General features: G+C 41.7%; 1 protein-coding gene across 3 annotated transcripts; it reads right to left on the bottom strand.

The window, feature by feature from the left end:
- Window positions 1–17525: 17525 nt before the first annotated feature.
- On the bottom strand, window positions 17526–111237 carry KIZ (kizuna centrosomal protein). Of its 3 annotated transcripts, XR_005595751.1 has the most exons (15): window positions 111051–111237; window positions 96358–96420; window positions 93210–93369; window positions 86345–86434; window positions 78188–78815; window positions 72816–73107; window positions 64047–64181; window positions 60230–60394; window positions 54841–54991; window positions 47092–47257; window positions 45952–46017; window positions 31608–31707; window positions 28431–28466; window positions 22306–22346; window positions 17724–17820 (listed from the first exon to the last, which is right to left on the bottom strand). XR_005595751.1 is itself a non-coding variant. In XM_039528777.1 (14 exons), exons 1-14 carry the CDS (start codon window positions 111161–111163, stop codon window positions 17717–17719), a joined length of 2274 nt encoding a protein of 757 aa, XP_039384711.1. In that variant the 5' UTR covers window positions 111164–111237; the 3' UTR covers window positions 17582–17716. The 3 variants fall into 3 exon arrangements, 2 of the variants coding, with proteins under 2 accessions (XP_039384712.1, XP_039384711.1); XM_039528777.1 differs by lacking the exon at window positions 28431–28466 and having other exon boundaries at window positions 17582–17820; XM_039528778.1 differs by lacking the exons at window positions 28431–28466; window positions 86345–86434 and having other exon boundaries at window positions 17526–17820.
- Window positions 111238–124527: the final 13290 nt, after the last annotated feature.

The following is a 124527-nucleotide window of genomic DNA, read 5'->3' on the forward strand; positions in this document are numbered from 1 at the left end:
ATAAAAGTTACCCCTGAGGGCAGCAAAAAAGAAGCCCCCCCCCTCCAGTGACCCCTTGTGGCTGTTGCAGTTTGTGACATTACACCTTTGCGGTGGCAGAAGGATTTCCTCCACCCACTGACCCCAGCCACCCACCCACTCACCTGGGCTCTTTGCTTTTAGCTCCTGCCTTGAAGCCTGACACCTGCTCCTGGGTGTCATGGGGCTGGGCTGATTGGGCCCCCAGCAGCCCATTAAGTCCTTTCTGACTCACGTGGGGTTTTGTACATCTCATCGCAGCCCCCATGTGGAATAGATTGTTTAGCAGAAGTAGTCAGCACATATTCTAAGGCTGTGTCTACACTACGCAGCTTTTAGGGACACAACTGTGTCGCTACAGCCAGGGCCAGCTCCAGACCCCAGCGCGCCAAGCGCGGGCTTGGGGCGGCATTTTGCCGGGAGGGCGGCAGGCGGCTCTGGCGGACCTTCCGCAGTCATGCCTGCGGATGCTCCACTGGAGCCGCGGGACCAGCGGACCCTCCGCAGGCACGTCTGCAAGAGGTCCCCCGGAGCCGCGGGACCGGCGACCGCCAGTGCGCCCCCCGCGGCATGCTGCCGTGCTTGAGGCGGCCAAATTCCTAGAGCCGCCCCTGGTTACAGTCAGGCCACTAAAAGGTGTGCAGGGTAGCCGCTGTTTGTCAGCTCTCCTGCGGACAAAAAACTTCCACCTCCAACGAGTGGTGGTGTTAGTTTTGTCGGGAGGAGAGCACTCCTGCCAACAAAGCACTGATCACGCCAGTGCTTGTTGTTGGCAAAACTTTTGTCTTCTGGGGGTGTTTTTTTTAAACACCTCTGAAAGACAAAAGTTTTGTCCTTCACCTGTCAGTGTAGACATAGTCTAAGGTACCATTCAAGGTAGAGTGGCCCATTAGCACCCCTGCAGTGATAGGACAAAATGGGGGGTTGGTGAGTCACTGTTCCATCTTGCTTTTGATGCTCAGAATACCTTTCCCAGACATGAGTAAGAGCTCTGTGTGGCTCAAAAGCTTGTCTCTCTGAACAACAGAAGTTGGTCTGATAAAAGATACTGCCACACCCAACTTGTCTGTCTTACAATCTATCCATAACCAATTGACCAACTTTTGGGAGGAATTGCTTTATTGGTTATGGTGAATTTTAATTTTTGTATAATTTCCCAGAACCTGGGATCTCTGATTGGGATTATGATTTCTTATTAGTAATAATTATAAGTATTGGCATCATTTTATATATTTAACTACAGAAAGAAATTGTATAAAATCAGTCAGAAGGATTTTTAGAACAAGCTTGTTTAGAGGATGTGAGTTTATAAAGAAGAAAGAAGACTTCTTGAATACTGAAAAGAACATTATTTTTTAAGGTCAGGATTGTTGCTCACTCTGCATACTGGTGCAGGGGAGTACGGGAGCATAAGGTACTGCTTTTTTCCCCCATGCAGAACACCTTCATTGCAGGTAGCAGCACGTGAAGGCGAAAAAATCCCCAAAGTCACTGCCAAGCTGACTTAGAGGGAAATTCCTTCCTGGAACCCAACACGAACCACAGGTATTACTTACCCTCTGAGGCACCCACAATACTTTCACCCTCTTCTACTCCTAAACCCCTACACCACCACCCGAAGCAAACACAAAACAAAAAACCTTACCCCAAGCAGAACTTTTACCCTGAAAAAGGAGTTCCAGAGACTCCATGAAGTCCATTAGGACTCCATTGCTATTGATTTATGTGGAAGACGATCAGACACTGTGCTGAATGGCAGAAGTATAAAACCAATAGACAGCAAAGGGGGAGCCAGGAACCCAATTTTGACTTCTGTGCATCTATGCACTGCCCCTTCCTCAGTGCACGCTGGGTAATTGGCAATCTTGCCTTAAGTATCATTTCCAACTAACTACAAACTATGTAAAAAAATGTCTCCGCTGGCTCTGGCTATATGACACCTTTCATCCAGAAAACAGTTGAATAAAGAAAATTAAGCAAGGTGTTGTTACCAAGACTTATTACGATTTTTCCCCCTGTTCCACAGAAAGGATATAGCTGCACAGTAATGAAACAGGTTTGAAACATAAGAGGGGAGGGTTTTTTTTTCCCCTTCAGAAGGGATTTACGGAAATGTTGCCTCTTGTGGTGATTCACAAAGCGAGCAGCAGCAGCAGTCTTTAAGAAAAGTCATAATGATTATAGAGCATTGAAAGAACATAACTGAGCTGATGCAATTTCAACAGAAGCACAAACTGGAAAATTGGAAGGCACGATTTGTGACAAATACAAAGAGCAGCAATAAAAAAAAACCCTTGTCACATCATTTGTACATTGCATAAGCAAAAAAAAATAAATTAGCCATTTGTGGATGTTGAAACTGAATTAAATCTTCAGATATTAAATGGGATTAACGTGATCAAGATTCTGTACTCTGCCATGTCTTGGTGACAATATGCCGACTTCATTAGGGCAATGACATTGGTGAGGATGTAAGAAAGAGGTTTGGGGAAACATTAATAAAAATAATTTCAGTACTGGGTATTGAGTCATCTACACTGATTGGAGGGAGAGGGGGAAGGAAAGAACCGCAGATATTTACAGTAAAACAAATTAACCCAATATTGTACTTCTCATTATTCATAGCTTCATTTACTTATGATATTAAACCATGTATGATCATATCTCCGTTTTAAAATCTGTGACTTGAATAGGTTACTCAGTAACCTCAGATTGGTACTACATCTTTTCTTTGAGGTAAAGATAGGCCTTTATCTGTTCCTTCAAAAATGTCCCCTGACTGAAGCATGTTATTGTAGCAGTACTACTCCTAGAAATTAGTATACTTATCACATAGAGAGGTGACTTAATACGAACAGTTTCTGAGCATCGATAGTTTTTCTGATAATAAAAATGACAAATGGACTAGTAAACAAAACTAATCATCTCCTTTCCTTATACTTACTGGCTTAAATTATGGTTGAAATTCTTGTTCTTCAATGGGGTTAAAGTTCCCTTCTGGATGACAGACTGTATATAGGCAACTCTTTCTTAAATGGATAAAAGTAACCTTTTGACCCAATTTTCAAAACACAGGTAGGGACTCGCCTACAAAAATGTTCATGGGCTAATTTTACCCATGCAAACCAGCACAAAAATCCAGTAATTGCACTGAAAGTCTGATGCTGTAATGCAGGTTTTTGTCAGCATGCATCCTCTTTTGCACACTCGATTATTGTGGATGCCTTTCAAATTTGGTCTTAAACCATTAAAACCTAGGCAGCGATTAAATGTCTGGACGAGATGTTTCTGTAGTGGCACAGTAGTTTCTCCAAAAATAATTTAGCAATGTGTCATTGTGTATAAACTGCAGCAATCTATTATACTTTGGTGGATAGTACTTTCCCTTAGATGAGTGGCATGCAGCTTTAAATCTGTTACAGCTGTAAAGATTGCAATCCTACTGTCCATCAGCATCATCTGTCATAATCTTTGGGCTGCCAGTATGACAGCTGTGGAAGTGCAGAATAAAGTTGACTGGCAGAATGTTTTACATCTAATGAGTTTGGGCACAATAATAGTATCATAAATAATGCTCTAGAGGAACTCGGCTCTCACTTGAATTCCAAAAGTGAGATATTGCCTTACCAGGATCTCACGGAGCCATCTGTCATCAAATATTAGTCTTTTTGTCAATGACTGGCCTGGACTGAGGGACTGGAAAACATCTAAGTGTGGTGGTGAATGCACTGCCTCATTCAGAGAGATTTAAAATGGAGTTACATCCCGGAATCAGCGATTTCAAGATGATTCTGAAAGTGCTAAAAACGACAAAACCCCGCCAAACCATATTGTGTCAGAGCTCCACTGCAGAATGCTAATGAGACTGTAGCCAGATGAGTTCCCTGGAAATTATTTAGCAGCAAAATCTTTGGGTTGCATGATTTGCTGGCACCTTTTTGATAGGTTTGCTATGGTGCATAAAAATTAATAACTATGGCTTAAGGACAGTGTAAAAACAATGTAGCGAGGAAGTATGAGCCAGTAGTTAGGGCTCTAAAGTCTTGGGTTCAAATGTCTGCTCTGCTACAGACTTCCAACGGGACCTGGGGCAAGGCACTCAAGCCCAGATCCTCAACGGTCTTTCAATGGGAATTAGTCTCCTAAAGATCTCTAAGGATCTTAGCCTTAGCCACATTGTGTATCGGGGGAGGTCTACACTTAAAAAGCTGCTGCGATGCAGCTATTACTGCCCTCCGGTCGCTGTAGTTAATCCACCTCAGTGAGAGGAGGTAGCTATGGCAACGGGAGAAACCCTCTCATCAACATAGCGCTATCTACACCGGGGGGTTAGGTCAGTATAACTCTGTTGTTCAGGCAGGGGTGTGGATGTTTCATGGCTCTCCCCCCCCCCCCAGTGACATAGTTATACCAATGTAAGTTTGTAATGTAGGCTTGGCCTCAGTTCCCATCTGTAAAATGGGATAATATTGCTTCCCTATTCACAGGGGGGTCGTGAGAAAAAAATACATTAAAGATGAAGATGTACTCAGATATTAGGGTAATGGCAACCATATAAATACCTTAGCTAGATAAATACGTTCGTCTCCTTGGTTTTGTTCAAAGAGTATCCTTCTATATTTTATTGAGGGGGAAATTTGTCATTCTAAAGGCCTGTTAGTAGCAGCATACGTTTCATTTTGTTCCTCAGCTGGTCTAATTCAATATGGCTCTACTGAAGTCAATAGCGCTACACCAATTTACACCAGCTAAGGGATCTGGCCCGGGTGGAAACCAATTAGACCACATAGGGAGGAAAAAGGAAGGGGGAGAGAGAGAGGATAGGATTAAGTTAATTTGTTCTTTTAAAAAGCAGAGGAATAAATTCAGATAGGGCTCATCAGCAAGGGAATAGATAAGAAGCCAGGGTGGCAAAGAAATATAATAGACTGTCTCTGCACTGGGCCAAATTTGGAGGCAAATTCCCAGATAATTTCTAGGGAATATTAGAGCTAAATTCATCTGGCTGAAATCTCATTAGCATTCTGCACAGAAGAATTTATACAATGTTGCTTAGCAATGTTTGGGGATTTTAGTACTAGCAATGCTGGTTACTCCTTGGAAAAGGAGCCAGGCTTACTGAATGAACATTTGCCTGAGCATGGGAATGAGCAAAATCTGGGGACCAGATCATCCTTGAATAGAACCTGTCCTGAAGTAAAATCTGCAGGAAGGGCTTTGGAGAAAGATGTGTATCCCTCTCGGCTGGCCGTGTCTCCCTCCCCACCCACTTCCCCGCTGGCAGAATCCTGCATGTATTGAACAAAGGGCAAGTGTCAATTCTGCTCTTTTAAATCTCCTTGCATTTCTTCTCTCTCATCTCATTACGTTTAGAGACAGGGGCTGACCTGAATCCTGATCCTGCCCCCTCATATGTCTATCACAGAGGAAAGCATTTTGCTGAGGATCATGGGTGGGAAGTCTGGAGATTTGCATTTGAGTGGGATGTGGTGACCCTCGTCTCTGTGAGACACACAGTAGATTTGAAGCAGACTCTGTGCTTGTGGATTGCACCTTGGAGGGCATCACCTGGTCCTATGTCCACCAGTGAGTGTCTCTACTAGGTTTTTTTTCCTTAATCCCATCTATTGCGTTCTGTAAAAGTTAAGGTCAGACTGAGTGAATGGCCCATCGTCGTCTCAGTCTTGAAAACTCATATTCACATGCTCATGAGTAATCTCACTGACATTTAAAATTACACTCATGCCTAAGTGCAGGATCAAAGCCTTCAGTAATATCTCCAAAAGCGCCTGAGGTTCCTAAGTCCCATTTTCAAAAGTGACTTAGGCAGTTAGGAGCCTAAGTCTATTGACTGTCCATGAGATTTAGACTCCTAAGTGCCTACATTACTTTTGAAAATGAGACTTAAGGCCAGATTTTCAAAGGTATTTAGATACCTAAAGATGCAAATATATTGCATATATTTTATGTATTGTATATTACATACAAATATATTGTATGTGTATATATATATAGAATATATACTACATATATAACAATACATACAATATATTTATGTATATTACATACAAATATATTGCATGTATTTTATGTATTGTATATTATATGTATTTAAGTACCTAAAGATGTAAATATCTCTATCTATCTATCTTAGGTGGGGGGAAAAACCTGGGAAATTCAAACCCTTTGTCAGAGGAATATTAATGCTTCCAAGTGAAGCACTCAAAAGTGAAGAAATGCCAAAGTAATGGGATGCCCATCAACCTTAAAATCATAGAATATCAGGGTTAGAAGGGACCTCAGGAGGTCATCTAGTCCAACCCCCTGCTCAAAGCAGGACCAATCCCTGAACAGATCTTTACCCCAGTTCCCTAAATGCCCCCCTCAAGGATTGAACTCATAGCCCTGGGTTAAGCAGGCCAATGCTTAAACCACTGAGCTATTCCCCCCTCCTGCCCTTTTTGTGTTCACTGACTCTATTCTGTTTTCTCAGCAGGACTCATTCCAGGTCATCTTGTGATACCCTCACTCACCTCCAGTACCACTTGACTCCTTGAATTGTCTCTGTTGGGACTGTTTAAGTCAGATACTATTCAACATGAGAATGAGTAACAGTCTGTGGCAACCCTCTGACAATGCGCAAGTTTGAAGGTGTGCTGTGAATGAGACAGAAGTCTTGCAAATCTGCGCTTATTCTTGGGTCAAATTCTCTTTGCAGTTAGCACAGTGTAAATATAGAACAGTTCTGCTGAAATCAGTGGAGCTGTTTTAAATTTACACCTGTGTAACCAAGAGCACAATATATTCTGTTACTCTGAATTTACACCAGTGTAAGTCCATTGACTTCAATGGAACTATTCCAGCATGCAAGTTGGATGGGGTGCAGCGAATAGTATGCAAATAGGAAGCGAACAGCTCTCACATTCACTGCGCCCACCCAGCATGGCTACTGAATGAAGCAGGGGTCTTGAAAAAATTACATTAAAGACTTTGGACCAGATTTTCAGCTCGTGGAAATCAGAATAGCACCATTGACTTTAGTGAGCTCTGATGCTTTATGCCAACTGAGAACAAGGGGACAGAGTTAAGTTGCACAGGAAACCTTATCGTTGGCATTTCCTGGCGTTCGAGTGCTGGACCTTGCACTGTTCATGTTCTTTTACCATCAATTTTTGGGACTGTGTCTATATATTGGTTAAACACTGGCCTTTTGCTGGCGTATCCGAAGTGCAGATCTGCAAACCTAGCCCATAGCCAGAGCTATATGGTAAGCTCCACGTTTGTGAACAAGCCTAAACCATTATTAATTTCTGCTGCACTAAGAGTGCTCAGAATGATGCTGAAATTTCCAGCTGAGGCACTTTTGTGTCTGCCCAAAGGCAGCAGCTAGCCCTTCAAATTGGGTTTATTCTTTTGCAGGCATGTGTTTAGCAGCTTTGGAAGAGGTTTCTGTCAAAACGGGGCTCTGCAATTACAGCCACATTATCCACAGAACAGGCAGAGCCATGACCACAGTATTGTGCACTGGTTTCTATCCGGAATAAGCAAACCAGATTGAACAAACTCAGAACGGACTCAAATCTGGGTCAAAACTCAACACAGAACCTAAACCTTGTGGGGACTGATCTCTTGTATTTGCTCTCCATACCTCTGCCCTTGTCTGAGACCGAGGGCAGAAAGACTGAAATACCATCAGCTGTTCTTATTCTTTTACCCAATTGAACCCACATTCTGCAAACCCTTCATGATTAAAAAGAAGAAGCTATAAACAGGATAGACTTTTTAAACGTAGTTATTAGATTAGCATGTTCTTGGGTGGTTCTCAGGGCCTGAATTGACCCAGGATAACTCAGAGGAAGAGGCAGCCATGGGGAGAACGGTTGGTTGAATGCTAGCCAGGCCGCTGTAGTGTGTGTGAGTGTGAGTGTGTTTCTTCCCCTAGGATGTAACCCAGGGGAAAACAAGGGTGTTGCTTTTACTGGTAATACGATAATAGCTGGGTGACGTGCTATGGAGATTCAGGGCATGAGGGCAGGTCTACACTTCGGTGCAGCTGCTCTGATGCAGCTGTGCCGCTGTAGCACTGAAGTGAAGATGCTCCTCAGCTGAGATGTGCCGCCGTGAGAGACGGGCAGGTCAGTATAACTGCTCAGCGGCCCACAGTGTAATTGAGACAGCTCTGTCCCTAGTACAAAGCACTGCCTGCGTTCTCTGCAGTGCAAGACGCTCTGGCCCCAGCATGCATGCCCCCTACACCAGGGCTTGTGAGCAGAGATGACCCACACCTGCTGATGGGGGGCGGGGGGCAGAGTGAAAGCAGTGGCTTCAGTAGGATGACCGTAAACGGGACACTGCCTGGCGCTTGCCCAAGGATCATCAGTTCGCAAGAGCAAACGGGACAAACACCCCGTTTTGCCAAAAAAGCCAGGACAGGGATACGGCCCAAACGGGACATATGGTCACCCTAGGCTTCAGCAGATGGTACTGAGCATGCTCAGTACAAGCCAAGCAGCAAATCTGGGCAGGCATGTGACCCTGCGTCCCCTCCGCCATGCGTCCATGGAAGGCTGTCTTCCCCAGTGCCCACCCTGGAGAAATTCTGCCCTCACTGGATTTAGAGTCCTTTTCTGTTCCTCGGGGCCTTCTGCTCAGGGTAAAGCGGTAAGAGCCGCGGTGAGGATCTCGGCATTCACCCCGCCACCTCCACTCTGCCTCATCTGCAATTAGCATAAACCTCTTTGCATCTTCTTCCCCACACTGCCCCCTCCTCTTGCCCGCCATTTCAATGGCTACTAGTCCGGGAGCATAATGTAATACAATTGCATTCCGTGGGCAAGGCAGTGCTAGAAAGGTGAGGAAGGTATCATCTGATCCATAAAAATCGGCACACTCAGCATTTCAATGGTGTCACCCTCTGCTGTGTGGCAGGGGGGACTCGCTCCCCTCTCCCTCTCCCGGCTCCCTCCTCCAGGACCTCCAGTTGGTAGAAATTTTGATCACACAGAAATGGGTCGAGTTGGGTTTCATTCAAATAGCCCTTTTCCCATGGACACTATGGCACCAAGCATGACAAACCCAGAATAATGATGTAGATCTATATATTCAAGAAAAGGTTTAAAAATCAACAATTTTTTAAATTTTACTTTAGCACAGCGATGTATTGCTTACCTCAAAGAGACGTTAATCTTGGCTAATCCTAGGGAAGTTGTCCTTGATGTGTAGGACTGATACATTTATTCATCAAATTCATCATCAGTGTTTTCTCTGTCCTGGGTCACTGTTAGATGTGTTGTCACATTGATCCTCATCAACGCTGCACCTGCACATCTCCATACCCGGCAGGCTGCTGGCCAAACATCTGTGGGCTGGTGAACATCTGGTCTTTGTACACAACCACTTGATTAGCTGGAGGATTGATTTGGAAGTGCATGGTATTTCACACATAACTGGTGTGATCAGTCCATCCTCCAAGACCCACCCGTGCCTGATAGGATAGAATGTACTCCATCATCCCAAAGCCATTTCACTGTTTGACAATTTGCCCCCTTGATAGCAGGTATAAATGCACCCCTTGACAGTGGCTGTTTTTCTCCATTCGTCTGCTTCTTGGAAAACATCCACTGACGTAGCTCTGCAAGCATCATAATGTTGGTCTTCAAATGGTAAACTCGGCATATAAACACCTCCAGTGCATTTATTACCTCATCAGTGATGGTCTCAGCCATTCCAAGTGCCTTCAGAGTGAGGAGAGTGTCTTCAGAGACTGCATCAAGTGCCTTCCAGTAGCGTCACATCCTTGAAAAGGCATGGAACCCTGGCAGTGTGGTGGCTTTTAATGGCCTGTGTGATAGGAACACATCTTGGAGGAATAGACAGTGATTCTCTTCCCCAGCAGCAGGAACAAAAACAATCTGGTGGAAGTCTTGGGTAGCGTCTCACAGCAAGCACTAGAACGCCTGTGTCTTGTGCCAAATCCAGAACTTAGTAGTACCTCTCCCTGTGACACTGATGGCATGCAAGATAATTTTAGTGTCAGCCTCCTCATGGGAATGATGAAGAAACTCCACTGAACAGTGTAAGGCAGCAGCTTCGTTGGGCCATGCAATTCTTGGAACAATTCTTTACACGCTGGAGTGTTTTTCCTGTAAGATGTGCAGTGAAGTCATTCTGTGTGCAAGTATGAGACAGCATCTTCTTCACTGTGGCACTGGAGATGTTCATGAAGTCAACTCTTTTGTATTGGACAGGTGCAATACCATGGAGTTTCTTCTTTCTAGTAATATATTTTAATTGATTCCACTGCATAGGTGTGAAACATGAGGTAGACTTCGTCATAGGTCCATTATTTTTTCAGTAGCGTCATAATGAAGTGTTCAACCAAATCTCGGCAGGTGTTAACTGTTCCTGGTTTGCCAAGAGCATGTACTTTGGCCATTTCCCCACTCACTTCATATACCTTCTTGTCTTCTTAGACAAGCTCTTCAGCTGGTGGGGAAAGGAGCAGGATTGCCAAGCAGGAGACTGCTGGAGTAACTCCTGGAGCCACAGGAGAAACTCCCATCCAGGAGGTCTTCACCCTGACCCTACGGGGAGTGCAGTGAACTCCCAAGGACAGACTTACGAAGGCCCCCAAGTAAGGAACTAGGGCCTGTGCAGAAGCCTCCCAGAGCAAGTGACTGGGCATGGTCTTTACATTACTACAGTCAGCATTTTTCTCATCTGGGTCCTTAGCCAAAGCTCACTGCAGCCAATGGGCTGATATGTAGCACTCAGCTCAGAAACTATTAATAAAGTGTTGTCCGTTCCTTGCCCTGAGAAGCAGCGAGAGTGAGAATTACAGGACCTCTGGCAGTAGACTTCTTGCTGGTGGAAGATGGTAGCAAGTTTTGATACAAACAGGATCATCCTTAATATCCAGATGGGACAGAGCAGGGGTTTCCGTTTGTATAATGGCCACTCGCTGCGTTAGGATCTTTCATCCCCGAAACTTCCGATCAGAGACTTTTGCATAGTTCTCAAGCTGTTTGATCCACTCATCGTCCCACGGTCCATGGGCTGTTTTTAAAATAATTCTCTGGGTCGCCGTCACCACCCTTTTCCTTGTTTTTCCCCTACATGTTGCAGACAAGCTCACAGACTTTCCAGTCTTATGTCCACGATAGATAGTTTAAGAGGCAGAGCTTTGAATCTGCTTTCCAGCCTGGCAATTTAGGGTTGCTGGTTTAAAGCCTCCAGCAGTTCTTTAACGAGAGCTCTCCAGCTGCTGGAAAATAGAGGCAACTTCTTCAGGGACTGGGCCAGACTCAACCAATCTGGTGCCAGGAGGTGGAAACTACATCTCCTTGTCCTTATTGATCCCCAGCCTAAGCTGCGGTGCGATGCAGGGAATTCATCAGGGAAGGCAACTTTAAGTGTTGGAGATTCCAAAGAACCACCAGTTGTAGAGGCCGGTGAGAGGATTGAGTCCTGAATACACCTCCTCCTCAACTAGCACTGCTCACTGCCTTGCTGGTTCACGCTTGGTTTTTTAGCACGTTCTTTATTTGTCTCCTTTCTCAGACAGCTCAGAACACTGTTATCAGTGGCCTGGTATAAAGAGGGTTCAAATAAGAACATAAGAATGTCCCTACTGGGTCAGAGCAAAGGTCCATCCAGCCCAGTATCCTGTCTTCTGACAGTGGCCAATGCCAGGTGCCCCAATGGGAATGAACAGAACAGGGAATCATCATGTGATCCATCCCCTGTTTATAAACTAGGGAAGAATTTGTAATGAAACATTGCACCCTTGCCAGCTGTAGGCCTTCACAAATCATGCATCAGGCCCTAAAAACATCATGAGATTAAAAAAAAAAGTCATGATTTGTAAGCCAAATAATAAATGTCGGGTTCTTTCTTGCCTTCTAGTTTCTGAGCCTTTCGGCCGCACCCTGGGGACTAGAAACTTTTTGTTTTTTTTAAATGGAGGCGGAGACTCTTCTGATTTTATTATTGTTTGTATTACCATGATCACGGACAAAGACCCCGTTCCGCTAGGTGCTGTGCAAACCGAGAAGACACAAGGACAGTCCCTGCCCCAAAGAGATGAAAAGCCAAGTCGCTGTGAATCTTGATTCCAGGAGCTGGGGCTTTAACAAAAACCCACCAGATATTGCAAGACTTGTGCTAAAATGCCAAGAGCTGGCAAATGGGCATTGAGCCGCTGCCGGTTCAGACTCACAGCCTAAGGATTTGGCTGGAGTAGGATTTAAAGATGTGATGTTAGCTCATGTTAGCACATTGTAAGACTCTTTAAAAGCCTAGTGTAGCTGAGGTACCCTGGCGCAGATCCTAAACCGGTGTAAACCAACCTAGCTCCAGCAATGGAGCTATGATTATTTACACCCGTTGAAGATTGGCCCCAAGGCTATTAATACATGCTAAACTGGTCAAATTAAACTCAAACCCTGGGTGTGGGAGGGGGTGACTCAACCTCTTTAGTGCATTTTAAAGGCAGTGTCCTTCGTCTACATTACACTTTTCAAACGTTAGTTAGCACCTGTTAGCCAACATGTGCTAACATCACACTTTCAGTTGTACTCTATATAGGTCTGAGTTTCTTTTGAAAAGTCAACCTGCTTTTTTAATAAGAATATGATCACGGACAAAGACCCCGTTCCGCTAGGTGCTGTGCAAACCGAGAAGACACAAGGACAGTCCCTGCCCCAAAGAGATGAAAAGCCAAGTCGCTGTGAAATGTACATATGCATTTCTTCTTCTTGATTCCAGGAGCTGGGGCTTTAACAAAAACAGACAGGCTGTCCTGCAAAGTGTATGCATGCACTTGAGAATGCTTTTAAACCACGTTTTGCTCTTTACTCTTTTAATGATAAAATATGTAAAATCATCAGAAAAAAATGTTCTTTTTGCATTCAGGACTGCCACAAGAATTTGCAAAAGCAAGTTCTAGGTAATATAGTCCCAGAAATGTGCTGTATGGATTGTAACTTTCCAGAATAAGAGAAGTTTCATTCAGTCACTAAACACTATTTCTAGGATACTGGGTTTTTTTGGCAAATACAGAACAAAAAATCAAGAAAGAAAACCAGACTGTTTGTCCAAAGGAAGGAGAAACGGTGATTGTATTTGTAACCGCAAGGAACAGAAATTGTCTGGTTTGAAATTGGCTTTTAATCACACCCTGCCTGTCCTCTCTGGTGATGAAAGGGCTTTGCTTAAGGTACAATCTCTGAGAGTCAGGATGTCTGGGGGGGTTGGACCAGATCTAGAAAAGTGATGAGCACCTGCAGTTCCCACAGACGTAAAGGGGGCTTGCAGGTGCTCAACACATCGCATGTCCACATGTCAAAAAGGATGTTGACAAATTAGAAAGAGCTCAGAAAAGAGCTCCAAGAATGATTCGAGGTCTGGAAAAACCTGCCTCACAGTGAGCCACTAAAGCAGCATGATCTATTTAGAACAGGGGTGGGCAAACTTTTTGGTCTGAGGGCCACATTGGGGAATAGAAATTGTATGGTGGGCCGGGTATGCTCACAACATTGGGGTTGGGCTACCAGAGGGGGTGCAGGCTCTGGGGTGGGGTTAAGGATGAGGAGTTTGGGGTGAAGGAGGGTGCCATGTGCTGGGATCGAGGGGTTTGGAGGGAAGGAGGGGGATCAGGGCTGGGGCAGGGGTGCAGGAGGGTGCTGTGTGCTGGGATCGAGGGGTTTGGAGGGCAGGAGGGGGATCAAGGCTTGGGCAGGGGGCTGGGGGTGGGGAGAGGTTCAGGGGTGCAGGCTCCGAGTGGCACTTACCTTAAGCAGTTCCTGGAAGCAGTGGCATGTCCCTTCTCCGGTTCCTACGCGTGGAGCAGCCCCCGACCCTGCTAGCGCCAGAGCAGGGCCATGCGGCTGCTTCTGGGAGCCACATGGTGCAGTCCCCGACCCGGCACCCCGGCTGGAGCGGGGCTGAGCTGAGCTGCGCGGTGCGGTCCCTGACCCGGCACCCCGGCTGCAGAGGGGCAAGCCCCAGACCCTGCTCCCCAGCGGGAGTTTGCCCACCCCGATTTAGAGTATCAAAGAGAAGGATAAGAGATGACTTGATCAGAGGTCTACAAGTACCTACCTGGCTAAGAGAGATCTGATAGGAGATGACTCTTTCACAGACAAAGGGATAATGAGATCTCTTGGTTGAAAGCTGAAGCTAGACAAATTCAGACTAAAAATATGTGAATATTTAACAGCGAGGGTAATTAACCATTGGACCAACCTATCTAGGGATGGGTGGATTCGCAATTGAAGTTTTTAAACCAAGACTGAATATCTTTCTAAAAGCTACGCTATTGCTCAAACAGAAGTTATGTCTTGATGAAGAGTTTAGTGGGGGAGGTTTTTTGGTTGTTATGCAGGAGATCAGACTAGTTCAGGGGTAGGCAACCTCTAGCACATGTGCTGAAGGCAACACATGAGCTGATTTTCAGTGGCACTCACACTGCCCGGGTCCTGGCCACTGGTCCGGGGGACTCTGCATTTTAATTTAATTTTAAATGAAGCATCTTAAACATTTTAAAAACCTTATTTACTTTACATACAACAATAGTTTAGTTATATATTATAGACTTATAGAAAAAGACCTTCTAAAAATGTTAAAATCATAGAATAATAGAAGATCAGGGTTGGAAGGGACCTCAGGAGGTCATCTAGTCCAACCCCCTGCTCAGAGCAGGAGCAATCCCGATTCCCCAACTAAATCATCCCAGCCAGGGCTTTGTCAAGCCTGATCTTAAAAACCTCTAAGGAAGGAGATTCCACCACCTCCCTAGGTAACCCATTCCAGTGCTTCACCACCCTCCTAGTGAAAAAGTTTTTCCTAATATCCAACCTAAATCTCCCCCACTGAAACTTGAAACCATTACTCCTTGTTCTGTCATCTTCTACCACTGAGAACAGTCTAGAGCCATCCTCTTTGGAACCCCCTTTCAGGTAGCTGAAAGCAGCTATCAAATCCCCCCTCATTCTTCTCTTCTGCAGACTAAACAATCCCTATTTCCTCAGGCTCTCCTCGTAAGTCATGTGTTCCAGCCCCTAATCATTTTTGTTGCCCTCCGCTGGACTCTTTCCAATTTATCCACATCCTTCTTGTAGTGTGGGGCCCAAAACTGGACACAGTACTCCAGATGAGGCCTCACCAATGTTGAATACAAAATGTATTACTGGCCTGCGAAACCTTAAATTAAAGTGAATAAATGAAGACTCGGCACACCACTTCTGAAAGGTTGCCGACTCCTGGACTAGTTGATTAGAATGATCCCTTCTGGCCTTAAAATGAATGAATCTATGAAAATTAAGGTGTCTATTCCTACTGGAGGTGAATTTAAGTGTCATAACCTCTTGGAATCTCAATTTTCTCATCTGTAAAACTAAGCTAATAGTTCTTTGTGTGGGGCTTGTTTGTAAAGGGCTTTGAGATCCTGGGTCAAAACCTACTAAGTAAAAGCCAAGTATTATTAATTCTTTTTAAATAAAGAATTATATTGCCACCAATCTTGCATTAAGCTGTATTAAGGTGTTATAGCCTTTAAATTTGGAGCTCTGTCCAAGGGTCCCGAGGGAGGAGCTTATGAATGGCCTGTAGTAATTCCTCCCAGGGGGCCTTGCAAACCACTGCCAAGATTTCCATTTTTGCACCTGATTGAAACTAGCAAAGTAGTATCCACTCCGAACACAGCTCTCCAGCCCTGGTATCCTAGTCAGGGTTCAGGCCTGGGCAGGGAAGGATAGCGTTGATAGTCTAGTGGTCAACCCATTAGGCTGGGACTTGGGACATCCACATTCAATTCCCTGCTCTCCACCACAAACTACCTGTGTGGGGAAGACGTTCAGGGCTTGTCTACATGGCACAGTCGTGTAGAGTAGTGCCGTGTGACATGGGACTACTTTAACACGCACCAGGAAACTGAGTGGGCACCAACAGCGTCCACACTGGCCAGTTGGTGCACAAGTTGGTCCGTCTCTGTGTGCTTCAGTAGTACCCATCCGGAAAATGGGATAATGGCACTGCCGCACCTCACAGCAGCGTTGTAAGGATAAATAGAGAGTAAGAGGGACTCGGATTGTGTGGGAATAGGGGCCACGGAGGTACCTGAAATGGGTGATCTCTCTCTGTTCGTAGCCAAGGGGAGAACACCCATACTGATCCTCCTGGATCTGTCTGTGGCATACAATACCACTGACTATGGCACGGTATTGTCTCACCTCAGGGACACAGCAGAGGTTGAAAGGAAAGCTCTGAAACGGCTCCAAGTTCTTCAGCTCCAGAGCACTCACGTGTGGAATCTCACAAGGATCAAATCCTCCCCCTGCATCCTTTTTTAACATATACACAAAGCAACTGGGGAAATGATGAGAGGCCAATGTCTGAGACCGCAGTGATGGGCAGACCACACCCAGCTCTCCATCTTTGATGGAAATCGCACCATCTTCCAACTCTCTCTCAGGCAGAGATCAGCTTTTGGAAGAAAGGCAGCTGCTGCAGCTGAACCTGGGCAGGCGCAGGATATCAGCTCCAAGGGCTACTTAGCCTTTCCACTCAGCACACTGCCTCACGTCTCCAGGACACGTGGGGTTTCAGGGAGCTCTGCCGCCAGCCTCCTCACTACAGACTCTTTTCACACCAGGAGAGGTAGACGACGACAGCCCCCATCCACCGGCTCCGTCCCAGTCCCCCTCCACTAACCACAGGGTCCCATTCTCCACCATTGGGTGATTTTACTGCTGTATTGAACATGTTTCTTACTGAGATCATATGTTCCCTCTTACCTCACTATGCTGCCCCCTCTTCAAACCAAACTTTATCTCCTCCCTCCCCCCACCCCTTTCCTGTACCTGTCTCAGCCCATCAATCTACCCTTCCGCTCCTCCCTCTCTCTTTCCAACCTATTTATTCTCTGCCACCTCCTTTCCGCTCCCCTCCAGCTAACCTTTCCAGCTATCTCGACTTGCCTTTTAAAAAAAGTAGCTTATAAACAGGTTTTAAAAATCCACGGCCAGTACAGAATCCACTCCAGTTTGTAATTAGTGTGAGTAACCTCACGTTCATTTTTATTTTACTGGGCCCACTGCCCTCCCACCCGCCTAGTGTGTGTCAAACTCTCGTGAATATCGGGGCTCATCTCTTACTATATGTCTTTGCACAGTGCCGAGCACCGAGGGCCCGCAGGGGGGTCATGGATGTGGGCTGGGAGAGGCGCTGGCAGTGAACTGGCTCTGAGACATAATATGGACTGATCGAACTCCCAACCCCCACAAAAAATGTTACCTCAAAAAAGGTCCAAAACATCTGGAATAAACACCACCAACAGGGACTAGAACTGAGTCTGACGCTAATAGCACATGGACAGTTAAGGAGATACCATCACTTTCCTTCTATCCGTGGGGAATAGCCAACCACCAACACACACATTCTCATCAGCTGATTTTTGTTTAAAAAGTATGGACAACTTTAAAGAAATCTGTCTGAATTCAAAATATTTCTTAAAATATATGTTTAATAAAAACACATGTATGCAAGCAAAGAGAGACACTGAACATTATTTGTTCAACATTTATATGGCCAAACAAGATATTAGATACATTGCAGAAATATGGACCCAAACACAGAATAAAACTGCAGTTTCTGCAAGAGAATACAGCTTACATTTTCCTGCCTAAGCACGTTAAATATGTTAGTCATAGAAGTCATCAAATTCATCTGCATGTGTATCATGGGTTTGTGGACGCAAAGCAGCTTCAATTTCTGAGTTGCTGTCATCAGACTCACCCCAGAAAGCTAGGAGAAAAAAAATCAAAGCAATTATATAGATTGGGATATACACACACACACACACATACACACACACACACACACTGTAGAGAGCTTTCATGCATCAGATTAGGACAGACAACAGCTTTTCAGAAACACTGTGTAACTCATAAGAACGTAGAGCTTTCATATTGGATCAGACTATAGTCCATCTTGCCCAGTATCCGGTCTGTGACATTAGCCTGTACCAGTGCATGAGGGAGAGTGCACAGAACAGGGCAATTTTGGAGTGATCCACTCCCAAATTCTAGTAGTCTGATGTCTAGGTCACCCCGAGCAGGGGATTATCCCTGGCCATCTTGGCTAATGGCCATTGATGGACCTATCCATGAACTTATCTAATTCTTGTTTGAACTCAGTTACACTTTTGGCATCACAGCATCCAATGGCAATAAGTTCCACAGTCAGTTGCGTGTTGTGTGACCAAGTCCTTCCTCTTGTTTGTATTAAACCTGCTGCCTATTAACTTCATTGGCTGACCCCTGGTTTTTGTATTGTGTGAAAGGATAAATAACACTTGCCTATTCACTTTCTCCACAGCATTCATGATTTTATCTTGACCTCTAGTGTATCCCTCCTTTAGCTGTCTCTTTTCTAAGTCAACCAGCCTTAATCATTTTAGTCTCTCCTCGTATGGAAGCCGTTTCAGACTCTTGATCATCTTTGTTATCCTTCTCAGAATCTTTTCCAGGTCCACTGTATCCTTTTTGAGATGGGGCAATGAGAACTGCAGGCAGTGTACAAGATGCGGAGAGCACCATGGATTTATATAGTGTCATGATGATATTTTCTGTTGTATTTTCTATCCCTTTCCTAACATACCATTAGACTTTTTCACCACTGCTGGGTATTGAGCGGAAGTTTTCAGAGAACTATCCACGGTGACTCCAAGATCTCCTTCTTGGGTGGTAACAGCTAATTTAGACCCCATCACTGTATTAGGCTCATTATATAGGTATAGTTGGTATTATTATACTCTTAGATATGAATTTCCAACACACTGTGTAGCTTACAAGGCTTGTTATTTGTTAATTGGATTGTTGTGCACAAATACTGCACGCTGATTTAGAAAGTCCCACTTCATTGTTTCTCAAGGTAGTTTAATAAAACATTTCCACTCAAAGCAATTTACTTGACATCTGTTGTCTGACTGAATAGGAGCTTTGTCTGTTATACTCCACTTTTCTGTATCTACTCGACCCTGAAGTGAAGTCACAATCACAATGACATCACAGCGCTGGCATGGAAACGGCAGTGATGTCACAAATAAAGTATCACAACTTTCCCGCAGGATCAAATAGGAATGTACTGGAGAAACAATTTAAACACAGATGATTTTGGGAATTAGCAAGTGTAGTGAGAAATTTACGTAAAATAATAGCGAGAGGAGCATTTTAATTCTGAAGTGGTCAAAAGCATCCCCTGGCATGGAATTCACTCATTTCCGAGCTAAGTAGAAAAGCAGGAGCATTACTGGAAGTTTAAAAATGTGTGTTTGGGGGGAAATACAGTGCACTTGAAGGAGAAACGCTGACAAAGATTCGGTTCAAGCTGGTGAATTGTCAACTCTTTGTTTAATAATTTTAACTCATTATCTTTCACAATAACGAATGCCATGTAATAACCTTTTCCCCCTAACAACTGCATGGTATAGGAGGGTTGCTCATGAATGCAGGGCTGGCTGCTGCTGTGAATATTTTTAATAGGAAAAGAATATTGAAGCATTTGGTTTTTAAAATGATACACAGGAAAGTGACATGGACTTTACAAAAAGCCAGAAGGAGACAACGGGGCAAATTCTGACCCGACCGACTTTGGCAATGTCTTAATATAGGGTTAAAAGCTCCTCTCTGCTGCTGCAAGCATAGGGGACGGCCTACAGCAGCAGAACCCAGCATAGAAATGAGTATGCTACCTCCAAGGCACATTGCTCCTCCCCTTCCCAGTTGCATGGAAGCCCCATGGAGGTTCAGCCAGGCTCCACCAGGTTCTTCCCCCTCCAAACTTGGGGGGGAAAGTGGCAGGAGCTAGCACAGCCCAAGTGGGCAGTAACTACTGGAGCTCGACCCTCTGCCTCGTGCCATCCTCCACTCCGGATGGGCTTCTAGTGGCGGCTGCTTGCTCTCAGGAGCCCACACAGCAGCCAAACTAGCCTGCCGCGGCAATGGGAGCAGGGATACGGCAGCAGTGCAAAGGAAAGTGGCCTCCACATACTTTTCTTTTAACTCATTCATTCTACTAAAAAGGCCTCAGAGCTCGTAGTGCTTTGGGCAATAACTAAAAATACAAACCATCTGCTGCCCACAATTCCTGCAGGCTAGTCCCTTCCAGCGAGGGAGGGCTCCGAAGCTTCGCCTCTTCAGCTGGGGATGCTACAAAGGGGGCAAATCATCCAGCTTCCCTCGCCTAAACTCCACAATCTGGCACTCGCGGCCTTTCCGCCCCACTGCAGGGGAGTCACCAGCCTAGCCCGCTGATGGGAGCCTTCGGCGCACTTCAGAACAAGATTCGTCAACAGCATCCCCCGTTACAGCACAGATTGCTCACTCCAGAATACAGCCTCTGTGGTTAGGGACTAGAGGGCCAGTAAAGGTGGACTCCAGACACAAAACACTCAGGTCCCGAAACTCCTTTCATTTGCAGCAGGTCAAATGTGGGTAACTCAACCAAAGGCAACGGCATTATGTTGGTGTCAAACCGCCGTCAGAGGAGAATAAGACATTCTTTGTGCAATCAGTCTAGAAAAAGGAAGCTCACTTGCACATGCAAAAATGCACCATTGCGCACATACATTTGTGCACCCAGCTATGGAAATAGCTAAACACATCGCTGGCAACTCTACATCGGATTTACGTGTTCAGTTGTGAGCCGGCACATGGAAACTGACTGTTTTATTTTGTTGCTGAAGTGTGACCCTCGAGATTGTACTGCTTAGCCTAAGTCTGGGATCTTACCGATCCTGAACCAGGTTCCAGGGCAGGGACTTGGGTATATTCAGCGGAGTCTTAGACTGCATCCAAAACAGCCCTGCTGCCAGAAGCTGGGAGAAGTCCAGGTCTGTTCAGGGTAAAAGACGGCCCAGGATGACTAACGGCGTGTTTCATATCCACAAAACAAGGAACATTCCCCCTAGAACTGCATTTCGTCTCTGAAGCTGCACAGTCCCAGGGTCCTACAAAACTTCTATGGACCAAAGGCCCTAAAAGTCCTTTTTATTTCTATAGTTCCTTAAGAGTTAATGTCTTCAGATCCTTTTTGTCAAGGCCAAGGCTCCGTTTGCAAGAGGCTTATGATATCAATTAGATCAAAAGCACAACAAAAAAAAGACAACAGACGGAGGTAGGTGTATTGGGGAAACATCAGTAGATGCAAGGGAAGGAAGCTAAGTTTGCCTGTAAAGAACAAATCAATTGACTAGATTAATTTGCTGTGTCTCTTGGGAGCTTACATAGAGTTTTTGTTTCATGGGTGATTTTCACTCTTTACACGGCTATGCTTGGCGGATTGTGATTGAAAGGCTCCAGAGAAAACCGGTATTACACAGAGGGCCTGGAAGGAAGAGGGAGGGTGAATGGCACACACGTGGAGGGAAGAAGGCACAACTAGGAGAGTGGGAGAAGACTGTAAGGGGAGCCACAAGGCAAGAGGCTGGAGGGGAGCAAGTGGAATGTCAGCAGAGATGAGAGAAGGGACATTACGCAGGAGCAAGAAGTTGTCCAGCACCCTGAAAGGTAAGAGCCACTCGCTTCAATCTGATGCTCAAGGGGAGTGGAGCACACCGCACAGCTGTACTCTTAGGCTGAATGCGATAGCTCCCTGTTATGCAGCAAGAGTATTGCAACTGATGAGGGACAGAGGAATTGCCATATAGATCAGATCTGTGATCTATCTAGCTCAGTACATTGTGTCTGACAATGACCAGCACTAGATGCTTCATAGAAAGATGCAAGAAGCCTCTCATTAGGCAGATGTGGGGTGATCTGCCCTTTACATTACATCTCCTAATCCCTAATTGTTAGTGATTGACATACACCCTGATGCATGAGGTTTAATACTCCTTTAAAATTTGTTAGCATTAACTTTTATAAGTCAGGACATTCTTGTTATCCATATAAATGTCCAGTCCTTTCTGAATCTTGTCAAGGTTTTGGCCTCAGCCACATCCTGTGGCGGAGAGTTCCACAGCTTAATTATGCATTATGTTTAAAACTATTTCTTTTTACTGGTTTTGAATTTGCCCCTTTCACTTTCATTGAATCTCTTCTGGTTCCTCTGTTATGAGACAGGGTGGACAGAAGCTCCTGATCCACCTTCTCAATATTATTGACCATTTTATGTAGTTTTATCATGTCCCCTCTTATCCATGGTGCTGACTCATTACTTTGGCTTGCATATACAATATAAATTACTTTGAGAAAGACATTTCTAAATAGCATAATATTTGTTTCTCACCTTTGGATTTTATAGTGGTTATTCTCCTTTTGCTTGTGTTCCTGCAAAACAAAGTGGTATTTACATATTCAGAAGATGGTAAAACGGTATTAAAAGTTTAGGAGTCAAGTTAATGCTTCTAACCAAGTTAAGATAGTAAATTTACTAAGTTCTATAACTGCATCTCTATTTTGGATAAAAAACAGAAAGAGGTCAAGGCATTTTAGAACACAGGATGGTAAAGTTTCATGCGCAGCAATGACATTCAGGGCTATATCCTCAACTGGAGTAAAGCAGAATAGCTCCATTGAAATCAATGCTGATTTACCCAGCTGAGATCTGGCCCTGAATGTCCTTGCTGCACTTTACACCTTTTAAAATACAGGACGGGAAAGAAAAAAGACACAATCAAACAAAAACAATCCCCACCAAATTTCCCTATTTCCCTTGTTGCCAAAACTGTTCTCAGAACTTAGCTACTGGGTTCCCATAGCATCACCCATGTCCCTATGTAAATGTGCAGCCTTTCGGCCGCCTTTGATCTACCTTGATGCATATGCAGTTGCAATTCTGTTCTGTTAAATGACTGATCTTGTGTCTAGAGCATCACAAACCCTTTTCAATCTCTCAAACAAGCTGGAATCATTTTGATCTTTTGTGTGCCACATGTGTATTGTGTTGGTACTGTGAAATAATCACATGGGAGCAATGATGTAGGAGAATTAAGTGTTATATTAACAATCCTGTGATAAGCACTAAAAAATAAAGCTTCAGTTGATTTTCCTAAGGAAGACTGAATAGGAGATGTTTGTGATATGGCTGTTGAAATATAAACAAATGTCAATTTGAAACCCTCACAGCAGTTAAAGCAGGATTTATTCTTCAATCAATTATGTTAAGATTTTATACACCTGTAGTATTCCATTAAAGAAAACAGAGAGATCCTGAAGATAATGATTTAAAGCCAAGGGTTTAAAAGAAATATTCTAATAACTATCACAGGAAAGTCAGTGAAAAAATCCTAAATGTCAAAACATTTGTACAAATAATCTCTGAATGCTCCTTTAAAGAAAATTTACTATTTTCCACATTTTGCTGTCTAATTACAGAGGCTGACACTGCAAATTCTCACTCAAGCAAGTAATCCCACTGGTGAGTCAGGGCTACACTTGCTACGATCTACTAATGAACAACTGGAAAGATCAACTTAACTGAAGAGCAAGAGGGTAGTTTCATTACACTACAACTATAACATGTTTTACCCGTTTAAATAAAAGAAACAGGTTGTGTCGTGTAACAGGTTATTTTATATTTCTGTTGAACTTAGGCAAAAATCCTAGAAGGTCTATAATATGGTAGCTGGCCTTACTAAAAATGTCTCAGTTAAACTTCAACCAAAATATTAAACTGAAGAGTTTACCTTCATATATGTTGTATATTACAAATGAAAAAGAACTGTTTAGTTACCAAACAGTCGATACATCTTGTTGAAGCAAATTATTTTAATTTATTAATCTTACAGCATTAATCTTCCATTTTATACCATTCAAACGAAATCCATCTGAGACCCTTAGTCATGAATTTAAAAAACTCTTACACACACAAAGCAACCAATATAACATTTTGCCCTCAAGGCGAGGTTCATTAGACATTCAGCTTTACAACCACAGCGCCAGTTCAGCAAAGCACTTATGCTGATGGCCATCCCTATCCATTTAGCAATGAACTTAAAGGATGTGCCTAACTTTAAGCACATGCTCAAGAAGGGGTCTGCATGCGTTGCTGAAAAGGGGCAGCTTGCTAAATCTGAGGCTAAGGGTCAGTCCTGCAAGGTGCCGAGTACTCTCAACTCCCATTTAGTTTAGAAGTTGACAGTCCTCAGTAGAGCTCAGGAGGCACCCGACACCTTACAGATTCAGGCTACAGAAATGGATTTCAGGAGATGCTGTCCTGGTTGCAGCATTATTTTTTCCTGGGACAGAATCAGTTGCCACCTGTTGCTAAGTGAGGTGACTTCTGTGACGGACTGTGCAAGAACCATTTCATCGTTCATGTATTTCAGCAAAGCAAAATCATCAGTTGATAGCCGCTGTTTATACTCAGTCTGCTTCTTCATCTTCCATTATCAATGAGAGAGGGTTGATTCTTATTACACAAGGGTAGAGAGTTCAAGATGCCTCCCTGTGCCTGGCTTTTTTCTTGCCTGGCCCAGCCCCGAATAAATACAAGACAGAACTGATCATCTGGACCCAGATCCTTGAGTATGCCTGACGGTCACACTGCACAGCTTGGTAGTGTGGATGAAAATTGGCCTTTACTTTTTCCTAATTCTAAGCTAGCTGGGTTTCAGTGGTCCCCTTGCAGAACTTAACGCAGCATGAAGCGAGCACTATGTTATGCTGGCTGTCCACGGCCTCAAGGGGACGATAGGGTCAGCGGCAGCTCCAGGTACCAGCGCTCTAAGCACATGCCTGGGGTGGCAAGCCGCGGGGGGTGCCCTGCCGGTCCCCGCAAGGGCGGCAGTCAGGAAGCCTTTGGCGGCTTGCCTGCGGGAGGTCCGCCAGTCCCGCGGATTCAGCGGCGGGTACGCCAAAGCCCCGGGACCAGCGGACATCCTGCAGGCATGCCGCCAAATCCGTGGGACTGGGGACCTCCCACAGGCATGCCGTCAAATCCGTGGGACCGGGGACCTCCCGCAGGCATGCCGTCAAATCCGTGGGACCGGGGACCTCCCGCAGGCATGCCGTCAAATCCGTGGGACCGGGGACCTCCCACAGGCATGCTGCCAAAGGCAGCCTGCCTGCCATGCTTGGGGTGGCAAAAAAGCTAGAGCCGCCCCTGGATAGGGTAGCCAGGGATGATCAGGGCTATAGGGAAGCCACAATTGCAGGACCTAGGCCCCCTTCTATGGTGGCAGAAGAGAGAGGAGTAGTGTCAGAGCCACCCAAGGATCTCGCCCCACTGGGATGATTCTCTCATGGCTGATTGCACTGACTTTAGGACCAGAATCCACTAGCAATATGGCACAGAGCAGCAGCAGCAAACCAGGATCTTGGCCTTGATGTGGTAGACCAGAGGATGGACAGCAAGGGACACAGCCACATCAGAAGAAGCTTGGCAGAATGCTAGGACAAATTTGGAAAGTCTTTTCTGAAAACACTGGCATGTAAAAAAAGGCTGGGGTATCGTTAGCAAATGGAAATGGGAGACCAGAGGAATGGACAGTGGAAAACTACTGACTGTTCTGAATTCAGAGCTGCAAAAAGAAAACGTGACAAGCCTCATTTCCTAAACAGCGTCCTGAAATTAAAGGTTAGCCAATGCAGATAAAAGATACAAAAGCTCTCTGTAGTCCAGAAGGTTTATATTCTGAATCAGCAAATACAATTATGACAGTCATCATCCACACAGGAAGCATATCATCATCATCCAAAACTGCTAGGGAAGAATTGTAAGAGTCTATATAAAGGAGATATGTTGAGGCAAATTTATAGACTCGCATATCTCTCTCTACATGCTTCAATTTCTCTAAAATGCATCCCGGCATGGAACCAAAGATGTCAAGGTTTCTATCAAAAAGCAGTTTAAGTTCCAAATGCCAATTTCCTCATCTATTTTTCTCTAGACCAAATCTCCTATTTTGATGCCTATTTAATCTGATAAGACAAGGGCCTATATGGAAGTTGCTCTGGAAACAAAAAGGAAATGAAAAGTGTCTAAAGAAGAATATTTGTCCCCATAAAGAAAATTTCGAGAGAGGTGTCTAGATTCCCTTTGGTACATACTAACAGAGTGAATCAAGTCAAAGAAGTTTCAGTGAAAAACAGAAAACTTTCTTTTATTTCTGTGCTGGATACATCTCTGGATACATCTCTGGCAGAGAACAGTTGAACCCTTATACTGGATGTTAAGTGAAAACAAAAAGATCTTCCATCAGAAAAACAAAAAACTGAAAAGAACCTAGTTATAGAAACATTGATATTCCATAAAAATATGCCTGGAAGTAGATTGGTTAATCTTGTAAAAGAGCTTGAAGCCTGTGTGAATCTCTCTCGCAAAAGCATTGTTGAGACACAATACCATGCGGCAGACAAATAGAATTGTTTCTTTTTCACAAGGCAGTTCTTAGTAACCCTCTGAGTGTGAGATAGCAGGTATAGAATTTCTTCCCAACAATGACTTGGGATGAAGTTGTGGTCCTTCTCCAAAATTACCCTTTTTTCAAAAATGTCTAAAAAAGCTTATCACTGATAAAATGCAAGCCTGACTACTTAATTCCAGTCTCCATACTGTGACCAAACATCTCTATTCCTGGGTGGTCATATTTTTTTTTCTGTGAATTAGAATAAAAACTTGGGCTATTATTTCCTCCTGAAAAATAACTCATTTAAGATAGGTGCAGCTGATGAAGATATTTTTCTGTACTTTCAATAAGCATGAAAAAGAACAGTTGGCTAACTTCAAATCAATCATTTTCTGAAGAAAAACCGGACAAATGTACTTCAGGAAGATAAATGGAAACTTAAACAGAGAGAATTATGACATGAATCTCGCTTCAGTAAACTACATCCAATAATAATTTTATTAATAATAAAACTGAGGACTACGTTAAAACTAAGGCTTCCAAGTGCAATCACATTTGAATTATGATATAAAGATCTATGACGAGACAACCTATGTTTAAGACTAGACTCTCTTTCTAGTTATCAAGCTGGCAGAGGATGGCAGAACATTTTACCTTCACACGCTACACCTGTAAGAACTGATGCACAAAGAGTGACATTCACCCAGGGCCCATACAAGGCCTGCTGTACCATTTAAACCCATGGTGGGCCTGTGTAAGGGGAGCATGTGATGTGGGTGCAGAGAAAGCCTCCATTTTCCGTGCATTTTCTCTCTGCCAGTCCTCAATAGGCCTGCATCATAGGAGAAGAGGGGGTGTAGGGACCATGAGCCATCAGATCGGCATTAGGGCATATCTCAAAGCCTCTACACAAAAGACTCAGCAGGGCAGTGGTGGCTATTGCACAGCATAGGCTGGAACAGTGGCGGCTGAAGAGCTGTGAGTTTAGGGTGTGTGGGAATTTCTTCCTTTCTACTACCACTTAGTTCTATGCACAATGCTCATGTAAGTCTAGCTTCGTGCTGAGAGGGATGAATTTTCACCCAGCGCATCCTGTTTCCTTTGCTAACAGCAAAACCACAAAATATAAAATCGAGAAAGAAAGAAGTCTCAGTAACTGTTTAGAACTAGTATCAACTTGCTCTTTTTATAGAAGTGTTATGAAACGTCCTGGCTAGTCGACATAAGATACTAATGATATATAGTGAAGATTTAGAAATCATGCATTACAGTAAGTTTTGCATGTGTCATGCTTACACTACAATGTCAGAAATATAGTCCTGAAATCAGTTATTTATAAAATGTTTACTTCTTTGCAAAGAGCTCAGAAGATTAAAAGCATTATACAATTAAATAAAGTTAATAAGTTAAAATAAAACAGTAATCAAAGATCTTAGTTAGGCATTCATTCTCTTATGTATCTCTGTAGAGAAGTGTAAATATGATAAATGATCTAGACTAAATATACTCAAGTCCTGTTACTTTCAAGGTTCTGGATCATTATTTAAGTCAATGTAAACTTTCTAGAAAATATATACACTTCATAGCCTCATACCTAAATTCTGTAGCATCTCCTTAGAACTTCAGACAAAACAAAGAATTTTCTTACAAATCAATTAAAAAATTGACAAGAACTTAAGAAAACTGAAATTAAGGGCCTCAAAACAGTATAAATTATTAACTTGAAAAAGCAGGATGAAATTTGGAAGCTGTTTTAATTTAGCAAAGTCTGAGTGCCCCCTGATGGTCAAACTGGCTACCTACAATACAGTATGCTGTGGCATTTAAGATTGCAGTAGTTACTCCCTCATTATTAAATACTTCTTTATAAAATAATTAAGAGGATGAATTGCAACTGGCAGATTATTTACTTAGAATAAACACAAAATTAATAAAAATGCAGCTTTTGCTTAAGAAATAGTTTGTACAGAATATAATGGATTACAGAATACAATTTAATCACAATTAAAAATACTTTATAGAGTGTTTATATGTTGACAAATTAAAAATCTTATTTGGTTACCTTAGTCTACAATTTATCTTTAATCTTCAGATCATTCTGAAATGTGACAAAGCAAACAAGCCTAAGAAAAATAAACTGCCCGCATCAAAATTCAGAATTATCCAGAATGCTAGTGACCTCCACTGGCTGATTCTGTTGCTACAGGACTACAAAATGCCACACACATCGTGTTCTGCCCTCTGCTTTAGAGAGATTCAGTCATGACCTTTTCTCCCAAGTAATTATATTACTTAACACATTCTTTTCTTTTGGCAAAATATTATAGTCTTCAAACTAAAGTTACATCTCAGGCAGTTTAAACATTCTTGGTAGAGTAAATGAATCCAGGAAAAATAGTTTTATAGCTAAGGCAAAACAGGACAATATTTGTGGGAGAAGAGGAAGCTATGGCATGCACCTCTGAACAAAAGGGAACAAGTGGTCTTTACTCAGAGAGCAGCTTCCTATTAAGACTCACTCCTTCGTACATTATGCCTTTCATCCCCACTCAACCACAAAATGATTTTGCTGTAGGAAATACAATAGCAGAAAAAGATTTACATTGAAAGAATCTTTAATAATAAACTGTTGCAGATCTGCCTACTTCCCCATGATTTATAATACAATAAATATCGGATTCTATTAAGTCTCATGCACTGAAGACATTGCACTGAAAAACTGAATATGAAAGAACTCAATTCTTCCCATCTCCAGTACCATAATAGTGAAATGAGCATGTATAAATGTGCTAAGAGTATCTCTTTGCATCTTTTATAGCTTGTGTGTATTAATCTGTAAAGCTTATTAAGAAAGTCATTGCTATGCAAAGCAGCACCCAATCTCTTTCTCTTGCTTTTCAACAGAGTGCAGTGTTTAGCCAATAGGACTGGTCCTCTGCCCCTCATTCCGCATTCATAACATGCAACATTTGCACAATGTATCTCTCAAAGGCTGCTGAATAGAAAGCCTTAATACTCATGTAAACAACTGCAAACCAATTACTTAATGAATCAGGCCCACACATAATGAGGTGCCAGACAAAGAGCTATAAATGCATTTTTGCGCCCAAGCCTCTGCTTTAAAGTAAAATCCCTCAGCTGTAGTTTGGGCTTAACTGGCACATCATAATTATTGTCTCTAGGACATCAGAGGAAGCCATTTTTTTTATTTAGGTCCAGCAGGGTCTTTTTCGAGGTCACTCATCAGCTCAGTGACAAGATAGAGCAAAGAAGAATTTTTAAAAAGTACCACAGCAGTACTACACTGTTATGTTTATTCTCAAGTACTGGTTTCGAGACCACTTGTAAAAGCAATAAAGCACAAGAAGTGACTGCAATAAGTGGAATCCTTAAATGTAAGCCTCTAAGAAATTTCACTGCATCCCCACCACAAATAAGCAACCACCTCAGCTCTCTATTTCCCATTCTTTCATACTACTTTGGCTACTTTGCGCTTCCAAATATCTTTGTAAGACAGATGTCAAGTGTCCAGCAGCAAGTGTTACTAATAGACTTTATGTTGAAAAGGCACTATTATTTCTAAGTTATTCGGGAAAATAACTTTATGATACAACTTTAAAAAAAACCCTTTAAAAATATCTCAATCCAGGATTTAGTTCTAAATGTTTACTTCTAAGAGATCAAAGGCACGAAATTATTAGGCAAAGTAAATGGTTTCCAAAATCTGCCTACTGTGCATATGAATTTGAAAAGGTAAAATTAAGACTAAAGAATTGTACATGAATAGCATTTAAATAAATGGTGAAAGTTGCCAACATACATTATAAACCAGCACTGTAACATGTTAAACAAAGTAAAATTAATGCTTGAAAATATTTTTGCATAGTTCATTAAATTGTACATATTTTCTTAAAAGACCTAAGACCTGCTTTTTTATAATCACATTAAGGGCCTGATCCTTCTCTCACTGAAGTCAATGGGAGCAGAGGCTAACTAAAAATGTATAAACATGGGGCTTTAAAAAAATTATATAAACAAACTCATTTGCACTTCATAATATTAGGTTTTATTTGCTTAGAGTTATCAGTCTCCCAAATAGAAATTAGGTTACAATACAGGAAAGTTTAATCATCTTAAAATGGAAAGTTTTATTTTAAACAAAAGCAAAAACTTACTTTGTCAATATTTTACACAAATCTTAATCATTTCACATTAATTAACTTTATTGCATTGGAATAAGAGAAACTCTTGTGATTTTTTTAAATGAAATATAAATCAGCACAAAATAAGAAATTCAGATTTCTTCTAAAATTATCTTGGAACTGTTTCCTATGACAATAAATGTCAATAAAATCATTATGAATATTACGAAGTACAAAAGGACGTAAACATTTAGATAGGATTAAATAATTCATCAAAATGTTTTAAAGTATTTTATCGGCTGTCATAAATGGCAGTTTTCTGACAAGGAACCACATACTAACAGAATCCACTTACTGTGATGTTTTAATAAGCATCCAGATAACAATCTAAAGCCAAGCTAAAATTTCAGGAGATAGTTGTGTTATATTCCATTTTCTATGGTTTCTTGACCACTAATTTGACTGCCACTGTTTGATTAGTATTTCATGCTGATGACAAATTCAAGGAACATCTAACATCACACTGCTCAAAGAATCAAAAGGAACTGCTGCAGTTTTACCAGTCTAAAAAGATAAATTGCACCTTTAAGAAAAAGGCAAGGTCATTAATTAAACATACTCAATTTGAAAGTAAAAGAAAAGAAAGTAGCAAATACTCTAGCATCAAATACTTTTAAAAATATACGGATTGAGCTACAGTTAGTTTACTTCTCAGCTACATCTACAAGAAGAAACACGCCACTTTATTTCTTCGAGACTATGTTTTATGTCTGCCCTTTTCCTGACAACTTCTATTGTCTGGTCTCTAAGTAGCCCTACTGAGAGCAGCTGTACACGCTAATTTGTGGTTCACTGAGATGTCAATTGAGTCTTAAAATGAGAAAACAACAGCTGCAAAACAATACCTGACTTTGGTGCAAATATTTTCTAAGGTGTACTAAAGTTTAGGTTGTTATACTGAATAAACACAAATACGAACCTTAACCCTTGTACAAGTCACAAACAAAATAATATATATTCAGGGTTTTTTTCATTTTCTACTAGCACTTCTTACTCTGCTAAAGCCATTCAGAAATGAAATGCTCTAATGACTTTACCTTGACAAAGGACTTCTTCCTTCACTAGATGAAAAACTAGCTTCAGAACTGATTTGGTTGATTTTCTTGGTCTTGAAACTATTGCTTCCGATATTCAAACCTGTGGTAAGTATAAACACCAAATGTAAACATTTAGCAAACACTTAATTAAAAGGTAGTCCACACAGTAACTTTTGACTTACAGAAATCAATGGAAACATATTATTTAAGCAACAGAGAACAAGCAGGTGTCATGGACTCTGAAATCAATACTACATATTATAAAATAACTGTTCACTATGTGTTTTTCTTGTGATATTTTGGAAGAAAGTACAATTGAAGAGTATCAAAGCGATACTATTTTAAGGGTCTATTTTAAAAATGTACAGTGACAGAGGAACAGAATGCACTAGCAAAATGTGTCCCTGGTATTATTTTTAATAAACTGGTCAATTCAATCTCCATTGCTTGGGACAGGGACACTCCCATGAGGTAAGTTTACTTTATTTGTAAAACAAAATAAAAAAATCCTCATCCCTGACCCACAAAGCTCAGCCCCTTTACCACATGGGACTCTCTTTAAAACCTGCCCATGCCATTCGTTTATCAGTCCCAGCCTCTGTAAATCTGCGAAACAAGGAATTGACTCATACTTTAGTTCTGTTCCATTTGTTTTTACACCTGAGGTTTTATTCTCATGACTTGGCAGAACTGACAACAGTACAACACACAATCTCCTTTGGACAGACAGAAAGTTATCTGTAGAAATAACTGCACACGATTAGTGCATTTTTGCACGTTTTAACTAATTTCAGAGAAACCGCCTTTGGGGTACTGAGATTCTGTTCCAATAGCTGTCATCATGTGTCAACTTAAGCAAAATCTCACTGTTATGTATATTTATATATGTATATTTTCTCTCAATTGTTTTCTTTTCCCTTTTCCTGAAGTCTTGTTTACTCAGGTCACTGGGTAGTGAATACATTTCTATTTGCCTTCCTCTTCCATTCGGATTATTTTCAGAGGGCTACAATTCTCTCTCTGTTGTGCTATGTCATTCCTGCTCCCTCTCAACTTCTAGAAAACACTTAATGTTGTGACTGAAACAGACAATAAACTATGTATTTTAAGGTTCTTTTAACAGGTTGCTTTTTTCTACATGCCTCACTTCCCCTCTGTGCTTCAATGAGTACAAATTGTATACCAATTTAGTTCCAAACTCATGAATCTAATCAGGCCTTTTCTTAAATAGTTCTGAACTACAGGGCTTGATTCTCAAATTACAGTACACTCACTTTAAGGCTTCTTTATACTGTAAAGTGGATTTAGTGTAAATGAGATTTAGGCCCTAAACATTATTTAGGTGAGATACAACTGAAAACCAAAATATGAACAACTGTAACTCTTACCAACTTAATTTTATCCCCGAAAGAATAAAATATAATTTCTAAGGCTCTGACAGTTCCCCCTTACAACTGGATGTGCATTACATAATCAGACACAGTTTCTATAACCTGAATCACGCATACAAGTCTGTTAACAGATTTAAGATACACAAACCCTCCTCACAGTGTGTCACGCACTTCCAACAATGAAGCCAAAAAAAGAAAAAAAATCTTATTCACGGGGGAAGACGAGAGGAGGTAAAGTCTAGGAGTTCTAGTGGCAGCAGTATGCCACTTCACGGGGAGAAGTCTGACCACTTTCAAAAGAGCTGGTGACACGAAAAGAAACTTTGCTGTGAGGGAAACAGTGAGGAACACATGCAGAGAAGCACATGTACCCGTGGGAGATCAAAAGAGGAGCTCCTGGATGAGAGAGTGAAAGCAGCTAGAGCTGCAGGCAGTAGTACTGGTACAGAGACAGGCACACATCAAGAAAAGAGGGGCTTTTATTTTTGAAAGCTTTATAATGCTAAGTTGTTTATTTATATGTTTCTTTGAGCAGTGAAGTATTACAACAATTTTAATCCAATTTGGATGAGTTAGGTCTCAATGGAATCAGTTTATTTCTAAAGAGCAGAGGGGAAAAAACAGATTGAAGATTTTGGCTTTTTTTTTTTAATTAAAAAAAATATGATCTTAAGGACTTTTAGGGTCAGCAAATCTTGCACATGCAGCAAACACTGTAGGCAGGCCTCGTTTATGGGAACAAATGGGGTGTATTTTCAACAGAGAGCCAATAGGGAAATAAAACGTGGTGCTCTGCCCACGAAATAAGCTCCACTCTATCGAATTAAACACCCCTGAGAGTAGGTCATGCAGATGTGAGTGGGCATGTCCTCTGAGCTCCTTGATCTCGGCTCCCAGTCAGTGTGGCATGAATAGGCCCCTGGGCTCTGCTAGCCTCCAGGAGCTGGGGGGAAATATGTGGTAGTCTCTCCCAGATGCTAGCCCAACTGTGGCACCAAAATAAGACCACGCGCAGTAAATAGTGCAGATCTGTGATGCCCTTCTCGCCTTTCTTATGCGAAGACTGAAATCGTTCATGTCACTGGGCATCTGAGCAAACATCTCACTGAGAGGACTGGGGCAGTTCACACCTCCCCGAGCTATGGTTGCATGTTCTCTGCAGACTCCCATAGGGATCTTGGGTGCTGTTACACTATGCTCAGTTTTTTGAAGTTTTCTTTGCAACCATGACAGCTAGAGACTTCCTTTGGTTTTGTTTTATACAAGAAAGCTAAGATTCAGCAGAATAAGGCAGCAGCTTGAGAGAGGTGTCATTATGCCATACCGCTATTCAGCGGCCAAATTGGAGCCCCGATTTTCAGATTTATGTGAGTACAGTAGGCAGGGCTGAAAATTAGAATCATGTGCATCCATGGAACATAGATTTGGGGGGAGGGGAGGGAAGACTTCTGATTGCTCAATTAACTATTCTCACCAGCAAGGCAATTGCAGCTCAGAGTGTCATTTTGCCAGGCCTTTTAACTCCTATTGAAGTTCTAATAAAAAGTAGTCCCGGCAGTTCATCATCTAATAGCAGTAGCCAGGGATATTAATGTCAGCTTTAACCACATACTGAGCAAGCAGGATATAAATAGGTTGGATGGGTTCAAATCTTTACATTTTCCCATGAAGACCTTTACTTCTATATTAGCATCACTGTATCACCATCACAGGTCAGCGAGCGCTACATATTAGGGTAAATATGCTTTTTGGACATTCTTAGAAGATTTGGTATGAGTGCTGGGGAAGGATGGAGTGCTAGACCTAGACTATCCCTCATTTCAGGCTGGAATTCTGCAAAGAAACCCTGACACATATCCAGGTTCAAAGGAACTTTTTAAATGCCAAGGACCAAATGGGGGAGAGGAGCAGGGGACTTTTGTGACTCTACCATCTTCTGGTTCTCCTCCCACCTCTTTCATTGCTCGTTCAATGTCTCATTTGGTGGGTCCTCATCTCTTCCTTCCCTCTTTTAGGGGCAGTCCCATATGGCTCCATCCTAGGCTCCCTCCTTTAAAGCGTTTGCAACCCATCTTTGGAGGATATCGGCAATTATGGCTTCAACCACACTTTGCCCTGATGACTCAAATCTAATTCTCTGCTCCAAACCTCCCTCCATCTGCTCAAACTCTTTTCAACCAGTCTTTAATATCTCATCATAATGTCTAGCCACCAACTGAAATTTTATACAGTCAAAAATGAGCCCTTGTTCTTTTCCCACCCATCTCCTCCCCTCTCTTGTCTCATAAGGGTTGTCAGACGGGCTTCATCTTTGACTTGCATATCTCTTTTTATCCACACATACAAGCCACTTCTAGTTGCTGCTCCCTCTTCCTGTGCAACCTTTCAAAATTCCAGCCTCGTTCTTCTGCCCACACTATTAAAACTCAAGTCCAGACCTTGAACATCTCGCATCTTGAGTACTGCCTTCTGCACTGCTCTAGCATCAACACTTGCAATCCTACCACCCTCACCAGACCCTTCAGCCATTCTTTGCATCGCTTCATTGGCTTCCTCTCCTCCACCACATCAAACACAAACTACTTGTCCTTCACCTTCATAGCTTAGCTCTGCCCTGCTTTTCAATTCTAATACAATATTGTGCCATCAATCCCCACTCTTGCCCTACTGATACCAGCTTTCATTGCCCATGTTTTCCACAAGCACGTGTGTGCTTTCTTGCACCCCACCCGTTATGAATGTGAGAAGTCCCTTTAAAATCTAAATCTTAATCTAAATCCACTACATGATCTTTCTTCTAATCCTTCCTTAAAACTCATCTCTGCTGTGATGCCTACAAAACATTTGATGGGGGGAGGGGAGGCAGGCAGTTGCTGATGCTTATTATATAAACATGATCCCTTTGCTCATACCTCATCTTAACCCCCACTTGGCTTTGGAATTGTCATATGCCAATATTGTAGGCTGTTATGGGAAATGTCTTATTACAAGCGTACAAGGGCCTACTACAATGTGGCCTTGATCCCTAGCCGACAGGGTTTATCGCAGTGCAAGGAAGTAGTAATAATTATATGCATTTGTAGTGTTTCGTCATTGTGACAAAACGTCGGTAATCAATGCATTGTAAAGGCACAAAATCTAACAGCAGCCAGAAAAAGACTTAATTTTTGTGTTCCTTATAGAACCGTGGCTTAGTTCAACATTGTCCCTTGGAAAATAATCCACTGTTGGCAATCACACTTCCCCAGTAAAACCGATCATCATATCTAAGGCTACATGTGAACTACTGCTAAGCATGTAAGGGTTGCTATATTTTCCAGCATAATCATTGTCCTAATAGGTTTCTTATTCACTGTATTGTAAAACAGCTTGTGTACAGTTAAGCAAGCTTTGGGATAGTATGAAACACTATATAAAACCAAATTCTGTGCGGTTCTCTTGGGGTAAAACTCTAATTCTAGCACACTAATGATATCATGCTACAGAAATCCCTCAACTAAATTAAACCTTATTAAATGCAAAAAGCCGTCCTAACATAACACTAGGCTGAACAGCACTCAAAAGTCAACAAAAGCAAAAATTTAAAAAGAGCACTCAACCATCTGCACTACAATGGCGCCTTTAATTATGTAATGGCATGCTTTTTCTTAAACCATTAAATACAATATTTTTTAGAGACTTAAAATATGTGTGCATCTTAGGTAACATGCAACTACCAATTTAAAGAGTATCATTAAGCGCGCGCGCACACACACACACACACACACACACACACACACACACACACACACACACACACACACACAGAGTTAAGGCTGCACATTCACTTTTGCTTCTCCTGCCTTTTCAGTGCTTAATTGTACAACTTTAATACTTAATTACCATAGGGCCAAAAGACAACTTTTCACAAAAGAAAACTCCATGAAAGTGGAAAATGGGGAGGAAAACAGAGCATCTCCACACAGAATTATTTCCAAATTGTTCTGTAAGGTGAGGGAGGTGAAGGAGTGGGATATATGTTCTGTCCCCCAACAGAATTCAAAGACTATTGATGCTTGGGGATTCCATGGAGGCCAGGGATCACCCCTCCATAGGCTCTGTGCTTCAGCCCGGACATGGAATCCCTGGAGCCCCCAGTCTGTCAGTGCCACACCAATGAAGCCACACTACCAGGACCTCCTCAACTGATAGCTTCCCCAAGAGCCCCTTTAAAGTGGGGAGGGCTGTGGAAGGTTAGGGCTATCCTATCCTTTCTGGTGTAACTATGGAGGCCCAGCTGGGGAACAAAGTTCATATCCTCCAGCTGTACCTGTTCATTGCTTGGACTCCCCTTGTGCAGATTCCTGATCCCACACAGAGCAGGGTGGTGGGGGACACTGCTGCAGAAGTGGCTGATACCAATCCCTCCTTTCTTGTACATGGGAAGTGGAGATCCCCCAGGCACACAGGGAAAGAATAAACTGCCATAGCTTTTCAAAACCACCCACATACCACCATCACCACCCACAATAATCCCAAACACATGTAGCCCCTCACCACAGCACCCGCCCCTCATTCACCGCCTGCACAAATCAACACAATCTCTCAGCAAAACACACACACACTCCCCGACCCTCACTCATACTTACCATAAAACTGTAAACTAGATCAGCAAAGCCAGGGTGTGTATGGGGGTCATCACTACTGTGCAATAACATTAACTAAAACTACATACAAACACAGGTAAAATTGGGGGGAGGGGGGAGAGGAAAGAGTGGGGGAAGCAGTGGTTTTTCAGCAAGTGTGTCCACACACCAATCTCCACCCCCTTGGGGTACCCAGAGGAAACGTCACTTACAATAGTTCTTCTTGGTAACCGATTATCTTTCTCCTTTCTTGCATGCTTTGATCAATATCAGTTAGCAATCTTGATATCTAGTCACATTCAAAGTTAATCATCCCTTGAAATGAACACTATCAGAAACCATTGACAAACCTTACAGCTTTAGTTACCTTGTTAATTATTATAGATCATATATTATTATAGATCATATATAATGATCTATAATAATGTATATACTATTATAATTATTATTTATATTACAGTAGCACTTGGGGGCTTGATTGGGCTTCCGCATTGCTAGGTGCTACACAAACGCAATCTAAATAACCTCCACCACCACAACTGATTGTGATTGTTACATTTTTGGTAGTCTCAAAAGTGTAGTCAAGGATTAAATCACCACAGACTATTATCTACCCTAACCCTGGTAGAAGTCCGCTCCCCAATGCGTGCAGCTGCTGTCTGTGCTGTTTTGTGGGGAGCACTTTGAGTGTTGTTAATCCAATACCCTTTTATAAGCACTAAATTCCCTTAATATAAAGGCAGAGAGAGAGGGAGAGAGGCAAACACACAGGGTGAGAATACTTCCAAAACTCTGATGGGAAATGGGTCCACAAATAAGAATCTTATGTGATACCTTCAAAGAAGCAAAGTTAGAGGAAAATAATTTCCCCTTTTAAAAAAAATATCAATCACAGGATTCACTCTCTGGAGAATATAGAGCTGAAGGAAATCTCAGCATTAAAACACTGATAAAACACTTCAACAGTGTCCAAAAGCAGGCCAATACCCAACAAAGAAACATGAAAGTATCTGTTTGGGTTTTTTATTTTAATGAAGAGAGATATAAGATACCTCTAATCATAACAAGAAGCATAAACTGACAAAGCTTAAAGGACATGCTCTCACAAAAGCAAAAACTTTCAAAGATTGGCCAATTCAAAAAAATCCCAAGAGAGAGAGAAAAAAACAAAACACTTGGGAGAAGATTGCAAGATCTAACAGGCATTTCTGCCTAGATGTCAAAACTAAGCTCATACTTTCAGTGTTTCTCAAACATACGTAGGAAGACCCGCATGCCTTGCGCCAAAACAGCCCTGCAGCCAGGAGCCAAAACTTCTCTAGATAGCATGTGTGACTTGACCTTCCCACTGCAGGACTGTCAGAGCACAACAGTAAAAAAATGCAATCCGCAGTCATTTACACATGAACCTTTTCATAACAGTGATTCCTAATGAAATGATACCAAATGAAACAAAAGTTGGGAAGACTTATTAAAGCCTTTATTAGTCCACTCCAACTGGAACCCCCAAGAACCTTTTAACTTCACGTTCAAAGAAGGACCTCACCAAGAAGGATGTGCAGGCATGGGGAAAAAAGTTGGCAGGATGATTGGCTCATTAAAGACAACCTGAAAAGCAAAACAAAATTGGATTTGTGCCCTTTTATCTTCTTTAGGATGTGAGAGGAAGGCCTAAAAAAAATTATTTTTTTAAAAGATTTTTTCCCCCCTGCCTATTCTTACATTAGAAATTCAGGTCTTTTTTACTCTCTCTGGGAAGATTGTGAAGATACCTGGAGAACAGAAGGATTATGACATTCAAGATGCCAACAAGTAAAACCTGATGACTGGAATCAGGAAGTAATTTATATTCAAACTCTTTGAATCTTTGTTAATATCTATTTAACTCAAAGACACAATCAAACATTTGGGAGAGACGCTATCTTTGTTAAAGATTGTTCAATCCTGGCCCTTCAATTAGGTGCAGAGTTGACTCACAAGGCACAAACAAGACCTCCAAGCAGGTCTCCAGCAAAACCAAGCACAACAGATTTAATATTCTCTATATTTCAAGCCTTTTATATGCTTCATAAAGCAGCCACCAAAAAAAAAAAAAAAAAGTACAAAGCCTATATTTGACAGTCTCTCTAAGGTGAAAATCTTTAGGAAAGAAACTAGAATGGAGGATGAATCCATAGCATCCACCAGTTTATCCTTGTACAACCTGATATAATATGCATCAGTCACTATGGGTATGTCCACACTGCAATGAAAAACCTGCCGCGCCGAGTGTCGGAACCTGGCCACCTTGGGCTGCGGGGCTAAAAACTGCAGTGTAGATATTGCTGCTTGGGTTGAAGCCCAGGCTCTGAGACCTGCCCCCATCACAGGGTTTTAGAGCCTGGGCTCCAGCCTGAGCCAGAGCATCTACACTGCAATTTTTAGCCCCATGAGCCTGTCTCATCTGACCTGAGCCAGCTGCGGCCATGCTGCAGGTCTTTTTCTTGCAGTGGAGATAGCCCCTATTAGACCTGAAAGTTTACTCATTTTGGGCCAGGCTGTGATTCGCTTGCTCGTGCTGTATAATACCTTATGCCATAAGTAGTCCCTCTGAAGTCCAAGTGAAGTAAGGAGCTACTTAGTAGAGGGGTATTATAACATGGCCTTCTGTGAGCTTAAGTCAAGGCTCTCAGGAAAATGACTTTCAGTGTAAAAACCTTCAATCTTCTCCTTTCGAGAAGGGTTTAAAAAGCCCACTTCTACTATCATGGAGCGGCAGGTGAATTGCTCACATCTTCTCCACAACGCAGGGTTTGCCACTAAGAGAAGCACTCTCTCTTTGGAGAGATTTGATTTCATGCAGCATCACTTCCTGACAGATGCACAGCAGTTTTTCCAGGAGGAAGAGCAGGGTGAAGTGAGTGTCATCCATCATAACTAGGGCCATTGGAGGCAGACAGCTTGAAGCTTTCTTCTGAAATGAAGGTTCCAGCAGACTACTGAGAATGGCTGACTGGCTAATGCTATGGAACCCTTTGAAAACCATTTAGTTTACTGGTGCCTTGAGAAAGGGGACTTAGTCTGTTTTGGTTTCTGCAACTGCTCTTGAGCCAGAGGACCTGAGAAAAATGTTGGAGGTAATGGGCAGCTCTGAATGCGGACATCTTCTTAGCAGGTGCCTTTTCCTTTCCTCATGGGAGAAGGATGAGGACATTGCGAGCCCAGAGAACACTGAGTGGTTTAGTCTTTATTGCCTTCTGAAAAGCAACCTTGACCTAATCTCTCAAAGTTAAGTCCAAAGCAGACTGCAAACAGTTACAAAGGGATCTCCTAAAACTGGGTGACTAGGCAACAAAATGGCAGATGAAATTCCATGTTGATAAATGCAAAGTAATGCATATTGGAAAACAATCCCAACTATACATACAAAATGATGGGGTCTAAATTAACTGTTACCACTCAAGAAAGAAATCTTGGAGTCCTTGTGGATAGGTCTCTGAAAACATTGGCTCAATGTACAGAAGCAGTAAAAGAAGTTAACAATGCTAGGAACAACTGGGAAAGGAATAGATAATAAGACAGTAAATATCGTAATGCCACTACATAAATCCATGCTAGACCCAAACTTTGAATATTGTGTGAAGTTCTGGTCACCCCATCTCAAAAAAGATATATTAGAATTGGGAAAAGGTACAGAGAAAGGCAACACAAATGATTAAGCATATGGAGATTAAAAAGACTGGGACTTTTCAGCTTGGAAAAGAGATGACTAAGGGGGGAAATGACAGAGGTCTAAAAAAATCATGAATAGCGTGGACAAAATGAATAAGGAAATGTTATTTACCCCTTCCATAACACAATAACCAGGGGACATCAAATGAAATTCTTAGGCAGGAGGTTTAAAACAAACAAAAGGAAGTACTACTTTACACAATGCAGTCAACCTGTGGAACTTGTTGCCAGGGGATTCTATGAAGGCCAATGAGTTCAAAAAAGAATTAGCTAAGTTCCTGGAGAATAGGTCTATCAATGGCTATTAGTCTAGATGGTCAGAGATGGAACCCCATGCTCTGGGTGTCCCTAAGCCTCTGACTGCCAGATGCTGGGACTGGATGATGCAGGATGGATCACTTGATGATTGCCCTGTTCTGTTCATTCCCTCTGAAGCATCTGGCATTGGCCACTGTTGGAAAAGGATACTGGGTTAGCTGAATCATTGGTCTGACCCAATATGGCCATTCTTATGTTCTAAAAGGAACGGAAGGCCCTCAAGGTTTTTCTGAATCTGTTGCAAACATGAATACTTCTGGGCATCTAATCCTGAGGAAGCAGCCAGCTCTGACAAGTAGTGTGGGAAGGGGTGACAATTGAATCAGGGCCCCCAAAACATCTGTTATGTCTGTTATTTAACCCATCAGCCCTAAAGCTCAGTGTATAGTAGGGGTGAAATGGGAGGGGGTGGGGCCTCCGCGAACATGGTGTACCAGGCCCCAAATTTATCTTGATGGGCCTGGAAGCAGCTCTGATAACTATCGTTCACACCAAAGTATGATTTTACCTATTGCCAAGACAGATCATCAACTTCCTTCCTAGCTCGATCTGCCCTTTGATCACACAGGTCTGGTAGTAGCTGCAGAATAGTAAACCTGATTATCAAACAAATCCCATCATCAAGTTCAGGGTTTTGGCACACTGCTGTGAGTTCAACTGTTCTTCCCATTGGCAATAGCTACCTCAATCACGAATGTGTGTGTGGAGTGGAAGATACAGCTGGAAGTGTCCTCAGATAAGGAATATTTTTTCCCCAATCAACCAGGACAAGGGAAGGAGATCCAAGGTGCCTTTCAAAAGTTCTCCAGCAAACTCATGAAGAATAGGATGGGAAGTCACAGCAATCCCATTCAAAGTGGGCTCCTCATCCAGGGACTAGTCAGTCTTGGCACCTGAGGTACCTGGACAGTAACTAAATGAAGTCCATTTGTCTTAGTTAGCATCTTTAAAAGTTGCTAGAAAAACAAACCCATTAGAGCAGAGTCACTTTTTTGCTGATCTTTTGCTGTAGAGGTAAAAACAGCTTCATCCGTGTCCAAAGAGCACTCATTAACTTCAGAAACATACCCCTCATCCCACTCTAAAGCATCAACACCAGCTGCAGAAAGACTTTCAGTCTCATGGTCCAAAGGGTCTTGGCACAAAGAATGACTCTGCCTGAGTTGATGAATCGATTTCTGTGCCCTGGCCAGCAATTTCTGATGGTGCTCTCATGGTATTGAGATGGTACTATTATTTCGGAGATACTAAAACTAGGGAACCTAAAGCACTTAACAGTTCACTCAACAAGGTAACAAGATTCCTTAACTTCGTCTCTAATTGCTACACCTGGAGAGGAGTATCCTGCAGCTCCAGTTTGGAGCTTCTACAGTGATGCATCGGAAGGTGTCTGGCTCTCACATGGTATCTTCTGTATTTGGTACTTTCATGGAAGTGATGCCTCATTAACTGAGTCAGAGCTCAGCACCATCACCCTGGTGTGGCAATGTGCTGATGGTATCAAAGCATTTACACACTTAGGAGATCTTAGATTCAATGTGGATAGTTGAAGTGGATCGGCTGGTCCTATTGGGAAGTTAGGTCCAATTGTTCAGCGGAGCAGAACAACTGAGGCCTCTGTTTAAAAGACGAATCCTATGAAGCACTTTCAGGTTACCACTAGGAGGCTTAAGGTGCTCCTCATGAAAACAGATTATCTCTGGGTAACCCCTAGCACCCATATACATCACGCTTGACTCCAAGCCAGAGTATATAGCAGTCACTCTCATCTTCCTGAAGCCACAGACGCTCCTTCACAGGTGGCAAGGGCGAAGAGAACATTTTGGAACAAAAGCAGAACAAGAGGAATAAAATAGAACTGCCCAGGAGCTTTGTCAGGTAACCATGAAGTTTCAACACAGACTTCATAAAAAACACGCTGAAGCCCCTCCTCTCAATATTGGCAGTAAGGACAAAAAGACCATCAAGAGCTACAATGATTCCCCAAAGCCTCAAGTGCTTCTAAGGTCTCAACACCTTGTTGCAATGAATCCCCATCGGAAAGTGGTGAATTGAGTGTTCAAGACTGAGCTTAGACGCATTAAGCTTAGTATAGGTAGTACAGAAAAACTGTAACAAAGTATCAGAGACATGAACCATTAAAAAAAGGTTAATCTGAGCTCAAAATTTTTTCTCGTAAAACCAGTCTGAAAATTCTAGTCTAGGCATCAAGTGGGCTCAGTGTTCCAGGGCCACAAAGCCCGGAGTGTTGGGGACAAGCAGACAGACAAAACTTACAGGCACTTTATTAGAAAACTAACAGAAGGGTCAGGAAATCAACAAAGGCCAACTGAAACCTGTGGCAGATCATGGGTTGAAGATGTATCACATCTGAAAGAAGTAACCTAGCTTTCAAATGGCATATCTCATGCTCTGAGAAAATGACAGAACACTAGTTGACGAAATCACGCTGGAACTGGCGTGGAAAGCAAGGCATCAATCGGCATGAACTGATTGTAAAGCACAGGGGTCAATTTATTAAAATGATTTTTCCAGTATTTTAGTATTTGAATATTGATTAAAGCTTCTCAGTAGTTTCACAAAGAGAGAAATAGTAATATTTGTTTTTGTTTATATTTGACACGAACATTTAATAAGAAAAACATAAAGGGTGTCTGCTTGCACAAAGAGGTACGTCTGCTTTTGCCTGCACTTGCAGCACAGCAGCCCAGTCTTTGATCTACCCAGTGCCCCCTGGAGTGCTGGATGCTAGCACTTTGACTCCACACTTGGGTCAGTAGTATGCAAGACTGGACCCCAACCAAGAGAGTCTTTTAAATAGGATGGTACTTAGAAGGCACCTTTACCCCAGAGGAATCTATTGTACAAAGCGTTTCAGACCTCACAACGAATGTACCTTAAAATGAAAAGAAACTGAAAAGTAAACTGAAAGGTTCTCGGACTACTAAGATGCAAATTCAGGATTCTGTGTTCTCCTCAAGGAGTTATTAGTGATGTAATTACATAGAGAAAATGACCATTCTTTACACTGGTCTATGTGTTAGTAATATCATCCACTCTTTTCAGGAGAAACAGTGAACTCAGAACGTGGATCTTAGTAGGTTTAACTAACCACCCACCCACGTTTTCAAAGTGCATTTGTCATTTTGAGGCTACACATTAATTCTGTTAAAGTTGAAGGTTCCTAAACTGTGTGTTTTTTCCTCTCTAAAATTCAGTTCAGTTATTCTGTTAAAAAACAAAGCCATGTTTGGATACAGGACAGGAAAAACAGCACACAAAGCCAGTAAGCTTAGGTATTTTCCCCTCTCTCCAAAGTGGAAAAAGGTCAAAGTATGCCTTTAATTTGTTTGTTTAATAAAGGGAAACCACTCTTAGGGTGAAATCCTAGAATACAAGGAGTAAGTCTTTATATTTGAGCTATAAAACAGGGTTCACAAAAGAAATGTAAAAAAAACCCTCCACAGAAGCATGAGTTGTTCTCCTTATGAAAGAACACTGTTTTTATATTTAAAAAACAAGCCAGAAAACCACCAACAAATATTGTATATGCACATGTATGCCTCATCACCTCCATATCATTGTATATACACCTGCATAAACATTGAGCCATACACTTGAATTTATAATGAAGTAGTCCACACTTTACAAAATAAGGTAATACATTTAGACAGATTACAAATACAGAGTTCTGTCCTGAATACTAGTGTATGCTATTGATACCTTCAAACTAAAAAAGTAATGATATTTTTCAAATTCCATCTAAACAAGCATAATACAGCTGCTACAGGGAGATCTTAGCACGTCTTGATAAACCTTATTGATAAAATGTTTAAATTACCAGACAGCCTTTATAACAGAGGCACAAGCAGCGTTTCCTGTCTAGCACAGTTTTTTCTGCTCTTATTCTAATGATACACGTTCAATTACTACAGAAAAGAAAAGAATCAAATCAGAAACATCTGTAGTTTGCCATATAATTACTGGATCTTCCCCATGGAGACTGACCTTTGTAACACCGATACTAAGACCTCAAAGGCTAAATGACAGAGGATATTCACATGGTTTAAATGTATAACATGATTACAAGGAATTAAATAGGCACTGTTATTTTTCCATCTTGGTTTATGTTAACATAAGCGTGTACTTTATGATCTTATGTTTAATCTCTGTGCGCAGTATGTAGTAGCAGAATTTACTCACTATTAGTGGATCCACAAACCACTGAAATGCAATGTTTTGATTATATAATAAAGTTGAATACTGTATTTGAGGCTATTATGCAGCCATTACTTTTACCTGTAATAGGAATCTTTTCTGCCAAGCTTTCTTCCTTGCTCTCATCTTCACACCAGCTTGTGACTTCTGTATGTGAACACACAATAATGAAAACACATTTCAAAGCCACAATGATCAGACTGGTTTGTTTTCTTTTAAGCCCTATTCCCTTTAATTTTTCACTTTTGTTATCTCTTATTTATTGATCTAAACTGTCCATTATGGTTCTTAAAAGAGGAGCCTACTGTGAACTTTAGTCAAATATGATGCTACTGTGTCTCTGTGTAGCTTCCAGAGAAAGCAGTGAGCTAACCAAATATCTTAAATAATGTAAGTCCTGATGAGATTTTTAAAAAACCAACAACAAAACCCCAAACCTATAAACACTACAGTCTTGCCCAATAGTCCAAGAGCAATAGTATACATTATACTGGAAAATTAATTAGTTTAAATCAAAGTATCTCTCTCCTCCCTGGGTCAGGCTAGCAGGAATTTAGGAGATCTAACTCTGTTTGTTTATGTTTGCTGTGTAAAGAGGACGGCATCCTAATTGCCTGTCTCTTTTAGTCTTTCATGTAAGGAATGCTCTGAATGCATACCAAGCAAGTTACCATATTTTAGTCATTGCAAGAGACTATGTTATATGACTTTTCTTTAGCTAAAGATATTAACCAGACTTTTATAAACGTATTCAATTCATAACTTCAAAAATGCAATGCAGCTTTTCTTGTCATGGATTTTTCATTTCCAAAAATGAAAAAAAAAAAAAAAAAGTCTATTCCCCAATCTGGGTTTATAAGTAAACAATATTTACCTAAATTTTGATATGGCAAAATGTGTTTTATAAATGGCAGACAGATTTCAACACAGGGCTTACATTTCTAACTTACTTTAAAAAGGAAAAATAGAAATCTAATCATTATAGAATGCTCATTTAAAATAAGTGAACAGAAATAATAATTACTACTAGTGGACATTTGAGCATGTTATATTACCCCACAGTAAATACAAAAAAGAAATTTGTTAATTCCTCAGAACTGCAGTAACACACACAGTTTTCTACAGACTTTGGTATTACATTTTATACATATATCTTGAGACACCGAGAATGACAATAACTTTGAATGCATTTGTTTCTGTGGCTCTTTTAACACTAGTTACCTTGTTCCCTTGTACCAATGCTGTCAAGCCATTGAGCATGTTTTGTTTGCTTTATTTCCCCATTGTCATTTAGAATTGATGGCAAGCGGTAAGATGATTCATTACTATGAATAGATGACCTATCACCACACTCTTCCGGAAGGACCTCTCTCAATAACAGTGTAACCTACAGCATTTAAAATAAATAAAGTCAATAAATATGTAAAAATAACTACAGCACGCTATTATCCTTAGTCTCAGAACTACATTCTTTTTCAACATAAATGAAGGTTAATCTTTACTTAACAATATAATCTGTTGCCAGGATATTTGTTGTTAGATATTAAATTATCTTGGAGTTAAATTGCTGTTACTTTACTTCATAGTTTAATTTAATTCCTAACACAAACTTACAACACCTTTTTTTTTTTAAGCAATACATTTTCCAGAAATCATCAGTGTTTTGTCATTGATGCGTTACCCATCAAGGAAAGAAAATACAATGTGCCATCACCTATGCTAGGCCAGAAACACCGTTACAATATTTTAAAATTGGTTCAGACTAACTGGATTTTGAAGCATTTTTCCTCATCCACTTTGGCCAGGCGGACCATGCCCAGAGTTTACCTAAATTGTTCTAAACCACAAATAAAATAAGACTAGGTAAAACTATACCTAACCCAATGTACTTGGGGCTGAAGGACCTGAGCCAAACCCCACTGAAGTCAATGAGAGTCTTTCCACTTATTTAAATGGGCTTCGGTTGAGGCTCTAAACGTACAGTATTATTGATTGTCCCCAGCTGTATTCATCTGTATTTCAGCAGCACCATTCATATCTCTATAGTTAAGGATGTATTAGCTTTCTTTTTTGCTTTTTCTATCTTTAATTAAAACCTACATTTTCCCAGAAGGCTATAATTGCTAAAAAAACATATCTCTGAGCTAAAAGCAACTAGCAACGTTCTAGAAGCAAGTTTTAGCAATTTTTTTAAAAAGTTATTTCTGAGCATTTAAAGCTTTTTAAAATGGAAATTTACATATTTTTAATTTTTGGTTGTATAACTCAAAAATGGATTTGATCCAAAACTTAAAATCAAGTACACAACACACACACAAGCAAATAACAATTTATGCAGTATTTTCAAATGAACCTTTTATCAATATAGAGCATTGTTTCCATTTTTTCCTCCCTCCATCTGTTAAGGATTTTTATTATATAGTGTGCAAATCAGGGGCCTGATTCTGCAAATCTTACTAGATTCAAGCTCTAATTATCTAATGGTTCAATAAATGAGAGAACCTCCAAGGATCTGGACTGATGTCTCATGGAAATAATCCTAGATTTTGTGACTTTCTTTATATGTTTACCTGTGAGAATGGAATGGCTCCAACTGGAATCACTCAGGTCCCATAGGTAAATATTACTCATTTGCTTTTTTTCTTAATCCACTATTTACCCAAGAGACCACAATGGCTCTTTTTGAATCGTAAGCAAATAACTTTCAATGAAGGTTTTGTTTTGTTTTTTAAATTAACCTCATGCACAGGATTTCAATACATGAAAACAACAAAAGCACATCAACACAAATCAGGGAAATTCTAAGTGATTGCTTTTTGTTAATGTTAAAAATAAATTAGGTTATATAGCCAGGGTCACAAAATATTTTTATTATTGAAAAGACAGACTTGTTTCCAATTTAGAGTCCATCACAATGCAAATCTAATGTATTATATCAGAAGCAAGTCAACTGACATAAAGGTTCTACTAGTAATATATTCTATGCTGTTACTGATGGACATGTGCACCATCACAGATTCCAGGCCAGAAGAGACCACTGTGATCAACTAATCTGACCTGTATAACACAGGCCACAGAATTTCCTCAAAATAATTCCTGGAGCTTAATGTTTAGAAAAACATCCCATCTTGATTTAAAAATGGTCAGTGATGGAGAATCCACCATGACTCTTGGTAAATTGTTCCAGTGGTTAATTACTCTCACTGTTTTTTTTTTTTTTTTTTAAAGGTATGCCTTATGCCTGGTCTGAATTTGTCTAGTTTCAACTTCCAGACATTGGACCATGTTATACCTTTCTCTGCTAGACTGAAGAGCCCATTATTAAATATTTATTCCCCATGTAAATACTTATAGGCTAATCAAGTCACCTCTTAACCTTTGTTAAGATGAGTAAGATTAAGCTCTTTAGGGGTGGGAGGGATAGCTCAGTGGTTTGAGCATTGGCCTGCTAAACCCAGGGTTGTGAGTTTAATCCTTGAGGAGGCCACTTAGGGATCTGGGGCAAAGAATGGTCCTGCTAGTGAAGGCAGGGGGCTGGACTCAATGGCCTTTCAAGGTCCCTTCCAGTTCTAGGACATTGGTATATCTCCAATTATCCCCTATCCCACCAAATCTTTTTCAGAGTCATTGCTCTCAGGGACAGAGTCTCCTACATAGAAGTATGGCAAGTTCTTTGTGCCTAGATGTATACATTTAGCCACAGGAAAACCTATATTGTTTGCTTGCACCCAGTTTATCAAATAATCCAGATCAATCTATATCAGCAACCAGTCCTCTTTTTATTTACCACTCCCCCAATTTTTGTGTCATCTGAAAATTTTATCAGTGATGATTTTATGTTTTGTTCCAAGACACTAATAAAAACGTTAAATACTGCGGGGCCAAGAACCAATCCTTGTGGGACTCTATTAGAAACACACCCATCAAATGATGATTCCCCATTTACAATTACATTTTGAGACCTATTAGCCACAATTTAATGTGTGCCATGTTAATTTTAGATCTTTCTAGTTTTTTAAAGTCAAAATGTCATGAGTACTAATTCAATGCCTTGGAGAAGTATATTACATCAACACCTTTATCTTTATCAACCACACATGTAATATCATAAAAAAAGATAACAAATTTGACTAAATTTATCAGCCATAAACTCATGTTGGTTGGGCATTAATTATATTAACCTCCTTTAATTCATTATTAATCGAGTCCTGTATCAGCCACTCCATTATCTTGCCAGGGTTAGACGTCAGACTAACAGGCCTATAAATTAACTACATCATCCTGTTTACCCTTTTTAAATATTGCCACAACACTAGCTTTCCTCCAGTCTTCTGGAACTTCCACATTGGGCCAAGACTTATTGAAAATCAACATTAATGCTTCAGTGAGCTCCTTAGTCAGCTCTTTTAAAACTCCTGGATGCAAGTTATCTGGACTTGCTGATTTAAAAACATTTACTTTAGCAGCTGCTGCTTAACATACTCTTGGGATAGTAGACAAATAGAAAGAGTGTTATCATATGAGATAACTATGTCATCTATTTTTTCCTCAAATGCGTAACAAATATTTATTGAATACTTCAGCCTTTTCTACATTATTATTAATAATTCTACTCTTTCCATTTAGTAATGGATGAATACTATTGTTAGATTCTCTGGGTTCCCAATATATATTTCTAAAAATTCCTTCTTATTGTCCTTAACTCTACTGGACATAGATTTCTTGTGTCCTTTTACTTCTCTTATCAATTTCCTACAATTGCTAACTTCTTATTTATATTCAACTCCCCCTTTCTTCCATATGTTAATATTATATAATTATTTTTTGTAGCTGCCTTCACTTCCCCTTTAAACCAAGTGGGTTTTTTGTTTGTTTGTTTTTTTACCAATATGGCCTTCTTCCTTCACTGTGACTTTTCGTGCCTCTGGTAAAGTATTGTTAAACCATTCCAAATTATCATTCACAAGTAATAAATGGAAACTAAATATTACATTTAGGAATCCAGATAAAATGGGATGGCTTCCCATCAGACATCCCACAATGAAATCTCAGAAAGCACAAGGGCTGATGCATGGACCAGCAGGGACCAAACTCTCACACCCTTATTAGGGTCTCCAGCTTGTCTGGAGAAAGGCCTTCTTAACCAAAGTCTGGCAGGATCTACATCAGGCTAAAAAGATGGCTCATGTTCTAAAATAAGCTGCATTGTTTCTATATTTACTGGAGTGTAACTGAGTATGAAGAACTCTATCAGAAATACTTTTTAGAAAGTTTCTTTCATAAGTCAAACCCTAAAGTTTCAAGGTCAAGATGCCCTCAAAGACCATCAAAAGAAAAAGGGAGAGTCCCATCTGAGGAAAACTTCCTACAACTAGCCCTAAAGCCACAAAAGGAGCATCAGGTATTCTCAAAGTATATGGCAATGAAAGAGGAAACATCCATGGCAGGGGACAGGGAGGGAGACAAAGAAATGGATGGTAAGACATGCGAGGGGCGGAGAAGAGAGAAAGGAAGGAATCCGGGCAACACTACAGGCAGGAAGGAATAGGGAGACTCCACAGTTTTTTGAGTGGGGGAGACCACATGGAGGAACTGGACAAAGGTAACCTAGGGTTGGGGAAAGGGGAAGGAGAGGAAGAGAATATGCCAAAACAGAAGGTCATGACATCTGCCTTCTGACGATGCTAGAAGGGAAATTAGGCTTACTGGTCACAGCCAAACACTTCTGAGACCATCAGGCCTGTTGAATGAGGAGCTGGCTGGTTGTGTGATGGAGGGGTACAGAGACTGATGGGAATCTCCTTAAGTTCAGGATGCTTATTTAAAGCATTCCCAACTCTGCCCATGGGGTTCCTCCATAAGTGGATTTATATGCACGTTTGGAATGCTGATAGGGCTTTTCATGCTCTTGGATGTTTTAGCAATGCTGTGACAAAACATCACAGTGCAATACATGGAGCCAGCAATGTATGGTTTGGTGGAATCTTCATCTATCAGCACAGTAAAACTTCAAAAATGGCCTGAAAACTGTATTAATCTTAAAGTCCTAATAATTAAGAACCTTAAGTGCACATAATGGGCAAAATAATTAAATTACAACTCTACCTGGCCTCTTTTTGTCCATTTGGAATTTCTGAGTGCAAATATTTCATTTTTTTCAACATGTAGATATTTGTACTTTAAAATGCAGGTGCGTGTGTAGGGGCGGGATAAACATTTAGCATAAAATGTGTTCTATTCTAAAGAATTTAATAGCAGGTTGTTTAAATATTTCCAGGAATCCAACTAGCTTTAACGTATGTGTTTTATTTAATGAGCTGTGTGCCTTTGTATTTTATCCTTATTTATACAGGTTACTGCATGGAAGCCTATTGTCCTGTGCAATTTCCTTGTAAATAAGAGGTTTCCAAGGTAAATCTATCCTGAAGATAAATTCCCTTGAGAATTTATCCTGATTAGTAGATATAATACAAAAATAAATGCATGCACACATGGGTACCAGTGTAACACAACAGCAAACAGATTATAGTGCATATGTTGAGCAATAAAGTTCTTATGTTACTTAACTCTAAATATAAATCCTTTTTTCTTTACTATCTTTATTCACATTCTCACCTGATTGTCATCATACACTCAATGTTCTAGCCTCATTGAAATATCTTCCTCAATGCTATAACCAAATATAAAAGGTATAAGAGTAGCTCCACAAATATTGTAAATATATTTATCATCAGTTCAAAGATACATCCCTTGACTGGGTCTCTTGCTCAGACAAAGTGCATTGCAAGTCTGAAAGCCAAACAATTTATCCTTAGTTCTTTTAAAAGTACAATTACCTTGACTACAATTTAAAATATAGATCCAAGGTACCAAAATATTACACATTATTGTTTGGGTCATGATTTTACTGAAATAAAAAAAATCAGTTACCTCTGGAAACCGCATAAATGAGGGGAAAAACCAAGATTTGTAAATTATTTGTTCAGTTTATTTTTTGAGCTATGAACTATCTACGAAAAAAATTGGATTACAAATCTAAATCTATATCATAATATATCTGCTCTCTGTGATGTGCAAAGGGCTGATTTTGGATTGCAGATTCATGCAAAGAAGTCTTGTTATAAACTCATAATTTAAAGGTAGAGAAGAGAGATACCCTGGATGACAATAATGATCCATCTCCTCTTGAGGAAACAGTACAGTTTAGCAGATAGCGCTAGGTCAGGAGACCTGGGTTCTGTTCCTTGATCTGACACTAGCCTGCTGTGGATGCTTAGGCACGTAACTTTGTGTCCATTTCCCAATCTGTAAAGTGGGGATAATGGTTCTCATCTTCTTTTGTAACAAGCTTTGTGATCAACAGATGCAAAGCATTACGTAACAGCTACATATGATTAATACTAAATTTTAAAAAGTCACCACAACATACAGACAGATGCCACCGAGACCTTGCCAGCAAGTACAGAAAGCCTCAGTTACAGATGGAACCAGCAATGCTCCCCTGCACAGAGGGAAAACCACGCAGGGTATGAAAGTAACTACACTTTCCCTGCAGAGGGTGTGCAAGAGCCCCAACTATTACTACGGCTCTTGGGCTCAGTGACAGCCCAGCTGCCACACAGCTAGTCCAATCCAAGCTGCCAGGCTGGGGGAGGGGATTCTATTCTTCTATCCCCTCTTACGGCTCTGTGCAAAGCCCATTTACTCGAGATTTGTGGTAGGATTGGTAGGGGCAGTATCTGGTCCATCAAACTGCCAGCTCTTTTTACAGGGAGCTGCTTTATAACCATATACATAAAAGTTTTAAAAGTGTACACAATGGCCTTGTTTGTAAAATTGTCCATATAAATTTAGTATACCAAGCATTACAATGCTATTTTAAGAAAGAAAAAAGCTATCACTCATGATGAAAAACTATTAATCTAGAGAGACTGATGGACAGAGAACAATGAGATACAATGGGCTTGTGATTATTTTTTTCCTGGTTTCTCTACAGCACATCTATTTAATTTAAAATATGGATTTTGGGGGGGGCTGGGGAATACTGATGCCCTACTGAAAAACTTAAAGAAATTCTTTAAAATGCTTTATTCCATGAAGAAAATAAATGGAGACCCCCCTCTTTCTTCTCTCAAACCACCTTTCAACTATCTCAGAGTCTGATTAAGAATGGCAATTTTTTTCTGACATTCTCGGGTTTTTTTAAAGAAAAATGTCAGATGGGGTTAGTGACTTATGTTTGTTTGTTTTTCCTCCAGTATGATTTACTACGCAGACATTGCCACTGATTTACACCTTATATATTTTTCTTCTGCTGAGATTACAAACAAAGGCATACATTTATAAATAGATAGTACATGGAACAAGATAGAGGTCCTGAGAAAACAACAGGAAGTGGTTATATAATTTGGCATTTCTTGATTCTTGCAACTTTAAAGTACTGATTTTTTGGTATGGAATTTCCTGGTGTTTCTTTTTAAAATGAAAAAGGGTAAGACAATAGCTGATAAAGCTGTGATAGCTGATAAAGCTGCAGCTTCCTTGGGGCTTTTCTAAATAATTTTTGCACTACTTGAACCATAATGGTTTAGAAACTGGTACGGGTAAAGTGGTACAAGTGGCCACTGCTATACAGGTATAATGGTGCTTATACAAATATTGCTTATTCCTATAAATGTATGCATATTTCTAAATAGCTGTCATCAGTGCACAAGTGGGAAAGGGAAAGAGCAAAAGAGTAAAGATTAAACTTTCACAGTAGTGATCACTGATCACAAGAATCATGGTAGGGGACCACTGTGACAGCTGATGTCCATTTGTAAGTCTAAAAAGGCTTTGCAACAAAATAATTTTTTATTTCTATTTTTCTCCAAAACCTCAGGCTGTAGCCACAGACACACATTTGTGCGCGCACACATGAACAGTTTGATTACCAGTAAGCAAAACTGCTGAATGATCATGAGTGCTAACCTGGCGACCTTGTGCATTTTTTTCTGAAATCAGTAATGTTCCAAACATCTCTTTTACTTCTTCCTTCAGCAAAACATGGTGTTTTTTCAAGAACAAAATGTGTTTGCACAAACGTTCCCATAACATGGCAAAATCCAATGGCACATCAGGCCTGGAAAACAGACATACATGCAGTAAATATGACAGACATAGGGTGTCAATAAAATGTAAAATCAGCCCACACTATTCATATCTTTTTGTTTAGTGCAGCATAATCAATGAGATATTAACTACTTTTTAAAAACTCAATTTGTAATATCCTCATGGAGAGTGGAAAATAACATTTCTGTGTCTACAGACTTTGTCCCTTTACACTTGACAAATCCTTGCCCTCCCTGTCTTACAAATTTAGATGAAATGAATATAACTCCTTTTATTCTGATTACCTCTTCCTTCGTGCACTAACATTAGTGCTCACATAATCAATGATGTTGCCATAGTTTGAGTACATTTAATAATACACTACATAGAACTATCAGAGATTATTAAAACTAAAGTATAGTTGTCAATGTGCATGACTGATGCTTTATGGAGCTTGTTCACTTACGTAAGGCTGCAGGGACTAGAACCTGAGTCTGCAGAGCTTGGGATGGTTGATTTTCCCACAGTGCCTCTGGGAGGCTATGCTGAGCCACAGCCAGGGTGCACTGTGGAGAATAGGTGCTGCAGGAAGTACAGCCCAAGGGACCCAGCATGACAGTATCCTGCAGCCCTCTGGTTGGCCAGCAACCCTATTTAACTCTGGAAGGTGCCCCAAGAAGTTTGCTGGTCAACACCACAGATTTGGGGCCTGGCGCAACTCCAGACCTCATCTGGTCTCCTGATCAATGGTCTCTGATCCCAGCCTGACCCTGACTCTAGCTTAGTACTACCTATGATCCCCGGTCACTACCTCCAGCCTGACTCTGACCCTGATTCCTGCCTACCAGTTCCAGCCTGGTACATATAAGAACATAAGAACGGCCACACTGGGTCAGACCAAAGGTCCATCTAGCCCAGTATCCTGTCTTCCAACAGTGGCCGATGCCAGGTTCCCTAGAGGGAATGAACAAACAGGTAATCATCAAGTGATCCATCCTCTGTCACCCATTCCCAGCTTCTGGCAAACAGAGGCTAGGGACACCATCCCTGCCCATCCTGCCTAATAGCCATTGATGGACCTGTCCTCCATGAACTTATCTAGTTCTTTTTTGAACCCTGTTATAGTCTTGGTCTTCACAACATCCTCTGGCAAGGAGTTCCACAGGTTGACTGTGCGTTGTGTGAAAAAATACTTCCTTTTGTTTGTTTTAAACCTGCTGCCTATTAATTTCATTTGGTGACCTCTAGTTCTTGTGTTATGAGGAAGAGTAAATAACACTTCCTTATTTACTTTCTTCACACCAGTCATGATTTTATAGACCTCTATCATATCCCCCCTTAGTCATCTCTTTTCCAAGGTGAAAAGTCCCACCCTTATTAATACTACAACCAGGGGCGGCTCTAGAAATTACACCGCACCAAGCAGGGCGGCGCACTGCGCCGCCCTTCCCCAGTCCCGCAGCCAGGGCAGAAGTGTCTGCGGCGGGTGCGCTGGTCCCGGCTCCGGTGGAGCATCCGCAGGCACGCCTGCGGGAGCTCCGTCTGAGCCACGGGACCAGCACACCCGCCGCAGTCATGCCTGCGGGAGCTCAAGCGGAGCCGCGGGAAGAGGGGACCCTCCGCAGTCATGCCTGCGGCAGGTCCGCTCCTCCCGGGGCTCCGGTGGACCTCCCGCAGGCATGACTGCGGAAGGTCCACCGGAGCCAAATGCCGCCCTGCTGGGACAATGCCGCCCCACGCGCCTGCATGGCGCGCTGGGGTCTGGAGCCGGCCCTGACTACAACCTCTGGTCTCCCGTCTCCGACCCTGGCCTGACTTTGACCCCAACTCTTGCTTCCTAATACCAGCTCTAATGATTCCTCTGACCCCCGCCCACCAACTACCATCCCTGATGTGCGGACCCCTACCCAGCTGTGATTGCTAGGCCACACCACCTATGCCCTGGTCCCTTACATCTTACTTGGTAATTTGCAAAATTCAGTGTTCCATAATAGACCTTCCAGTCATTACTATGAATTAGCAACATTCTACTGCACTGATACACACTTTACAATATTCCTAGTCACATGGTATACTGGATTAAGTGTGGTGCTGGGAGCCAGGAGGTTTTGAGTTCTATTTCCCTTCTGCAACTAACTGGCCCTAATAATACTTTGCTTGCCCTACTAAGCAGCCTGATAAGTAACACCTCTTTCTCCAGCAGCTTTTACAAAATCCACACTTACAGGGATTTTTGAGCAAAAGTGGCTTTTCCATTTTTCACAACAATCCATATATTGAAAAATATTCCCTACTACATCTGGTAAAAAAAAATTATTTAAAAAAAATTGCTCCAATTCCAAAGACATTTCACAAATTCAAGAAGAGGCAAGTTTCATTTAATGCTATAGGTGTATTTCCTTGAGAAACAGCTTCGGAAATCCTGCAACGATACATCAGAGCTCAGAGATGTATCTGTCTCCAAAGGACAACTAAATCCTGTGAAATGAATGGTACTTCACTGCTAATAAGTGCCCTGATCCTGCAAACACAAGCATTCCTGTAACTTTACTCATGTTATAGATTAGGGCATAAACGTTAAGAGTAAGGCATGGGGAGGGAGTTCTGTTTTCATTACTGTGCCAGCAAATGATCTCACTAATGAAACCTTCCCCTGCCTTGTGGCATGTGCATGAAAAGGAAACATTCTAGACTTCTACAATAGTATATACAAAATAATTAACCATTAAGGGTTCACAGTTACAATAAAAATCAGGGAATGCAAAAGCTAAAGATTTCCTCCAGCAATGTTAACTCAGTCACATGGCATATAGAGTTGATTTTATACTATATATTTAAATACTAAAAACAAATAATAATTTAATTAATATTTAATTATGTTAAGCAATTTAATTAATATTTTTTATTTCTGTTGTCCTTGCTACAGACCAGTAAAAGCATCGTGACAGAGTTAAATTTCTCTTGGGAAGTTACATTTTTTTTTATTTGAACTGTCCATCCTTTAAGGTCCATTCCTATAAAGTTCCATTTTAATTTCAATTTAGTTATCCCAGCCTCTGCATTAAAGGAACCAGGGATAGGCATTAAATCCCAACCCACAACTGGGGAGGAGAGGACAAAGACTGGCCAATCAGGGATGCAATGGAGGACCATGAATTTCAAATTTGGAATACAAAGCCTGAGTATCTGTGAAACACGATCACACATTCAAATAAACTCTATTGGGGATGGGGGTGAAGGGGCATGAGTGAGAGGAGAAAAATGAATAAGGGACTTGAAGCTGGTCAAAAATATAAATTTAGGGGGAGGGCTAGCTCAGTGGTTTGAGCATTGGCCTGCTAACCCCAGGGTTGTGAGTGCAGTCCTTGAGGGGGCCACTTAGGGATCTGGGGCAAAATTCAGGGCCACCCGGGGGCAAGTGGAGCAATTTGCCCCAGGCCCCACAGGGGCCCCCACAAGAGTTTTTTGGGGCCCCTGGAGCGGGGTCCTTCACTCACTCCAGGGGCCCCGGAAAACTCTTGCGGGGCTTGGGCCCCTGGAGCTTCTTCGGTGGCAATTCGGCAGCGGGGGCCCCTTCCGCTCCGGGCCGGAAGGACCCCCCCGCCGCCGAATTACAACCGAAGCGGGGGGCCCCCGCCACCAAAGACCCCAGGCCCCCTGAATCCTCTGGGGGCCCTGGCAAAATTAGTACTTGGTCCTGCTAGTGAAGGCAGGGGGCTGGACTTGATGACCTTTCAGGGTCCCTTCCAGTTCTAGGAGATTGGTATATCTCCATATAAGAAGATGTTAAACAGACCAACTGCTATTCCCTTCATCTGTTTATTTAAGTGCATGCATCCTGCGCAGCACACAGGGGCAGTGAGTCTACCTGAAAGTACACACTTGTAAATGTGCATACTCAGCACAAAGTTTTAATATGATCATAACTTTGTTAAATTTCAAACCATTTTTTACAAATCCAGCAAAGACACTATTCACCATTGAGGGCTACGTCCAATTAAGTTTCAAATTTCAGTCAATTTTAATTGTCTAGTCTAATAAAGAAGTGTTTTGTTGTTTTTTTAAAAGTGAAACTAGTATTATTTCCTCTATTTAACTCAAATTATGATTGATAGAATTTTCCTCACAGTTTCCAAACTAATTCAGCTTGAAGCCAAGAGCAAACATAAATAGTTTCATCCCAAAAATGTGTTTTTATTAAAAACTGGCATAAACATATGAAAACAGAAGTTTATAACTGAAACAGTTTGCACCATTTAATTCTAACTTTCACTGCAAAGTGAATGATTATAATAATGCACCATGTTTTCTGGGACACAAATAAATGTCTCTATGCTCGCCATGTGTTTCAAAACCTGGGCTCTCAACAGAATTACCAGATTATGTATGTGTATGTATCTTGCTTTTTAGAAAGATACTTTGTATAGTATTTCAGATACAGCATATAAACCAGACACTGAGCACTCTGTTAGAAGTAGCTGCGTTTCCCTCCTCTTCTCCTCCCCAGAAAGATGCATCTTCTGCATCTTTGTAAGAACCCTTATTTACTCCTCAAATTTATATCCCACATCCTCGTGGTTCCATATTGCAATCACTCGCCTTTCAAACTATAAAGGACAAGTATATGAAATCCCTTTGAAGTTTAATACTATTCCTCAATCAGCAAAAGGAGTCGCTGTTGAGAAATTCAATAAACTCGCAGCCCAGGCTGCAATACACTGGGAATCCAGTGCAAGTCTTCTCCCTGACAGTGCAGAGTCTATGATGACGAGGCAAACCGAAGAGCAGCTTTCTGCTGTTGAAAGTCAGTTCACCTACCTTTCTAGGTTAGGGAAGTGTATCATGTAATTGACATATTTTGATGGTACATTTTGAAGTTGACCAGTGGATTTTAGCCACGTCTCTCGTTGATGCAAATGGCAGGCAGAGCTAAATCTATATAATGTCTCATTTAAAACGAGAAAAAAACTTTACACTTTACATGTAAAAAGCAAATAGGTGCACAACCTTTTAGTGAGAAGAGCTCAACTGAAGTGATTTTAAAAACTGACTAGTAAAAAAAATTGGCATAATCTGCTAATTTAGAATGCTTGAATCACATGGCTGATATTGAAGTGTGTGTAGATCACCTCTTGGAATTCTGAAATTTTAATGTCACTCAGGATTTGACCTATATTCTGCTTTCTTTTCGTGAAACATTCAGAAACAAATTCAGACAAAGAGTAAGAACATTAATTGTATGATTGCATTAGTTTTGTGACTATGATACCTGACTTGCTTTTCATCTGTAGATCTACCTCTGCCATTAAGTGTTTTCTCAGGTAAGAGGCATCCATTCAATGTGTTCTGCAACAATCCCTGAAGCTGATGAAGGACAACTGCTTCACATGCCTCAAGGTCTTCCTCTTTCAAATTGCCAGTTTGATTACAAAAGCTATAAAATAAAACAGGTGCTGCATGAAATGTTTATTTAAGCCCAGACAGACAGCTAAAATAGGTTTGGATATAGAATCTGCAATAATTCTCATGGTTTATGGAATAATAATCAGTAATATAATCTAGACATAAAAATGCAGCCATGACAATCTCTCTTGACAAAGACATAAAATAGAGCGATGTAGTTAGAAAAAGATTTTTTTTTAAAAACCCAGGGATCAAATCCAACTTTTTAACTCCTTAATGCCCTTTGGCTGTGGATATTACACCTGAAAAATAATTATTCCCATGACAAGAAACACCACATGAATATTCCAGGTGAGCTAAACCAACCTATCAACCAATCTTTAAAAAGGTAAAGTTTTATATTGTTGATTATATCAAGATTAGTTCTTGCAATAACTTTTGTCACCTGACAGTTTTGTGAATCCTGGATGCAATAAAATATACCCACCAGCTGTTTTTTTGGAGATAAAAGACTGGATGCAAACTATTAAGATTGAAACAACACGAATTTCAATACCCTCTGTTGCAGTGGGACCATGCAAACACTTACATGTGTGCTTAACTTTATGCATATGAGTAGTGCCACTGAAGTCAATGGGCCTATTCACATTCATAAAGTTAAAAATGTGCATAAGTGTTAGCAGGACTGGGGCCTCGACATCAACAGTAGTTAAACTGATAAATTAAACAGTAATAAGTCATAGGACCAGACAATATGACTCAACAGTGCTGAAGGACCTAAAATATGAAATTGAAGAACTACTAATTCTGCTACGTAACCTATTGCTTAAATCAATGGTTCTCAACCAGGGGTACACATCCCCTGGGGGTACACAAAGGTCTTCCAGGAGGTACATCAAGTCATTTAGATGTTTGTCTAGTTTTACATTAGGCTACATAAAAAGCACTAGCAAAGTCAGTACAAACTAAAATTGCATATAGATAATGACCTGTTTATACTGTTCTATATACTATACACTGAAATGTAAGTACAATATTTATTTTCCAAATGATTTATTTTATAATTCTTTGGTAAAAATGAGAGTCAGCCATTTTTCAATAATAGCATGCTGCGACACTTGTATTTTTGTGTCTGATTTTGTAAGCAAGTTGTTTTTAAAGTGAGGTGAAACTTGGGGTATGTGAGACAGATCAGGCTCCTGAAAGGGGTACAGTACTCTGGAAAGGTTGAGAACCGCTAGCTTAAATCAGCCTCTGTACCAGCTGATTGGCAGATTGCTAATGTAACATTAATTTTAAAAAAGGCTCCAGAGGTGATCCTGGTAATTACAGGCTGGTAAGCCTAACTTCAGTACCAGGCAATGAGGTTGAACCTACAGTAAAGAACAGAATTATCAGACACATAGATGAACACAATATGTTGAGGAAGAGTCAATACGGCTTTTGCAAAGGGAAATCATGTCTCACCAATTTATTAGAATTCTTTGAGGGGGTCAACAAGTGTGTGGACAAAGGTGATCCAGTGGATATAGTATACTTCAGAAAGCCTTTCACAAGGTCTCTCACCAAAGACTCTTAAGCAAAGTAAGCAGTCATGGGATAAGAGGAAAGGTCCTCTCATGGATCAGTAACTGGTTACAGGATAGGAAACAAAGGATAGGAATAAATGGTCAGTTTTTACAGTGGAGACAGGTAAATAGCAGGGTCCCGCAGCGATCTGTACTGGAACCAGTGCTGTTCAACATATTCATAAATGATCTAGGAAAAAGGGTAAGCTGTTAGATGGCAAAGTTTGCAGGCAATTCAAAATTATTCAAGATGGTTAAGTCCAAGGCTGACTGCGAAGAGTTACAAAGAGATCTCACAAAACTAGGTGACTGGGCAACAAAATGGCAGAAGAAATTCAATGTGGATAAATAGGAAGTAATGCACATTGGAAAACATAATCCCAACTATATATACAAAATGACAGGGTCTAAATTAGCTGTAACCACTCAAGAATCTTGTGGATAGTTCTCTGAAAACATCCACTCAATGTGCAGTGGCAGTCAAAAAAGCTAACAGCGTTAAGAACCACTAGGAAACAGATGAACAATAAGACAGAAAATATCATAACACCACTATATAAATCTACGGTACACCCACACGTTGAAAGGCATGCAGTTCTGATTGCCCCCTCTCAAAAAAAGCTACATTAGAATTGGAAAAACTACAAATAAGGGCAACAAAACTAATTACGGGTATGGAACAGCTTCCATATGAGGAGACATTAAGAAGACTGGGACTGTTCAGCTTGGAAAAGAGATGACTGTGGGGGCGGGATCTGATAGAGGTCTATAAAATCATGAATGGTATGGAGAAAATGAATAAATATGTTTTATTTACCACTTCGCATAACATAAGAACAAGGAGTTGTCCAATGAAATTAACAAGGCAACAGGTTTAAAACAAACAAAAGGAAGTATTTCTTCACACAACGCACAGTCAGCCTGTTCCCAGGGGATGTTGTGATGGCCTAAAAGTATAACTAAGTTAAAAAAAGAATTAGATAAATTCATGGAGGACGGGTCCACCAATGGCTATTAGCCAAGATGATCAGGGACGCAACCCCATGTTCTGAGTGTCCCTAAACCTCTGACTGCCAGAAGCAGGGACTGGATGACCGGGGATGCATCACTCAATTGCCTTGTTCTGTTCATTACCTTTGAAGACCTGGCACTGGCCACTGTCAGAAGACAAGAGGACACTGAGCTAGATGGATCATTGGTCTGACTCAGTATCGTCACTCTTATGTTCTTAAATATAGTTATAAGTATACGGATTACTAGAGTTGCCACAGTGAAGGTAAATACCATGTTGACGCAGGAAACTATTTCTAATTATACCCATTGTTCGAGCAAATAATTTTAACTTGTTTTGGAAACCTTCCTTATGACTCCCTAAAATAAACAGATTTTTTTTATGGCAGCATTTAATTAAAGATGCCAATCTTTAATAAATACAATAAAGACCTTTCACTCCCAATGCCTGCTTTTGTAGACATAGTGAAGTGCCAAACGATGTGTTTCATAGCTGCAGACAGGCACAGGACAATATCATACCACTATTTACATACATTCTTCATTACTGTTTGGCTTTTGGTGCATTTTCTGCTGCCAACCTAGAAAGAAGAATGAGGTATCATCACTTTTTACACTAATCCCAGCACTAATGGCCATTTCCAAGGGCTAGAGTAACCTTCTGAACATTTAGGCTGAGTAGAGCCCTTATTTATTAAAATTATTTGGTGGGCCGGGATTCCTAAAGTCATATTTCAGCTTTTTGCTGACATCAGAAGTGTCTTTTTTTGTTAACTACTGTAGATGTCGGATTGGAGGAGGTCTTTCTCTCTCTGCTCCTTTTCACCAACAGAATGAAGACCACAGACCACCAGCTTATATCTCAAAGATCACTGAACAGCTGCCAGGGGCAACAGCTTCCAGTCACCAGAGCCAAATTCAAAGCTAATAGCCAACAAACAATTTAAAGAAAATTTTGTTTATAGATGTTACAGCTAGGGACACTAAAGCAAGAGGCCAATACAAATGAGATGGGACTGGGGAAGAGGAAATACTATCCATTTCTAATTTCTACTTTTTAATTTAGAGTTCTGTTGGTGTAGAACAAATGAAAGTTGCACCAACCTTATTAGCTTCTTCATTTCTGCCGAATTTATGGTTTCACTTTGGTATAAAGCCACGCATTCAGGTGCTGCTTCCGCCACCAAATCTTCTATGAACTGGAGTAAATGGGAGAATCCTTCAAATGACAAACAATCCCTGAAGACAGATAACAAACAATGTTTTAAAGCTTTTAAAACTGCATTCTACTGAGCACAAGTCAAATATATGTATACATTTAGACAGAATTTGCCTTTGAGCAAATTCTAAAATATATTGATTTGTATCCTTATTTTAATCTTTCACTCACACTAAGAGGTTTACAAAAAAGTTAAAAGTCTTGACAAAAAAGACAGAACTCAGGCAGACTCCCAAAATAAAGTAAATGAATATGGTAAGAGGAAAAACAGATATGAAAGAGAATACTGCATAAACAGTTTTTTAGAAAAGTGCTAAATCTACATTTATATTGCTAGTGAAACTGAGAATTACCTTTCAGCAAAAACAATATGCTGTAGCTCTGTAGAAAAAGAAAAAAAAAATCTTGAACTCCACCAATTCTTTTACATTTCTGCCAGTTGTCTCGGTACACTTTGGACGCCATGTTTCAATAGCACCAATGTGTGTTTTATTTTGAATTAGGGTGAATGCATGTCCCTGTTTTCAGGGGCTGCCTTTGTGTTCCTGCCAACTTCATAGAAATAAGTGCTTTGCTCTAGTTTTTAGAGACCGCTGTAGACTTGGCCACATAAGGAATAAAAATCCATAATTATAACCCAGAATCAAAATCTATAATCCATAATCCTTTTATGCCTATACAGCACTTCTCATCCACAGATGACAGAGAGCTTCACAAGGACTTCAATGGCTACCAAGGTCAGTGACATTGGCAACAAGATGGCTGGACACATTTGCACTTCCTGATATATGTTGTCATCCTGACCTTCCCTCCATCTGCAAGAAACCTCAAGCCAACGATCCTCCACATGTAAAGGCAGATCAATAAGCAGAGAAACAAACATGTATGAGCAGGAAAAATATAAAACAAGGACTTAGGGTGAGGGGAAAAAGTAATAAAGGGGTAGGAGAGGGTTAAACACTGTTTTCCCCCATTAACTGCAAAATGTCCTAGCCCTTTGAGAAAGAGTGGCAGAGATGGAGGAGGAGTTACTATCTCTTTCAAACACACACTACTGGGATGTTTGGCAAAATAAAGTATCAGAAAAGGAGTTTTACAGCCATGGGATGTGATTTTCAATTTACCACTCACTTCAATGGGATCAGAGCTAGGCCAACGCCAAGAGCTTTTGGAAATCTTACTCGCGGTGTTTAAAAAATATTCACCTCTTACTGACTTTTGGGAAGTTTTCTTAACTTTTTTCAGCTCACTTCATCTCCAAAATGGCTTGTCCTACAAACGCCAAATTTGTTTATTGCCCTTGATGTGGAGAGGTGCCTTTTGGTGTTTATTTCAAATGGGGGAGTAGATGAACATGGGTCAGGACTAGCAAAGATACATAGTATTAAGCACTTGTGAGGGAGGGTAATATATCCCACTCACCAACACAATAACTTTGACAAATTAATCCTTCCTTTCCTCCAAACCAAAACCACAGCCTAATCCTTAACGAGGGACTATTTCCATGTCAAATTTCACCTTTCACAACTTTCTCGAATCACAGTCAAAAACACATCAGAATTTTTTTTTAATAGGGCTAAAGTGTATTTTTTCCACACCCTTTTACTCAAAAATGGCTGAAAGGAATGGACTTAGCTTATCCGTTTACATACATACACACAGAAGCACACCCTCTTTGAAAAGTGAAGCAGCACACAACATTTCAGCCCCAAAAGTGAGTATTTCAGAAAGCTATGAGTGCCTCTGCAAAGGGGTTAAAATAGAAAATGCACTGCAACTTTAAGAGAGGCCTGCTAAGTTTTTTTACAGAATGGGGTTGTGCCCTCCTTTGCTTCTTTACGACGTGTAAGAAAAGGCCAGAAAGGCTGAGATTAAAGAGATATTTTCTCTTCTTGCATGTGTTTTTGGTTGGTTGTTTTTTACTCTAGGAATATTTGGAATGTAAACTCTGGTCTTCCCTGATTTAACTGGAGGAACCCAGGGATCACGATCCGTAATTGAGTTGCCAGAATGTGTCAAAGGGGCACGTGGGAGGCCTCACGGTGACCCCGCAGTGGTGACTCTCTGGTCCAAACGGCTAGCTGGACTCGGCTCTCCACTCCAGATGTTGCGACATGGTGCACGGGGTTGTAGCACCACTCAGGTTTGGTTCAACTGCATTGCTGTCATGAAGATGGGGGTCCTGCCAGGCCAAATCTGAGTGAATGCCGCTCTGACCCCATGCACCAGGTCGCAATGTCCGGAGCAGACCGCCAAGCTCAACCAGGCCTGTGGTATAGGACCCATTGCTCCGGTATGCACAGTATACTTATTTAGTACCTATTAGGTTAACGTATGTATTATAGATCATGGTAAAAAATATTTAGTGAGCCAGGTGTTTTTTGCACGAAAGCTATTTATTGGGTTGCAGCAGGCCACCAATGTCTACCAATGGGTCCTAAGTCCAAAAAGGTTGAGAACTACTGCACCAGAAGGCTCAGAACATGTATTTTGTGACCTCATGTTCTTTATCTGAAGATGTGAGAGCGCTGAATGTAAAGGCATCTCTTCTCCAGAACATTTATGGATGTTGAAGTTACATAGCTGTTCACAAAGTATTTAACTCTCTTTCACTCTTTGCTCATCTTTCACTCTCTTGACTTTTGTGATGTAAATAAATACTTTACTTGTTATTCAACCAGTCTGCCAGTTAGAACCTGAACCTTTAACAGGAAAAAAATATGTACATTACATATATGATCATCTGATCATATATATACACACATACATACATACACACACACGTCTTTTTAAAAACCATTCATAATGAAAAAAAGAGCACAAGCCCTCTATTTCCTTTGCAGGTTGCCTTTAGCTGTAGCGGGTTCTACTGGCATGTGCTATAATGAAACTGCCTGTGAAGTTGACTCCCAAACACAAAAAAATTCTTGGCTTTCTTTAAACTCTGATCATCTTTCCCTGTTACCAAATGAACTTTATACGTATGAGTCTATAGTATCTACGTGTTAATTTTTTTTTAAATGTTAAAAAAATGAATCTGTTTTTCATACAAAGTGGTTACAAAAGTGTTATTTGTACTTTCTATGAGACCAGGGGTTCTCAATCTTTTTCTTTCTAAGGCCCCCGCAACATGCTATAAAAAACTCCATGGCCCACCTGTGCCATAATAACTGGTTTTTGGTGTATAAAAGCCCAGGCTGGCATTAGGGGGTAGCAAGCAGGGCAATTGCATGGGGACCCTGCAAACCTACATTGCTCAGGCTTCGGCTTCAACGCCTGGTGGTGGGGCTCAGGTTCCCCAGGCTTCTGCCTTATGTGGGGGGACTTTGGCTTTCTGTCCTGGGCTCCAGCGACTAACACTGGCCCTGCTTAGCAGACCCCCTGAAACCTGCTCACAGCCCTCCAGGGGGCCCCGGACCCCTGGTTGAGAACCACTTTACTAGACTATTTTCTCCCAAAGGAAAGTAATACAACAGTTTCAGTTTTTAAACATCCCTTGCACAGAACATATGATGCTCATATATATTAAAACCAGAGACAGGCCTGAATTGAAACTTCAGATCTGAGTGCTGCTGGAACAATGGGACAGGGGGCTTTCAAAATCCAGATCTCAACTTTGCAGCTTGGGCCAATCTATAGTGAAAACATGTTCCTGTAAATACTAATGGAAATTCTTTAAATGATATATGTACAAACTCCACAGCAATATACATACATTCCTGTCCTATGTATGGGACACATCTTGCAACTACATGCAACAACAAATATATAGTAATAATCTGCAATAGCATTTAAACTATCCAAAGTCAATTAGATCCTGAGATAATTTCTTAAAATTACTGACACATTGAGCAATTTAATTCCTTTACCTCCACCAACAGAATAAATTTAGTGACCACCTACAGGTCCAAAAACATAACTGGGACCTACCAGGGATTTGATGAAGCTACACCTCTATAATGATGCAAATTAAGATTTAAACATTGTAACAATGCAGCATTGCTAATCCTTTTACAGAGGTGTAAATAGCCATTCAGATTTTGATTTCAGACGGCCTCCTTTGTTAAGGAGTTTCAACAGAAGAACTCCACGAAGCAACAACACAGCTGGGCTACAAGCTCTAAGAAGTGTGGTAGCCAAATCAAGGTTTTTATAATATATAACTGTTTATTACGTTTCATTTTGCAGTGATGGTTATAGTCCCTCATATATAAAGCTGCAATATGTTCTCACTAAACTTTGCTAAGCTTTGCTTGTTCTGAAAAATACTAAAGCCCTGTCTTCCACTACAAAGAAAAAATAAATTTAAACAGCTGTGCATGCAGTTTTTGGACTTGTAATACATACAACAATACCAGAGATCACATATGTAGTTAAACAGTACTTTTTCTTTTACTAAAATCTTACAAAACCTGTATGTTAGTGGCTAGCTCATTTCTTATTGTTTTACTCCCTCTGGGTGGTCTTTCCAGGGTGCCACTTGAAGGGACTACAATAACAAAAAGAAGGGGAAGGAAGGGACACCAACATAAAGAGAAACAAAATGTATGACAATCTGCAGCAGGCTATGGATCAGAGGTCAGCAAACAAGGGATCCTTCTCTTTTACAGGTTGCTTCCTGGAAACAGTCTGATTAAGCTGACAGCTTGAATTATGTGTTACATTTTGTAATGCACAATCCATCTGTGCTAAGTCCTCTTCAATGCAGCTGAAGCAGCGCTGGCAAAAGCTCCGTCTCCCCTCGCCCCCCCCCAACATAGGCCTTAAAATAGTCATCATCTTTCTATGCACTAATTCTCTGGGGTTTTCTGTTTTGGGTTTGGTTTTTTAGCCCTTTAAATAGAGGACTGGATAGCTCTGAGGAATGAGGAAAAAAAAAAAAGATATGGAGCTTTTTGCTTCTAGTTCACTGGTTCAAATCTGTTACAAATCAGAAGAGAACAGCCGTTGTTATATGATAACTGTTCAGTACTTTATGTGAAATGAATTACAGGTCTAAGTACCACTCACAGTAAACAAGGTGACATCACCAAAACTACAACCAAAATTAGCAAAATCTAGAGCACTTGATGGCAGGCTCAGCAGAGAGGCCAAGAAATAAGTAGTCTGTTCTTTGCACCTGTTCATCTCTCCTATTTGGTTCCCACAATATAGGTTGAATTTACGGTGGAATATTTTAAACATGTGTGCACTGTCACACTCTGGCAGATAAAGAGAGAAACTCATTCATCAATCTGTCCTATGAATTAAGCTCACTACTTCTTATATTTTATTAATTTTAACAACTTGAACATCAAAATTCTCTCATTCATCTGTTTAGGAAAGTAATGAATATAAGTCTGCTTCCTTAAACTAGATTAGAAGCTTTTAAAAAAAACCTTTTATCATAGCAACATCACTCACGTATTTCCACAGGTAACAGCTTGTCAGTATATCCAAGATAAAAATCACACTTTAAGCAGTTTGTAACTGCGTTGTAATAACTCACAGTAAGCTAAAATGTGACATTAAAAGACTCATTTGGAAAAAACCGACTTTTTACAAAATATATTTGCACAATGAACAAAAATTGAAAATTTAACTGAGGATGCTCCACTGTTCTCCACTAAGTTGGATGCAGATGTCACCTGAAAACCAGTGACTTGCTGATGTGCAGTGAAGATTTTTGTTTTGTTTTTAATTCAGTGAAACAGCGGCCTCAAAATAGTCTGTCTCTGTGATTTCCTTTCCACACACCCTCTTACTACTTTTAACCAATAGTAACTCAAAATATACTCATGAACCCAGAGGTAAGGTGATAAATGGTAGAGGCGGCACTGCTGTCACAATACCATGCTTAAGAATTAACGAAGATACAAAGAGACTGACGGCCCAAACTATAACCATTTCAGTTCAATACCCAATCATAAAATTTTGCTCAATAACAACCTAATTTCTTCAAATACAACCTGTGCACTAGTGTTTTTTGTTTGTTTGTTTGTTTGTTTTAATAACTATATGGAAAGTTTGACTAGTTTACAACAAAATATTTGGAGGGTAGACGAACAGTAATAAATGTCACATCTTCAGACCACATTTCAAAAAGAGGTTATATTTTTATAGAGGCTATTTGTATCACAAACTCATTTATTAATCACTTTAAAACTTTGTGAAAAATCTCTTTCCATTTGAGAGTTACTCTGAAAAATATCAAAACATTAAAGTCTGAATTTGAGTGACTAATAGGGCAGTGGGGTCTAAATACTTACTACTTGCAAAATTAACTATGAAGAAACTACCTGTCTCTCCATACGCTCTTTCTCAGATGCAAATATTTTGTATTCTATCTGTATTTTAAATTTTCAAAAACAAAAGCAAAATAAAATCTGTATAATTCCTGTAGAAATGGATCAACTGTGATCACATTTTTTGACCTTGAAAAACTAAGACTTGATAGTTTGAGGCCATCACCCACTTTCAGCTTTGAGTCAAATTCTAGCGATAACGAGAACAATGAAATCTTTCCTATAATTTATCCAGGCTTAAGAACAACATGCAATATTTTCCATCAGTTTATATCAGCAGCTGAAAGTGACTAAAATCTATAGGGACAGGACAAAAGGTTACATTCCCACTGGTCAACTCAGACTTTTCTAGCAAAATCAACCACTCTATACAACTTTCTTATCAAGTGCTAAGATTAACAGGTGTTAAACAAAAGGAAAACTCTATAAAAGCTATTTAGATGTAAATTAGATGTTTCTGTAGTAAGCAATAGTCCAACACATGGTTTGAAAAACTGAAATGATAACGTTGCAAAAATGTATTTTAATGGATATTTGTGTTTTTCTGCTTTTTTGTCATCTATTAAAATATGAACCATTACTGAAATCATTCTCTAATAAGACTATATGTGCATATACATCGCTACCTCGTATAACACCACCCAATATAACACGAATTTGGATATAACGCGGTAAAGCAGTGCTCCGGGGGGGCCGGGCTGCGCACTCCAGTGGATCAAAGCAAGTTCAATATAAAACGATTTCACCTATAATGCGGTAAGATTTTTTGGCTCCCAAGGACAGTGTTATATCAAGGTAGAGGTGTATTAAAAAAAGCAGAGATATGTTAAACATGTTAAAAAGACAAATGACCCAATAGATAAATGACCAGTGAGGAGAATGGTTTAAAAAACTCTATAAGCCTCATTCATTCTTGTTGGATAACAAATGCTATTTTTCTTGGCTATATATAGTCTTCTCCCCAACCTAATATAACAGGTTTTATTTCTGTACTAGCTCACATGCCTCTAATCACCACCTGAATATGTTTAACCACATCAGTCCTAAACATTTTGCGTGTGAATTGTTCAAGGATGAAGGAGGGGAAAAAATCAGACAGGTAGCACCACCTGGAAGACAAGTGGAGACGTCAGGTGGGCAGTAGAAACAGAGGAATGTATGTATTTATGAGGGGGGCTTTTCCTGATCATGGCCACTGGGAGGCTGTTGGGATCCAGAACAGTAAGGAGGCTGAGCAGTAGGGGGAGCAGCATTGAGTGAGAGGAGGAAGCGAGGAAGAATACTGGGAAGCTGGCAAGGCACGTAAATGGCAGGCAGCCACTGGAGAAGAGTGGGTACAATCAAGCAGGCAACAGGGAGAACCTTTGCAGCTAGGGACTAGGAGGAGCAAAAAGAAGGAAAGCCAGCAAGTGGAAAAGCAAGGAAAAGGAGAGACTATGTGGGCAGGAAACCTTGCAACAGGAGCCAGGGAGACTAGCAGCAGTGAAGGCACATCCAGATGAAGTAGGAGGTGGGAAAGAGCTGGGAGGAGAGTGTGGAAGGGCCATCCCTACAGGAATGCAGCTGAAGAGGCAAGCAGAATGGAAGAGCTGCACAACAAGCTGGTCAGGAGCTCAGAGAGACAAAGCTTTATGAGATCAAAGGTTCACAGTGCAGAAGGAGTGATATTCTTATTGGTTTACACCAAGTGCTCCATCAGGGTGAAGCGAGTAAACCACAAGATACGATACAAGAGACAACAGATTCAGGCGACCTGGATTCACCTCCCGGCTCTGGCACAGGTTTCCTTTTTGACCTTGGGCAAGTCCTTTAATATACCTTGTGCCCCAGTCTCCCGCCCCGCCACGTAAAATGGTGATCATGCTTCCCTACCTCACACGGGTGTGTTGTGAGGATAAAAGCCATTAATGATTGAAAGACACATTGATACTACAATCATGGGGGCCATAAAAAGTATCTAAATAGAATTACACAGAGAACAAACAATGCATTTCTACGATGTAGTTGCACACCTCTCAGGTGTTGCTTTAAGTTGTTAGGTTGAATACCCAGGGAGTTTAACCACCTGAAAATTTCAAATTACCATGAAATGTACTGTTTAGTGAGTTACTTCTATTATCCAACTGAACTGATATACTAAAAAAAGAAAAACAGTATGACATCTGCATTTAATGGAAATTATAGAAACAGGCATCTCAAATTGTTTGAGGAGTTCCGAAGTTAATTAATCATTAAATTAAATGTCTGCGTGTAGGAGCAAAGTTGCATATTCATATAGATATTTTACAGTAATACAGATTGTCAACAGGACAATCTCCAAAAAAATGTCCTAACTAAATAATCACAGTGAGAAAATATTTAATGGCTTACTCTATTGTTGCTGAATTAGCCGAAGAGTCTTCATCTGTCGTATGGCGGTTTACTGTTTGCAAAGAAAAATGTTCTTTGGTGGATAGGGTTTCTTTTTCTTGTTCCGAGTTCATTGATTTTAAGGCCATCTTGCAATCCATATCTCCTAGGCTCCGCTGTAGTTCAACTGTGTTTATTATCTGATCCTCTTCACTCACAGAAACTGTAAGGTCACTGCTGCTATCTAAACTTTCATCTTCCAGCTCTAGTGTGTTTTCAGCGGGCAACAGACCATCTGTGCGTTGGGCTAGACCTGGAATAAAAATATGACAAATATTGCCAACATGGTAATAGGAGCATGACAAAAAATATACATTGCGCTGTGTTACAATGAGACCCAGACAAGTACATTTGATATATTCTCCTATTCCACAAGAAATATGTAATTCATACAGTCTAAAACCTCTGCCCCTTCTGCACATTTTTCCAGGGTTCTCCAAATATCCGTTTTCCATTCCTTTATTCCTTTCATCAACATTCTTGCCTAACGGGGATGGATACAGCAGGGCCGGCTTTAGGACATGCAGGGCCTGATTCGAAAGAGCGGCTGCCAAAATGCCGCCTTTGGCGGCAGCTCAATCGGTTGCCGCTGTTTCCGGCAGCACTTCGGCAGAGGGTCCTTCCTCAGCAGCAGTTGTATTCCGGGGCCTTACTTTGCGGGGCCCCCTCTTCTGGACGCTGCGGGGCCCTCTTAGGCGCGGGCCCCGCTTCATGGGAATCAGCCTAAAGCCGGCCCTGGGATGCAGCTTTCTCTGGAATCCATCAATGTGGCACTGGAGTCATTCTCAGGGTTCTCGAAGAACATCATGAACCTCTCTCTCAATGGATGTAGCACTTGTTCTGCAATGCTCAAAACTCCTCCTGACTTGGAAATGAGGAACTAAGTTTGAGTCTTGTACTTAGATTCCTCCCCTTAAGTAATATGTCAAATTATTATTATACGAGGGACTTGCATGCTACATTATAGCACCCAGAAATTTCCCCGTGACATACTCCTAACCCTGCAGGTACTCTCCCTACATGCTGCCCCTGCTCTCCTTTTTGGAGAAACTCCCTTGTGACCTGGGTTCAACCTACTGAAACCCTCTCTGAAGCTGCTATGCTTCTCTTTCTTTAGGGACTACCCCAATAGGAATACTCCTAATGGACTGGCCCCGCTTCTTAACCAACCACAGGAATATTCCATGGCCTGCCAGGCAGTAGAGACTTCCCAAAGCCCTTAGACTGTTTCCTTCTGGTCAGTCTCATGTGTTCATGCAATTGCATGAATGGGCACATATTTCAACATTTTGCCAAGAAGCTGTTAGTCAGTTAGTGCTGCATAAATCCACAAAAATGATCATTTCCTTAATATCTTTCAACTCCCTAGCTTGTCCACCTACTACCTAACCTCCTTCTTCATATCTGTGTATTATTCTATGCTTTCCTCACAAGGGGAGTTCAGTGGATCCCCTATGCCTCCTCTGGGCTGCAAGTGAAGGGATCCTCCACAATTTAAAACAGCAACAAGGATTAAGACAGCCTCCTCCAGCAAACTGCCTCTGACATAATGGGGCAGAATGGCCTGAAAAACAGTCTGGGGGGGGGCAGAAGTGTGTTTGAAGAGGAGGCAGCTGTTGTCTGGGGCTTCTAATCCATGCAGGAGCAGAGCTCTCTGCCTGTTGGCTTGGAAGTTGAGCATGGCAGCTGATTCCCCTTGCTGCTCAGCAGAAGGAGGTTGCATTAATCTTCTAAGATACAAATAAAAATAGGCACTACTAACATTTTCACTTTCTGGTGCATTTTTAGAATTTCATGAAAATGTATCAAACAGTTCTGTAATCAATTAACATTGCCATGAAACTCTCAAGTTCCCACAACATTCACTGCAGTATCAGTTATTTCTAAATTACCCAGTGTTCACAGGGTCTTGCATGTGCTGAAAAACAGAACATCTTCTCCCTTCCATACGCTGAGCTTCATTTTGATTTGAATTACGGTAGATTTCAGAAAAATAGTATTTGATACAAATAATGACAAGATCTTATATTCTATTTTCTTTTTCCAGCATTCAGGATATGAATAAATGTAAGAGAGAAGCTATTACTTTTATTTATTTCATGCATATTACGCTACCATTTCTGAACAATAGAAAAGTACTCAAAGGAAAAACAGCTTCAAGTAACAATGCACTGCATAAACACCTGCAGCTTAAAGCCTAGCTTGCATTCAGTTGTGGTACACACAGCAGAGCCAAACTTCTTAATCACTTCCCTGTAATTCGGAGCATGAAAGATCAACCTTTTATGAGAACTAGAACAAGAAATTCAAACCTGGACTACTTTAACCTTAGAACTCTGTAATGTAGGTTTGATATCAAAAAGACTTAGAAGCTCTCCCCTTTCGCTCAGGGGAAATCTGAAGTGGTCACTGATCATTCTGATTTTGAATCAAACTTATAGTTTTCCTTAAGGTAAAAGTATTACATTCCGAAATTAAAAGTGTTTTTCCAATTATGACACTGAGCACCTTAAGATTTCTTTGGGGAGCAAAGGAGAGAGAACAGACATCCTGCCAAATCTGCTATGCAAAGTCCTAAGGCTCATATAAGCCAGGTTGGTGGTGTCTTGTTAGACCTCAAAATAATGACAGTCTTTCATTAACTGGAGAAGTGGCAAATATATCAAAGTGACAGTAGAGACAATGAAAAGCAAACAGAGTCCTGAAAGCAAGAGAAATGGAAAAACCACAAAAAAGGCAACAACAGGATGCCAAAGAAGAGAACAAGAAGTATACAGGGTAACATGATAAGACTGCCAGCTTTTGTCCAAAAAAATTGTGATCATTACATTGAGAGGCAGTAGCCCTTCCATCATTAAGGTTGCCAGTAATTTCCATTATAAAGCTCCATTTTAGCAATCCTTATATGGCTTAGAAAATTGGGTTAACCTGAAAATTGCCATATTTACTGGAAAGGCAGAGGAGAATATTTCTGCAAGCTCTTAAGAGCAGTATGATCAATTTTCTTGAGTTACTCATCGCTACCACTTGAGCTAAAAATAATAACTCCATTAGCAGATAATAGTGGGTTGTTATCATTTGTGCACCAAGCCACTAGAGGGTGCTAAGACACAGTTTCCCAGTAGGTAGTTTTCTAGATAGTAGCACAAAACTGGGAATCGTGGTTCCTGGGTTCTGTTCTCGGCTTTGGGGCAGGGGGAAGTATGGTTCTTCCACTAGGCCAAAGGATATTTTGATTGTGGGAAACAGCGTGTGTGAATGATATGCCTATGAAGCATGGTTCTCAGCGGGGCATGGGACATTCAGAGAATAATGAGTAAGCATGTAATGAATTCATCTACATGTACAAATAGTCATTCCTAAATTTTATAACAAATCTTGTCTACACACAAAAGCTGTACTGCTTTAACTATGCCGATACAGTTAAAGTGGATCGATCCCCCTAGTGAGAACGTAGTTATATGGTATAAAGGTGTCTTATAGCAATACATCTTATTCCCCTTCCAGTATGGTAGAACTATATTGGTATGCAGGGTTTGTGCCAGTATAACAACATTAGTAAAAAGAAGAAAAATCACATGTATAACGGCCATATTGGTGTGCAGACCAGGCCTTAGTCAAATCTGGATGGATTTTCACAGTGATAGCAAATAGCATCTCTCTGCTCTCAGGACAAATTCCCTGGCAAATTTCAAGTTTCTCTTCCAAACACCTAAGGCACTAGATACATATATTTTTAATTATCTGAAAATATTGTACCATTGGCAAACCTACCTATTTTTCAGTAGCTTTATTCTCAGAAATAGATTAACTATTCTGCACAAACTTTCTGAACAAAATCAACCTGAGGCAGAGACTAAGCATGTTTTCCCAAGTAAGTAAAACAAATAACATTAGACTGGTTAACAGAAAGATCTGATACTACAGTACCTTAGAAAAAATTGTGGACATAGCAATAAAAACACCTTGCCGCCCTTGTGAAAGGCAGTAAAAGAAGGATTATCAATGAGGTCTTAGATCTCAGAGACTTTCCTACTAGCTAAAGTTATGGTCAATAGAAAGATCACCTTCAAAAAAAAAATATGGGAGAGAAAAATCACTTGGTGGTTCAACGAAAGCACCCAAAGGCCTAGTGAGAACCATATTCCATAGTCACATCCCTTGTTAATCTGTGGGTACCAGTGTATCAATAGGCCTGACTTCCAACACTTGACCCACACTGAAAAAAAAAGAGGACTAGGATTGGAAAAAATAAAAATATCAGTTCTTTGGAGAGATCTAGCAGATCTGGATATTCCAGATGATGTGCCCATGCCAGGCCTGTCAGGTTAAACTGTGATTTGCCCTACCAAAAGAAAAGCATGTGTCAGCAAACTGGATCCCCATCTATTCTAAAGCAAATCCTTACATGTTTGGTATTGAGGCTGGTCACAGAGAAAAGCCTACTTGGATTAGCTAATTTGGCCAGGATCAAGTTCCTCACAGAGTTCTTAATGGTCCTTTGTGTGGTTGGTACTACTGTGAATCACGTCTTTGGTCACACAAATCAGATGCACCACTAATGGGGACACTGTTCCAAATGCACCATTCTCACAGACAACCATTGTAAGAGGGGAAACAGAGATCCCTTGCTACCCCAAAACCAAGACAAAGTCCAAGGAAACACACTTCTGTGCTGGGATCAAAGAAAGGGCACAAAAAGGGAGTCCTCTTAACTCCTCCACAGCTAAGCAGCTTGGCGTGAAACAGCTGCAGAACTGTTCTCTTGCCAGGGCCAGTAGTAGCAGTTGGGACCTCTGCATGCTCCGTGTGGAAAGTTTAGGCCTTTGGAGCTGCAAAGTGGCAGATTCGTTGGCTCAGCTTCAGCACTTCCCCAGCACTGCAGCTCACAGACACACAGCAGAGGAGGACTCTACAGTAGCGTCTAGCGATGCCAACCAAAAATCAGGGCCCCACTGTGGTAAGCAGCAAGAAAGAGTCAGAGACAGTCCCTGCACCACACAGACCGACAAGACACAAAGGGAGAAAGGGGAAGTGACTTGCCAAAGTCACACAGCCAGTCAGTGGTAGAGCCAGGAACAGAATCCATGTCTCTTGACAATCGGGGAGGTCCCTGTCCACTAGGCCACACTGCCTGCTCCAGAGCACACAACAGCTGCAGACTCCTCTTGAACTGCCCTCCACAGCCTGTTAAACCAAGCCTTAGCCATTCCCTTCCATTTGTGGAGGCACTCAGACCCTGTGGTGATGAGTGTATTCTGAAAACCTGGATCAATGGGGGAAGACAGCACTTTGCCCACAGCAAGGCTATCATACAAACACTATCGTCATACCTGGGAAATTGTCTCTTGGCTGTTCGCTTCCAGAAACAAGTTGTTCAGGAGCAGACGCCAATCGGATTGGCTGTTTAGATCTTTCTTTATTTGCTGCAAAATGCTCCTTTGTCACTATTTCTTCTACTGAGCTGCTACAACAGTCACTCTTTAAACCAGTGATTCTGTTCTCTGGACTTAATCTTTCATGTAACAGGGAGCTGAGTTGAGCAGATTTTTTGCTTTCTAATAAATTATTATTGTCATTATGCGGGTTGCTTTGTATCTCTAAGCAATGAGTTCTTCCATTCTCAGATGATACACTGGATGTGACTGGCATTTTCTCACCCATCTGGAGAGATGTCTTCCCATCTATTTTGTCAGACTTATTTAAGCACCGTATATCACTATTCGTTTGTACTACATAGCTGTCTGTCATATTACTGCTCTGTGCTGCCTGTCTGCATGAATATGGGTCAGAAACTGAAAAGCTCTTTGTGGGCTGGGAAGATTTCTGCTGTGTACTGAAATCTTCAATGCTTGAGATGGCTGACATTTGGCGGCCCATAAAGATTGTTGCTGGATGATACAATCCTCTTGACGTGGCTGTCCTGGTGTTAATTCCTGCCTGTCTTGCAACCAGCAGCATCTGAAAAATAGCGGTTGAGATGGCTTAAGAATGAATTTCATGTAATAAATGGCATTTCTTAAAGAGTCTGTGTTAGTCTTTGAGGAGCAAATGTTCTATATAATTTAAATATTTTTCTATCGTATTATGCTAGTCCACATATAAAACATTCTCTTTGTCCATTTATTTTATAAAACTAAAATCAGATTGAATGACCCAATTCCTGCAAGATATTAAGGGCCTTGTACCAGGTACTAAGTACCATCCACTTCCAGGGAAGCCAAAAGGAGATTAAGTCTGTCAGGACTTCACAGGAGGCAAACAACACCTTGCAGGATCCAGACCAAAGGTAGCTACGCCAAGAGAGAAATATTGGCAAACAAATATGAAGCCTATATTTAGAAAAAATGGACAATGCTAATGTTGCCATTAGATTTGTTAACTGCTGAACTACAAGAACAAGAAAGCAGCTTTAACTGCTGTTAAGTCTTCATGGCATTTCACTTAATGTACAGTATTTTGCATGGAAGGGTAAGAACATTCTGTCAAATGGCATATTAAACAAAGCTGAAGTCAATTATAGTAGTTTAACATTCTGGGCAATCATTTATTCTCTGTAGTTTTACATACAGAAAGCCCATGAATTGGAAGCCCAACTGCCCAATTTCACTTTTTGTAAAAAAGAGTGTTTATGAAAGGTTCTGGAGTGATAGCTAGAAACTGAAGTCTGCTATCCAGAAAGCAAGTACTCCATACACAGCTGTGATAAAAATTCTCCATATTCTCTTTCCAACTCGCCTGAATCTTCGTCTGGAGGATCTACCTTCAGTTTGGTGATTGCAGGAGAGAAGTTAGTCATGTACTCTTCATAACAGCAAAATCACAGCAATGAAAGGTAGAGTGCAAACTATTTTTGAAGTGTTTCTTTCACAAAGAAATGGCTACTTTATATATATATATAGAGAGAGAGAGAGTGTTGCTTTTATACAAAAGTTAAAATTCACTGAAATGTAACTGTGATTCACAAAAGCAGCAAATGTTAAGGCATAAGCCAAATGCTAACTACCTGGGGCTAAGAAGAAGTTTACCATCACACCACTGGGCCACCTTTTTCTGATTCTGAAAGATCTTTTGACCTGACTGAATGAGAAGGATGCAGATACCACCCCCACTCCTACAGCCGAACCCTACACAACATATTGGACGTACGTTTTAAGATTCCCGATATTCCATCCTTTCCGTAACATTATTTTATTCTCTCTCACACCTATACTTCTTTGGACTTCTGTCTAATCAACTTTTAAATTAGCCAAGCTCCATATCATCATTATGATCCGCACAAAAGGCTAAAGCAGTGTAAGCAACCTTACCCTGGAATGAAGAAGGACCAAACCCAAACTGGGGAATTGAGCTGGGTACAGATGTTAAAGCACAGCTGCTGAAGACTGACCTGACTATGCGCTCTAGCTTGCTTGCACCACATCAACAAAGCAAGCATTAGGGACAGAAGTCTTTTTTCTTTCATTGCTGCCCTTTTCTCCTTCTTGTATGTTTGTCTCAATAGGAGGAACAACAACAGTTGTGCCAAAAATCCACCAGTGAATCAATTCTTTCTGCTCACTACAAAAGACTTCTGGTGGCCGCATAAATTTCAAGTACTTTAAAGTTTGTTTTGGTTTTCTGTGTGTGCTTAATAAATGTAACGGATTTCTATGGACTGGTTACTAGAAGAAGTAGAAGGCCAGTGTCAGTATAAACAGACCTTGAACCAGAATTAGCTGATTAGCTATAATAGTAAGTATAGTTAGTATTCTAATAACATCTTAACACTTTTGAGCATAACAACATAACAGAATCCCATTGACTGCATCATTGTTGCATCCTCCATCCTTTTTCATTGGGTGGTCTTATTTGTCACACAGGTTCAGCTACTACCTCTCTGTGGAAGGGTCTTAAATTTACCTAGTCTGGTAATGTGACAAAACTTCATGGTACAGCTCATTTTTTTAATACAAACAAAAGAAAATCTAATAACTCCATAAACTAAATTATTCGCAGAAAGATTCACAGTATGTTACTCAGATTAAGCTTACAATTTATTTCATCACTACTACTTTGGGTTCCTCTTTATTGTCCTTTGGGTCTGATTTTCTGCTCTCAAATTTATCCAGCAAATGTTTTATGGATTTAGTGGCTCCTGGATTTAGTGTTCCAAAACAAAATTTATCAGCTCTGCATAAGCAGCGAATACCCACTTCTTGCATCCGAAGCATCGAAGGAGTGGGTATTCACAGACTAACACGGCTACCCCTCTGATACTTGACAATCAGCTCTGCATGTTATAGCAAAAGTTGCCTTGCTAGCAAACTCCTTTTTGATTGTAAGAATCTCTCTTCATCTGCTTTGAATTTTAGAATTCGAAAGATAAGGATTGGTCCCTGTGTAGTTTTTCACCAAGCAGCAAAATAAAATGAAAGGAAAAGGAGGCATATTTGAGTGGGAAGAGATTTAGCTAAAATTATAAAATCAGTTATAGAATCTCACACAACTCTCATTGGCAGCTAAGACACATTTGAAGTCAACTCTCCACAGGAAAACAGCAAATGAATTTACCCATTATGCCCTCTCAATTGCCAGCTTTTCTGTTTGTTTTACCCAGGTATTTCCTCTCATTCTCCACAATACACACACAAAATATTGCCCTTCTCAAAGAACTTTTCTTTAACAAGAAAAAAACTGTTTACTTTCCTAGTGCATCAAAATTCAGCTACTTTGCAATGAGGACACAGTCTCACCTGGAGTGTTCGGTTGACATTGTACTAGATGAGACACCTGAGAAACAGCCCAGGCCAAACTTCTCATCACTAGATCACGACAAGTCAGCATTAATTCCCAGTGAGCCATTCCAGGGGAGGTGGGAGCATGAAGCTTCATTGGTCAGCACTAAGTCCTATTATTCAGCATGAACACTCAGCAGTCCAAAATCTCGTTGTGCCTAGTTTGATTCCTTGATGTCCTCTGATATTTGGCACTACAGCAACCTAGATCATGGATCTGGAGATCCTTGAGTTTTATTCAATATAGAGTTTCTGTGCTTTGAAGGTTAGAAGCTTCCATATTCTGTGCTCCATTTGTTAAAAAGTCTATGCTGGAGGCTGAGTTCCTTCTCTATGTACGTCTAAAAGCTCTGCCATGACTACTGGAGGGTAGCTAATGTAATGCCAATTTTTCCAAAAAGGCTACAGAGGCAATCCTGGCACTTACAGGCCAGTAAGCCTAACTTCAGTACCAGGCAAACTGGTTGAAACTATAATAAAGAACAGAACTATCTGACACATAGGATTAACACGATATATTGGGGAAGAGTCAATGCTACTTCCGTAAAAGGAAATAAATAGATTAAATACAAACTAAAAAGTTTTATATCCTACTAGAAACCAGGGAACTTATCCTATAAAGGATACCAGGCATCTAACTCAAGTGGGATGGGCAATGAAAGCCAGAGCTGCAGTAGTTGGAAACTGTTGTACAACTCCAGGAGGGAGATCCTTCATTGGCTGCAGTCAGACAGGAACAGACTACAGTATTTCAAGACCTCTGAAGTACCTGTAGCTGGAGCATTTTCAGAGAGGGTTGAGGAAGGGTTGACTCAGAGAACCAAAGGCTTATAGAATTTAGGGAGTTCTCATTTGATTCATACTGTAGGCACAAAACCCACAAGGGAGAATCCTGTAACAGTATCTTTAAAGGAATTTATTTTCTCCCCCCAACACCATTCTTCAGTCTCTCTTACTCTGGCTACCAAGGTGATGTTTTGAGAAGGACCAATTCAATTAGAATATAGAGTAGACCACACTTAATTTATGTTGCATCCTCTTCTCCTGGCATCCCCAAAGAAAGAAAACACAAAACATACCAAAAAAATGGGGTTTAATCTTATGGATAGAAAAAAAAGTTTTTGTGGACTTGTGGGCTGTTAGTTTTATTTTAGTAACAAAAAAAATTAGCTAAAATCATCACAAAAACCCTTCTTGGATTCCTTAACAATTAGATGTTTCCCAACATATGATAAGAGAAGCTGACATATGTTGGATTGGAACAGTTAGATAAATGCAATAGGTAAGTTGTGACATGAGCTATCTACAGGATGTTTGAAGAAAGGATGCTAAGGGCCAGATGCCTCCTCCACTTCCAGAAACAGTAGGCCCATGATGGGAGGCATCTCATAGCCACTCTACCCCACAGAAACACTTGCTTTTGACCTTGTCCCTATCACATTAAGCATCTTTTATAGAAAGGGAAAAAAAAAGGAAAATAAAACACACCTATACAAATACATTGCTAAACAGACACTCAATTTAGTTATAAAATTCTAAAATATAAACCTACATCAGCTTGTTTCTTCTGACTCGTCAGACAACAATGCAAGAGCTTCTCAGGGCAAAGTGCTGCTAGAAAATCCAAATCTGTGTCTGTTTACAGTTAAGCCCCCCAGATGCCTTCAGTCCAGTCCTGTCAGGCTTTTGAAGTCCAAGTATTGCATGTCACCCCTCACATTTGGAATTACATTAACATCCAGTGCAGTTTATTCAAAAACCCAACCTGTTCCTTCCAAATACCAGTTCTGACTGACTAATGTTTCTTCCTGTCCCCAAATATATATGAATATTAGACAATATTCTCTTGAAGTTTCTACTTCCAAATGTGTTCTCTCAATAAGTTCCATACACAAAGGATATACATCTTCTTCACCTTCATGTCTTGCATTAGTATCCTTAATGATTCTCAGATATCACATTTAAGCAAGCCAAGCATTTCAGATCCTGTTAATTGGGTGACCTCTCCTTGCTGTATTTCTCAGACTAAACAGTAAAACACGATGCTTATTTTCCCCCAACACTACAGTTTATTCAGATAAAAATAAATCACGTAAGAGCCACATACATCATTCAGGTAAAGGCAAACAGAATTAAAATCAGATACGCTGTCATTACTTGCGACAACCTGCTGTACAATTTTAATAAGGTCTTGAAAAAGATGTGGCACTTTCTCTTTGGCTTTTGTATAGAAATACTGTAATTCTACATAGGCTATGATCCTGCAGTACTCAGCCAGGCAAAGAGAGGAATGCGGATCAGGCCCATCACTCTGTTGGAGTGCTGGTCCAAAAGGCAATTGTTGTCAGGTAAGCCATAGTATGCAACAAATCAATCAACACGATTTGCACACTAGATTTGTATTAGGTTATGCTTTGGGGATTATTCACAAAAAAACAAAAACTGGACTTTCTGCAGGAAAAAAGTGTAGGCAAGGGCAGTGGAAGAGGTGAAATCCAAGTCCTTATCTACTTATCAGTGTGCAGTGCAGCTCCCTGAGGCCATTGCTTTGGCCTACAAGTTGAAGAAGCTTCTGTTGCCTGCCTCCAAAATGTATGTGGGAGTAGGGCCGTAGGCTCCAAATAGTGGCAGAGTCCATAGCCCTTCCCAACCACAATACCACGCTGTGTGCCATCTGCATCATAGAGAAACCTCCTGTGCCACGACTCTGCTAGTGGCCTTGTCACAGCTTCACCGCAGGACTCTAGAGTGACGCTGATGGCATTGCACACGGCCCAAGCACCAGAATGAATTTCACCTTCTTTACTTATCTGAATGAAAGAGATTTAAAGTCAACTTAAGAATGGGGAGGAAGAAGGCATGATTAGGCTAAAAAAATAGAGCCAAATTAAAAACATTCTTGAAAATGAAATGTGATGTAAACAAGTGGGGACATTCTTCAGGTTATTTCTTGCAGAAAGATCCATAAAAATCAGAATTACAACCGTCAACCAAAAGGATATTTTGTTTTAAGTTGCACTATGTGTTCATGTTACCCTCTTCTCGGATAAGCTAAAACCTCTCTCTAAGCATCATAACCACAGAACAATTTAAAAGAAGCCATCTTTGTATTTCACAGCAAATAACCCCTCCCCCCCATTTTAACTACAATTTTAATGCAATGTAAACTGACAATTTTTGGTTTGTATTAAGCTTCCTAATATTACCCAAAATGTTTCACTATTTTGAATGGGAAAAAACGTTTTTTGGAACCATAGCAACGCTAGTATTCTGGTATTTATGTAACAAGTACAATAAATGAAAAAAAAATCTATAGATTAAAATGTCTATCTTCTATGCAAATTATTTTCAAACCAAACATTACTTAAAAATTCAGCATTTGAGAACTAACTCTATGACTTCCTGTACATCTAGACTGAATATATGTAATTCATGCATTCTTAAAGGCCTGCTTATATAGGTCAAGGCTGCCGGATCCATTGCTTTGTATATTATAGTTTAAAGAATGCTCTAAATTCAAGGTTTTTAACTTTTTAATCTATGGGGGAAAACTTCCCATAAACTCAGATTAATGCCTGCTAATGCACTGAAGAAAGAAAAACGAAAACCTTCCTCCCACTATAAAAACAAAATAGTGTGGCCTCTGTTTCTTTTCTGATAAGAGTCTTAAATACCAAACAGTTAACTGCATAATAACATTTACTGGCAGCCAGGCAGCCTGCTTAGCAGATATATAAAGCAGGTAAAAGGAGAAAAAGTTAATTTCTTGGCTGAATGATTCCATCGGTAGCTATAGGGCAAACTAGAAAGTCTTTTAGTAAAGTAGCAGTTGATTCTTCTATCAATCTGCAGCACACATACTCTTCCAAGGAATGCATTAAATATGAAAATCATATCCTGTTATCATCTGTTTCCAGCTTTCAGCCCAGTAAGCTTTTCTTAATGAATGCTGTAGCCTAAGGGACAAGCATGCTGTTGGCTTTTCTGAATAATGGAGTGATTCTACCATTTTTGCTTATTACAATATCGACTAGCTGAGGGGGTTTCACACATAGTCACAAGTGACTACTCTTGCCAGCATGCTCCAAGTTATTACAAGATGTTTTTAGACATTTCATCTAAAAGAGCTTTACTGCTTTTAGTGAAGAAAACAGCTATGGTCTTGAACTGTATCATTTATACGGAGATAGGAGGAGGGATTAGAAGCCTGCATTACTGCAGATATAGAGCAGAATATATTTAAGTATTCCTTGTCAGTCTTTTTGTCTGTTGCTTAGATATGCAATCTTTTTTTTTTGCTTCTTCTGAGAAAAGGTCAAAATGTACAAAATTATGAAGATGACATATAAATCAATTACTATATTTTGTGTACTTTCATTAAGAATGTTTTTCAGAGGTTAAAATTGTTTTCACAATCTTTGATATTAAAATATAAAAATAGCAGCTGACCAGAAACAAACATCGGTCTTTTTTTTCAGTTTCTTATGGTTCTCTTTTTACCCTGATAAAAATATTAGCACAATTTTTTCAATTAATCTGCTTGATTTTGTCGTTAAAGCACTGTTTCACAAAATAAATTATATGGCAAAAATTCCACACTAAAAAGGCATTTTGCAACAGCCACTATTTCCTGAAAGGTGCACCTTAGAGGAAAACATCTAAGTGTTCTTCAAGTGACAAAATATATATAATTTTCCACTTATTTTCCATTACCTGCTCATCGTTATCTTCTTTGTCACCTTTTATTGGCATGCTATTCTTCTGAAGTGACAGCATACTTTTAATTTCTCCTTCATATTGTACCTACATATAAATAGATCCATCATATAAATGATTTATGTATTATAAAAATGTAGTCATACATACACACACAGATCAACAAATGCTTATATGGCACAATTTGTAATCAAAGAAATCAAGGGCATAAAAGTAATGAACTGGAATCTATTAAGATTTGTTATTCACAAAGATATAATCTTATCTGAGAAAAATAAAGATGTTTATAACAGCTCACAAGAAAACATCCGAAGACATCATTCCTTTTGAAATATGTTTTAGTTTCCAGGAAAAACATATGTTGTATGTGGCTTGTGCATCCTCCTGTAGGTTTTCATGTGTTCACTCGTTTCATGATTCTAAAGAGTAACAACTTGTGGACTCAGACATTTATTCATAATGTTTTTTATAATTCCAGATTATTTTGGCTATACCTACATAATGACTTAGCTGCTTTGCCGTGAAATGCTGAGCTTTAAATTTTGTATTGGTTTATGTAAGTCAGTTTACAATCCGCTGAGCTATTCTAACGAGAAAATATACTGCAGATGTTACAAAGAGCAACACAGCATGAAAAAAACAACTTGCTCTAGTGTTACTAACAAAGAACTACATAAAAATGTCTTCTCCTCCACTACATTGTTTAATTGACCAAAAGTAATGCAGTCATAGAAGGACTATTGCTTAAAAGCTAAGCATATACAGCACCTATAATTAGTACTGTATGTTAGTAATTGTAAACCTTAAGAACAGATTACACTGGTCCTGAGTGGGTGCACTTCACTATGTATTTTGAATCGGGTAGTATACAGGGAGAAATACATCTGATAACTAATCAACTTGGACAGCTCTGTACTTTAATTCTCAATCTGCATATATAAAAAGTGTTATTTTCCAGATACGTTTGTTCATAAAATTTGAAATAACACAAGGAAAAAAAGTCTATATTCAACCAAGCATTTTACATCTGGTGCTCAAAACTGATGAAATGTTTAACTACTCAGTTTTCCCAAAAGCTTAAATAAATTATTTCAGTTAAGCTTCCAACAGTTATTGAAGAAACTGCAGGAGTACACGGAAACAAGTTAAGCTTTTTTTGTAAAGAAAAGTAGTTGGTAACAATAGCCATTTAATACGCTGTACGTGGAGTTAAGCTAATTCACTCCTAAGGGCATTCTCTCGCCACCAAAAAAGGTGTTAAAAATTAATAACTTAATTTGTGCCTGCACATCTATATGCCAGTTTGAATGATTACTATTTTCTATTTCAATACTATTTGAATGATTACTATTTTATTCTCTATTAAGCCATTTAATCCTGAAAATTGCCACAAATAGGAAATCAGACCGTGGAATCGTTCCAACAGTATTGCACAAGGGTTCTATGAGCTGTGCTTTGTCCAACGAGCGGAGTAAAAATGGCATCAACCCAGTAAAAAATGAAATGATGGTATAAGAACTTCTAAATGGGAGTACTGAAGACATCACGTACAGAACAATAAATAGAGTAATTGGGGCCCACATCAGTTCATTTATAACATTTCTCTACTTATACTGGGCCCACTTGAAAAAATAAAATAAACAACCCAAGATCATAATGTGTATCACATGTTGTTTATAAGGACATACTGAATAATGCACCAGTCTGAAGGATATCTATAACCTTAACCTTAGGTGCCAATTTTGCCTGACCCAACCACAGGTGCATACGGTCTGTAGGCAGAGCTGTTAACAGTTCTACTCTGCAGAAGAGGTATGGTGCAAGTCAGCCCATGCAAGGAGTTAGAAACCAAGCATGCTCCACTAGATACCACCTACAGCAATGCATAAGTGGGATTTGGGGCATAGCTAACAGATCTCCAGCTATGTGGGGAAAGAATGTTCTGCACGTGCAGCTCATAGACTTAAAAAAAGTGAACAGATATAAGCTAGAGGTAGCTATGAAAAATCCGTTATTAGAATGGGGATGTAGGCATAGCATGTTAGCAGCATGCCCTGACTTATTAAAGTGGAAGTCAATTGCCACCTATGAACATATCCTACATGGGTCAGCCACTAGAACCTGAAAATTATTCGTTCTATAAACTGAAGTCACTGCCATCAAGAAAATGACCTTCCAAATCAGAAATGTAAGCGCAAAGGTATTAGAGTTGAAAAGGAATTTTCATCAGCATGAACAGTTCTAATCAAACCATTTAAAAAATGATATAGCCGAAATAGAGGGTGTTCCAAAACAGGCAACAAGAATGATTAGAGGGATGGAAAACTTCCATATGAAAAGAGAATACAAAGCATTACCTTCAGATGAATAGGCCAAAGTGTGACAAATGTATAAAAAGTAAGGAATAGTATAGAGAAGGCAGATCAGGCATTGCTAGTCACCCTTTTTATAATGCAAAAACAAGGGGGCATCAAATGAAATGAAAGGCAGCAAATTTTTTCAAGTGATTACAAAGAAATACATTTTTACACAGTGTAAAATTACTGAGTGAGACTTTTTGCCACAAAAAGCTTTTCTTTGATAAACAAAAAAAAACAAAAAAAATTCAGGTTTTGTTTTGTTTGACAAAAAGTAAAAAAAAAAAAAAGATAAAATATTTACCTGACTGGTAATTATGATGATGATGCATTATTACGGCCTCAGTAGATTATAGAATCATAGGACTTGAAGGGCTTTTGAAAGGTCATCTAGTCCACTCCCCTGGACTCATGGCAGGACTAGGTAATATCTTCTAGACCATCCCTGACAGGTGTTTGTCTAACCTGCTCTTAAAAATCCCCAATGATGGAGATTCCACAACCTCCCAAGGCAATTTATTCCAGTGCTTAACCACTCTGACGGTTAGGAATTTTTTCCTAATGTCCAACCTAAACCTCCCTTGCTGCAATTTAAGCCCATTGCTTCTTGTCCTATCCTAAGAGGTTAAGAAGAACAATTTTCTCCCTCCTCCTTGTAACAACCTTTTATGTACTTTAAAACAGTTATATCCCCTCTCAGTCTTCTCTTTTCCAGACTAAACACACACAGTTTTTTCAATCTTCCCTCATAGGTCATGTTTTTTAGGCCTTTAATCATTTTTGTTGCTCTTCTCTGGACTGTCTCCAATTTGTCCATATCCTTCCTGAAATGTGGCACCCAGAACTGGACAATACTCCAGCTGAGGCCTAATAAGAGTGAAAGAATTACTTCTCGCATCTTGCTTACAACACTCCTGCTAATACATCCTAAAATCGTGTTCTCTTTTTTTGCAGTAATGTTACACTCTTGACTCATATTTACCTTGTGGTCCACTATGACCCCCAGATCCCTTTCCATAGTGCTCCTTCCTAGGCAGTCATTTCCCATTTTGTATGTGTGTAGCTGATTGTTCCTTCCTACGTGGAGTACTTTGTGTTTATCCTTATTGAATTTCATCCTGTTTACTTCAGACCATTTCTCCAGTTTGTCCAGATCATTTTGAATTATAACCCTATCCTCCAAAGCACTTGCAACCCCTCCCAGTTTAGTATCATCTGTAAACTTTATAAGTGTACTTTCTATGCCATTATCTAAATCATTGATGAAGATACTGAACAGAACTGATCCCTGCAGGACCCCACTTGTTATACCCTTCCAGTGTGACTGTGAACCACTGATAACTACTCTCTGGGAACGGTTTTCCAACCAGTTATGCACCCACCTTATAGTAGTTCCATCTAGGTTGCATTTCCCTAGTTTTTTTTTTTTTTTAATAAGAAAGTCATGCAAGATAGTATCAAAAGCTTTAGTAAAGTCAAGATATACCACGTCTACGGCTCCCCCCGCCCCACACACACACGGCTTGTTATCCTGTCAAAGAAAGCTATCAGGTTGGTTTGACAAGATTTGTTCTTGACAAATTCATGTTGACCGTTACTTATCACCCTATTATCTTCTAGATGTTTGCAAATTGATTGCTTAATTATTTGCTCCATTATCTTTCTGGGTACAGAATTTAAGCTGACTGGTCTGTAATTCCCTGGGTTGTCCTTATTTCCCTTTGTATAGATGGGCACTCTATTTGCCCTTTTCCAGTCTTCTGGAATCTCTCCCGTCTTCCTTGACTTTTCAAAGATAATCACTAATGGCTCAGATATCTCCTCAGATGTCACACAAGTATTGCTTAATAAATCAACTAAACTTAAAGTAGTACTATCTTATCAAAGATAGCTATTAGATTTCAGCTTTTCCAAATTGCTCAGTAGTGGGTATTAAGACAATATGTTAGAAACAGCACAGATCAATACACCTAAAGAACAAGGATTGTTACTTCCATTGGCTCATTTAGTGTAGATCTGAAAGTATTTCAGTTGCAAAGTTACCATTTTTAAAAACTACATACCCTCCATTATATATACACAGTTAAAAAGTTATCTTTCTGTCTCCATGTGCGGTATGTTATTTACAGTTCTGATCCATTTCACTACAAACATTTCATTAAGATAAAAACAGAAATATTCATTCATTCATTTACTTTACTGTAAGGCATAAGATGGATCATCATTGCTATTTTAGTAAGAGCAATGCAATCTTAATAATCATTCAACCTATACAAAGAGCAAATATTAAAAATACACAATTACAATAAAAATTAGGGAGAGGAAAAAAAGGAACCCCACCACAACTACATACACCCAAAGCAACTGGACTACATAGGAAAAAGTAAAAATCGACTTGAGTTTGTGAATGGAGGAGATTGGCAGCCAAGTGGATTCATCAATTTTTTATTTAAATGTGAAAAAAAATTATGGAGATTCTGGGGCTTTCTGATCTTTCTTTCTCAGAGTACTCATGAAGTGAATATTACACATTATTTTTATTCCTACAAGCATAAAGTTTCTTCATTACCATAAAAACTTTAGGGTCAGATGAGTTGTATGTTCATTACCTTCCATAATAAGTTACTGATGACCAAAATGACAGAGCCTTGGGGCATCATGTGAGCCAGCAACCAATAATGCAGATAGTAATGATATCTGCCTCTCTAAAATTAACTGCAACATCCCACTCCCATGGCTTCAAATAAAATTGATCTTTCTAGTGATAGACAGAGACCAGGAAGCAATACATTAAGAAGAGAAGGGCTGTGGTTGTACCATGTCACTGGCCAGTGGAAGGAGTAAGAGAAGACTATTTTGTTTTGCACATTACATAATAAATGCCTTTAATTTGTAAAAAAATGAAAAAAGTGGAACAGGCTTAAGAGCTAGTTTCATAATTTCCTTCATACTAAGAAAATGTCTCTCTTTATAAAACTGGCATAATTTGGTTACATTACATTCAGTGAGATCAGCAATGAGTTCTTTTGAGTAATCAGGGCTGCAAACATAGCTGGTAAGAGGTCTGACTGGGGAGAGAGGCTGGGAGATATCAGATTTCTTTTTGATTCTACATGAAACAACCACCACAGGTGAGATTAAAAAGTGTAAATTCTACACTTTTTTGGTTCCACATAATCTGGTCATTTGATGCTAAAATGTTCCTTATTAGTTCATTTTCCATCTACCTCATGTACTCTGAGTATAAAGCATCCCACAGGGCTATTTCCCTACATTTATCACTCCAATAGCAAAGTTTATAGTTCTCATCAACTTTGGAAAAGTGTGGTTTCATCTGAATCACATTTCTCTGTTGCTGTGCCTGCCATCAAAATGTTAGCACAGAACTGGCTTTTAATGAAAAAATTATGGCATTATAACCAGCAAGAATGAAGCATGCAGATAAATTGCAGAGCTAATCTAAGGTCACAATTAATCTTGTCACTAAACAATTAACTGGTGATAAATCAGCAGCAGTAAAGAAAGGCAGGAGAAGGCTGAACTACATCTAATATAACAGCCTCATCAGTCAATTAAGGCTGAGTCCACACTACAGACCTGTATTGGTATAACTACATCGCTCAGGGCATGAAAAATCCACACTCCTGAGCAATGTAGTTATATCAACCTAATCCCCATGTAGACAGAGCTATGTCAATAGGAGCTTTTCCCATCAACATAGCTACTGCCTCTCAAGGAGGTGAATTAACTACACCGGCGGGAGAAGCTTTTCTGTCAGCATAGTAGCATCTTCACTAAAGCAGCGCAGCTGTACCAATGTAGAGCTGTAAGTGAAGACAAGCCCTTAAAACTCTTCAGATGGCATCAGCAGAGGCAATATAGAAAAGTCAGAGGAAAAGTAATGAGCAAAGCAGGACAACACCAATTATGGCCATCCTAGGATGGTCTTCCAGCTGGTTTCATTACGTTTTTAATTTTGCTATGTCAAATGTAATGATGTTTTGTTACAAAAGTGGAAAAATATCTAGTGAAAAATTAAAAATCTTATAAAGAAATCATTAGAAAAATTTTGTATAACCTTCCCAATGTTCCAATTTAACTGATCATAGAACAGCAGCATCTACTTGGCTAATAGTTGGCATGATAACATTGAACTACAGCATTATTGCAAACACATGGTGCAATCCTGCAAGGTGCTGAGCATCCTCAATTCCTCCTTGCTTCCAAGGGATTTGAGAGCACTTGGCACCTCACAAGAGAAACTCGGCACTTCACAGAACTAAACCCACAATCTATAATAAAGCATTACTAACTACCCATTTGTCTACAAGGTCACATCAGCTTATTTCAGTTTTCCCTACTCCCAAAGAGACAAATACTAAGCATTGCAAAAATATGTTAATAGGATTCACTGACATCTGAAATCTTGATGTGCATAACACAATCAATCCAGTTTCCCCTATGTAAATACCATAATACAACAGTTGTAATAAAACAAGTATTACCTTCAATTTCTGAAGTGCCTCTGAGCTTGTAAAAGTCCTAATATGAGCTTCAACACGATCAAATTCCTTTAAAAATTCTTGGTTTCGCAACACAGCATTTTTCTGTCGTTCACATATTTCTTTCAAGTATTTTTTGAGTTTTATGAAGTTTATTTTAGCTCTAAGGGAGGAAAATAACACTTTTTATGATGTAAAATGAAATCACACATGTAACAATTTGAATCAGTTTATTTGTGGGAGAGAGATTTTTAAAAAATGCTAGTACAGTATTCAGTATTACTCTTTTACTCCTAAAAGACTAAGTATAGATCTGAGCAATTTATTCAAGCCTACATTATCAATAACAAGATGCTACACCTAAATAACTTAGATTTAAATTTGATTTTAAAATAGTGTTTAAAAGGACACAAAAATTAGTGGATTAACAAATTTCCCCCCAAAAAATCCACTATATTTTCAGACTTCATATATTAAATTTCTAATGCTAACCATCTTATATTAGTTCACATTAAAAACGAGTTGTGTTTGTAAGGAATAGTGTTTGTTGAATGATTGTCATATAGACAGAAATGTTAAAAGTCTTCCAAACTGCCAGTGTTCTCAGAGAAATTCCAACTCATCTAAATTAATATCAGATAAAAAAGAGAAACAGACAGTCAGTCAGTCTGTGGGAGTGAATAACTCAGTATATTTATTTCTCCCACCTTTTCAAACATTTATTTTCCAGTATATGAGCCCTATTCAGACAAAATGCATACAGCATCATGGGAAAGCTATCTGCTCTCTCCTGGAAAGAAGGATGGGTTTCTTAGGGCCAGACAGACTTTTTAAAAACAAGAAGTCCTAGGCTGACTGTCCAAAAGCCATGGGAGATCCCATCCCACTATTAGAGCATCAGGATACATACTGAACATATTCTCTACTCATCCATCACCATTTTCATGAGCTTCGTGATCTAAAGGACAGTCATGCTCCGTTTCTTTCCCAGAATTTTCTATGTCATGAGGGGTATCTCCTATTTCTATTCCTCAAACTTATTTTAAGAAATTCAATATTTTCAGAACATTCCTTTGGGATACAGGTAAGAAACCTAGACTGACTCTGAACAAATTACAGCTCCCCCCTATCTTTCGGGGAATTTTGTTTTCCCAACTTGGAAAACTATATCTCCTTTTTGTTAAGCCAGACATCTTTGTGGCTGTTAGATTTGACCACACAGACCCCACCTTGGGTTCAGATTGAATGAGAATTAATATACACTCTCCCAATTAATGTCATTGTGGGGTCAAATTATTATAGATTTGATGGCTCCAGAGCTCCTACAATCACGGCTGTGAGGCAAGCTTGGTCAAACCTAACTAGAAAATTCTGCTTCAATCCCTACAGAGGCGGAGCAATCCTAGCCTTAAAATCAGTGGCAAAACCTTCATGTGGAAGGACTGGATGGACAGAACCCAGAATTTTTATTATTTTGGAGGAAACTTCCTAGATTTATTCAGCCATGGTAACCTTTTACTATTTTTGGCCCAAAAATCTCTGCCAAAGATTGATCATTTGAGTTGCTTGGAATAGAGATTTGGATACACAATTATCTCTGTCCATTGGAATACAATTGTATCTAATGTCAAAAAAGCAACTATAGACCTGAGTTTACAGTTTATTGACCAAAAAACACTTTTTTGAATATACTGGTCCCCACATAGGCTAATGGTAATGGGCCTCATAAATGTTGACCACTGTTGGAAATGTAACTCCCTTGGTTCTACATTAGCGCATATATTGTGGGAGTGCCCCGTATCAAGAATTTCTGGTCTGAGGTCAGGCAAAGGACCAATTTCATATTTGATGCTAAGTTGGAATTCTCCCCCTTAAGTTTCATTCTGCTGGAAGTAGGAAAAAGAAAAGTTTTGTGAATACTACAAGGCTGTTCTTCCTGCAGCCATCACTGATGCTTTGACTCCTCCACTCCCAGCTCTGTGCTTCTCTTAGCACAGCATGCTCATTCCCCCTTGTGACTATGCAAGTTGTAGAAGAGGCAGTCATCTCTGTTTCATCAAAATAAAATTCTATCCTCACCATTAATATATTTCCTGGGTGGCTGTGGTTTTTTGGATTTTTTAATTTCGGTTATTTAAAAGTCAAGTACAAGAAGCTATCAGCAGGGACTGGCACCGCCTTGTGCGAAGTCCCAGTTAGAGCAGCATGGCTCAGTCCAGGACCTGGGCAACAATGGCTTAAACCCCGTCAACAAGAAAAAAAGGCAGAGTCAACAAACACAACAGAACTGAGCCAAAAAGCCTTTGGCCCTCAGCACTTCCATCTCTGGTTACCTCCCTTGTACTCCAGAAGGTTATAAATCTCTCAGTCTGATGGAGTTGCTACTCCCTTGAAGTCTCAAGCTATTCTACCTTTTCCCTTCCTCTTCCTCCCTCTTGAGCTTGCCCTCATTAGCTAAAGCAGCTGAGGGTGCATCTCTCCATAACTAACATTTCTCACAACTGAGCCGGGGCAGGGCTGGTCTTGCAGTCTGTGTTTTATAGACCCCGTCATACCAGCACACACCTTTTAGATTCTAGTACTGGCAGTATATACTGTAGAAAGAATATTCTCTTATTGATGTCCATGGGTTAATTATATTTACTTTAATGGAATTCATTCACACGCATCATGGAAATAATTTGAATTCTGGAAAACTGAATGTTGGGTCTATTTGTTCAGGGACAGTTTCTGTTTGTTTTTATGGGACATGTAAAATATCAACCTTTTTTTAAGTTATCATAAAAGACTACACTTTCTGCCCAGGGTGGTAAACTTCCATGACAACTGTCTGAAGCTTCCTCATATGAATTAGATCACCAAGGTTTCGCAGAAAGAAAGTCTAACAGTCATACACAAAGTTTCAGTAATAATACAGAGTAAGGAGAATATGGTTACATTTCATTAGACACTCAAGGCATTTTTCATCAACCGTTTTTACTACTGTAACAAACAGACATTTAATAAGCTCTTATATTATACTGAACATGTGAATATTAAATTCTTTTAAAAACTGACAAACTTTACAATGATATTTCAAAAGCATTTAGTCATCACTACATTGTCCCAATGAAAATAAAATAATGCATAAGTCGTATTTTAATAGGCTTACATGTATGTATCAGATTTGCTGTACTCAAACAGTTTTCTTTCCAATTCCAGCCTCTTTGTTTCACTAAAGAAAAAAGAAAGGAAATACAGAATGATCAAGCCATTGTTCAAATGTACATCTTAAGCTGCCAAAGAGTAAAGAAAACACAGTATAAATTCTTTGGGGCAGGGACCAGCATTTTTATTACATGTTTATACAGTGCCTAGTACAGAGGCCCATAATGCAGCTGGACCTTAAATTGTCAGCAAAACAGCTTTCTCTTGAGAATAAAGAGTGAATCCTGAGCAATGCTCTCCAGGCACATTAACAGTTAAATAAATAAGCTTCTTTGTTTCCAGCTCATAGCAGTGGAAAATTTACTCACATTATGTTTTCTTCATAAGAAACAAATCAACCAATCATAGGACACTGTTGGGCCTACCAACTACATTACCCTCCTGAAGTCAGAGCCCCACAGGAGGGCTTCCAAAACTGGTGACTGGACAAATACATTAAGCAAATAAACTTTTTTTTAACAGTAATAAATTTGCAAAGTTGTAACTAGTAAGTCAACGCAGTTACATTTTTGCTGGTGGATGAAAAGGTTTCTCCAGATTTGTCCATGAATTCGTTAGAATCAAACAAAAGCATGCAATTAAAGTAGTTGTTGGAGAAGGTGAACACCAATCCACCTGATAATGCTGTAAATATGCTATTTTTGAAACAACTATATATAATTTAAGAATCCAAAAATACGTCAGAAAATTCAAACATGTTAAGATTCATAATCTCTAAAATATTCAAACCAGAACTGAATTAGCAAATTACAAAGATATTACTAAAAGGAAAAGTCTTTGGCGGTCTTAAGTATGATGTCACTGATGTACCAAAATAAGTGTGATTATGAAGAACCACTGGTGAGAGCAGAAGCCTGCAGAACTATAGGAAGTGGCTGACAAGCATGACATGAAGGCCTTCTGCGAAGGACTCTGAGCTGTGTACGGCCCAAAATCCAGTGGTACAGGCCCTGTCCTCACAGCAGATGGTAACAGGCTGCTCACAGAAAAAAAGTGCTATTCTCTCTCGCTGCGCAGAACACTTTGATAGTCTCCTGAACTGTCATTCCACTACATCAGATGAAGCCGCTGACTCACTCCCACAGGATCCTGTCCTGGAACCCTTCTTTAGATGAGATTACTAAGGCCATCCATCAAGCAGCGATCAACAGGCAAGTCTGCAGGCCCTGATGGCATTTCACCTGAAGTGTACAAATGCGGACATGCCCACATGGTCAGAAAACTCACCAGCCTTTTTAAGGCTATCTGGGGAAAGAGTACCATGCCCCAGGAGTGTAAGGATGCATGCACAGTCCAGCTATACAAAAGGAAGGGAAGCAGATCTAACTGTGACCACCATTGCAGAATCTCACTGCTATCTATAGCAGGGAAGATCCTTGTATGGGCTGTGCTCAACGGGCTCATATCTCACGCAGTGGACTTGGTGTATCCAGAGTCACAGTGCAGTTTTTGTGCTGGCCACGGCACAATGGACAAGTTGTTTGCAGCCCAACAAATACAAGAAAAGGCTCATGAACAGAACAAGGGCCTGTACATAGTATTTGTTGACCTGACAAGGCCTTTGATATGATGAATCGTGGGGGAGCTCCTTCATAAATATGGCTGCCAGAAGATGATTGTTGTCATCCACTCATTTCACGATGGCCAGGGTGATGGAGAGTGGTGATTCATCAGAAGCCTTTTCTGCCACCAACGGCACCAAACCAGGATGCGTAATGGCTCCAGTCTTCTTTGCCGTTGTCTTTTTGGCCATGCTCTTGTTCGCAATCCAGGACTTTGACAGAGGCGTTCACTTCTGGTTTAAATTGGAGGGAGATCTATTCAATCTACATTGACACAGGACCCGCACTAAGGTAATTGAACAGCTAGTTAAAGAGCTCTTGTTTGCTGACAACTGTGCTCTCATTGCACACACACTCGAGGACATTCCATTTATTGTGCACCTCTTTGCCTATGCCTCAAAATGCTTCAGCTTCACAATTAGCCTGAAAAAGACAGAGGTCATGTACCAGCTAGCACCAGACCACCAGCATCACAAGTACCATGATCCCATCGTCACAACTGACAACACACCCCTCAACTCGGTCAGGCAGTTCTGCTCCCTGGATAGCGTACTTTCCAGCAACCATGCTGGATGATGAGATCATTCAGTGCCTGGCAAAGGCCAGCTTGGCATTTTGGAGGCTCACCCACAGGCACTAGGGGGAGTATGGAGTCTACGCAGAACCAAGATAAGAATCTGCCATGCTGTTCTACTCACCTCACTCCTCTATGGCTGTGAAACATGGATGCTCTACCAACATCACATCAAAGCTGGAGAGCTTTCACCCCCACTGCCAAAGATCCATCTGCAATAGCATGTGGCAGGACAGGATCCACAATATTGAAGTCCTTGAGAGATGCCAAATCCATTGCACTAAAAGCCTGGTCATCAGGACTCAACTTTGTATACATGGTCCACATGGAGGTTTCCCATACACTGAAAGTGAGGCGCTAAAGTCAACTGAGCATGAGAACCTACTCTACGTGTCGACCTAGCCTTTGATATAAAGACACTTTGAAGGTCATCCTGAAAGCATGCAAGATAGACATTAGAGCCTGAAAGCTTGTTGCACTGGACAGACCCAGATAGAGAGATTTGTGCCATGAGGGCATGTCCACTTTTGAGGAGCGGCATGAGAGGTCTCTGAAGGAGAAGAGAGCTCATTGTAAGGACATCATCTCAAACCCTCCCCCAAACAATGAATACACTTGCAAGACATGCAACCGCATTTGCAAATCCAGGACTGGACTTGCTTTCCAGGTGAGAAGCCATAAAAACAAATAAACCCAGAACTCAAGTCAAAACAACCTAAACACTCATCCATCAAAGCGACAGGAGAATCCAACAAACACCAACAACAACTAATGTACCAAAATAAGTGTGATTCAAATACAGAACACAGCAATACCTCTGTGCAACAACCAGGCTTCGAGGAAAATAAACAAATACTTCAAATGATATGAAAGACAAACTCTGTAGCTGGTTTATGGACAATCTTAATCAAGAAAAAATAGCGTAACAGAAAAAAAAAGAGGTCAAAGGGTGAAGATGATCACCTGATCGCACAGCTAAGACTTGTGCTTGGAGGGACTGGGTTCATTCCAGGAGCAACCTCGCCATCGGAAGCAAGATTTCTCCCAGACCAGGATACGCCAACTCAAAGCAGTTCCTGACGCTGCCATAATAGATGCAAAACCTGCAAATATATCTCTACAGCTACAATAATCAATATCCCCCACAACACACCTTTCAAAATCCATGGTTTCAACACATGCCTATCATAACATGTGGTGTACATCATCCAGTGCAAATGCTTCAATAACAACTATATGGGTGAAACTAGATAACCACTATGCTTCTGAATGAACTCTCTCAGAAAAATGATAAAAGACAAAAACACCATGTCACCCGTGGGTGAACATTGTTCAGAAAGCAATCACTCCATATCTGATCTATCAGGCCACCATCCTCAAAGGAAATCTGCACAACCAATATTATAATAAATATTATAATAAACTCTTTCAAGATTTATTAACTAAGGAAAAGAAATAGGACAGTTATTTATAAGGTTAAAGCAGGTAAACATACATCAACAAATGAGTTACAAGCTTATGTTCCAAAAGGTGGTAGAAGCTGCTGTAATATGCAAGATCTATATGCCCTTTAGGGCTAACCCGGGCGAAACACCTGGGGATCCCTTGCTTATGTTTAGAAATACTGTCCTCCCAAAGTCCAAACAGCATAGAGATACAATTTCTTCTTGTTAGGGATTTGTATTCTCTTCCTCCCACAGTTCAAGCTGATGGGATGAATTCATGCATACATCTCCTCTTCATGGGTTGAGGATGAATGCAATTAAAGTTTTTGCCCTTTGATGTTCCACAATGGTTCATTTGGTTTCAATGGGTCTTCTTGATGGGGAAGTACCTAGCATGGGGCGGGCTTTGCCCGCCCCGTTTCCCAGAAACCCAATAGATACAGATGCCTAAATACCTTCTGTAGGAACCCAGCATTTTACATTAATTAATGCCTCTTTCCTGTTTGATGACTTACACAAATACAGAAGGTTACAATGCAAACACTACCACCTTATAACAAGGGGTACTAATGTTATAAATGAGATTATTACATGCAACATCCTACAAGTGATTCATTAAGTCTAAACACCAAACAAACACAAACACCTATATTAACAATACTAACATACAGGTGAGCCAGACTGGTTTCCAGCTATGCATTTCTCAGTGTTCAGTTGAGACCTAGGACCTTGTGTGATGCCGGCAGGCCAGGTGCCAGCACATGCCACGTACTTCCTTTTGTTTGTTTTAAACCTGCAGCCTATTAACTTCCTTGGGTGACCCCTGATTCTTGTTATGGGAAAGAGTAATTAACACTTCCTTATTCACTTTCTTCATATGATTTTATAGACCTCTATCTAATCCCCCCCACCTTAGTCCTCACTCTTCTAAAATGGGCAGTCCCATCTTTTTAGTCTCTTCTCCGACTGAAGTGGTTCCATACCCCTAATCATTTTTGCTGCCCTCTCTATACTTTTTCCAATTCTAATATATCTGTTTGAGACAGGACAACTAGAACTGCATGCAGTATTCAAGGTGTGGCCAGCCAATGGATTTCTGTACGGGCATTATGATATTTCTGTCTTATCTCTCCCCTTCCTAACAGTTGCTAACATTGTTAGCTTTTTTGACTGCCACAGAACATTGATTGGCTCCTGATTCAGTCACGAACATCTGATCCCAGCCTGATGGTTTAAGCTACAATACCATTTCCCACTCTCTGATACACTAGATAAAATGTCAACAGGAAACATATTGCTTAGTTTGGTTTTTGAGGATGTTCATTTTCCTTGGTCCCACTTGGGCTTCCCACCATCCCTATAACTGGCTTGTATGTCAGATGTTTGATTAACAAGGGTTTTACTGAAAGTGGGATCTTCTTGGAGTTCCATCACACAAAAATGCTTAAAGTGTTAGGGATCAGACAGTCAATGTCTGGAGTATCATCAGCTGGGAAATTCTAAATGGTTAGTGTAAAAGCCTACAGTAGCCTGAAATGTAACTTTGCCTAATAAACTAGGTGCAAACCTGATTCCCTATATATCAGTTGGAGACAGCAGCTTTAGCCCTTGCCTAGGTTTTTTTTTTTAAAGCAGGTGGTATCAAGCCACTTACTATGTCTTTTTCTAAGCCACGCCATACTGAGGACACCTTTATTTTCACGTAAAAGACCAAGTCAGCCAGCCTGAGGCTTCCCTTTGGCTCACACAGTTTTGCAGTACGTAGCAAAGGCTCTTCACAATAATGTAAAACATTGTGTTTAATAGGCAAGCCTAGCACTCCCGAGCATTCTACCAGTGAGTCCCGGGGAATCATTTTCAGGCCACACAGAATCTTCAGGTTCTAGAGTGGAAGGATGATCAAGTGGTTAGGGTGCGAATCTGAGACTTAGGAGACCCAGATTCAACTCCCTGTTCTGCCACAAACTTCCTGTGCGACCGTGGGCAAATCACTTAAGTTCACGGCAAGCCGGGGTGTAAATCTACCCCACCCTAGCCTGCCACACAGTAAGCGTCCATGTAGATGCTGCTATCACACACTAAAAAGTTCCCAGATGAACTTTGACCTACCCGATTTTGAAACGGGAGTAAATCAAAGAACACTAGGGAGCTTTTAGTGTGCAGCAACAGGGTCCACATGGATACAGTGTGTGGCAGGCTAGTGCGGGGTAGATTTACACGCTCGCTTGCTGCAAACTAAATTTGTGAATACACAGGCTCTTAAACTCTCTGCCTCAAGTCCCCATCCATAGAGCAGGGATAATAGTACTTCCCCTATCTCATACAGTGTTGTAAGAACAAGTACCTAGAAGATTGTGAGGTGCTTGCATACAACAGAAACGAGTGCCATAGAAGTATGATAGATCCATTTGTTTTACAGTTGCCTATTCTGCCATCCTGATATTGACTAATCAGTGTTTCACAACCAAAGTAGCGTCCAAACTAACTAGTGTAGGGCTGCTTGGGGGAGCCAGTTCAGGGAGCATTAAAGTGGAGGACACAGGCTGCACTGAGCTCCAGCTGAAAAACTGATATTTTCTGATGCCTCAAAGTTGCAATCTTATACTGTTCTAAAATAAGGCAAAGAACCTTATATTGGGCAAGAAATTGGATTAAATTTCAAGATGAAAAGTATGATTTCTTCAGAAGTATGAAAGTTAACACTCTCAGAGAGAGCAGTTGAGACTTGAGAGAGGCAATGAATTGCTGGGACAGTATGACTGTTCTACTTCTCAATTCCAGGAAAGTTGTTATTGTCAAAATCTCCTTTAGCAAACTGTTCTTCTGCCTGCATGTGTGAACTGGGACAGCTATATCAAAGCCTGTGCTGCAAAACTGCATAGGCATGTTGCATGCAAATATCTGATAAAATGGAAAGATAATTAGTAGGTCTATAGTTTGAAATCCTGCTGTAGAGGGCAATTAAATATTTTCCCATATGCTAAGTACAGCACATAGCTATACAAGTTATTTACTTGATTTTTCACACCTCTCATATAAGAAGATTCCGATTCTCACCAACAATCATGCAAAATTAAGTGTTGAGTAATCACAACCTGCTCAGATCTGTACATAATACGGAAGACAGTCCATCCTCCAATGAGCTCACTGTCTTAGACACCAAGGGCTTGAATCTCCACCGCCTTGCACCTAGTGTAGCAAGTAACACCTGTGCTCAGTGACTTACACAAATGGTAACATTTTATATCAAGTTATCACAGGTTGACATTACTATACAAGGTGCAGCAGGGCCTAGGAGAATGAGGACCAGATAATACAGTCCAAAATATAATCTCATACATTCAGCAATACTGTACACTCTTGTACACCGGGGGAGGAGGGGAGGGAGGGCAGGAATCTTCATGCAACTGGTGGATTTTTATTATATGTTCAAGTCTTAGTGGCTTATTCTTAAAATGTCTCACTAAAAGAGTGCGATTTGAGGAGGGATTTAAAGGAGGAGAAGGGAAGTCACTTGGAACTCCTTTCTTCTTCAGCAAAAATAAGATGGGAGGAGAGAAATATAACCAAGCAGCAGACCCCTTTTATGCATGTATCTTCTTAATACTGTCCCACTATTATGTCTGAACATAACCAACCACTTAAGGGAAGAATGTAAACAACTACAGGATGATGCAACGCTGTCAGGCAATTTAAATGCAATATTAACATTCTTTGAACTTACAGATACAGGGTAAAATTTTCAAAAGCACCTGTTGGGACTTAGGTTCTTAAATCACTGGGGTGCTTTTGAAACTTTTAGCCTTAATCTAGTGAGAAAAATCCTCAGATTCTAAACATTTTTTTTTAAAGTGCCACTTAATCACTACAAAATGTTGAAATGGCCAGTGTTCACATAGGACCCACCTAAAGGCAATGTAACAGAAGCCTTTGCAGCACTGGTGTTAATATCATTGACAATACTAGTGCAAACACAAAAGTAAACAAACATGGGAAGAAAGGGAGGGAAAGAATATGTGCCAACTGGAGAAGGCCCACTGGATATTACTCTTTTTAGACATCCTGTTAAAGCAAAACTAGATAGAGCTGTTCAGACATATCCTGAGTCTGGCCAAGATATACTTGGCACAGGACCTGGAGTGGAGACAGAAGTGACATGATGCCACCTTTCTGTTCCTGATCCTGGGGAGAGGGTCACTTAAAGTTGCTTTAAATTACAGCAGCTGGTGACAGCATCTTAAGGGGGGTGGTTTCAATGGCATAGGATCACCAGCATAACATTTTCCAGCGACATTCGCTGTAGCAGGCGTGGGGTCAGGGAGAGAATGTAAGAAGCAGATGGCACAGAGCCAGCTCTCCCGGCTTTATGCCACCCGGGGTTTCCCCTATGCAAGAGGAATCCCCACCTGGCTTTAAGCCAGCTTTCCATCCTTCTTTTCCCCTACAGAGTGATGCTAAGAGGAAGGCACTTGGCCAAGTACTTGGTCCATGGCTTTTAATCTTTACATCAATATTGTACTAGAAACAATAGATGTGAAAAATGTTAAGTTGTTAACAGTATTTTTTTAAGGCTATGATATGCTAGCTACAAGTAAATACTGTCACTTAGGTATCGGGGGTAGCCATGTTAGTCTGGATCTGTAAAAAGCAACAAAGAGTCCTGTGGCACCTTATAGACTAACAGATGTATTGGAGCATGAGCTTTTGTGGGTTGCCTCTGATAAAGTGGGTATTCACCCACGAAAGCTTATGCTCCAATAAGTCTGTCAGTCTTTGAGTTCTTCTTCATGCAGCGCACAGTCAACTTGTGGAACTCCTTACCTGAGGAGGTTGTGAAGGCTAGGACTATAACAATGTTTAAAAGGGGACTGGATAAATTCATGGTGGCTAAGTCCATAAATGGCTATTAGCCAGGATGGGTAAGAATGGTGTCCCTAGCCTCTGTTCGTCAGAGGATGGAGATGGATGGCAGGAGAGAGATCACTTGATCATTGCCTGTTAGGTTCACTCCCTCAGGGGCACCTGGCATTGGCCACTGTCGGTAGACAGATACTGGGCTAGATGGACCTTTGGTCTGACCTGGTACGGCTTTTCTTATGTTCTTAGTCTATAAGGTGCCACAGGACTCTTTTTCGCTTTTTACTGCCACTTAGGTTTTGCATTACCACCAAGATCTTGGACAGGTGGATTTTTTAAATCCAGAAACACTTTCTAATTGAAGCAACTTCTTATATCCAGACTCACTATCCTGGTTTCATGAACATCTACACTAGGGGTCTCAAACATGCAGCCTGCTGAGTTATTTCCTGTGGCTGCCAAGCTCCCTCCGCCCCCGCCCCTCCAGCGCGCCACATCCCCGCTCCTCTGCCTACCTCCAGGTGCTTCCTGCTGCCAAACAGCTGTTTGGCAGCGCTTAGTGCTTTCCAGGAGGGAGTTGGAGGAGTGGGGAGCCACGCTCAGGGGAAGAGGTGGAGAAGAGGCAGGGCAGGGCAGGGATTTGGGGAAGGGGTGCAGTGCGGGTGGGGCTGGGGGAGCTTTTGTATCTTTATATGAAAAGGTGTCAGTGGTGTGGTCCTCGAGCCAATGTACTAGTCCTCATGTGGCCCTCGTGGCGATTTGAGTTTGAGATCCCTGATCTACACTGTGCTTAAAAATCTACTCAACTAGACAGCCTTAAAAGGTTCTTCTAAACTATTCATATATGGAGATATACCTATCTCATAGAGCTGGAAGGGACCCTGAAAGGTCTTTGAGTCCAGCCCCCTGCCTTCACTAGTAGGACTAACTACTGAATTTTGCCCCAGATCCCTACATGGCCCCCTCAGGGATTGAACTCACAACCCTGGGTTTAGTAGGCCAATGCTCAAACCACTGAGCTAGCCCTCCCTCCAGGAGTCAGATTTTTAAAGGCTCCCCTTCCAGGCTTTGTAACCTGGTGCATGGGGACACAGCCACTCAGGCTTGGCCCAGCCATCCCTGTCATGACGGATGGGCAGCTGGGCCAGATTTGAGTGAGGTATTCAGGTGCACAAAAATGCGGATAGGTGCTTTTGACAATCCCAGTAAACACCTATCTGCATCTTTAGGAGCCTAAATACCTTTAAAAATCTGGCCCAAGTTGCCTTGGAAATAGTTAGGCCCAGCCCCCCTCCACAAGGGGTCAGAATTAGGGTTGAGGTGCTGGGGCAGAGGGTGCATATATTTAATGGTGGGTGTGACATTCCCCTGGTGTTATCTGAACCAGTGATCTGCTGGGTCACTCCAATCCTTGACTCTAGGAGCCAGCCTTACCCTGCTCTGCTGTGAGAACCCCCCTCCTGGACTGTTCATGCACAGTCTCTGGCATGTAAGCTGCAACTTGGATTGGGCAATCGAATGACACTAGCCAATATCTCTGGTCTCAGACTCAACCCTAGAAACCTCCATCTTGCAGTGTCCAGTTATGGCCGCTGGACGCTGCAAGCTTATATGAGTTTGTCAATTTAACAAACAAATTGATATGTACCAAGCTTGTTATCCCAAGGGGAGTCTCTGACACACTTCAAACCGAACACACTGCTTCAGGTAGAACAAATAGATTTATTAACTATAAAGACAGATTTTAAGTGATTATAAGTTAAAGCACAACAAGTCTGATTTGGTCAAATGAAATAAAAGCAAAATGCATTCTAAGCTGATCTTAACACTTTCAACAAACTTAGATGCTTCTCACCACAGGCTGGCAGGTTGCCCTTCAGCCAGGCTCTCCCCTTTGATCAGCACTTCAGTAGCTTGGTGTGGTGTCTGCAGATGTAGGTGGGCGAGAGAGGAAGAGCATGGCAAATGTCTCTCCCTTTTATAATGTTCTTTCTTCCCTCTTGGCTTTGCCCCCCCCCCCCAGAGTCAGGTGAGCATTACCTTATCACAGTCCCAAACTGACCAAAAGGAAAGGGGGTGACTCACTCGAGAGTCCAACAGATGCTTTTGTTGCTGCCTAGGCCAGCATCCTTTGTTCCTGTGAGGCTGGGATGGGTTTGTCCCATACTTGCCTTGATGAGGTGTGAACTGCCCCTCTGCTCTTAGAGAGTTTTTATATGAAATTACAACCTGTAACTATAACATTACTGTAACAACAATTATTATAACATCACTATAACAACAACGCTCAGTGCATCATGAGCCTTCCGAAGACACCCAACATGACAAATTTTGCATTGGATACCACACGATCATTTTACAAAGATGAACATGGGTGTGCTGGGTGTTCCCCCGAGGTACAGAGCATCACAATGGGTCACAAAAAGACAAAAATGCAGTTGGTGGATTGCCTTAGTAAAAAGTTCGGGATCCTCTGGCATAGACAGCAACAATACAAATTTCCCAACAGTGCTCCATCAATGTGACTCTATGCTCTCAAGGGACCTTTTTTGTTCAGACTCCATGATCTCTCTTTTCAAATTGCCAAAACCACCTGCTATTTAAAGTCAATTGTAGTGGTGTTTTCTGCAATTCATTTCACACAGCTTGAGGTATTACTAAAGCCAAACTTTTTTTAAAAGTGACTAGTTATTTAGGGTGCCTCAACCAGAAATACCTTAAAGAATCCTGATTTTCAGCATCTCCTGAAAATCATGCCCCTTTAAAGTGTGTCATGCTGTGACCCAAAAACCGAGGGCACCTAAAATCACCAGTCTTTTTTTTTTAATTTAGACTGTAATTATAATAACTTGTTACAGAAGCATGCATATATGTGGCCCTTTAAACATGTGTATGTCCTCAAAGTGTTGGTTTCTATTTTTGTTTGTTTGTTTAAAAGTGGTGTACCATTTTGAAAACAGGGCCAAGTCAAAGGGCCACTTCACTTGAAAAGCTCAGAATATCAGCAACAGATCAGCAGCTGTTATAGATGTTATTCACAATACCAGCCTACACATCACAAAAGTGGGGTGTTAAAGAAGCTAAATAATTAAGAAGTTTAACAATCTGTATACATACTTCACACTCAACAGCAAAAATATAACTGCCCGAAATGAAATAATAAAACAAAAGTAAGTGGCAGAAGTATCATCCTTTGAGACATTTAAAGTGACTTAGGCCAAAATGTAGTTCTGTTTAAAAAACAAAGTTTTAAATGCACCTAATAATAGAAGTGGTTTAATGACTTATTCCCCCCAATTTTTCAAATGAGGTCTTTTTAAGTTTGCATTTAGATGTTCTCCTGCTGCATGTGCAACAAACACTGTGGCACTGTGCTAGGTTACCAATTGCAGGAACATTACTTAGTGCAGTAGCCATCAGACTTTTGTACAGGCTAACTCAGAGTAGGGTGACCAGATGTCCCAATTTTATAGGGACAGTCCAGATTTTTGGGTCTTTTTCTTATATAGGCGCCTATTACCCCCAACCACCGTCCTGATTTTTCACACTTGCTGTCTGGTCACCCTAACTCAGAGATCCCTTCTTAGGCCCTGGCTCGGAAACTTGCTTGGTGTCTATGCAGTATCCAGCTGACTTCTGCGAGGCTCCACACTACCAAAGGAGTCCACTCACACAGAACAAGCTGCCAGGGCCAAAGACACCACCCACCTGAACTCTCAGTCCCAATTTCTGCACTGTCCACCGACTAACCAGTTCTTGGTTACATAAAGACATAACATTGGGACAGTATTAAGGCAACATGAACATTAAGTGGTTTTACAACAGCGGCTTGGTTATGATCAATTTAGTCTCTATGTTGCTTATTTCCTTTCCCTGGACTTCCTATTTATTAGGGCCAGCTTGGGGGGGGGGGGGTAATGTAGGAGGAGGGAAGTCAGATGGATAGGAGGAGCTAGAGGTCTACAACAGTGTGTGAGGCTGACTGACAAATAGAGGCTGAAGGTGGGGAGGCGAACAGGGTGCACGGGGAAGGACAGACAGAGAGGGAAGTTGGGGACGGTCAAATAGAACAGCAAAAACGTGCAATTGATGGTGACAGAGGAACAGACAGACAAGGAACCTGGGGAAGGAAGGACAGACAACAGGGGCACAGGAAGACTGGACAGGCAGAAAGGGGGCCTGGGGAAGGACAGACAGACAACGGGGGCAGAGGAAGACGCGGCAGACAGAGACGGGGCTGGGGAAGGAAGGACGGACAGACAACGGGGGCACAGGAAGATGGGGCAGGCGGAGAGGGGTCTGGGGAAGGAAGGACGGACAGACAACGGGGGCACAGGAAGATGGGGCAGGCGGAGAGGGGTCTGGAGAAGGATGGACAGACAGCGGGGGCACAGGAAGACGGAGCAGGCGGAGAGGGGGCTGGGGAAGGACGGACGGACAGACAGCGGGGACACAGGAAGACGAGGCAAGCAGAGAGGGAGCTGGGGAAGGAAGGACGGACAAACGGACAGCGGGGACACAGGAAGACGGGGCAGCCGGAGAGGGGGCTGGGGAAGGACGGACGGACAGACAGACAGACAATGGGGGCACAGGAAGACGGGGCAGGCGGAGAGGGGGCTGGGGAAGGACAGACGGACGGACAGCGGGGGCAGAGGAGGCAGGGCAGGCAGAGAGGGGCTAGGGAAGGACAGGCGGACGGACAGCGGGGCAGAGGAGGCAGGGCAGGCGGAGAGGGGCTGGGGAAGGACAGGCGGACGGACGGACAGCGGGGCAGAGAGGCGGGCAGGAGGAGAGGAGGCTGGGGAAGGACAGGCGGACGGACGGACAGCGGGGCAGAGGAGGCAGGGCAGGCGGAGAGGGGCTGGGAAGGACAGGCGGACGGACGGACAGCGGGGCAGAGGAGGCAGGCGGGCAGAGGGGGCTGGGGAAGGACAGACGGACGGACAGCGGGGGCAGAGGAAGGCGGGCGGGCAGAGGAGACGGGCAGGCGGAGAGGGGGCTGGGGAAGGACGGACGGACAGCGGGGGCAGAGGAGACGGGCCGGAGGAGAGGAGGCTGGGGAAGGACAGACGGACGGACGGACAGCGGGGGCAGAGAGGCAGGCAGGAGAGGAGGCTGGGAAGGACAGGCGGACGGCCGGACAGCGGGGGCAGAAGAGACAGGCAGGAGGAGAGGAGGCTGGGGAAGGACAGACGGACGGACGGACAGCAGGGGCAGAGGAGACGGGCAGGAGGAGAGGAGGCTGGGGAAGGACAGACGGACGGACAGACAGCGGGGCAGAGGAGGCGGGGCAGGCGGAGAGGGGCTGGGGAAGGACAGGCGGACGGATGGACAGCGGGGGCAGAGGAGACGGGCGGGCAGAGGGGGGGCTGGGGAAGGACAGACGGACGGACGGACAGCGGGGGCAGAGGAGACGGGGCAGGCGGAGAGGGGCTGGGGAAGGACAGGACGGACGGACGGACAGCAGGGGCAGAGGAGACGGGCAGGAGGAGAGGAGGCTGGGGAAGGACAGACGGACGGACGGACAGCGGGGGCAGAGGAGACGGGCAGGAGGAGAGGAGGCTGGGGAAGGACAGACGGACGGACGGACAGCGGGGGCAGAGGAGACGGGCAGGAGGAGAGGAGGCTGGGGAAGGACAGACGGACGGACGGACAGCGGGGGCAGAGGAGACGGGGCAGGCGGAGAGGAGGCTGGGGAAGGACAGACGGACAGCGCGGGCAGAGGAGACGGGCGGGCAGAGGGGGGGCTGGGGACGAACAGACGGACGGACGGACAGCGGGGGCAGAGGAGACGGGGCAGGCGGAGAGGGGGCTGGGGAAGGACAGACGGACGGACGGACAGCGGGGGCAGAGGAGACGGGCAGGAGGAGAGGAGGCTGGGGAAGGACAGACGGACGGACGGACAGCGGGGGCAGAGGAGACGGGCGGGCAGAGGGGGGGCTGGGGAAGGACAGACGGACGGACGGACAGCAGGGGCAGAGGAGACGGGGAGCGCACGGCCGGACAGAGCCGAGGGGAGCGCACGGGGGCAGACAGGGAAGCTCACACAGGGGACCGACGGACAAGGGGACTACGGGGCAGAGACGGGCCCCAGCGCCGGGCGGGCGGGCGGGCGGGCGGGCTCGGCTCCCCCCGGGCCCGGGCGGCGCTAAGCGAACGGCGGGGCCCGGAGCAGGCGGCGCCGACCCCGGCTCCTCACCTGTCCCGGAGCCGCAGCTGGAGGCTGCCCAGGATCGCGCAGGAGCCTCCGCCGGGCTGAGGGCGCCGGGATCCCCCCGCGGCGCCGGGACCGGGACCGGGCGCCCCGCACATGCCGCCCTGTTTACACCGGTGTCCTAAGCGACGGCTCCCAGCATGCCTCGCGGCCGAGCGGACCCCGGAAGAGCTGGGCGGGCGGAGCAGCCTCGCTCTCAGTCCCGACCGCGGCCCAGGCCCCGCCCCCCGTTGGCGGCAGCCTGGGAGGGGGCAGGGCCTCGTTCTGCTTCCCTCCCCTAGTGGGCCGCACCGCGGGAAGGGCAGCCCAGGCCCCGCCCCTCGCGTGTCCATAAGCCCCGCCCCCCACGTCCCTTAGTCACCTGGCCCCAGCCCTCCCTGGCCTCTGGCTTCTAGCTGCTGCCCCCAGGGCTGGAAGAAAAGAAGGTTGTGTCCCCCCCACCCCAGCATTGTTGCCCCTCACTGTGGCCTTATGGCTGGTCCCTATCCAGCTGCCCCAAGGGCCTGTTTCGGGGCATTAATCCCTGCCATAGGATTAGGTCCCAGAATCTCAGTTTCCCTGTACAAAAAATTATAGAGTGTCATAGTTTACTAGGGACCTCAAGAGATCATCTAGTCCAACCCCCTGCTCAAAGCAGGGCCAATCCCCAAATGATCCCCTCAAGGATTGAACTCACAACCCTGTGTTTAGCAGGCTAATGCTCAAACCACTGAGCTATCCCTCCTCCCCAAGATTTTAAACCTCTTGGTGGTGGGGGAGAAGGGTGACCAGATGTCTCGATTTTATAGAGACGGTCTATATTTGGGGATTTTTCTTATATAGACGCCTATTACCCTCTGTCCTGATTTTTCATACTTGCTGTCTGGTCACCCTATGGGGGAGGTAAGCTTGAAAACGTGAGCGGAGTGTTACCGAGGTAGTAACGTTTGCCTGAGTCTGCAGACAGCTTGGGCGCAGAGCTCCCTGGAGGTGGCTTGCCCCAGCCACCCCACTCCATGCCCTGTGGACTATAGTTCTTTGCTCACAGATTTTGGCTTGTTTTTTTTTTCATGCTGCCGTGTAAACCAGTCATTTTGCTGCAGCCGTTCATTCAGCGTTTTGCCTTTAGCTCCTGCCTGCAGTGGCCTCTTGCTCCCCACAACTGCGAATTGATTGGATTGGATTACAATGCATGTGCCCTGCACCGTTCTATGAAACATACTGAACCTCCCTTACATTCCAGAGACGCTGTTTGGGATGTCCCCAGGCCACAGAGCAGGATTATGTGTTTTCCTTTAACCTTTCCCATTTTTTCCTCTTTTTTTTTTATCGATTGCTGTTTAATAAATTGTATTTCCTTTGAACTGTATGAAATGATCAGTGAGTCAGGGAAGCATCCAGTGCAGAGAGAGCACTCCAGAGTGGGGACACCTTATCCCCTGCCCTAAGTGACCACATCCATGACAAGATTGGGGGTTGAGCCCCCCCCCAAGAATCCTGGGGCCATCCTTGTTGGGGTTATGAGGATTCAGCCACACAGGAGAGTGGAAGTGGAGCCCTCGAGGTCAGGCAGGCCTCTGGGTAAAGGGAGTGGGAGTGAGGATTCAGAGCCTTTCGCTAGCTCATTTCAAAGGCGTAGTGTATAAGCCAAGAAAGTTTCCCCACAACAGGAGCGCCATTCTGCTGCTTACATTGGCATTGTTGATAGAATAGAGGTGGTGGTCAACAGCTCACTAATAGAGCTGACTGGGAGATGCCTAGTCCTGCTACTCACATGAGTAATCTTTAAATACAGCAGTAATTCTGCTGAAGTCACTGGGCCTACCCCTGAGAGGAAAGGTCTGAAAGATCCAGCTTCAAATCAACTACACCTCTACCTCGATATAACACTGTCCTTGGGAGCCAAAAAATCTACCATGTTATAGGTGAAACCGTGCTATATTGAACTTGCTTTGATCCACCAGAGTGCGCAGCCCCACCCCCCCCGGAGCACTGCTTTACCGTGTTATATCCAAATTTGTGTTATATCGGGTAGCGTTATATCGGGGTAGCGGTGTATTAGAGGAGGTTCTCCCTTACAGTTAAGGATCTGGACTGGGACTCACAAGAATTGGGTTCAGTATTCCTGGCTTCTTGTGTACCCACGGGCAAGTTTCTTATTCTTTTGGTGACTCATTTCCCCATTTGTAAAATGGTTTAAATACTTTCCCAAGATGTTGTGAGAATAAGTCCATAAGTAGTCAGGGGGATGCTCAAATACTATGGTAAAAAAAAGTCCAACCTCTAAACCAGTGGTACTCAAACCTATAACAGAAGAAATGCTACATTGAGTGGAGGTGCAGACAGCTCCAAAAGGTTTAAATGTATTTAGAACAGAAAAGTGATCAGTACACATTGATAATAAAATGATTAATGGCATTAGTCACAGTCACCCACCATTAGAATAACTTTCCTAAAGCTAACACACTAAAGCATCAGTATTTACCTGTATTTGTTGGTTACCCGTGCAACACAGATTGTGTGTGTGTGTGTGTATTTTGCTTCACATTTCCTTGACCCTGCCCCTGCCCCCAGGGCAATAACCACATGGCAGTCAGGGCATCACTCAACTTGTGAAGAGAGCCACATTCCAGGCTCTGAAGAACCACGTGACCCAAAAGCTGCAGATTGAGTAGCCCAGTTCTAACAGTAACTGACCACTTCTGCAGTTCAGGATACTTCTGTCAGTTTTTAGTGTTCTGTAGCACTACTCTTAGTGAATCTCAACACTTCTCAGTTTCAAATTTGGATAACAAACTTTAAATTTAAAGTAAAAGGCATTACTGGATACCTACAGTAGTACTTAACAGCCCCTAAATTAACTTCCATCACTTGAATAATCATAGCTGCTGCCTGGCTTAGCCCTTACACATCCACTACAAATAAATGGCTCTCATAAAGATATGGGAGGTTTTAGCTCATGGAAATGCTTACACACAATAAGACACATATGCAAAGGATTTGCAGATTTGGGAGACTTTTATTATTGAATCCACGCAAAGTGCGATTAAAAGAAAAACCCTGCTGTTCTATTTTCTTTCTATTGAAAGCACATAAATGCTATTCAGGCTTCTGTTGCAGGATGATTTCATACCTATTGACAACCAGAAAGGCAGTTTTGCAACTGACCCCTATCACTACCATATTCTGAACAAAACCCTGGACCTGAACATGCCTGAAATTTGGGAGGTTTGAAATCTGGATCTGAATCCAGACTTTATAAAAGTCAGGTCTATCAATGCCTGATGTTTCCTCCAACACCTACAGGGAAAATAACTGAACCATGTTCAGAATATATCAGGCTGCTTAAAATAATGAAATAAGTGCTATAATGTCTGCTCTGCTCCTGCACCATGGAAGTCTATGGGAACTTTGTCATTGACTTCAGTGGGACCAGAATCATAGCCCCCCATTTCCCCATCAGTTTTCCAACACACAATTTTCCTCACAAGTCTTGCTATATGTTATGTTTTTTCTTAAAGCGCCAGCAGCTGGAGTCAAATGATTTTGTGACAATCTCAGCTTTCATTTTATTTTATTTTTTTAAGTAAATGTCTAGCTCTCCTGGTTGTGCAGAAAAAGTTGAAAATGTGATTCTAGCTAGAGTACCCTAAAGGTTCAAAACCTAGAAGGCAAATAAAAAGAGGTCAAAATGTATTATTTTTAAATCTCATGATTTTTAAGCCAATCTCATTTGTTTTGGGAGGCCTGACTCATGAGTTTTGAATGCTTGAGTTTGTCCACACTACACACTGTGCAGGCTACATTGAAAAGTTCTGCAGCTCCTAACCATAAAAACACTTCCCCATCTGCACTGGGAGGAGCAACAGACTGAAGCCAAGACAACTCTCATCAGTTTCACTCTGATCGGCCTGCTGAATCATGGGGGGGGGGAGGTAAATTAAAAATAAATAGCGGTGCTGCAGCAGCTCCATAATACAGCTTGCGTTGAGTAATATTAAATAAGATCTCTTTTCCAGTCCTGGCCGCTAACACCGAAATCAGAATAAATACTATCCCACTTTTGATACTGTATAAAGTAAACATTAAAGACAGAGTGTTATTCCAAAATGGCCTCCATGAGACACTGTCTGCAGGTTGAGCACACCATGATGGGGCACTCACCTCTTGAGTGCCACCTAGCAGCTGGCTGTGAAATCGCAGTCCTTTTCTCACCGCAGGTGCCCCACTGCAGGTTGCCAGCCAACTTTGGTAGGACTTCAGTGACTTGGCCCTCTGGCCTAGTCAAAGTCCAAATGAACCCTTCAGGGGTTTTAAGGAGTCCAGCAAATATAAGTCTCTTTGCCTTTGGTAGAGTCTTCAGCCCTGCTCTGGACTCTTTAAATCCATCCCTTTGTTCGGGCTCCCAAAAAAGGCCCCCTTTTGGGGTTTATGGCACTTTTCCTGTGGCCAGTAGGGAAACCCAGACCTGCACACTACTCCAGGTTCCAACCCAGGGACCCTATTCACAGCAGCCTTACTCCTTACTCCAATCTGTCACTGCTATTTTGCTGGGCCTCTTCCTACTGGACTCATTTTATCTCTCACGGCCATGTCCTCAGGTTCTTCTCTATATCCAGGCCAGAGAGGAGCACTCTTCCTCACCCCTCTGGTCCCAAAAAACAAACAAACAATTGGAGATATACCAATCTTCTAGAACTGGAAGGGACCCTGAAAGGTCATTGAGTCCTGCCCCCTGCCTTCACTAGCAGGACCAAGTACTGATTTTTGCCCCAGATCCCTAAGTGGCCCCCTCAAGGATTAAACTCACCACCCTGGGTTTAGCAAGACAATGCTCAAACCACTGAGCTATCCCTCCCCTGAGCCAGGAATTGACCTGCTTTTGGTTTTTTTATCTTTTTTATGGCAAAGCAAACTTGACCGAATAGTCTATAGCTGCCACCAACTATAATTCCTCAGTACTTAGCAGTTTATAATCTCTTGTGCTGCCTTGTGTCTTTCAAGTAACACAACACCTTTTTAATAGTACTCTATTGCCCCAATGTTTTTACTAAATAACAATGTGATTTTTGTTACCTTAAGACATTTGAATTCCCCAGAAAGCTTTTTCCTTTCTTTATCAAAGCCCTTACCTATGCATAAAAGATGATCAATTGTTTCTTCCGTCTTATAGTGTACAAATAGTTCACCTTTGTGTCTATTTATTTGAAAAAGACTTTTGTTTAATCCACAATGGCTCGTTAGTATTCTGAACAAAAGAACTTCATTAGAGCTATCCACGCCCTGAAGTACATCATTATCCTCAACTCTAGGGCACAATTCAAAAAATCTTCTTCCTCTTTTTTCACTGTCTAATTTTCTTGCCGTTCCTCTTTGACTTCCTGTTTATTCAAGGGTATTTCTATGTCAATCCATCCATTTCTTACAATGTCTTCAGCTGCTTTATCCGCCATTTTGTTCCCTGTTGTCCCAGTACGTGCTGGGATCCAGGTTAGTGCTACATGTATCCCTCTGTATTAACTCTGTGATTAGAAATGGAATTTCATTGATCAAATCACTTCAACATACTGAGATACTCTGTTTTATTGCCAAAAAGCCTGAGTTTGAATCTGAAAAAAAAATGATGCTGGGCATACATCCCAGATCCAATTTAATACTAGCATTATTGCTACTAGTTTGGCTGTCATGACAGCTACATAATCGGATATTCTTTTAGATGTACTAATTCCCAGTTTTGGCATACAATACGCCATCCCTACTCTGACTGTTTTTTCTTCTTTTTTGGAACCCTCTGTATATATTTGACAAAACTGACTCCACTTTCTAACAATATACTGTTTGGTACTTTCATCACTGTAGCTGACATTAACTTTGGCCCAGAAAGTTAGGTCCAGTACTTTCATTCATAGTGTAACATGTATTTACTAGAAGCTACCTGTAGCATGCATGTAGGTGGTGTAATAAATGCACCACATACAATGTGTAGTGCCTGGGCTTGTGTGTGTCAGGTGCAGGAGTGGCAGAACTAGAGGATGGTGGGGCTAGTCCCCCACAATTGAAATACTGGGGTTGGGGGGCCTGATTTATGTTTCTGCTCCCACACACCATTCTGCTTCACCTTCTGGGAACCAATGTTCCTTGTAAACTGTGCTCATAGGAAGACCAGGAGGGGTTGGAGCAGTTGCTGCGGCATCTAAGATTGGGGCAGGGAGCAGGTAGGAACCAGGGGATCAGGCTGGAGCCAGAAGCAGCTGCACCTGGCAAGAGATATGCAAAGTGCAAGGACCTAGCCTAGAGCCAGCTGCCTCCTCCCTGAGTCTTACTAATCCCCCTTGCTCCCCATGCACAGCGCATCCACCCCACTCCTCCTCTGCCCGACTTTCCCATTCAACGCAAGCTTCCACCACCTCCAATCATTTGAGTTGCATAGACGTAAATGGGAGCAGATTTTTTGCCTGAAGTGTTTTAATCCTTCATTTACTATACAGCGGCTTTTTAAAGATAACGGGCCTAATTATCAATTCACTCAGGTGCCTTCATGCTGCTCCAATATTGTAAAGAGGCCTTCGTACAATTCAGTGAGACTTTATTGGCATGTCAAGCTGAAAGCAAAAGACAGAGCTTTCAGGTATCTGTCCGAGGCTGGCACGACCCTCCCAGGATAGGGCTACGCCTTGTGTTTGAGGTTGGATCCCAAATCTATTTGTCATTGTTGGTCATTCCTGCTTTGGTGGCAGGTAGAGTGATCTCTGCCATCTCTCTCCTTTCTCCCAGGGTCAAGCTCAGTTTTTCTTTGTCACTTTTCACTGAGACCTTTTTTTTATGGTTCCTGATAATATGAGGAAATATCTTTCTTGACTGAACATGGGTAGTGCCCTGATAACGCCCCTTGTGCCAGGGGCCAGCTTGCAGAGACCTGCAGTAGGCAAGCTTTTTTCCCCTAGCCCTCTGCGCAGGGGACAGATCAAGGCCATGTTGAGGGTATATGCAAAATACGCTGCACTTTGGCTCTGCTCTGCTTCCCACACTACACAGGGACTCATGGGAAGCACTGGCAAGCCACAGAATACAAGGTGAGTAAAGATCACTTAATTTCACTTTTGCCCCTTGCCCTCTTGTGGTCGAATGGACCCCTGTATTCACACCCTACACACTAGTGTAATAATCATTGTACAAAATATGCCTTGCAAGTTATTGTCTGAAAACTAACAACTTGCTGGTCAATAAGATCATAGTGAAATGTGTCTTGCAACATTATGTATAAAATTATGGACATAAGCTGAAATTATGACTGAAGCGTGGTTACCAGACAAGACTGGGGAAGGGATAAACCTGTTCCTCAAAGCTAGCACCTTAGCCAGGTGTCATCAAAGCTGATGGACAAACACCTGTCAATTGGCCGTCCTTGGGCAACAAAGGGGGGCAGGAACAGATCGATGTGCATTTTAACAACCAACAACATGGAACCTCTTTCACCACGAGCTGCCATGTCTCTGTCCTCACAGGGGTAAGGAACTTTATCTAGGGGTAACCCTCAGGAAAATGCATTTCAAAGGGTGACTGGATTATAAAAGTGAGGGGCAGAAACACTCCAGGTATTCCCTCTTTCTTTCTCTCCCTCTCTCTCTCTTTCACCTAAGATGACAAAGAAACCAGCTATTAGTCTTTGGGAAGGTTTTGATCTGAGCATTTGGTCAGCCCTGTTGCTGGGGACCTGTGGTAAGGATTTTACCTTTAACCACATCTAGCTAGTTAAGTTTTAGTTACTAGAAAGCAGTATCTTTAGTTCTCTTGTAACCATTTCTGACTTTAGTGCCTTATACTTGTACTCACTTAAAATCTCTCCTTATAGTTAAATAAACATTTATTCTTTGATCAAAACTAATCTAATATTGTGTTTAAATTGAACTGTGTGAGCAACTCCAGTTACAAAGCAAACTGTTGTATAGTGATCCCTTACAGGGACAACAGACCTCTAATATCTGAGCTGCCCAGGAAATGGCTGGACAGCGCAGAACATGTTTGGGGGGAAATTTAGGACTGGGAGTGTGTTGGGGTCACCCTGCAGATAGTAACCAAGGCTGCTGGAAGCCAGAGAGCGTTGCTCGAAGGTGTAGTCAGATGTTTGGCTGCATGTGTGTGTTCTCTCTGTGTGCCGTCCCAGTTCTGCGCAGACAGCTGGCACAGCAGACCTCGATCGAACTGCCCAATAACCACAAGATCCATTAAGGTACGAAGGCACCCGGTCAGGTTTATTGTCGAAGCACGGTAATAGCACCTGGCAGACTCTATGAGGACACAAAGACGTATGCCCGTGACAATGGATGCAGCTCAGTGTCGGGACTTTCCATCCTCCCACACACTCCCTCTGAGATACCTCTTTATACACATATTGCCCCTCTGATGTGTCTAGGTGCCATCCATTACCTTGTACATGTTGGTTTGATCAAAACATCTCTGTCATTTAAGCTGTCATGGGTCAGCGTGTTCCTGCTATCTTTGGGGAACGTGTGGATAGCAAGGTGTTCTGGTACCACCCTTCTGGAAAGCATTTCCATGTGTTCTGTGCCTAGAACTTCTTAGGAATGTGTGTTTCTGCAATATCAGCCTTGTTCTTGCCAGATTCTGTGAGCAGGGCCTGCCTCCAGTTCACAGCCTGACTTTGCTTTATATTAGCTTTATATTAGCAAAGCTTTGACTGCTCTGCTTCAAGAGCTGATGTCTCAGGTTCTCTTCCGACTTCAGCAAGCTGCTGGGGTCAGAGGGGCTGGACCCAGCTGTAGCTAGACAGACACTCAGGGTGTGACCTGCATGCTGTCTGGCTGTCTGTGAGCACTCCACATTGGGAGCTACAGCAGCAAAGCATTTTGAGGCATGTCACAGAATATACCCCTCATTAGCAGACTTGTGCCTCCTGCTAGTCGTACTGGGGATTAGCTCAAGACCAATGCGTATGTCTGTGGCCTGCACACTGGCATCCTCTTCTGGACTCAGCATTCTGCCTAGTTCATCATCTGTGTTTCCTCCTTCTGGGGCTGGGGGCAGCGGGTATCTCTGTCCAACAGTCCAGCCACTTCCCCAGTGGCAAGTGGGGGGAGGGGGGAGGACCCAGGCCCTCTCACTTCACTGGGTTCCAACCCAGGGACTTATAAATAGCAGCCTCCTGCTGCTGCTCCATAACCTCCATCAATGCTGCTCTATTTCCCTAGGCCACTTCCCCATGGCCCCAGCACCATCTTCACCCTCACCTCAGGGCACTCAGCTCCTCAGTCCCAGGAGCCAGCCATTACTCTGTCCAAGGTGCTTACCATTCTCTCAGCCGTCCAGGGACACAGTCCTTACTCTTTGAGCTCCCAGCAACAACTGCCCCACTCAGTCCCGCAGCTCCATTTTATATAGACCTGCTGGGTCCTGGTTGGCCGTTCCTCACAGCCCCTCTCCTATTGGCTGCTTCCCACTCAGCCTCCCCAGGGCACTATTAACCCCTTCTCTGCCAGTATGAGGCAAACGCCTAATCACAAGGCATTCCAGATTTCAGAGCAGGTGGTGACACAACCCCTCACTAGTCTGGATTGCACCCTGCACTGTGATACCTCTGTCCCTGCCTCCGGGGCAAGAATGGAGTAACAGAGAATCAGTCCTACTCTTTTTAACTCTCTCTTATCTAGCAGAACATGTGAAAATGAGTCTGGAAAAAAAGTCATTGGCTGAAAAGGAGAAAGATTGGCCAGATCGGGGTTTTTACCATAAGACTGTTCTCCTTCTAGTGCCATCCACCCTAAAACCAGCTCTGATGAACACATGGGATTTGAAACAAGAACAAGGGCCAGTGAAGTTCCCTCCAACAGACGTACTCATTCATGTGTATTTCCCGTTAATTTTATTCTTTAGTCTCAGGGAAGTGTGTGCTACTGTGAAGGAAAACCCTGAAGGAGGAGGCATTACAAACCTAGGTCTGTGCTGTGATCCTCCATGCTGACACTGAAGGGCTCAGAACTGACTAAAGAATAATTACTCACATCCCTGCTAACTAGCATCAATGCACCATTTCCTAGCTCACTGAAAGTTTACAATGAGGAGTGGTTTGTTTGTGCTCTTTCTTTAGTATTTAACACTTCTTTAAATCGTTTTAGTTTAAGTTTTCATATAATCTGATACAAGCCATAAAACTGTCAAAGAAATTGACCCTGAGCAGTTTATGAAATGTACTTTGAATCAAATAATGGTTTTCCCTGCATAATGCTTAAACTAAGGTGTCTCCTGCTTCAAATGAAGGGATTGATGCACACTAACCTTACAGTTTTACATGTTCCTTTTCATTTATGGGCGGGGAAGAACTGTGCGCTTTTAATATCCCACTTCTCGTTGCAGGTTTCACAGTGTTCTGCAGGGGGCAGAATGTGTTTCACTTTGGTTTCTATCTGGCCAAGGGCTGACTCAGATGGAAAGAGTGAAATGGAAAAGAAAGAACAAGATGAAGAGCGAGGAGTAAGGAAATGAATTAGAGAAGTGAGGGAGGAGGGTGTTAGAGAGAAAGAAGGAGGTGTGGGTATTTTGAGGGAAGAGGGGACTAATAAGTAAGTGCCCACAAAAACTGTCCGTGCTGCTTCCTTACCCAGCAAAGGCCCCAGTGGTCTGAAGCTTCTTCCTCTGTCCCTGCATGGAATAGCACCACCTATTTCTAAGCTGCATTTGGCTATGGTGAAGCAAGCATTGGTTATTGTACAATCCTTTTTCATTCTACACTGCTTCCTGCATGGCTCTTGAGGGGACTGATCCAGCCCCCATGGAAGTCAATGGAAAGACTTACTTACTTCAGTGGAGCTGGGTCAGACCCTAGGAGCACAAAATACAGCACAAGGTTAAACTTCAGGCTCCACAGGCTGTTGCACGACCCAACAAGGTTGAGAAAATGGAGGGGGGAAAGCCAGTATGTACGTCTGCCTTTTTCACTCTCTGGTTCTTTCTTTTATTTCTGCCCTAACTTCCACAGGCCACTCATTTCTCCTCTTTTTGGTTTTTTGGTGATGGCTCCTGCCTAGTTGTACTTGTCAACTTCTTCGGGTACTCCATTCTCTCCTTTGGTCACTGTTGGCCTCTCCAGTCTGTCTCATCCATCATTTTCATATCCCCTAAGATTAACCCCACTCATTTGCTACAGTTTGTTCTTTGTCGTGGTTTTTGGTCTTTATGTAGTAGTGGGTTCAAGACTTTTCCTCCCACTTGCAGAGTCTACATTCAATGAAACTTTGATAGTTCACACTAACTGAGGACCTGCCTCTCTGTGACTCAGAGAGTCTTTCTTCTCGCTCCCCTGCCACCATTTTGCTGTAGAAATACAGCGGTGTAGTTCTGACGCTGCTTTATTGAATACAGATTTGCATAAATTGGAACTGTCATCTAGCAAAAAAGGGTGTTTTGTATGCCCTTATTTGACCTGTGTGCAGCTATGCATTTAGCTAAACCTTGCCCACAAGTCAGGATATAACTGAGTAAATTTTCAATTAGATTTATAATACATGCCCTGACAGCTGAATAAAAGATGCATGACAAGTTTACATAATATCCATAGAGGTCTTTTTGTTAATGAATCAAGTCCTAATTGAAGAGCATTAATAATACGTTAATAATTGAAAAGCAAACACGACTAGTGAACATATCTCTGCAGAGCAGTTGTGTGGATCTGTTTCCTACTGTCAGCATCAGTCCATGGCCAATAGTCATAATTAACATGTTGACTTAAAATTTTAACAAATTTAAATGTAATGAAATACTTTTATTAAATGCTACAATTCCTTGAAACCCAATAATTACTGGTCTCTGATGTATAAATAGCCAATGTATTGTCTTCATGCATACTACAGTAGAGGTAAAGTGAGTTCTTGAAGCAAGGGCCTGGGTGAAGTAGAAGCTGATGGTGTTCAAGTCTGAAGAACAAGACCATACTGTTTATAACTATGCAATGTTTATCAAGCACCTGAGGTCCTGATCCAAAGCACGTGGAAGATGTGAATTTTGTATTAGGCCTATAGAATGAAAGTACAAATAAATGTCAGTTTATTAATACCTGTTGTGTCTGGGCTAACTCCCGCCTTGATCGGGAATACTGCTACAGTGGGTAAAGTGGTGGTGTGTCTCAGGTGGCTGGGAGCTACTGAAATCAAAGTGTTTAGGTACAGTAAAAGCATGAGCTTGATTGATCCTGTCTGCACCACTAGTACTAAGGGTGCAAACCTCTGAGCATGCTTAGTGGATGGGATCCCCTTCAAAATCCAGCTGGATAATGTTTAGCCCTGTGGTTAGAGCACTCACCTGGGACATGTGAGACCCAGCTTTGAGTCCCCACTCTCTGGCCCAGGGGAAGACTGGATTTGCACAGGGATCTCTCAGCACTTAAGAGGTTACTCTAACCACTGAGCGATGAGATAGTCAGATATGAGGGAAACCCTCAGTATCACCTGTTGAAGCTGTTCCTTTGTGGATAAATAATGAAAGAGTGATTGGAGCACAGGGACTGAACTCAGGGTCTCCCACCTCTCCGTTGCGTACCCTGACCACTGGACTATGGAGAGTCAGTCAGTCTTCTCCCCTCGACCTGCCAGCAGAACAATCATTGGGCAAGAGAGCACTCACTGCTGCTGGATGAGTTTTACAAAAATCAGCATTAGGCATCTTTCTTCACTCCTTGGGGCAGAAAGGCCCAAGAAGCAGCACTCCATAAAGCAGGAAGGCCCCAGGCCATTCAGGGCTTTGTAGGTCAAAACCAACAGTTGAAATTCCACCTGAAGACCAATGAGCCTAGTTTAGATAATGGAGTACTGGCATCATGCACTCAAGTGGGATACTCCACTTGACAAGCTTCAGCTTCTTGATTAATGGATTTCGTGTGCAGCCCTCATCAGAGCTAGAATCTACATGCCTCAGGGAATCTAACCAGACCCCCAAGTTGTGCACTTTGTGTACAAACATTGGCCAGATGCCTCCAATCAAGAGAGTCAATACGATCTGAGACAGATTTTTCCAGGTGTATAAACAAATCTGTGTACTTGAGCATTAAGCTAAGTAATTTGTCCTTGAGACTGAAGTGCCCAGATTTACACTTGTAGTTCAGAAGCGGACCCAAAAACCAGGGTTGTAAGTTTTGCAGTTGAAAATTGTACCGTCATCAAATAGAATGCCTGCCATGTAGCACCCCCTGCTGGCCAAGCATGGTGCTATAGTGCCCTGCCTCAGTTTCCCCTTCTTTCAGGACACTTTCAGAATGCCACACACTTCAAAAATTAAGACAAAATTCCCCTGCTGAGGTTTTACTTTATCAAATTCAAATAAAGTTGAAATAAAGTCTCTCTGGCCTGTAGTCTCTTCCCTTGGCTTCAGGAGGTTGCAAAATCCCCCACCCTTCTTGGGGCCCATTTCCAGACTCTCAGGAGCTCGCCGCTTGCTTCTTTCAGGAACTCCTTCAACATCTCTCTGTGCAATTCTT

This window comes from Mauremys reevesii, linkage group 3 (assembly GCF_016161935.1).
Source record: "Mauremys reevesii isolate NIE-2019 linkage group 3, ASM1616193v1, whole genome shotgun sequence".
Lineage (NCBI taxonomy): Eukaryota > Metazoa > Chordata > Testudines > Geoemydidae > Mauremys > Mauremys reevesii.

What these genes read in the sequence shown, in the direction of transcription:
- KIZ (XM_039528777.1), bottom strand. Translation starts at nt 111,163, where the DNA reads ATGTGCGGGGCGCCCGGTCCCGGTCCCGGCGCCGCGGGGGGATCCCGG. An exon ending in GAAATGAAGAAGCTAATAAG is followed by an intron (nt 60,395 to 64,046) that starts GTTGGTGCAACT and finishes TTTATTTTATAG; the next exon opens with CTTTTGTAATCAAACTGGCA. An exon ending in ACAGATGAAAAGCAAGTCAG is followed by an intron (nt 54,992 to 60,229) that starts GTATCATAGTCA and finishes TCTGTTTTCCAG; the next exon opens with GCCTGATGTGCCATTGGATT.